Source organism: Cervus canadensis, chromosome 29 (assembly GCF_019320065.1).
Source record: "Cervus canadensis isolate Bull #8, Minnesota chromosome 29, ASM1932006v1, whole genome shotgun sequence".
NCBI classification, from domain to species: Eukaryota; Metazoa; Chordata; class Mammalia; order Artiodactyla; family Cervidae; genus Cervus; species Cervus canadensis.
In genome coordinates, this window is record NC_057414.1 from 42,656,868 (window position 1) to 42,785,970 (window position 129,103).

The 129,103-nt window shown below is 58.7% G+C and overlaps 15 protein-coding genes and 1 long non-coding RNA gene across 46 annotated transcripts in view; 6 read left to right on the plus strand and 10 right to left on the minus strand.

Moving 5' to 3' along the window:
- The window catches only part of CLCF1 (cardiotrophin like cytokine factor 1), a 10,786-nt gene extending 6,350 nt beyond the window's left edge, over positions 1 to 4,436 (minus strand). Inside the window, exons 1-2 of one of the 10 annotated variants that reach the window (XM_043452254.1) lie at positions 3,315 to 4,436; positions 2,016 to 2,114 (exon numbers count right to left, since the gene is read on the minus strand). In XM_043452254.1, coding sequence (XP_043308189.1) covers positions 2,016 to 2,114; positions 3,315 to 3,330 — 115 coding nt within the window. In that variant the 5' untranslated portion in view covers positions 3,331 to 4,436. The other 9 variants (XM_043452257.1, XM_043452259.1, XM_043452258.1 and 6 more) reach the window with 9 other exon arrangements.
- Positions 4,437 to 16,170: 11,734 nt separating this feature from the next.
- On the plus strand, positions 16,171 to 21,477 carry RAD9A (RAD9 checkpoint clamp component A). Its single transcript, XM_043451693.1, has 11 exons — positions 16,171 to 16,354; positions 16,440 to 16,510; positions 16,984 to 17,112; positions 17,560 to 17,674; positions 17,762 to 17,861; positions 19,244 to 19,350; positions 19,467 to 19,576; positions 19,658 to 19,722; positions 19,814 to 19,954; positions 20,655 to 20,868; positions 21,166 to 21,477. Exons 1-11 carry the CDS (start codon positions 16,321 to 16,323, stop codon positions 21,259 to 21,261), a joined length of 1,182 nt encoding a protein of 393 aa, XP_043307628.1. The 5' UTR covers positions 16,171 to 16,320; the 3' UTR covers positions 21,262 to 21,477.
- A 417-nt stretch (positions 21,478 to 21,894) lies between these two features.
- PPP1CA (protein phosphatase 1 catalytic subunit alpha) lies at positions 21,895 to 26,091 on the minus strand. Its single transcript, XM_043451692.1, has 7 exons — positions 25,231 to 26,091; positions 24,570 to 24,701; positions 24,194 to 24,424; positions 23,444 to 23,548; positions 22,637 to 22,860; positions 22,421 to 22,555; positions 21,895 to 22,341 (listed from the first exon to the last, which is right to left on the minus strand). The coding sequence occupies exons 1-7, from the start codon at positions 25,283 to 25,285 to the stop codon at positions 22,231 to 22,233; spliced, it is 993 nt and encodes a 330-aa protein (XP_043307627.1). The 5' UTR covers positions 25,286 to 26,091; the 3' UTR covers positions 21,895 to 22,230.
- Positions 26,092 to 26,338: 247 nt separating this feature from the next.
- TBC1D10C (TBC1 domain family member 10C) lies at positions 26,339 to 32,188 on the plus strand. 3 transcript variants are annotated; one of them, XM_043451689.1, is made up of 10 exons: positions 26,339 to 26,391; positions 26,649 to 26,827; positions 27,546 to 27,645; positions 27,856 to 27,963; positions 28,050 to 28,156; positions 28,343 to 28,457; positions 29,162 to 29,227; positions 29,338 to 29,527; positions 31,047 to 31,201; positions 31,501 to 32,188. In XM_043451689.1, the coding sequence occupies exons 2-10, from the start codon at positions 26,676 to 26,678 to the stop codon at positions 31,846 to 31,848; spliced, it is 1,341 nt and encodes a 446-aa protein (XP_043307624.1). In that variant the 5' UTR covers positions 26,339 to 26,391; positions 26,649 to 26,675; the 3' UTR covers positions 31,849 to 32,188. The 3 variants fall into 3 exon arrangements, with proteins under 3 accessions (XP_043307624.1, XP_043307625.1, XP_043307626.1); XM_043451690.1 differs by having other exon boundaries at positions 26,358 to 26,373; XM_043451691.1 differs by lacking the exons at positions 26,339 to 26,391; positions 29,162 to 29,227 and having other exon boundaries at positions 26,400 to 26,827.
- A 5,148-nt stretch (positions 32,189 to 37,336) lies between these two features.
- LOC122430821 lies at positions 37,337 to 44,517 on the minus strand. 2 transcript variants are annotated; one of them, XR_006266381.1, is made up of 6 exons: positions 44,404 to 44,517; positions 42,798 to 42,998; positions 41,508 to 41,600; positions 40,763 to 40,834; positions 40,213 to 40,331; positions 37,337 to 37,448 (listed from the first exon to the last, which is right to left on the minus strand). It is a non-coding gene; the product is annotated as an uncharacterized LOC122430821 (long non-coding RNA). The 2 variants fall into 2 exon arrangements; XR_006266382.1 differs by lacking the exons at positions 37,337 to 37,448; positions 44,404 to 44,517 and adding an exon at positions 43,423 to 43,932 and having other exon boundaries at positions 39,885 to 40,331.
- CARNS1 (carnosine synthase 1) lies at positions 38,911 to 47,873 on the plus strand. Of its 2 annotated transcripts, XM_043451694.1 has the most exons (10): positions 38,916 to 38,979; positions 39,426 to 39,463; positions 40,781 to 41,054; positions 41,820 to 41,909; positions 42,169 to 42,656; positions 42,888 to 43,062; positions 43,148 to 43,233; positions 43,944 to 44,175; positions 44,285 to 44,565; positions 45,626 to 47,873. In XM_043451694.1, the coding sequence occupies exons 2-10, from the start codon at positions 39,461 to 39,463 to the stop codon at positions 46,850 to 46,852; spliced, it is 2,856 nt and encodes a 951-aa protein (XP_043307629.1). In that variant the 5' UTR covers positions 38,916 to 38,979; positions 39,426 to 39,460; the 3' UTR covers positions 46,853 to 47,873. The 2 variants fall into 2 exon arrangements, with proteins under 2 accessions (XP_043307630.1, XP_043307629.1); XM_043451695.1 differs by lacking the exon at positions 40,781 to 41,054 and having other exon boundaries at positions 38,911 to 38,979.
- Positions 47,874 to 49,394: 1,521 nt separating this feature from the next.
- Positions 49,395 to 55,644, plus strand: RPS6KB2 (ribosomal protein S6 kinase B2). Of its 2 annotated transcripts, XM_043451949.1 has the most exons (15): positions 49,399 to 49,567; positions 49,912 to 49,952; positions 50,052 to 50,172; positions 50,583 to 50,651; positions 51,655 to 51,802; positions 52,851 to 52,908; positions 53,003 to 53,103; positions 53,181 to 53,271; positions 53,356 to 53,446; positions 53,562 to 53,669; positions 54,329 to 54,391; positions 54,527 to 54,604; positions 54,688 to 54,795; positions 54,890 to 55,002; positions 55,233 to 55,644. In XM_043451949.1, the coding sequence occupies exons 1-15, from the start codon at positions 49,490 to 49,492 to the stop codon at positions 55,411 to 55,413; spliced, it is 1,449 nt and encodes a 482-aa protein (XP_043307884.1). In that variant the 5' UTR covers positions 49,399 to 49,489; the 3' UTR covers positions 55,414 to 55,644. The 2 variants fall into 2 exon arrangements, with proteins under 2 accessions (XP_043307885.1, XP_043307884.1); XM_043451950.1 differs by lacking the exon at positions 54,527 to 54,604 and having other exon boundaries at positions 49,395 to 49,567; positions 54,691 to 54,795.
- Positions 55,645 to 55,737: 93 nt separating this feature from the next.
- On the minus strand, positions 55,738 to 57,922 carry LOC122430963 (protein tyrosine phosphatase receptor type C associated protein). Its single transcript, XM_043451952.1, has 2 exons — positions 57,769 to 57,922; positions 55,738 to 56,573 (listed from the first exon to the last, which is right to left on the minus strand). The coding sequence occupies exons 1-2, from the start codon at positions 57,769 to 57,771 to the stop codon at positions 55,968 to 55,970; spliced, it is 609 nt and encodes a 202-aa protein (XP_043307887.1). The 5' UTR covers positions 57,772 to 57,922; the 3' UTR covers positions 55,738 to 55,967.
- A 322-nt stretch (positions 57,923 to 58,244) lies between these two features.
- Positions 58,245 to 64,154, minus strand: CORO1B (coronin 1B). Its single transcript, XM_043451948.1, has 12 exons — positions 64,019 to 64,154; positions 63,574 to 63,627; positions 62,592 to 62,791; positions 62,059 to 62,181; positions 61,806 to 61,935; positions 61,448 to 61,629; positions 61,237 to 61,356; positions 60,451 to 60,555; positions 60,223 to 60,368; positions 59,909 to 59,966; positions 58,863 to 59,141; positions 58,245 to 58,707 (listed from the first exon to the last, which is right to left on the minus strand). Exons 1-12 carry the CDS (start codon positions 64,137 to 64,139, stop codon positions 58,582 to 58,584), a joined length of 1,644 nt encoding a protein of 547 aa, XP_043307883.1. The 5' UTR covers positions 64,140 to 64,154; the 3' UTR covers positions 58,245 to 58,581.
- A 3,287-nt stretch (positions 64,155 to 67,441) lies between these two features.
- Positions 67,442 to 69,203, minus strand: GPR152 (G protein-coupled receptor 152). The gene has a single exon (XM_043451569.1). It carries the CDS (start codon positions 69,201 to 69,203, stop codon positions 67,710 to 67,712), a length of 1,494 nt encoding a protein of 497 aa, XP_043307504.1. The 3' UTR covers positions 67,442 to 67,709.
- Positions 69,204 to 71,144: 1,941 nt separating this feature from the next.
- On the plus strand, positions 71,145 to 74,625 carry CABP4 (calcium binding protein 4). Its single transcript, XM_043452428.1, has 6 exons — positions 71,145 to 71,544; positions 71,935 to 71,965; positions 72,050 to 72,193; positions 73,557 to 73,666; positions 73,986 to 74,133; positions 74,245 to 74,625. The coding sequence occupies exons 1-6, from the start codon at positions 71,188 to 71,190 to the stop codon at positions 74,271 to 74,273; spliced, it is 819 nt and encodes a 272-aa protein (XP_043308363.1). The 5' UTR covers positions 71,145 to 71,187; the 3' UTR covers positions 74,274 to 74,625.
- Positions 74,626 to 77,623: 2,998 nt separating this feature from the next.
- Positions 77,624 to 85,495, minus strand: TMEM134 (transmembrane protein 134). 12 transcript variants are annotated; one of them, XM_043452436.1, is made up of 7 exons: positions 85,212 to 85,480; positions 84,209 to 84,273; positions 83,685 to 83,774; positions 83,452 to 83,528; positions 81,232 to 81,276; positions 80,959 to 81,012; positions 77,653 to 77,767 (listed from the first exon to the last, which is right to left on the minus strand). In XM_043452436.1, exons 1-7 carry the CDS (start codon positions 85,383 to 85,385, stop codon positions 77,670 to 77,672), a joined length of 603 nt encoding a protein of 200 aa, XP_043308371.1. In that variant the 5' UTR covers positions 85,386 to 85,480; the 3' UTR covers positions 77,653 to 77,669. The 12 variants fall into 12 exon arrangements, with proteins under 12 accessions (XP_043308373.1, XP_043308369.1, XP_043308377.1 ...); XM_043452437.1 differs by lacking the exon at positions 77,653 to 77,767 and adding an exon at positions 80,425 to 80,819 and having other exon boundaries at positions 85,212 to 85,477; XM_043452434.1 differs by lacking the exon at positions 83,685 to 83,774 and having other exon boundaries at positions 77,626 to 77,767; positions 83,452 to 83,637; positions 84,198 to 84,273; positions 85,212 to 85,492.
- An 8,373-nt stretch (positions 85,496 to 93,868) lies between these two features.
- LOC122430947 (aryl hydrocarbon receptor interacting protein) lies at positions 93,869 to 100,356 on the plus strand. Of its 2 annotated transcripts, none has more exons than XM_043451923.1 (6): positions 93,869 to 94,098; positions 97,243 to 97,422; positions 98,740 to 98,928; positions 99,305 to 99,481; positions 99,584 to 99,725; positions 100,049 to 100,356. In XM_043451923.1, the coding sequence occupies exons 1-6, from the start codon at positions 94,000 to 94,002 to the stop codon at positions 100,252 to 100,254; spliced, it is 993 nt and encodes a 330-aa protein (XP_043307858.1). In that variant the 5' UTR covers positions 93,869 to 93,999; the 3' UTR covers positions 100,255 to 100,356. The 2 variants fall into 2 exon arrangements, with proteins under 2 accessions (XP_043307858.1, XP_043307859.1); XM_043451924.1 differs by having other exon boundaries at positions 99,584 to 99,717.
- Positions 100,357 to 100,944: 588 nt separating this feature from the next.
- Positions 100,945 to 114,527, minus strand: PITPNM1 (phosphatidylinositol transfer protein membrane associated 1). 3 transcript variants are annotated; one of them, XM_043451921.1, is made up of 24 exons: positions 114,327 to 114,526; positions 113,297 to 113,415; positions 111,602 to 111,816; positions 111,395 to 111,516; positions 110,968 to 111,192; positions 108,945 to 109,271; positions 108,757 to 108,852; positions 108,567 to 108,671; positions 107,778 to 107,839; positions 107,430 to 107,686; positions 106,921 to 107,110; positions 106,712 to 106,819; positions 106,295 to 106,452; positions 106,005 to 106,210; positions 105,359 to 105,529; positions 104,566 to 104,730; positions 104,160 to 104,308; positions 103,915 to 104,025; positions 103,381 to 103,497; positions 102,989 to 103,137; positions 102,747 to 102,896; positions 102,471 to 102,654; positions 102,057 to 102,185; positions 100,945 to 101,441 (listed from the first exon to the last, which is right to left on the minus strand). In XM_043451921.1, exons 2-24 carry the CDS (start codon positions 113,372 to 113,374, stop codon positions 101,178 to 101,180), a joined length of 3,738 nt encoding a protein of 1,245 aa, XP_043307856.1. In that variant the 5' UTR covers positions 113,375 to 113,415; positions 114,327 to 114,526; the 3' UTR covers positions 100,945 to 101,177. The 3 variants fall into 3 exon arrangements, with proteins under 3 accessions (XP_043307856.1, XP_043307855.1, XP_043307857.1); XM_043451920.1 differs by having other exon boundaries at positions 108,567 to 108,674; positions 114,327 to 114,525; XM_043451922.1 differs by lacking the exon at positions 104,566 to 104,730 and having other exon boundaries at positions 108,567 to 108,674; positions 114,327 to 114,527.
- A 1,259-nt stretch (positions 114,528 to 115,786) lies between these two features.
- Positions 115,787 to 118,134, minus strand: CDK2AP2 (cyclin dependent kinase 2 associated protein 2). Of its 2 annotated transcripts, none has more exons than XM_043452454.1 (4): positions 117,451 to 118,134; positions 117,038 to 117,138; positions 116,817 to 116,949; positions 115,787 to 116,318 (listed from the first exon to the last, which is right to left on the minus strand). In XM_043452454.1, exons 1-4 carry the CDS (start codon positions 117,530 to 117,532, stop codon positions 116,251 to 116,253), a joined length of 384 nt encoding a protein of 127 aa, XP_043308389.1. In that variant the 5' UTR covers positions 117,533 to 118,134; the 3' UTR covers positions 115,787 to 116,250. The 2 variants fall into 2 exon arrangements, with proteins under 2 accessions (XP_043308389.1, XP_043308390.1); XM_043452455.1 differs by having other exon boundaries at positions 117,325 to 117,465.
- Positions 118,135 to 123,939: 5,805 nt separating this feature from the next.
- On the minus strand, positions 123,940 to 128,687 carry CABP2 (calcium binding protein 2). 2 transcript variants are annotated; one of them, XM_043452174.1, is made up of 7 exons: positions 128,565 to 128,673; positions 127,888 to 128,076; positions 127,282 to 127,312; positions 126,316 to 126,450; positions 125,519 to 125,628; positions 125,271 to 125,418; positions 123,940 to 124,156 (listed from the first exon to the last, which is right to left on the minus strand). In XM_043452174.1, exons 1-7 carry the CDS (start codon positions 128,619 to 128,621, stop codon positions 124,131 to 124,133), a joined length of 696 nt encoding a protein of 231 aa, XP_043308109.1. In that variant the 5' UTR covers positions 128,622 to 128,673; the 3' UTR covers positions 123,940 to 124,130. The 2 variants fall into 2 exon arrangements, with proteins under 2 accessions (XP_043308109.1, XP_043308111.1); XM_043452176.1 differs by lacking the exon at positions 127,888 to 128,076 and having other exon boundaries at positions 128,565 to 128,687.
- Between the last annotated feature and the right edge of the window lie 416 nt (positions 128,688 to 129,103).

The window sequence follows — 129,103 nt, forward strand, 5'->3', positions numbered from 1 at the left end:
TGGAACTCTTGCCTGTGTCCCTAGGAGGGCAAGTGCTGGGGGCACCCTGGAGTCCTCACACTCCCCCTCCTCTGCAGGCCAGGGTGTGCAGGTGGGCCGGCAATGGGGGGCTGTGTCCTGGGCCCCCTCCCCCAGCCCTGGCCCCCAGCCCGGCCCCCGCCCCAACTCTGCCTCTGGCTGCTGCCCACTGATTGTTTACATCCCGTCTTCCCCTGTGTTTATAAATCCGGCTGAGCACGTGAGGAGCTAATGAGAGCAGCTCACATTTCCTGCTGCGGGGGCCCCCCGCCACCCCCCCATCCTGGCCCCCGCCCCGGCCAGCCCCTAATTCCATCCAGATCCCTGGGCCCTGGGAACCAAGGCCCCTCTCATGAACACACACACACACACACACACACACACACACACACACACACACACACACACACACACACACACACACACACACACTCAGCCCACGCACGCGCATGGCCACCCTGACATGGCTGCACAGGCAGGCAGACCACATGGACGCATGTCTCTAGGCAGCTGCCCCCCTCAGCCCGTCTCCCCCAGTCTGACCTTACTCGGGAAAGATAGGGGGCTCAGCAGTGCACACGAGCCAGGGCAGTCATGTGGGGAGGGCCGGTCAGCCAGGAGACTCTGCGCCTTGGACTGGTGGCTCAGAGCCGTCAGCCCGACAGGTAGGAGCTGGGAGGCGCTGCCCAGAGGCGCTGGGCTGAGGGTCCAAGCAAGAGTGAAGGCCCTGCCTTGAGGCCAGGCCAGGCTCAGCACCCTGGTGACCTCGGAGGGGTCAGTGGAGGAGCACCACAGGAACGCAGCCACTGAAGGGGTGCTGGGTCCACGGTGGTGAGAGAGTCAGGGAACAGCCCTGGGGGTCACCGCCAGCCCCTGTTCTCAGAGAAAGGCCCAAAGGAACAACCCAGCTTTCCTGGTCTTCTGGGCTGGCTGCACCTCCGCTGTCTTCCTTCTCTCCCTTCCATCTCTCCTTGATTCCCTATCTCCTAGGCAACTGAGAAGCAGATTAGGGAGTGGGTAAAGGGTGGGCCCAAAGTCAGGAGACCTCTCTGTCACCAGCCCATCCAGTGGCTGGGCTTGTGTGATGGGGTCCCACTGTGCAGCTAAATTTCAAACCACGTGGCCCTCCGGCTCTGCTGTCCTCTTCAGCAGACCCCTCCCTGCCCTTCTCTTCCAGCCTAAATGACAAGGAGAAACTGAGGCCCAGGGAAAGAAGCAGATGGGCGGCCGCCTCCCAGCCTTGAGGAGTGTGTTCCCACCCTAGGAGTTGGGCTTTTGTTGGAGTTGAGGGTCGGGGTTGTGCCACAAGAGGACCCTGGGTGGAGCCGGGCAGAAAGCAGGCATGGGGGGCGCGGAGGGGTGTGTGTGGGGGGTAGCGCAAAATGAAGGAAATAGTCCAGCAATGGTGTGGGTGTGCTTGAAAGGGTGTTGTTATCCAGAGAGTGTGGGAGGGGCTCGGGGAGCGTGCAGGAGCCAGAGTGTGAATAGACAGGTGGGATTGTGGGGAGGAATGTGAAGTGTCACTAACAGAGTAGCTAGTGCCGAGGGGGGTGTGCAAAAGTGTGACCGGCCCGCGCAGGGCTCTGCCAGGGGGAAAGGGAACCATTACATCGGCTGGGAGGGGAGACCTCGAGGCTGCTGCGGCGGGACAGTCGCTGCCACTGCTGCCTGCTGCCTCCTTCCTCCCCCGGTTGGTTCCAGGGCAGAGAGCGTGTCTGAGCCAGTGGGGGCACCGGGTCTGCTCCGTCGGGGTGGGGGGCGGTGTATCCCCGTGTCCCGCGGGAAGGGCAGACGTGTGCTCCCGCAGCCGGGGAGGGGCTCCGTGGGGACAGGGAAAGCACAGAGGTGTCAGCCCGGAGGGGTCAGGGTCAGAGACCGCCCAACCGAGGAGCGCGTCCAGTGGCCCCCCGCCCCCCACAGGCGCTCTCCGAGGCTCGGACCGCGCCGGCCTAGCCGGACCTCCAGCCGCCCCTCCCCTCCCGGCAGCCCCCTCCTACCCCAGCGGGGCGGGCCGGGCCGGGCGCAGGAGGAAGCGGGGACGCGTCCTCTGGGAGGTGGGAGTCTGGGGAGGGCATCTGGAGCGCAGAGCGGAGTCGCTGGGAAGGAAGGTGGGGAGAGCCGGGATGAGGGGACTCTGGCGAGGCCCGAGGCCTGGGGGTTCCGTCGAGGGGCTCGGCCCGCTCGCCCACCCCCCCGCCTCGGCGGTGACCTCTCGCTCCCGGCCCCCTCCCTGCGGCGGCGGCGGCGGCGTCGCCGCCTTCCCCCTGTGTGGCCCCGGCGCCCCCGGCCCCGCCCCCGGCCCGCTCCCGCCCGGTCGCTCCCTTCCCGGCGGCGGGGGCGGGGGCGGGGTCCGGGGGCGCCGGGGCTCCGGGCTCGGCCGGGCCGCTGCCCTTTCCCGCGCCGTCCACTCCCTGCCCGCCCTCCCGCGGGCCGCCGGGGCCGAGCGGCCGCCGCCGCCGCTCCCCGGCCGGTGACAGACTTTGCTGCCCGGTCCGGCCGGGCTGCGCCCGCCACCGGCCCCCCCCCACCCCGCCACGCCCGCCCGCACTAATCACTCCCAGGCCACGGCGGGCCGGCCCGGGGGGCTCGCGGCCGCCGCCCGGCCCCTACCTGCCGCCGGCTCGCCCGCCACAGGCAGCATGGTGGGCTCCGGCCGCGCGGCGCGCAGCGAGGAAGCCGCGACTCCCGCGGCCCGGCCCGGACCAGCCCGGCGCGGCTCTGCCCTCCGCCCTCCTCTCTCCGCTCGCCCGCCCTCCTTCCCGCCCTCCCCTCCCGGCGGGCCGGGGAGGGAGAGCGGCGCGGCCCGAGGTGTCGGCCTCCCCTCGCCTCCCGCCGGCCCGGCCTCGGGCTCCCCCGAGCCCCCCTCCCTCCCGCCCGCTTCCTCTCCCGGCCCCCTCCTCCTCCGCGCGCGCCGTCTCCTCCCGCAGACCCGCTCCCTCCTCGGACTCGCTCTCCCGACTTTGGCGCGGGGCTCGGTCCTCTGGGGTCCCGGGACCCCGCCTCGCCGGGCTCCAGGTGGCCGCCTCCCAGGTCTGCGGGTCGCCCGGGCCGCCCGCCGCGCTCCGGCCACCTCCCGGCCCCGCCGAGCGGACTCCAGGAATGCCGCGTCCCCGCCCGGCCCCTCTCGAGGGCGCCCGGCCGTGCCCCCCCGCCCCGGCCCGAGCCCCGCGGGCGGGGACAGCGCCCGGCTCCCCAGCCCGGCCCCGGCTCGGGACTCCCCGGGGGAAGGACGGGAACCGGATCTGGCGGCTGCCGGGCGGGGGCGGGGGCCGGGGCCTCGGACGCCTGGCTCCTACCTGCTCGGAGGTCCATGGGGCTGGGGGCCGGGCGGGCCGGGCGCGGCTCCTCTCCCGGAGGCTGACGGAGTGGGAGGGCGAGCGGCGGCTCCGGCGAAGCTTTAATAATCCCATCCGCCAGGCCCACTCGCAGGTTTTTTTCGCTCGGTTTCGGATTTTTTTTTTTTTTTTTTCGGTGTGGGACATTCTGCAAACTTTTTTTTTTCTGACGTGTAAAGCTGTAACCACAAATTGTAGCGGCCCTCCCCGGGGTGGGGGGAGGAGGGGGGAGGAGGGAAGGGAGGGCTTCTGGGGCTCCTCTCCCTCCCACAGCACCGAGGGGGGGTGAGGTGAGGCGAGGCTGCGGCGGTACCACCCCGGGCCTCCTGGGGGAGGGGGCGGGAGGGCATCCGTCCGGCGGCAAACTCCCCAGAGGCAGGGGAGTGAGCTGGCCGCCCCTTTTCTTCTCCCTGGGTGTCGGCCTGGGGCGCCGGCCCCGGCCCGGCGGGGTCCGGCTCTCACCCTACCTCTGCCTCAGCATCTCTAACCTCCCCACCCCTCCGTCCCCCCCCCCCACACCCCGAGTAAACGCAATGACACATTCTCCCAAATGCCAGCGAGCTGGCTTCGAAGCAAGTGATGGTGTTTTTCCTGCTGCCCTTTGTCTGGGCTGACCGCCCCCCTTGCCTATTGTCCCTCCGCCTGTCCCATTTCCAAACGCCGAGGCTGAGCGAGGCGCTCGGGCTGGGGCAGGTGACTAACCGGCTCACAATGCCCGCCCCCCGGGGGGGCGGGCAGAGGGCACCACAGGCCCACTGCCCAGTGCGGAGGGAAGAAGAGGGCACTTGGCAGAGGGCTCTTCCCTCCAGTTCACAGGGTTCTTCATTCTTCCTGCCCCTGGCCAGGAGAGTGCTCATGGGTGGGGGACTCGTAATTCATTAATCAGCACGAGGCACCGGACCAGTTTCAACACCAGAGGTTTCAGGGGTGACTCAGCGAGACCTTTCGGGTGCAAGGCGACGGAGAGACCCAGAGTCCCCACTTGTGAAATGCTTTCCCATGAAGACTCTGCTTTCTCCTGCCTTTGGGGTTGGGGCTGTGGGCTTTCCGGGTGGTGGGGTAGGGGTGGCTGGGCTGTGGAGTGCCCCTCTGTCCGTCCTTCCCTCGGGACTGGACAGGGACTCGCCAGGCGGGATCCCTTAGGGACCCACAAGCCCAGACCCTCCCTGGAGGGTCTCCCTGTCTCCCCGCACAGAGGACTCCAAGGAGAGTGCAGAGGAAACGCTCCCATTCGGGGCGTGCAGACATCCCCACTCCACGACTTTTCTTTGGTCATTTGGTCTCCAAGGCTTGAGTGCTCTAAAGCCAGACCACCAATTAAATCACTTGGTAGTAAGTCGCTTTTGTTGTGGTCTATTTGCCGCCTGGAGGAGGGAGAGGTGGTGGTGGGCCAGACCTGCATGAGGACTCCTCTCAGAACGGCATCAGAGCCTGCACCCCACCATGCCTGCCCTGGTGCCCCCAGAGAAAGAAGGGTGCCCTGCCGGCCCTGCCCTTACCCCTTGAGGCGGGTCAGAGAAGGAGGCACGGTCCTGCCCAGAGCGGGGCTCCCAGGGCAGCTCTTCCCTTTTCTGCACTTCCAGAACTGAGGTGGGGGGGTGGGGGGGTGGGGAAGAAGTTTGTTTTCAATTACCTCACTGGAGTGGGACAGACTTTGTTGTTGGGTTTTTTTCTTTTTTTTTTTTCCCCCTCTTCTTTCTTTTTTTTTCCGCCCTAAACGAGGAGAAAAAGAGCTGGGAAAGGGGAGATGGCCTGCGGTGGGGGGCAGGGGCTTTTCTTGGGAGTCAGGAGCAGCTCTGATGAAACCTGCCTTGGGGGGGACCCTTGGAGAAGTGCTCAGGGGGGCCTCCTCCCGCCCCTCCCCCAGCCAGAATGCTGGAGTTTCAATGACATTCTTGGCCAGCGAGCCGAGGATCTTTTGATGCCCATGCCAAGGTCAAGGAGGCAGATGCCCAGTGGGTGACAGGCACTGAGGCTGGCCAGGAGGTCTCCTAGCAGCTACCCTTTTGGAGGAAGGGGGGCGGGGGAGGGGAAGAGGGGAGCCGCTCAAGCCCTTCTCCCTGGGTTTGCAGCCTGCTCCTTGCGGAGAGTGTCTGCACAGACAATGTGGTTTGGATTTGGCCGAGCCCCTCAGCACCTTATAAAGCACCTTGCTGAGTCAGGGAGAAAGCAGCCCCAATACGGGAGAGAAGGAGGGGGCCAGGAGAGAAAGGGGAAGGAGGGAGAGGGGAGCTAAGGAGGGGGGCGCTGAGGGAAGAGGAGGGAGAAGAGAGAAGGGACAGGGCAGGAAAGAGGAGACACAAAGAGGCAAATCGGTAGGTGGGAGCAGGAAGGAGGGGGAGGCCGACCCGAAGAAGGAAGAGGAACCGGTGCAGTGGAAGGGGAGGGACACGTCTATGCCCCCCACCCCCACCCCGGCAAAAGTTCACCTCGGGAGGCTAGAAAGCATTGGTTTGCAGGAACTGAGGTTTGCAGCTCTGGAATGGGGACCCAGGCCAGTTGGTGCAAGGATAAGTGGCTTTCCACACAACGCCCCCCCCCCCCCCGGGGCTGGACGCCCCGACCCCATGAGCTGGGAAGCCCTGTTCTCCCTCTGCCTCTTGTCTGGACTTGCAGCCCTGCCCTCTCCCCTCACCTGGGGGGTGGGGTGGGGGAGCAAGCCGCTCCCCTCCCCGTCTTCCCCACTGCCCAAGGGAAAATCATCTCCATCTCCAAGCTGCCAGTGCCCCTCTGCCATGTCTGGGCAAAGGCAGCATGCCGGCGACGAGCTGCCAGTTGGGCCAGGGTGGGGGCTGGAGTAAAGACAGTGCCTTTATTCTGCCAAATCCCCAAGGGGGTGGGCACGTGGGGGTGGGGGTGGGGGTGGGGAAGGAAGAAGGGAGGGGTGGAGAACTGAGAGCCCCTGCAGGGGTGTGGGGTGGCCGAGGCACAGGTGGCTGCCCTCTGATTTCCAGGTGGAGACCTTGGGGGCAGTTACTGCTCCCCCGTGGCTCTCAGGGAGGTTTTCCCGGGCCCTTCCAGCTCTCACCATCTGAGATGCTTGGTGGGGGCAGGGCAGAGGCGAGATGAGGGGGGGTGGCCCTCCGAGATCCATCTGTCCCATGATGGCTCCCACAGGCATTTCCTGAGCCCCAGGTCTCGTAAAGGACAGAGGAAAACCCACCCCTGCCTTCGAGAATTTCAGAGTCTGGTGACAAAGGACACTCATTAAACTGAGATCAGAGGGAAGGCCAGCTCTGAGAGGAGGCGGAGCTTTTGGGTGGACGTGTGGCTGGATGGCAGGAGGGGTGGCTATAACCACTGGCTGAAGCCCTGAGGTCCCACAGGCTGAGGCCGGGCGGAGTGCAGGACGGGGAGTCAGGATGCTGGGCTTCCAACTGGCTGGCATGGCCTTGGGACAAGCCCATCACCTCTCCGAGGAATGGGATATGACCACCTCCCCAGGGCATGGTGGAGTATCCGTGAGCCGATGAGGGGGATATTGTTCTGATGCCCTCGCTGGCCTTCTTCCAGACTTCACTCCTTACCATCCGCAGGGTTTAGCCGGTCAGGCCTCAAAGGGTGTGTCTGGGTAGGGGGCAGGGCTGGCACCCAGAGATGACTGAGCAGCCCTCCAAGGGGGTGGGGGTGAGTCAGTGTTGACTCAGGGATGGGCTAGGGTTCCACCCCTCCCTCCAGCCTCCCCACCTCCCCCCATAACTGGCACCCCCCAGGGAAGGCTGTCTATATGCCCCAAAGACACCACACAGCTGCAGAATTGACACTGAAGGCACCCTGGCCGCTGGGGTGTCGGGGGAAGGCTCTGGTCTGTGCCCTCTTGGTGGGTGAACAGGAGTGAAGTACTGGAGAAGCCACGGAAGTGAGTAAGGACATCCATCCATTCATTCATTCATCTCTTTGTTCACCAAACCTTCATGAGTTCCTGCTCCATGCCAGGCGCCAGGGACACAGAGCCCTAAGAGGACAGGAACCCTAAGAGGCCCTGGGGTTGGGGGGGTGCAGGTTCCGCCCCAGAGACTCTGCCAGCCTGCTGCGATGCCTGGCGTTTCTCAGTGACACGCTACCCTTTTGCACCTCTCGGGCTTAACTCATGCCAAGTGTCAAAACTCACTGAGCTCTCACCACGAGTCAGGTCCTGTGCGAAGGCTTATGTGAATGATTTCATTCCATTCTTACAATAATCCTAGATAATAAGAACTGGTGTTTCCCCATGTGATACACGAGAAGATTGAGGCTTGGTAAGATGAAGCCACTTGGCTGAAGTCACACCAGGAGGTAGAACCAGGGCTGGAATTGAGAACTGTCGGCCTTGAGCACGGCTCCCTCTTCACCACACCCACCGTGCAGGGACTCTTGAGAAGAGAAGAGGTTGGATGCAGAGACAACAGCATGTGCTGAGAACCCCCTGGCTCAGTCAGTTCAGTCCAGTCGCTCCGTCGTGTCCGACTCTCTGTGACCCCATGGACTGCAGCACACCAGGCCTCCCTGTCCATCACCAACTCCCGGAGCTTGCTCAAACTCAGGTCCATCGAGTCAGTGGCTAGGAGGCATCCAACCTGGGGCGCCCCTGGTCTCTTCAGGACACTAGCACGCTCTCTGGGTCAGAGTCCCCGTGTGTCTGGAGCAGTAGACCTGGGCTTTCCTGCCCACAGCCCCCACCCATGACTGATGGGCCAGACACCCCACCTGGGCCTCCTGGGTCGGTGAGAAGCGCCAGCCCGGAGCACTTGCGTCCCTTCAGTAGACTCCATGAGCAGAGCATGGAGTTAGAACCATGGGATGAGCGCTGAGCCTGGAGTCAGATGGCGGCCTGCCCACAGAAGCAGGACAAGGGTTTCCCTGTGCCTCCTGAGGGCCGACTCTGCGGTCTGCAACATCCCAGGATGAGCGCCCCCTCAGGGTGCAGGGGCCACGGCGGGCAGGAGGGGGAGGAAAGGCAGCCTGCATGCCCCCTTCTCCTCCAAGGGCAGGAGTCCAGAGGGCCCTGCCTCACCCTGAGCTGGCTGTGATGTCAGCGGAAACCCCAGGACCTGGACCTGGACCAGCTTGGGCCCCCTGAAGACACCGCGCTCCCAGCCCCCTGCCTCCTAGCAGCAGAGAGGAACCTGGCTGCTTCCTGCCTCTGCCCTGCCCTGCGGGGGTGGGGTGAGGCAGAGTTGGGGGGGCTCGCTCCCCCGTCTGCAAGGATGTCAGGGTGATGGATGTGTGAGGAGGGCAGGGCAGAAGGGATGTCCCCAGCTGCTCCCCTCCGTCCATCCGCCAGGAGCTTTGCCCGCCATTCTCCGGGATGTTCCGCTGCCCTGGCCAACCCATGCCGCGGGCTCTGTGACTCCGTCTCCCCTGGCAGAGGAGTGGGGTTACCTCTCCCTGGGCTGGAAGATCCTTATCCTGCCCTGCTGAGTCACTGCCGGTCCCCTCCCTCCCACCAGCTTTCTTCCTTCCGTCTTTCTCCAGACTGTCTGGGTTGTACAGGAGCCCCCGGGGGGTCAGAGGACAGCCGGCAGCTGCTACCTCCTTGGGGCCATCCCAGCACGGCTGGGAGCTGCCTTCATCAGCTGCGTGACCTTGGGCGAGTCACTTGACCCCTTCACACTCTGTCTTCTCTTGCATAAAACAGGGTGATGATAATGGTATCCTCCTCAGAATATGGGATAATTGACTGGGCACGGCAACCCACTCCAGTATTCTTGCCTGGAGAATCCCATGGAGTCTGGCAGGCTACAGTCCATGGGGTCGCAGGTCGGAAGCGACTTAGCACCCAATCAGCACTTAATACAAGTCAAACCTCTGGCACTTAACACGCAACAATGTTACATACTATTATTATCTCACTCTGTCCTCCCAACTCTGCTCATGATGCTGCCCTGACCCCTGACCCCTGCAAGCCCCATGTTAATCTGCCTGCACCTTTTGTTCTTTCCCTTTGGCCTTCTTCCTGAGCCCTGTCCCCAGCACCCCGACTCTGACACCCCACACCAGGCACAGACACGGAACCCTGGAAAGTTCTAGAGCTGGGCAGCTGCTCAACTTTCCTCCAGGAGGTCCTGAGCATTGGCCTCGGCCTCCTGGACGGCCTCCCCGTAGGCAGTCAGCGTGCTGCAAGATGGACAGAGGCACAGTGAGCTCCGGGGCGACGAGGGGAGCCACCCGCCGCCCCCCACCTGTGCCGGGTGCCAGCCCCCTTCTGCCTGCGAGGGGCTCCCCCATCCCTGGCCCCAACAGACACCTCTCCGGGGCCCACCTCGTGGTTCCTGGCAGAGGACCTTGAACACATGTCAGCTTCCGCTGCTGACCGCTGCGAAACTTGTTCAATGACACCAGGGCTCAAGAGCTCAGACAGGTGCAAGAAGGGCTCTGGTGCCCAGAAGGCAGGGGTCAGAGGTCAGGAAGATGTCAAGGGAAACTGTGAGGGTGGCTGGGGAAAGCCAAGCAGTTGGGGAACCACATTTGGCCTGGAAAGGGCTCCCGGGTGGGGAGGAGCTGGCACTCGGGTCTTTGGGGCCCAGTCAACCCCAAGGCTTTCTGAAGCACCTCCTATATGTATCTGCAGGACAGCATGGTCCTACGGAGAGCCGCACCCTGCCCACCAGGGGCTGGGGTCTGCGGGGACAGAGGGAAGATGGCTGCAGAGCGCCCCTGCTCTTGATAAGTGGTCTCCTCCCTGCCCTGCCCTCAGCTCTCTGAAGTCCCTCCCCCCCCCCTGCACTGTAGTAAGCCCACCTCGGCCAGGGAAGATGGCTCCTGGGGCCCCTCTCCCTTGGGTGCCTAGCGCAGTGTTGGACACCGATCAGGGACCCTCGGGCACCCACTTGCCCTCCCCAGGGCAGCCTGGTCTCTGAGCTGGAAGCAGGGACTGGACACGGTGTCTGTCTCCCTCTGCTGGTCCCTGAGGGCACAGCTGGGCTGGGCCACTTTCCCAGAGCTGGCAGTGCCCACGGCTCCCCAGACAGCTGACGGCAAGCGCTGGGGACACTGAGGCAAGAGCCTGGGAGTCAGACTGGGCTCCAGGCGGTAGGAATGTGGACGCTGCCTCCCGGGTCCCCGGGGCCTGAAGCCTGCCTCCAACAGGGGTCTGGGGGTGGTCTCACGGAGGCCAGGTCATCTCCCTGATGTCTTCTCCGCGGGCCAGGAGGCCCCAAACAGCTTCCTTCCCTTCTAACCCATGAATGGAGCTGTCATCCACAGATTTATCTAAACCTTTTGTGAAGCTATTTCTATTTCCAGCCGAGACCACATCTTGGTGTAATGAGTTCCATCGAGTCCTCCCCTGCTGGGGGAAGCATGCTGCCTTTGATTTGTCCTAAACTTACCTCACTTGCGCTCCGAGGGGGCCCTGTAACTCCAGCGTGCCAGGTTCTGGTGAACAAGCCTGAGCTTTCCCCTTCCCATCTGCGGCCTTGAAAAATTCCATCTCCTCTCCCCTTCATCTCCAGCCCTGCAGACGGAAGGGACCTGGTGTCTCAGCTGTGCTCGGAGCCTGGCAGCACCAGCCCCCAGCAGCTGGCCAAGATGGCGAGGGCTCATCTTCTCCCTACGGGGGGCAGAGGGCACGCCGAGGGCCCAGGATCAAGCGGGGAAAAGGCCCCCACCCTGCACCTCTTCCTGGGGCTGGCTGACTCCTACCCCTACCTAAGCTCTCCCTCTGAGCAGTCTCCAGTTCCTGGCCTCCAGACCTTTCCTCTGTGAAGTTACCGTGGGGGGCGGTCCCTCCCAGTTCTAGTGTGGATTCACCCTGGCCTCAGCCGTGTTGATGATTTATTCTGTCCCTGGTCCCGACCCCAGAATATCGTGAGGGGACACTCCAAAGACAGAGAAGCCAGGACACAGTAACCAGAGGAACAGCAACACTGACCGTGCGGACAAAGGGCTTTATGAACATTGAGAAAGTTCATCTTCACGGCCCTCTAAGATAGGGACTGTTAGCTGTTCCTCCCCCAATTTACAGATGAGAAAACTGAGGTTCAGAGAATATAAAAGCAAAGCGTTCATTTGCACAGAACCTGAAAGCAATGAGGCCAGGATTCAGACTCAGGCACACAAGGGCCTAGAACCCCATGGTCCACCTCAACAGACAAACGTGGCTTCAAGTCTTGTGAACTTTCAGAATCCGACACTCTTTGGTCATCCGACCTACGTTTACTAAACCACTGCTACGTGCCAAGCTTGTTCTGGTTGCTGGGAGAAACGCCAGGGAAGAAAAAAGGCCCAGGCCAGGCTTGCCTCCGAGGGCTGGAGGCACCTGGTGTGCCACAGACCATCAGCTCAGTGCCCGTCAGCTCAGAATTCCCTCTCACACCGGGAAACCCCAGCGTCACCACACACAACCCATCCCCCATGTGTGCACAGCCCAGCCTCGGCAGCGTCAGGCCCTCTGGAAGGGATTTTTGTCCTGGACTCTCTTTCCAACACTTAGAAAAGTGTGTCTAACACGTTTGTTTATTTGTTTGTTTTTTAGTGTGTATTCAGATTGCTGCTGCTGCTGCTAAGTCGCTTCAGTTGTGTCCGACTCTGTGCAACCCCACAGATGGCAGCCCACCAGGCTCCTCTGTCCCTGGGATTCTCCAGGCAAGAACACTGGAGTGGGTTGTCATTTCCTGCTCCAGTATTCAGATTGACCCTATTAGAAATGTTCATTTTAAAAATTATTTATAGATGGTTGCGCTGCGTCTTCCTTGCTGTTCCAGGGCTTTCTCTAGTTTTGATGAGCGGCGGCTACTCTTGGGTGTGTGCGGGCTCCTCATTCTGGTGGCTTCCCTTGTGGGGCATGGGCTCCAGGGCTGGCAGGCTCCAGTAGTCGTGGTGCACGGGCTTAGCTGCCCCTCGACATGTGGAATATTCCTGGACCAGGGATCGAACCCGTGTCCCCTGCATTGGCAGGCAGATTCTCATCCGCCGTACCACCAGGGGAAGTCCTAACATGTGTTAAATGAATGAATTACTGAGCTCTGAGGATTCTTTGATTTCAAACCTAACAAGTTGGGTGAGAAGCGGTGGTTGAAATTTCCAGACAGATAATTATTTTAGAAGTTTGAAATGGTAACCACCTTCCTCCATTTCATATCTACCCCCAAGACACTCACACACACACACACACACACACACACACACTCCCACATAATCACATACTGTGTACTTGCAGGAGGCCATCTCTAATGTGGGGTATGGTGAAGACTGTAAGAATGTGGGGTTTTAAAAACTCTTGAGACAGCATCTCATTCAACCCGCTCACTTTATCAAGGAGGAAACAGACCCAGAGAAGGGCCTTGACTTGCCTGAGGCCGTCTGTGAGCAGCGCTGGAGTCCCCTGTGCCTCCTCCCTTCTGGACCTGGAAGGCCTTCTTGGCTACGCCAACTGCCATCCTGGAGAGGGTGCCTGACCTCCGATGGGAGAGCTCCCTTCCAGCCCCACAGCCTGGGGGAGCAGGCCTGCCAGTTCCAGCTCTTCCCCAGAGTGGGGGTGGCTAGCAGAGGGGCTCAGAGCAGTCGGAGGGCCCCTTGTAATCTCGGCACATCAAGTTGGGAAGGGGCATCTCATGCCCCCAACCATATTGTACAGTCGCAGACACGGGAGGGACTCACCCAAAGTCACAGCAGAGTCAGTGCTGAGGACAGACCAGAGACCCAGGACTCCTGATTCCCAGCTCTAAGCTCCTTTCTGGTGTCTGAGCCCTTCAGAAGGGTCAGGAGATTCCTGGCTTTGGCAGGTGTGTGTGCGCGCACGCACACATACATATAGCTTAGGAAAGACTCATCAGAAGTCCAAAAGCATTTCTGTCTCCTTCTCCCTCCCTACAGGCAAAGCTATGGTTTTTCCAGTAGTCATGTATGGATGTGAGAGTTGGACCATAAAGAAGACTGAGCACTAAAGAATTGACGCTTTCTAACTGTGGTGTTAGAGAAGATTCTTGAGAGTCCCTTGGACAGCAAGGAGATCAAACCTAAAGGAAATCAACCCTGAATATTCATGGGAAGGACTAATGCTGAAGCTGAAGCTCTAAAACTTTGGCCACCTGATGTGAAGAGTCAACTCATTTGACAAGACCCTGATGCTGGGAAAGATTGAAGGCAAAAGGACAAGCGGGCAACAGAGGATGAGATGGTTGGATGGCATCACTGACTCAACGTACATGAATCTGAGCAAACTCCGGGAGATGGTGAAGGACAGGGAAGCCTGGTGTGCTGCAGTCCATGGAGTTGCAAAGAGTCATACACGAATGAGCAACTAGACAACAACTTCCTCCCCCCAGAGCCTTGCTCCAAAGCCTGGAGGCTACAGGACCCTACAGCCCCTTAAGAGTCAGAAGCCGAGACCTGGCTGTTCAGTGAGTCACAGCTCCCCTCCCTGCCTTCCAGGGAGTGTTGGATCTATCTCCTGTTCCAACTGGGCTGCTCAGGCAAACGGCTGGGGAAGCAATGAAGAAGCCATGAAGGTTTGGCTGATTCTCACTGGAATAAAAAAGAGAGAGGGTGAGATCCAGGGAGGAGGAGTAAAATAAGGAGAAGAATAATGAATGCTAGGTTCTTTGTTTGGGGGGTGGTGGACTGGACAAAATGTGGGGTGACAGCTATCATCCACAGAAGGGTAGGACTGTGGGCAGGGCTTGGAAGTTTTAATCAATCACAGCACCGTGCTAAGAGGCAACCAGAGTCAACTCAGTTTCACTTGGATCACACACATATTCACTGAACTCGTACTTACTGATCACCTGCTGAGGGCCGGGCCATGTGGGAGGTACGGTGATGCAGTAACAAACACAACAGACTCAGTTCTGGCCTCCCGGGGCTGACATCCTAGGGGCAGTACAGAAGTAGACGTATGTGAAATAATGTTGAGTTGTGCCAAGTGCTGTGGATGACTCGGAGAAAGGGATTAGCTGGATGATGGGGAGGGGGCCTGGAGCAGGGAGGCAGAGAAGGCCTATTTGAGGATGGGCACCTGAAGCTGAGCCCTAGAAAGAGAAGGTGCCTGCGTGTGAGAAGGGGGAACAGCATTCCAAGTGGTGGGAATAGCTTATGTGGACAGCCCAAGGTGGAGAAGGATGTGGTTGCTTCTCAGCCCAGCTGCAGAAGGAGGCCAGAGACAGGTAAAGAGATGGGCAGGGCCAGATCCTTCCTACAGGTTTGGGGTAGGGGTTTAGTTTTTGTTAGCTTATTTATGTATTTAGGCCATGCTTTGTTCCCTAACTAGTGGTGGAACTTGCGCCCTTGGCAGTGAAAGCTCAGAGTCCTTACCATTGGAGCCTCAGGGAATTCCCAAGGGATTTAGATTTGATGGCAAGTGCAGTAGTTGGAAACCACTGCAGGATCTAAACCGGGGAAAGGCATGACATGCCTGACATTTTAGGAAGGTCACTTTGGCCCTGTATGGAGAGTGGAGTGGAGGGGCAGGGAACCACTCAGAGTGCTCCCACCATCATTCAAGTGAGACATGATGGTGGCCTGAGCAAGAATGATCGTTGTGGACATGGGAGAGGAGGACCAATTTGTCATCTGTTTGGGAGGCAGAGCACTCAGGGCTTGCTGAAGGATTATAGTACATAAGGGTTGGGTCAGGATGGAATCAAGGATGAGTTCCAGTTTACTGAGCTAAATGCCTGGGTACAAGTGGTACCAATTACACTGAACCCCTTAAAAGGCAAGAATAATCTCCCCCAGTAATCCAGGGAAACCTGGTGAGGGAGGAAAACTGAGGGTAAGGAGAGGAAGTGGGGTCCAGAATTGCAGGCCAGGAGCGCAAGGATCCCGCAAACGTGGCTTCCTTACTGGCGACAGTGCCAGAGGAGCAAGGCCCTAAAGGAACGCAGGGGTGCCCAAGGGTCCCTCAAAGCACACCAGGTGCTGCAGGAAACCAGGTCAGGAGCCCCTCCATGACTTGCCCTCCGCTTCACTCATTGAGGACCGATGCTGAGGACGAGGGGAAGACCTGACCGGAGGACTGCTGTGTACGTGCTCAGTCGTGTCCCACCCTTTGCGACCCCATGGACTGTAGCTCACCAGACTCCTAGGTCCATGGGATTTTCTGGGCAAGAATACTGGAGTGGATTGCCATTTCCTCTTCCAGGGGATCTTCCCTACCCAGGGATTGACTCAGCCCTTTTGGCACCCTCCCTTGGTCTTTTTCAAACGGCCAGAGGCGCAGGAGTCTATCATAAAATGTTTCCAGTGCTTTCCATCAGAGACTCTCTTTTTCAGCAGCCCCCATCCCTCCTCTGACAGACGCACTTCCCTCCCAACCGGCGGGAAAAGCCCCACGCGCTGCTGAGAGTCTTTACTCTCGCCTTCTCCTGCCGGCCACATCCTTCTACCCCTTTCTCTGTTCTTCGGGATCAACGGAGGCTCGCCGAAGGCACGGCGAGCAGCCACCTCCCACCCCGGGATCCTGTAGCAAGGTGCGTTACTATCTTTTCAGAGCTGGTAGTTGCTGCTTCTGTCTGCGTCCCCGGCCCGCTGGGACGGGGTGAGACGGTCTTGCATCGACCCCGTACGCACCCCCCCGGCGCCCGACTGACGTCCAGGAAATCCGTACTAATTTAGTGACCCCGGCCGGGCCCGCCCGCCCATCTCCGGATTCCGAGCCCACTGTTCGCTCCCGGACACCCTCTGGGCACCTCGCGTTCGGGCGCGCGGCCGCTGTGGGCCCAGCTGACCCACCCGGCTGCCCGGGGCGCTCGAGGGCAGAGGGTGGGCCCGGACCGCACTGAGGAAGCCGGCACTCCCGGGTCACGTGACAGGACCCGCCCCGGGCGCAGACTCCGTCACGTGACGCGCAGCAGGCGAGCGTCTTTCTCACGTGACAGAGCTGCCGGCCTGCGGCCCAATCAGGAGGCGGGGGCGGGGCTGCCGGGGGCGGTGCGCGGGAAGGGAACCCCAGGCCGCCTGGAGCGGCGGGAGCGATCCGGAGGGGACCGTTGAGCTGGGGTTCGGCCCGTAGCCCGCCGCCTGCCCCACCCCGGTCACTGGGGGCAGCATGAAGTGTCTGGTCACGGGCAGCAACGTGAAGGGTGAGTCGGGGCCGGCCGGGGGCTGGAACCACGTGGGGCGGCCCGAGGCGCCCGCAAACCTCTGTCTCTCCCCTCTTCCCCGCAGTGCTCGGCAAGGCCGTCCACTCCCTGTCCCGCATCGGGGACGAACTCTACCTGGAGCCCCTGGAAGACGGGGTGAGGAGACCGGGTATGGGGGAGTGGCGTGAAAGTCCCAACAGGGAGCCCTGATCGGGGCTCGAGTCTCGCCCCATCAGGCAGGGTGCCCGGTGGGCACGTTTGCTGAATTTAGCAGGGGCCTCCCCTGTTGCTGGGACGTCCCTTTGGGCCCTGTCATCTTCCCAGGCTGGTGTCCGAATCGAGAGCCCTTGCCCTCCCTAAAGTGCCTGGTGGGGGTGATTAGGTAAAAGGCACGGGGGCTGAAGGCTGGGTCGCGCCCTTGCTGTGGAAGGGGCAGCGCTGAGGCCCACTCGGTACTTGGGGAAGGCTGCGTGGAGGACACCACGGAAGACTGGAAGGAGAGGGCGGGCTTCCGCAGGTGATGGTAGAACGGAAGCCGTTGGGGCAAGTGCCTGGGCAAAAGCTGGCCTGAGGGCTGGGCCCAGCACTGCTGGTGACCACATCTTTCTCCCCACTTTTCCTGGCCCCAGCTCTCCCTCCGGACCGTGAACTCCTCCCGCTCGGCCTACGCCTGCTTCCTCTTTGCCCCCCTCTTCTTCCAGCAGTACCAGGCGGCCACCCCTGGTCAGGACCAGCTGCGCTGTAAGATCCTGATGAAGGTGAGGCGGGTCCCCCAGCAGTGGCAGGGCACTCCCCTAGGAACCCCTCCCCGTAGTGCAGTTTGCTCTGGGGCACACAGCAGGTGCCTGCAGGGGGAGAGATGTATACCGGAGTAATCCGGTGCAGAACGCAGGGCCAGGACTGAGTAGAGACATCCATAGGGATAATGGGCCGCGTGGAGAGGGTAGCTGAATCTTCCAGGGACCTGCAGGGAGTAAATGACTTTGAGGTTGGTCCTTGAAAGATAAGCACGTCTTTTGAAGGCATTCCAGACCAGGGTAAGAGCACGAACGAAGATCTGAAAGGGTGCAGATATCTGCATGTGTGAGGGGTCCTTTCCTGGTGTGACAGTGCTGAGCCCATGATGGGCCAGAGCCCACGGGGACTGGACGTGAGAGCCAGTTGGTGGAGGCGCAATGCTGAGCGGATGTGTTTCCCTCGTCTAGTCCTTCCTGTCTGTCTTCCGCTCACTGGCAATGCTGGAAAAGACTGTGGAGAAATGCTGCATTTCCCTGAATGACAGGAACAGCCGCCTGGTAGTTCAGCTGCACTGCAAATATGGTGAGTGAGCAGCTGGCTGACCCAGGGGTCCTTGCAGTGTGGGATTAGAGGTTGGCGAGCCCACTGAGACCCTGTCTGCCCATCCAGGGGTGAGGAAGACTCACAACCTGTCCTTCCAGGACTGCGAGTCCCTGCAGGCCGTCTTCGACCCAGCCTTGTGTCCCCATGTGCTCCGTGCCCCAGCCAGGTGAGCACGCCCCTGGTTGCACGCCGAGCCCTAGGCTTTTCTCTTCCTTCTTTCAGCCTCAGGAATCAGTTTAAGGAGGCACCTCCTCTGTTTTTCCTGCAGGGCATCTGTGACCCTCCAAGCGTTCATCTGACCGGGTTTGCTTTCAGGGCCTTGACTGGCTCTTTAAGGGCAGAGGCTGGAGTTAGGAGGGGTCAGATGTTCCCTTGTTCCATGTTCCTGTCTCCTGAGTCTGTATTCTCCACCTCAAAGTCTGACTTGGCTTTCTGACCGCTCAGACCCACTCTGACTCCTCTTTCAAAGAACAGGTCTCCGGCTTGCCCTCACGTCTCCTCTGGCCTGAACACCTTTGAAGGTCCCTTAATTTTTGTGGCTCCGGGACTTGTAACCCTTCTCTGATCTGGTCATCCTTCTGGGATGATCCCCAGTCAAGGGCAGCCTCTCTTCCTACCTGGCTGGGTTCTAGCCCTGAGGGGTCCTCAGGCTGCGGCTGGACAGGGAGGTCACGGTCCTGGAGGGCTGCCTGAATAACCAGCTATAGGAGAGGAGCCGTTCTGGGCAGTCACAGGGACCACGCAGGGCCTGGGAGATGGGGAGCCCAGCAGACGCCAAGGTCCCTGGAGAAGGCCAGAGAGGAGTGGGTCCCCTCCCACCTGCCCATGTGCAGGGTGCCCCTTGCACTTGAGTAACCCAAGGTCTCACGTTTCTTTGCTTTTGGTAGCTACAGGATATGGTAACTTGAAGGTCCCTTTGAGCCCTGACTTGGTTTTTCTGAGTTGTGTTGAAATAGCACTGCCCAGGATTCCTTTGGGTAGAGAAAGAGGGAATCAATCCTTGGTCCGGGATTTGAGGATTTTTCTTTCTTTTAAAACGAGTGATGGTTTCTCTTTGTCTTATGGACAATTTCAAATTCATATTAAGCAGATAACCAACTTATGTCCCAGTTGTCTCGAGGCAAATTCCAGGTGTTATTTCACCTGTAACTCTTTACCAGCCTGTCTCTACTAGACAGGGACCTGCGGACTGTTTGTAAGGCAGTGTTTACGTGGACAGTGTGGGTCTGGTCTCCCAACCCTGGATGGGCAGGTGCCGCCTGCCTGGTTCAGTTCAGCCCAAACCGCCTGAACTTCCTGCTGCCTTCTGTGAGCCTGTTCTTGTCTGCCTCCATCTCTTGCAAGAGGACTGCTCTCCCACATCCTGGGAGCCTTGGATGAGGCAGGGACCGTGTCCTGCTGCTCCCGTGCTCCACCCTAGTGCCGTGCTAGGCCTGGCCCGGTTCTCTTCGGACGTTGGTGTGCCTCGCTGTCCCACCTCAGGTCCTCTGAGAGCAAAGCCGCTGGGCGGGGCCGAGCCTCAGGTGTGATGCTGTGCCCCCCTCACAGGGTCCTGGTGGAGGCTGTTCTGCCTTTCCCCCCCGCACTGGCTGAAGTGACGCTGGGCATCGGCCGTGGGCGCAGGGTCATCCTGCGTAGCTACCAAGAGGAGGCAGGTGAGGGGACAGATGGGGCCTGGGGCAGAGAGCAGAGACTGGGTGGGGCGGGCAGAGAGCAGAGACGGGCTGGTGGGGCAGAGCCCGGCTTCCTCCTGTCGCTGCCCCACCCCCAGACAGCGCTGTCAAAGCCATGGTGACGGAGATGAGCATCGGAGAGGAGGATTTCCAGCAGTTGCAGGCCCAGGAAGGGGTAGCCATCACTTTCTGCCTCAAGGAATTCCGGGTGAGGTTCCTGCCGCGCGCTCACCACCCCGTCCACCCCTCCTCCCTGCCCTGCCTCCATGCTCTGCTTCTCCCTTCCCAGGGGCTCCTGAGCTTCGCAGAGTCCGCCAACTTGTCCCTCAGCATTCACTTCGATGCCCCGGGCAGGTAAGGCCCAGCCTTGGGATAGGGAGGGGAGCTCTCTGGGGTGCCAGAAGCCAAAGGGCCTTGACCACGCCTGGACCTGTCACCTGCCCAGGCCAGCCATCTTTGCCATCGAGGACTCTCTGCTGGACGGCCACTTTGTCCTGGCCACACTCTCGGAGCCGGACTCGTACCCCCAGACCCTGCGTGCCCAAGAGGAGCTCCAGCGGCCAGAGCCCCGGCTTCAGGCTCACAGGTGAGAGCTCCGCCCACCCAGGCTGGAGCCTGCCACTTCTAGCGTCTGCACCCCCCACGCTGTGCACCCCCATCCCCACTTCCTGTCGAGCCCCAGCCCTGCAGGCTCAGCCCCACTGGTCAGCTGTACTCAGAGATCCCCCCACCCAGGGAAGTGTCCCCAAGGTCGGGCTGGCTTCCTTCTCTGGCTGAGGCCTCCTCCCAAGCCAAGGAGGGAAAAGGGCTGCTGGGAGGCAGGGGGCTGCCTGGGATGGGGGAAGCAGGTGGCTGAAAGGGCAGGTGGGTTGGGGAGGATGGGCCCAGCGTAGTTTAAGCGGAGGAAGTTTGGCCTGGCCCTCCGCCCAGCATGTCCCTGGGCCCCAGTGCGCTCCAGTTCCTGTCCCCTGGGAAGGTGGGGGCTTGGGCCCCAGGTGGCCCAGCTCATTGGACTTGCCGCTCCCCTCCCCCAGCCGAGCTGAAGCAGCCCCCAGGATGCCTCCCTCAGGCCTCTACCTGAACTCTGATGAAAGGATTCTAGGTCGACCCCCTCCCGGAAGCAGCCACTTAAAACACCACCCCCCATCCTTTCCCCTCCCACCAAATCAGGAAGTAATAAAACCAAGAGGTCACCAGTGGTCACTAGGCTCCTGCAGGCCCTGGCTGAGCCCTCCAGGCGGGGCCCTAACTCTGTCCCCCGGCTGATAAACTGTCTCTGCCTGTAGCACGCCCCACCTAGACCTGGATGACTTTGCTGTCGACGACATGGACTCTTACATGATCGCCATGGAAACCACCGTGGGCAGCGAGGGCTCCCGGGCACTGCCTTCCATCTCCCTTTCACCTGGCCTCCAGCGCCCCTGTAGCTCCAGCCCCCACTCAGAGGAGGAAGATGACATGGAGCCCAGCACAGTGCCTGGGACTCCCCCGCCTAAGAAGGTAGGGGCAAGAGGCAGAGGGGCTTCCCTGGTGGCTCCAACGGAAAGAATCCACCAACCATGCGGGAGACCTGGGTGCAGTCCCTGGGTGGGGGAAGATCCCCTGGAGGAGGGCATGGCAACCCACTCCAGTATTCTGACCTGGAGAATCCCTATGGACAAAGAGAAGCCTGGTGGGCTACAGTCCATGGGGTTGCAGAATCAGACACCAGGAAGCACGGAGGCAGGGGCTGGGATGGGAGGCGGAGGGAGGGAGCAGCCTCCGGAGCTCATTTGGCTTCCTCTGTTCTCTCGCCAGTTCCGCTCGCTGTTCTTTGGCTCCATCCTGGCCCCTGCACACTCTCCTCAGGGCCCCAGCCCTGTGCTGGCTGAAGACAGTGAGGGCGAAGGCTGAGCCGGAGAAGTCCGTGTTTGAGGACTGGGCCAGATGAAGCCCCGCCCCACCCCTCTCCCAAGGCCAGCCAGGGCAGGTCTGCTCTCCTCCTTGGTGGGTGGTAGAGGTGCGCCCTGCTGGAGCTGAGCTGACTGGTCCTGCCACCTTCCCCAGGGCCTTGCCTGGGTCTTGTTGTTTCCCTTCAACCCCCAATCATTCATTCAACCCTCAATCTATCATGTCTCTTCCCAGTCTCGGTGCTGAGCTGCCCTCTGCAGGGAATTCCCTCACCTCTTAATCCAACCCTGTGGCCAGAACTGGGGGACTGCCTTCTCTAAGCCCACCTCCCTAAGAAAGAAAAAAATCATTGTGGGGCTTTTGCCCCTGCTGATCCACCTTCTGCCAATCATGACCCGCCCCTCCCTCAAATCCTGAGCACACCACTGGGATCTCCTATGACTGGCACACACTGTTTTGCTTGCTTTCCCCGAACTCTTTGGCCCTGGCTTGGAAATTCCAAGGGCCCCTGTGGACCTGAGCATGTGGCTGGGGTTTTCCTGGCTGGGGCCCCAAGCCCAGGAAGCCTCCCAAGTGGCTCTGGGCGGAAGGGTTGCCAGGCCCAGTGTTTGGGACAAGGGAGACAGAGGCTATGGCAACAATCCAGCTTTGACCTTTATTCAAGAGACCAGATGGGTTGCCCCAGGATCTGGCTGCCAGCCCTGAGCCCAAGCAAGGCTGGAGATCCCCAGTCTGGCCCTGCTTTGCCCTGAGCTGCAGCCTTAGCCCCAGGATCCTGCCTGCAGCCGCTGTAGGTACAAGCGGGAAGAGCCCTGGGGGACTGGATGCTGCTATTGATTCATAAAAAAGAGAAATACACCAAGCCTCTGTGTTCCCCGTGATGGGTGGGCCTGGGGGTCCAGCATGAGCCCCCTGCAGCCACGTGATTTCTGTACAATCCACCATCTGGGGCAGAGGGCGGGCACACGGAGGCTATTTCTTGGCTTTGGCGGAGTTGCGGGGTGGGGTGATGGGCCGGCCTCCAGGGTTCAGGCCACTGAACTGCCCATATTTCCCCTTGTTCTTGTCGGCGGGCTTGAGGATCTAGAAGAGACAAACTGGTCAGGTTCAAGGGGCCGAGCCATAGGCCCCTGGGCCCACCCGCCCCCAGCCCGACCCCCACCTGGAAGGAGCACATGAGCGTCTCGTCCACGCTCATCATGGCGCCTGCGTTGTCAAACTCGCCGCAGTAGTTGGGGGCTGAGAAGAGTGTCACCAGCTGCCGCTTGGCAAAGAACTCATAGCCGTCTTCTACTACCTGGACAAGGGTGGAAGCGGTTGGTTCAGCAGGAGCTGCCTGCCAGTCCCGCTCTCACCCGGACGGGGGCTGCCAGCCCACCTGGTGTGCCCGGCAGATGAGGTCCAGGTCATGCTTGTGCAGGAACTTGGCCACCACCTCGGCTCCAAAGGTAAAGGAGACGCCGCGGTCATTCTCGCCCCAGCCCTGCACATCCTTGTCAGGGTCAGACCACAGCAGGTCACAGAGCAGGCCCTGGTCAGGCACATCTGTGGGCCGCATGATACGCCGGATCTGCTCCATGGACTGTAGGTCTGGGGACAGGCCTGGAGGGCACAGGGGGCAGGTCACCTCCTCCAGGCAGCCTTTGCCAATCAGCCTCTGCCCCCCACCTCTCCAGGATTCCTGGGAGCCTACACAGGCAGAACTCATCACCTTCTGCCTCTTCCAAGTCCCTGTCCCTTCAAGGAGCACACAGCTCCCTGGACAAAGTGTTAGCCGCTCAGTCGTGTCCGACTCTTTGCAACCCCATGGACTGTCCAGGCAAGAAAGCTGGAGCGGGTAGCCATTCCCTTCTTCAGGGGATCTTCCCAACCCAGGGATCAAACCTGAGTCTCCCGCATTGCAGGCAGATTCTTTACCATCTGAGCCACCAGGGAAGCCCTGGAGAAAGGGGACAAGCAAACTCCACGCAAGAAGGTGAGGCCATGACACGACGGTGCAGCCTAATGCTGCAGCGCGGGGGGACTTTGTGGAAGAAGTGCTGCCCGTGCCAGGACTCCAGGGAGAGTTGTTCCTGGCTTCTGGGAACACATCTGGAGCTGACGCCTCTGTCCCAAGGTCCCCAGGGGCGCTCGCCCTGGGAGGCTCGTCCTTCCCAAGCATCCACACGCCCAGAGCCATGCTCACCTCCGTGGCAACAGAAGATCTTCTCGTCCACGATGGCAGCGATGGGCAGGCAGTTGAAGCAATCAGTGAAGGTCTTCCACAGTTTGATGTTGTAGCGTCTCTTGCCTGCCCAGGGGGAAGGAGACAGCTCACCAGAGGGCCTCTCTGCCCCACCCCTCAGCCCAGGTCTCCAGGCCTTCCAGGGCACATTGTGTGTTGTTCAGACACAGCTAGGAGGAGAGAACAAAAGGCAAAAGAAACCGAACACCCACCCCCCTACTCCCAGAACACCCACTGCCTCCCAGACAATTCTAAAGCAGCTGAGTCCCCAGGAACCCCAGAGTTCCACTTCTGGCACGACCTCAAGGTTGGCACCCACCCCCTGCACAAGAGCAGGGCCAGGTTGAGACGGGGTCTGGTTCATCTTGGCTTCTGGCTAACAGAGGAGTCCAGTCCTGACAGGCATCCTAAGTGCTTAAGTACCGGATGCACTAGAGGGGAGTGTCAGCAGGTGAGGCCCTGCCTTAGAATCCTGGCAGCCCTTCAGTCAGCAGCCACCAGCCAGGTCCCTCCTGAGTGCCAGGACCCGCTCTAGGAGGGCAGGGGAGGGCGGCGTGGGCTGGTCTACCTTCACGGCGCTCAGCTTAGCAGGTGTTTGTCAGACGCTGACACCCCAGCCACCAGGTCAGCACGAGGGTCACACTGAATGGCAAGGAGGCCACTGAATGGCCCTTCAGGCCCAGAGCAGCCCCGGACGCTCTGCCCACTCACACTCGTCATAGAAGCCGTAGATGCGGTTGATGCTGGCACACTCGTGGTTCCCACGGAGCAGGAAAAAGTTCTCTGGGTACTTGATCTTATAGGCCAGCAGCAGGCAGATAGTCTCCAAAGACTGCTTGCCCCTGTCCACGTAGTCCCCCAGGAACAGGTAGTTACTCTCTGGAGGGAAGCCGCCATACTCGAACAGCCGCAGAAGGTCATAGTACTGGCCATGAATGTCACCTGTGACCCAGGGAACCAGGTCAGCACTAGGGGCAGCCTAAACATGAACCCAGGGTCAGGGTTGGGCCCAAGGGAGGTGGGACTTGGGAGGGGTGGTGGCAAGGCCGCTTTCAGGAGGCCACGGGGACCTGGGCTGGAGGCTCACCGCAGATCTTGAGGGGTGCCTCCAGCTCCAGAAGAATGGGCTGGCTCAGGAAAATCTCCCGGGATTTGAGGCACAGACCACGGATCTCGTTCTCTGTCAGCTGTACATTCTTTCCAGGCCTGGAGCCCTGCACTGGGGGCGGAAAGAGGCGTCAGGACGCAGGTTCCTCAGGCGAGAAGAGGGTGAATGACATCGGTGACCCCACAGGCACTTCTGAGTGGGGGCGCCTGGGCCTCCCGGCCCCGCCTAGCCCAGGAGCAGCTGTTGCTGCTGAGTGAGCCTCCTGGGACCCCCAACTGCCCTCAAGGCGCTCGCGAGGGGACTGCTGTGCGCAGAGGCCACCCAAAACCTCCAAGCACAGGACCCCTTCCTGGGGGACTAGGCTTCTCGGGTTTCTCCCTCAGCCAAGAGCCCAGGCCAATCCTTACGCGCCGCCCCCAACGCCGATCCTGCTCTGGAAAGGGGAGCAACCCCAGACCTCCCAGCGCGCCGCGATTGGGGTGGAAGGGGGGGCGACGAATGTGGCCACGGGACCTCGCGGCCCGTCCCCGCCCAGTCGAAGCTGGCCCTGGGAGGGGCAGGTCCACCCGCGCGCCACTTCCGGGCCGGGCAGGGGACCAGGGCGCGGCGGGCGCCCACCTCCCTCGCCGCCCCGGCCAACCTTCCAGCAGGCGTCCGATGATAGAGTCCAGGTTGAGCTTCTCGCTGTCGGACATGGCGGCGCCGCCGCTCTAGCCCAGCACCTCCGGGCCCAGTCCTGCCTCCCGCCCTCCCGCGGCCTCCTTCCGGCCTGGTGCTCCTTCCGCCCGCCCGGGCCCGCCCCAGCCCGCCGCCCCGCCTCCTCGGCCGCCCGCCCCGCCCCGCCGCGCCCGGCCCCGCCCCGGTCCGCCCGGTCGCTCACCGCCCCTGCGCTCTAGCGCCTCCGCTGGACGCCAGGCCCCGGGCCCGAGGCGACCCGGGAGGCGGGGCCTCGGCCAGGGGGCGGGGCTCGGTTGACCTGGTGGGCAGGGCGGAGCCTGCAAGGGGGCGGGGCTTCACGGGGCGAGGTCGACTCTAGTTCCGCCCTTGAGGAGTTACCCACCCTTGCACCGGGGATGTGCGGCCGGAAGTAGTGTGAAGTTGTTTTTCTCTTTCAAGGGCCCGGTAGTTCCTCCCACTTCTGCCCCGGGCTGGAAGGTGTTGTGACCTCATTGGTATCTCATTGGGTCTCTCCAGAGAGTGCAGATTAAGTCCACGAAGTGCAGGAAAGGAAACAGGCTCAAAGATAGCAAGGGTTGTCTTCAGATTGACGGAGAAACTCTTACCTCTAGGGTCCCTGTGGCCTGCAGACGGCTGACCAGACCCGGACACCTGTCACTGAACTCCGAGCTCATTTTGGTCCCCATTGCCTATGGTGCATGCTACATCATTATTATTATTTTTTCATGTCTCATCCTTGTGTTTTGAGTAGCGCAGTAATGCCTTACTGTTTGACTTGTCGAAAGCATTAACAAAAGAGGAAACGTTAAATAAAGTGTAATGCTCACTGGAACCCTGAATTGAGTATTTTATTTGCCGGTGACCTCACATCTGGAGGCAGCGTGGCCTCTCTATCTCTGGCAGGCCCTGGCTGCATCACACCCAGCACAAGAACCCAGGCCTGCACCCACCCAACCCACCGGGGTGGTGGGAGGAGCCCATGGCCCAGGGCCACTGGGGCAGGCCGGAAGAGCCCTGGAGAGGAAGGGGTACCCCCCCCACGCACTTGGGAGGGGCCCCCAGCGGGTTGCTGAAGCTGTGGCTGAGGAGGAAGTGAGAGGAGGAGGTGAGGTGCAGCAGGGAGGTAAGCTGGGCTGCTGAGGACAGGGGCTGGGCCTGGGTCTCCAGCAGGGGGCCTGGTCTTTCTGCACCATCTGGGCCTGTGCCCCACCCCAACCCCGCAAGAGGAGAGGGGACCGAACGGGTGTGGTGCGATACCCTGCAGCCTCTCCTCTTAGACCAAGTGAGCAGGTCCTGGGGCTGAGGCCTGGCTGAAGAGGCGCCCCGGCCCCAGGCTGGCCAGGAGCCCCCGCTCACGCTGGCTGTCCCCACATCTTGCAGCCTGCAGCACCAGGGGTTGGTGGCGCCATGGCCCAGGCCCTGGGCGAGGACCTGGCGCAGCCCGGCGAGCTGCAGGATGACTCCAGCTCTTTGGGGTCCGACTCAGAGCTGAGCGGGCCTGGCCCATATCGCCAGGCTGACCGCTACGGCTTCATTGGGGGCAGCGCAGCAGAGCCAGGGTAAGTGGGGAAGGGATGAGGGGATTACAGGGTGCTGGGCCTGATGGTGGAGGCTGAGAGCTGAATTCTAGAGTGAGGCCCAACCTCAAGGGTCCTCGAAGGGTCTGGGGACTCAGCTAGTATCACCTGTTTTCGGGTTCTAGATGGAATCTTAAGGTTAGCAGGGCTGTGGGGGGTGGGTCCCTGTGTGTCTCTTCCTCCCAGTCTCTGAGGGTTCCCAGAGGGGCTGAACCCGCTTCTCCTTTCAATCCGGCCCAGGAATCCCAAGGTCATAGAGCCCACACTTCTTCCCCTACCAGTCCTCCCCCTTCCCCAGGTGCTGATAGGAAGACAAGTTCGGAGATAAGATAGGGAGGTCACACCGCCATCAGAGACAGAATCAGGCTCAGAGAAGACTCCTGGTTTCTAGCTCTTGGGCTCTGTCTACTCAACTTCCCCGATGAGTTGTCTGTGTCCCCATCCTGGGGGACAGTCAACCAGCCCCTCCCCCAACACACACCTACACACCCTCTTCAGTGTCTCCTGCTGCCGCCCACATCGGAGCCACATCCTTTCCTGTCCCCATGACAACCACTGGCAACTCCTGGGTGACAGGTCACTCCCCACCCCAGAGATTCCCAGAGATCTCAAGGGCCAAGAGTTGGGCTCACCCAGGTAGCAGGAAAGGTGGTGGATGTGGCTGTCCCGTGTCTGGACATCTGGTGCCGTGTATCCCCAGGCCGGGTCACCCTCCTGCAGACCTCATCCGCCAGCGGGAGATGAAGTGGGTGGAGATGACTTCACACTGGGAGAAAACCATGTCTCGGCGGTACAAGAAGGTGAGGGGAGAGCGGTCCCACGCGGGCCTCCTTGACTTGTCCCCCTTTGCCTGGCAAAATTCAGCCTCCTGTGTCCCAGCACCTCCTGCCTTCGCTCCTTGCTCCTCGCGGAGACTCTTGCCCGATAGTAGATTGTGCCTGAGGCCTGCTGAGAGGAGCAGGGGAATCTGGCGTGGCTGGCCTAACGGGGTGCCCTGGCCTCACCTGCAGGTAAAGATGCAGTGCCGGAAAGGCATCCCCTCAGCCCTGCGGGCCCGGTGTTGGCCCCTTCTGTGCGGGGCTCACGTGTGTCAGAAGAACAACCCTGGCACTTACCAGGTGAGGGGACTGGCAGGGGTCCCAGCCCCCTCCCCAAGCCCTTCACCCCTCTGGGCCTTCACCTCCACCTTCTTGCCCACCTGCAGAACCTGGCTGAGGCCCCAGGAGACCCGCAGTGGATGGAAACCATCGGCAGGGACCTGCACCGTCAGTTCCCGCTGCATGAGATGTTTGTGTCACCCCAGGGTCATGGGTACGAGGCCGGAGATGCCCAGGGACCCCCAGCCCCCGACCCCCAGGCGCTTTGGCCGAGTCCCTGACCCTGGCATCTCAGAGGACCCAGCAAGGCCCCTGAGGGGCCGAGGCCTGGGCAAGGGCCGCCAGAGGGTATGGGAGGGATGCCGGGAGGACTGGCCCCTGATGGGGTCTTCTGGCACAGGCAGCAGGGGCTCCTGCAGGTACTGAAGGCCTACACCCTGTACCGGCCGGAGCAGGGCTACTGCCAGGCCCAGGGCCCTGTGGCCGCTGTGCTGCTCATGCACCTGCCCCCGGAGGTGAGTGCCCTCAGCCCTGTGGCAGGGACCCCAGACCCGGACGCCCACCCCCAGGAACTCTATGACTTCAGTTACCCGAGACCCTGGACCCCCAACTCTAGTGACCCAGGGGCCAAGGCAACCTGTGCCCTGGACTGTGACCACCCTTCCGAACCCGTCCCCCAGAACTCTGGCCTCCGGGACCTAGGATCCTCAAGTCCCACGCAAACCTGTCCTAGTGAGCCAGGGCCTCGTGATTGCCAACCTCAGTGACTCCCAAGCCCAATGACCTTGATTCCAGGAACATCGAACCCTGACCCCTGACCTTTGGCCCAATGATCTAAAAGTCTGGATGTTATCACCTTGACCTTATGACCCCTGATTCTGAACCCTGTGACCATGATCCCTGACCCCAATGACCCCAAGAACCTAAGATTTGAACTTTGGGACCTCCGCTACCCTTGACCAGTGAGCCTCCACCCTGCGACCCTCAAATTCAGCCCTCTGAGCCCTGTGACTTCCGACCCCTACACCCCTTGGTAGGCCTCTTTCTAGGCAACGGGGAGCTTTGTGGTAAGACCCACCCCCCACAACCCCACCCCCAGCACTGAGACCAGGCTCCTGGCTCCAGAGTCACCGCAGATGGTGTCCAGGCCCTCCCCTGTGCCCCTCTCCCCCTGCGGTCCCTTCTGCGGTGGGCACTCAAGGCCTGTGCCCGCCCCCAGGAGGCCTTCTGGTGCCTGGTACAGATCTGCGAGGTTTACCTCCCCGGCTACTACGGGCCCCACATGGTGAGAGGCTGGGATGGAGCCCGAGGGCACAGGGGGAGGGCTGGCTGGGGGGTGGGAGCCTGGCGACTGGGTGGGGCCTGGGGTCATGGTGCTGACGGACGTGGCCGCAGGAGGCTGTGCGGCTGGACGCCGAGGTGTTCATGGCCCTGCTGCGACGGCTGCTCCCGCGTGTGCACAAACACCTGCAGAAGGTGGGCGTCGGGCCCCTGCTCTACCTGCCCGAGTGGTTCCTGTGTCTCTTCGCCCGCTCCCTGCCCTTCCCCACGGTGCTGCGTGTCTGGGACGCTTTTCTTAGCGAGGGTGAGTCGGGGGCCGGCCAGGTGGGCGGGGGCAGGAGGGGGTGCCTGGTGGGCGCAGAGGGTGAAGGTGCCAGCTCCGCTCTGCCCCACCGCTACCGCTGACCCTGATCCCGGGCCTGGGTGCTGGGGTGTGCCGAGGGTAACCCGCCCTTGGCCACGCATCACCAATGGGAGGAACGGCAGCCCCCGCCGCCAGCAGTGAGACCACCACAGGGACGGCTAGATTCAGGGAGGCTTCCCCGAGGTTGATGGGACAGGAGCCGGCGACACCACAGCAGTGGCACAGCTCGGGGACTGGGCACGGTGGGGGCATGGCAGGTGGAGCCCCCGGGCCCTCAGTGCGAGCCCTCGGAGGCCAGGCGCGGCTCTGGGAGCCAGGGCCACTTGAGTGAGTGAGACCTACATTCTGGTGGGGGTGGGGATGGGAGGCGGCAGTACCAAATTAACAAGATATTTATAGATTGTCATAAGTTCCGCGAAGAAAATAAAACAAAGGACGTGCCAGAGTGTAGGGGAGCGGCAGGAGAGGGCTGTTTAAATATGCTGGCGGCCGCCCCCTGGAAGAGGCAGCCACGCGGAGCCGGGTGGAGAAGGAGAGGCAGGCAGGACCCTGTCCGCAGGGTCCTGGCCACAGATGACTTGAGGGGTGCGGGCGTGGGGAGAGGTGCCAGGCCAAGAGCGGGGGGCAGTCAGAGCGAAGCTGAGCTGGACCCTGGGTCTTTGGAGCCCTGCCCTGGTACCCCATCAGCAGCACACTTGCATTCAGCTCTATACAGTTTGTCCGGTGGTTGCATGGTAGAAATCCATCAGTGCATCGACTGAGCACCTGCTGTATGCCCATTTGGCTTCAGACTGGCTTAGCGTTCTAACCCCGGATGTCCAAGTCCCCGTCCGCTTGTACTCCCCTGCAGACTTGGACCTCGAGGGTGGGGCGGGCGGGGCCCCCGCGTTTGATGATGGTGTTTGATGTTTGATGACGGTGACGACGTTAGTAGTCCTGTTGTCCGTTTACACGGCACGGTGGTCACCAGGCCTCGCTGGTCCCCTGACTGCTTTTCTCAGCAGACCCGAGGCTGCCAGGGAGGGGCTTTGAGGCTCCAGGAGCAGGCCAAAGTCACGTGCATGTGTGTGCCTGTGTGTGTGTGCGCATATGTGCCCTGTGCTCTTGGCCTAGGTGTGAGGCGCTGTAGCTTGAATCTTTCTAGAATCAGAAGCTCACAGATCTGAGCTGGAAAGGCTGTCCGGTCACCACCCAGCCCCTCGCTGGATGGGGCGAGGAGCCAAGGCCCAGAATGAGAAGGCCCGGTGTGAGGCTGTCAGTAGCCCTTGGCTCCTGGCAGGCCGCGCTGCCCACAAGCTTCAGTGGCTGCTGGGACCCGCTGGCCGGTGCCCCCACGTGGCCGAGCGGCTCTCAGTCCAGGCAGCAGAGCTGCAGGAGGGTGGAAGGAGTCTGGCCAAGGACGGGTTTGGGCTCGGACTGAGAGCTGGCCCCGCACTGAGAGAGCCCCACCGGCCTGCAGGTGTGAAGGTGCTGTTCCGCGTGGGGCTGACCCTGGTGCGCCTAGCGCTGGGCACCACTGAACAGCGCCTGGCCTGCCCGGGGCTCCTGGAGACGCTCGGCGCCCTTCGATCCATCCCGCCTGCCCAGCTGCAAGAAGAGGTCTTCATGCCCCAGGTGGGTGCCCCTTGCCTGCCCCCTGCAGTGGCCCGGCAGCCCCCTGCACAGGTGGGGAAACTGAGGCCCGGAGGGAGCAGTCACAGTAAGCACAGGGCTCCCTACTTGTTCTCTGAGCAGCAGAGAATGTGGAAACCCCAGGCCTCAAGTGGCTTTTTGTGGCTCCCTTAGTCTGTCTCTTTGTCTGTCTGTCAGCCCCTCAGCCCTCAGCCACTTCCTGGGGCTGTGTACTGCCCGCCCTGCGGGGATCTCATCGTTTCCTGCCCTCCCCCAGGCTCAGTATCAACCACTCCCCGCAGGTGCACGGCGTGGCCCTGTCCGAACTGGAGCTGCAGCGGGAGATCAAGGCCCAGCTGGCCCAGCTGCCAGCATCAGCATCTGAGCCACCCCCGAGGCCGCAGGCCCGCCTGCCCGGGGCCCCGGCCATCTTTGAGACCCAGCAGCTGGCAGGAACCCAGGGGGCCCCCCGGCCCGAGGTGCCCCGCATCGTGATACAGCCCCCAGAGGAGCCCCAGCCACCCCGGCGCAAGCCCCAGACCCGAGGCAAGACTTTCCATGGGCTGCTGACCCGGTCCAGGGGCCCCCCTATCGAGAGCCCCGCCAGGTCCCATCGAAGCTCCACCTCCTTCCTGGACACCCGATTCTGAGGGTAGGTCCCGCTTTTGAGGGTACCACGGACTCAGGGTCCCCCTGATCCCAACTGCCTGAACAGTGGATGCCGGCCTCGACGTGGGCACCGCACTTAACAGCTGGGGTTGGATGCCTCGCTCCTTTCCCGTGGACTGCCTCAGGCCTGAGGAGGATGGAAGGCTGCAGAGTGGGGTTTGGAGAACCCAGGCCACCCTCCACCCACAGGGCTGCCCCGGTGCTTGGGCCCTTGCACGCATCAGGCTCGCACTGGAGGTGTGCGCGAGAAAGGGCATGGGCTGGGCCACGGGGACCCCAAAAGGCTCCTGAGGGGTCTGGAATAAAGTCTGAATAGAAGCCTGCATGTGGTCAGATCAATGCCCTCTGCCCCCCCAAACCTCCACCAGCCGCCCCCTCCCCTCCACCTTGGCTCCCCTCACGGCCCCGCCCCTCCTAGTCCCGCCCGGCTCCCCAGGGCACAGGGAGGCTACCCGTTGGCTGCCTGAGGTGTTTACCAGCTACAGGAACCCACAGCAAGCGCCCAGCCTCTTGGGGCCAGGTGAGGCTCCTGTGCCTGGGCTCCCCCAGTGGACGCTGGGCCCACATGTGGGACTCTGTCTCCTCTTTTGCTCCCTCCCCTTGCTGATTTCAGGAGCCCCCCCCAGCGGTGGGAGCACTCTAACCCGAGTCTGCACCCCCCCCACCCTGGGTCCTGGTCCCGTCCTCAGAGAGAGCTGGCTGAGAACAAAGGCCTAGTGTGCCCAGACAAAGGAGAAAGGCCCCGCCGGCCCTTGCCCCCTCCCGAAACCCCAGCCGCACCCCCTGGGGACTGCCACCATGGAAACCCCCTCCCACACTCGCTAATTGCCCCCGTGGGTGCCCGAGGTGCCTGGGACAGGAGCCATCGCCAGGACAACGGGGCTGGTTCCGAGGCAGGCTCGTGTCCCTGCAGGGCCGGTCTCGGTGCCCTGCCTCCTTGGGTGCCCTCCCCCGAGGGCGGAGGGTGGAGGGTGGGGGCATGGTCAGACTCGGGAGTACCCGGAGAAAGTGACTGCAGTCTTGCTTAAATGGTGGAGTGGTCAGTGCACCCTTCTCAATGGCTGTGCTGGAACACGTTGGCACCCTCAGACCCCTGATTCCAAATGGGCTGCTGACGAGTCCACGGCCGCAGGAAGACGCTCACTCTGTGTTGCTATTGTTGTTTAGTTGCTAAGTCGTGTTGGACTCTGCAACCCAACCCCACGGACTGCAGTACGTCAGGCTTCCCTGGCCTTCACATCTCCCGGAGCTTGCTCAAACTCATGTCCATCGAGTCGGTGATGCCATCCAACCATCTCATACTCTGTTGTTTCCTTCTCTTCCTGCCTTCAGTTTTTTTCCCAGCGTGAGGGTCTATATATACTTTCCTTCTTTTAATTTTTATTTATTTGTCTGCATCAGGTTTTAGTTACAGTACAAGGGATCTCTAGTTGCAGCATGTGGGATCTAGTTTCCTGACTGGGGATCAAACCTGGGCCCTCGGCTTTGGGAGCGCAGGGTCTTAGCTGCTGGGCCACCAGGGAAGTCTCTGTGTATATACTCTTAGGGTGCTTACTATGTGACTGGCCAGGTCCCGGGTCCAGGGGCAGACCATCCCACTTTCAAGGAGCCTTTGGTCTGGAGGAGGGACTCACATGGAGGTCCAGACACAGAGTTGAAGTTTGCCTGGGTGGAAACTGAGTTTGCCAGGAGAAGAGGCAGTTGGGCCTGAGCTTTGCTGCCTATGGCAACCTGCTCCAGTATTCTTGCCTGGAAAATTCCATGGACAGAGGAGCCTGGTGGGTTACAGTCCATGGGGTCACAAAGAGTCAGACACGACTGAGCGACTAACTTTCTTTTTTTTGCTGCCTATGGCAGACCCAAGGCTCACCCCTCCCCCCACGTCAGCCACCATGAACCTGACACCCACCCCTGTCCGTCCTCCAGGGGGTGCTCTGTCTCTCTCCTGTTCCCACCCACTCCCCCAGTTTCACTCCAGCCCTGGTTCTGAGTGTGGGGCAGCATCTGGGCCCCTGTGAGTTAAAGAAAATTTTCTGAGCCCCCCCTTCCCTCCCAAGCTCCTACCAAGGTGCTCAGTCACTTCAGTCTTGTCTGACTCTTTGGACTCTTTATGACTTTGTGACTCTTCATGATTTCATGAACTGTGGACAAAGTTGTGTCCGACTCTTTGGACCCTTTCTGACTTCATGGACTGTGGCCCACCAGGCTCCTCCATCCATGGGATTCTCCAGGCAGCAATACTGGAGTGGGTTGCCGTGCCCTCCTCCAGGGGGTCTTCCTGACCCGGGGATTGAACCCGCATCTTTTACGTCTCCTGCATTGGCAGGTGGGTTCTTTACCACTGGTGTCACCTGGGAAGCACCCCCACCAGGGTACTTGGAGCTGAATAATAACGCCCTCCCCTGCAGTTCACAGACCACTCTCTCAGACCCCCACTCACCCACACACCCTGTCTCTGCGGGTGGCACCGAGCCTCTGTAGAGAAAGGGGGACCCAGCCATGTTGAGTGTCCAGCCTAGGATCACAGAGAGAGGCAGGGCCAGCTAGACCATGCCTTATTTAGGCTTAGAGCCAGAGTCTGATGGACTCTCAGGCAGGGAAGCAGGCAGGTGGGGGCCTGCAGGGAGTTTATGGGGTCCACCCTGAACTCCCTGCCTCCCGCCACTCAGCTCTTCTGCCGAGAGGTTAGGGGAGCAGGAAGAGCAGCCTTGGTCCTGGGCTAAGAACCCATCCTGAGGCTGGAGGGGAGGCCACAAGGCGTTCCCCACGGATCTGGACCCTGGGGCAGGCAGTCTCCAGCAGGGCCCCTCGAGCAGGGGCTGAGTCATGGCCTTATCTACTCAGAGAAGCATTTTCTGGGCCGTCCTTCCGCAGGTCCTGTTATCAACCTGGGAAGCCTGGGCCCAGGGGTCAGGCCAGAAGAGGACCACTCCCTCCTAGTGTGAACACTTTTATACACACCGTTCCCACAGGGCTGCGCTACCCCTACGGCACCTGGGGGCTAGTTAGCAAAAGATGTCCCCCCTCCAGGTACATGCAGCCCTGCAGGACCGCAGGGAAGTGACGGCTCAACAGGGCAACTTTATATAGTAAGCAACCTGCACAACCACACTCAGGGGACTAGCAGCCCCAGCTCCCTACACCTCTGCCTGGAAGGGGGCTCGGAGGAGGCGGGGCACGCGCCTGAGAGTACTCAGCCTGTGGGAACCAAAGCTGGGCTGGCCTCTGCCTGGGTCAGCCCAGGGGACAGGGACAGGAGTGTGGGGGAAAGCAAAGAAGCGGAAGGGCAGACGGACCCCTCGTGGTTGGGGGGCATGGTCTTATCTTGACTGCCACCCACCCCAAATGTCCCCCCATCCCCACACTGTCCAGAGGTCAAGCTTGGACTTCCTGTAAAGTCCTGCTCAGGGTGGAGTCCTGTCCCCAGGCCGCAGGTGGCCTTGCAGCAAAGCCACAGAAGCGGAGCCCAGAACAAAGGTCACCTCCAAAGCTGACAGAGCCCCTTTGTAATCATTGCCCAAAGCGCCCCTGATCATCACTAAGAAGCTTCCTGACTCCTAATTTGGCAAAGATGCCCACTCCAGTAAACACCCTATGACGCCCCAATCAATCACATAACTCCCACCTTCCAGCAGGAATTTTCTTTGTCTTGAGGCTATAAAAATTGGCTATTAACCCACAAAAACTGTCGGCTGTCTCTGCTCTGTCAGGAGGTTGGCCCACTGTACTCACAGTGCCCACTTTCTCTCTGCCCTTTGTTCTTAATAGACTCACTCCCTTCTGAAATGCTCTGTGTCTGGAAATTCTTTTCCAACCCGCGTTCGGACTGCCTCAACACATAGGAAAGGCTGTCTCACTCTCTCTGAGCCTCCATTTCCTCCTACAAATAGTGGGATAACAGCAGCTCCCACCCCTGCCCCAAGAGCACTCCACTGGGGTCATCTTTACTGGGATTACTGTCTAGTGGAGCTGGGCAGTAGCTCAGGCATGGCCTCGCCTCACCCCACCCCTACCTGGCTCAGCTCCGCCTCGGGTGACCTCCAGGCTCTCCTGGCGTAGACAGAGCAAGACTGTCCTGCCAGCCTGCTTGCCCCCACCCCCGCCGAGTCCCAAGGCTGCCATAGCTCGACCCTGATTTTCCTCTCTGTGTCCACAAGGCAGATGCCATCACAGCTGATGCCCAGCCAGGGCAGTCTGGGGGTGGGCACAGGACCACGCCGCTCTATGTGCATATGCTCTGGCAGAGGGAAGACCCCAGCCCTGCCCCTCACCAACTGTGTGGCCCTCAGCAAATCACATCGCCTCTCTGAGCCTTGACTGCCTCATCAATAAAAGGCAGAGAATCACAACTGCTATGGGGTAGGGTTAAGTGAGATACGGCATGTAAAACACTCCGTAGTGCCTAGGACAAGTCAAAAAACATTTGCTAACACTATTGCCTTCTGCCAGGCGCCCCGTGCCCAGCCAAGCCTGGGCTAAAGTAGGCATCATAATCCCCATTTAAGGATGAGAAAACAGATGCTGCACTGCTTGTGTTAAAAACAAGACAGCAGGAACTTCCCTGGTGGTCCAGTGGCTAAGACTCTACGATCCCAATGCAGGGGGCCCAGGTTTGATCCCTGGTCAGGGAACCAGATCCCACATGCTGCAACTAAAGATCCCATGTGCTACAACTAAGACCAGGTGCAGGCAAATAAATAAATGTTAAAAAACAAGAACAAGACAGCAGGCCCAAGATGGAGTCACTGATGCTAAGCCCTCCATCACCCAACTGAGACAACTTAATTACTGGCTCAGTTGGTAAAGAACCCATCTGCAATGCGGGAGGCCAGGGCTCGATCCCTGAGTCAGGAAGATCCCCTGGAGAAGGAAATGGCAACCCACTCCAGTATTCTTGCCTGGGAAATCCTGTGGACAGAGAAGCCTGCCGGGTTACACAGTCCGTGGGGTCAAAAGAGTCGAACACGACTTAGCACCTAAACCACCACCACCAATACAGTCCCAGCTCTCCTGGGAATTCTATCTTTTAAAGCAATCAATCTGGAATCACCTGACCAGCACTAGTGAGGTCATCTACTCCTGCTGTCCCCCCAAAATAAAGTGACTTTGCAGGGAACTCCTTGGCAGTCCAGTGGTTAGGACTCTGTGCGTTCACTGCTGAGCGCCCGGGTTCAATCCCTGGTCAGGGAACGAAGATCCCAAGCCCTGCGGCAAGGACAAAAGAATAAGGAGGAGAAAGTGACCTTGCAATAACCAACCCGCTTTTTTGCCTGAGTATAACTCTTGTGTCTGCTCCCTTCTGCCGATTAAAGTCTTTATCTGCACAACTCCTTGGAGCTCCTTTCTGCTAGCTGGATGGAATGCTGCCCGATTCATGACCCATTGGATAAAGCTGACAAGATCTTTAAAATGTGCGCTGCTGAATTTTGGTCTTTAATACGTGCTAAGTGTCAACGCTCGTGCTCTTTGGTGACGTCCACGCCCTCACCCCTCATCCCTTCCGTGGATCTCCGTGGAGCTCAGGGTACCCACGCAGAGAGAAGATGGATCTTCTAGGGTGGCCGTGCCTCATTCCAGGAGCCTGGGCCGGCCACGGGGAAGAGCAGAGTGTGGATCTGGAGCAGGGGGGCCCAGAGCAGCCCTGGAAAGCTGGGTGGGGGGCTCCAGATAAGTCACTTCTCCCCCCAGTCCCTGCTTTGGTAGACGGGGGTGGTCCTCACAGGCTGCTCTGTCTATAGCTGTAGAAAGAGCTCAAGGCAGCCATCTTTGCCCCCACAAGTGCTGCGGGGTCATCAGCCCTGCCCCTCCAGCCCAGGAGGCTCTAGGGATCCACCAGGGGATCTCTGGAGAGAGGGCCTGTGGGGGAAGACCTGTAACAATCGCCTCCCTGTCCTGGGCGCCCAGCACAGGGAGCTGTGATCATTTTAACCCACTCCTGGGAGGCAGAAACACACATATAGGAGGAGCAGATGAAAGGGGAGGTGCCGAGGTCCCGCAGCTGGATCCGGGGGGGAACTCACCTAGGGGGACACACCTAAGGAGAGGGTGTGAGTCTCTGGCTGTGTTTTCTGGGGGGAAACATGTGAGTGTGAGCCAGGTCTCTTGCGGTGTGCTTCTGTGGCTGTTTAGGTGGGTGTGTCTGGGGGTAAGGATGTGTGCCTTGGGAAGATAGTGGGTATAACTGTGGGTGTCCAGTGGACCTGAGTGCTGATAGGCAGGGCAGATCGTGTAGACACCCCCTTTCTTTTCCTGTGCTCAGACCCACGGGAACTCCCAGCCTGGCCACCCCCTTCCCTCCTGGCCGCCCCTAGGGCAGAGGGTGTCCCAGGGAACTGCGACTGCCCTCGTGGGGCCATCTTACCCAGTGGTCACTACTCTGGAGGGTCCCGGAGAGGTAAGGAGGGACCCTGGGGATGTACAGGGACTCCTGTTCAAGAGAGCTTTTCTGGGCATGCCATCTGCTATGGGGCAGGGTGCCCTTGGCAGACAGCTGTGGTTGGGGGCCCTTGGGGAGTTCAGGACTCCATCCAAGGGCAAGGCACCAGACTGTGAGCCCCACCAGCTCTCCTGGGCACTCCACCCCGGGGGGCAAGCCCTGGTACCAGTCTCTGCCAACTTGCCCTTCCCTCCCCGCCCTCCCTCTCTATCCTCTCTGCATCGCTCTTCTACTGTGGGTCTCTCTATTTATCCCCCTCCTCCTCTGTCTTTACTGTAGCCCCTAAGTCTGTGACCCTCTGGGATGCTCGCTGTCTGTTAGAACCTGGCCCTCTCTTCGACTTACTGTGGCTCTAAATGTCTCCTGTCGATCCCCCTGTCTTTCCCTGGCCCACCGGCCGCCCTACCTCTGACCAGGTCGGGCCGCGCCCACCCCGGCCCCCGTGACCCCAGGTTGGGATGGCTGGCGGAGGTTTTGGCGGGAGGGGTGGGGCGGGTTCTCTGGCCGGAGGCCGGCGGGGCCCGGCCCCTGCGCCCCGCGCCGCCCCCGCCCGGCACTGGGCATGCCCCGGTCGCTTCTATATAAAGCGGCGCCGCCGGGGCCGGGCGCTCTGCCGCCGCCGCCGCCGAGTCCCGCCGGGTCCGCACTGCCCCGCAGAGCTGCTACTGCGCTCCAGGTACCCCGGCTGCTGCCCGCGCCCCGGGGAAAGCCAGGGAGGGGGCTGAGGGGGCAGGGGCCGCGGGGACAGGACCTTGAGCGCCTGCGACCCCCGGGGGGACCCGCGACACTACCTGCACCCCGCCACCCCGCCTTTCCCAGGCAGCGCGTGCACACACGGGGGACCCGGTGCGTCCCGCCACTGGAAGGGCTGAGTGCCAGGACCCCCAGCACTGAGTGCCAGTGCCGCGCGCAACTCGGGATGTGTGAGCTCTGGGTGCTCCCCCTTGGGGTCCTGGTGTCAGAAATCCCTCTGTTTCCTTGGAGTGGGGGTGGGGCAGCCTTGGACACCTCGGAGCTCAGGCAGGAGAGGCATGGTGGCTGCCACCTCTCCACCCGCAGAGTCTTAGGACGCGGGGTGGAGACCCTGGCTGCCCTGATTCCCCGTCTGTCTCTCTCCCTCAGCCTCTCCCATCAGTCTCAGCCTCTCCACCTGTACGATGGTGAGTCTCCTCTCCTCCCTCCCCACAAAGCCTGAGACCCTACCCAGTGGGAGGACACAGAGGGCAGCAGCGGGCACTAAAACCTAGCCCTGGCACGGCCTGTGCAGGCAGCTCAGACCCGAGACCAGCTGTGCGCACACCCCTCGACTCCCCACCATGCGCCACGGGACGAGCAGCTGCTGGGGTGCCAGGCACTCTGTTTCTCCCCATCAGCCCCGGGAGGCGGGCACTCTCCATGCCCTTTGGCATTCATTCATTCTGCCACATTCATTATTGCCGTGTGCCCGGCCCCATTCTAAGTTCGGGGACATAGCAGTGAACCCAGTGTGGGCTCTCAGGGAATGCAACTTCTAAGAGGAGGCACCAAGGCTCAGAAATTTGGCACCAGGAAACTGGGATTCAAGTCCAGGTTGGAGGCCCAGACCTCTGCCCTCCCTGCTGCCTGCAACAGGTTGTCTCCTGATGACCGAGGGGATTCTCTGGGTCCAAGCCATATCAGGACCCCGGGGGTGGACAGGGAGGGCACCAGGCAACCCCAAGGCCCAAGGAAACCTCATGACTTGTCCGGGGAGGCCCAGCCTTTCCCCTGGAGGACAGGCCCACCTGTGTCCCCACCTGTTCACCCTGAGCCTCTGAGCAGGAGTCAGGACTCAGCCAGCCTCAGAGGGGCAGGGTATAAGATTTCATGCAAAGAGCACATTTCCATGACTCAGAACATCTGAAAAGAAGGACACCAGCTTTTTCCTTACCGGTGCCTGGCCCAAGACTGGCCGCATAGCAGATCCTCGGGCCTACTTGGAGAAGACGCTGGGCCGGGTTCACCTACATATTTAGGTCTCGGCAGAACTCCATGATGGTCTGTGGGTCACTGAGGCCAGAGAGAAGAAAACAGCCCAAGAGTGATCGCTTGGTTCATTCGTTCATTTATTCTTCAGTCATCAAATGCTGAGCAGCATGACAATGTGCCAGGGATGTTTCAGGTGCCAGGGCTACCTTGATAAACAAAACAGGCAAAAACCTCTGCCCCTGTGAACCAGGCTGGGGCAGACCTGGGTGTGGGATGACAGGGCAGCGGTCCTGCTAGAAGCACATTGCTTTCTGCCCCCACCCCTTGGGGCACCGCCCGTACGGTTTGCAAAGCGCTCCCAGCTGCATGTTCCTGCTGACAGGCCTTCACCCTCCAATCCAACCCCATCCTCTTTGGTTCCCAGGCCTGGGTCTGCCCAAGGTTAGGAGATGGGGGGGCTTAGACCCTTGGGTAACTTAATGTGGCCCTTGCCCACCCTGCCCAAGACCTACCACTTCTGCCCCCCTCAGCTCTCCCTGGATCCGCTGGGTCCCGAGTGGGACTGCCCCCTGGGCTCCAAGGACCTGGAGGAAGAGGAGGGCCCGTGGGGCGGGGGCTCTGGCCTGCCGCCCCCGGGCTGCTTCCCTGGCTCCTGGCGCCACGACGTGGGCCTGGACTGCAAGGGCTCCCCCGAGGGGGCGGACGCCCAGGCCTGGACTGTGTACTACTACAGCGTCCTGCAGAGCTGTCTGCAGCAAGCGGGCCTCCCGGAGACCCAGGACCGCAGCCAGGTGCCCCGCACAGGTGCCCGAGGGCTCCAGGGAGGTGGGGGGCACCCCCGGGGGGCGGGGGGCACCCTCAGCCCAGCCTGCTTTCCACCTCTGTCAAGGTCAGCCCCTTCCCCCCAGGCTCGGACTCGGTCTGAAGCCAGGAAGGCGAGGTCAGTCCAACTCCGGCAGGCAGGCGTTTCAAAGGGCAGTTGGCACAAGTCAGGTCAGAGATCAAGGCTTCCCTTGGACATGGGATTTGCAATCCATGTCCAGTGGAGCCAACGCTTCTGTAGAAGTGTCTCGGGAGTTGCTGTGGAGGCAGCTAGCAGTTGGGACCCAAGACTTCTCCCCTGCTTTATCTGTTTTATGTATCAGGCAGCCACAGAAGAGCCTGTGTGGACAGAGACTTTACAGCTAGAATAGGTGAACATCACAGGCTTGGTCTCAGTGTAACAGACAGGGAAACTGGGGTGCAGCGACTCCTCACCCTGCTGCGGACCAAGGGCCGCACAGAAAGTGGCAGAGCTCAGGCTAGAACCCAGGTCTCCAGGTGTCCAGCCTCCAGCGTCTTCTGGGCCAGCTGCAGAGAGAAGGGGGCAACATCACAGAGCAGGGGTGGGCAGGCAGCCTCCCCTTCCCTTTCCAGCCTCCTCTGTCCCCTTTACTGTTCTCATCCAATAACTGGGAAGGACCTGGGGGCCCAAGGGTGAGGCCAGGGCCACGGGGGCAGGGAAAGGCGGGCAGAAAGACAGCAAGGGGAGCCCCTGGTGAGCTTGGCATCATTTTCTTCTCTCTCAAGGCTGCCCTGGGGCGGAGGTGACCTTGTGCATTCTGGGGTCCCCCAGCACCTTCCTGTCCGTGCTGCTGGAGGCTGGGGTCCAGAGCCCGGGTGAGTGTATGCCCAAGTTCCCCCACCCCCTCCTACGGAAAGGGCAGCCCTGCCCTGGCCCGGCCACATCCCAAAATACCCGCCGACCCTGGCAACAGCCTGCATTCCACTGGACCAGCTGCCCTGCTCCGGAGGCGGGGTGGGGGGGGGTGGTTCTGGGAGCAGCTGCCCCCTACGACCCAGGGGCCCAGGCAGGAGGTGGAGGGCATGGGGGCATCAAGCCTTCCCTGGCCAGCAACCCTCCTCTCTCTGCCCACAGGAAACATGCTCCTTTGCCTGTCCCCCGCTTGGCTGACAAAGGTGCCAGCCCCAGGGCAGCCGGGTGAGGCAGCCCTGCTGGTCTCCAAGGCCGTGAGCTTCCACCCGGGGGGCCTGACATTCCTGGATGACTTTGTCCCCCCTCGTCGGGCCACCTACTTCCTGGCCGGCCTGGGGCTGGGGCCTGGCTGGGGTCGAGAGGCGGCTGAGCTCGCCCGCGACCTGACCTGCCCCACCGGAGCCTCAGCCGAGCTGGCCCGGCTGCTAGAGGACCGGCTGCTGACGAGGCGGCTGCTGGCTCAGCAGGGCAACGTGGCCGTGCCAGCTACCCTGGCTTTCACCTACAAGCCACCAGCACTGCTGCGGGGAGGGGATGCCAGCCCGGGACTACGGCTGGTGGAGCTGAATGGCAAAGAGGGCCAGGAGACACTGGTGAAGGAGGAAGTGGGGGCCTTTCTGCACTCCGAGGCCCTGGGTGATGCCCTGCAGGTAACCGGCTGCTGCCCCTGAGCCTGTCCAGATGCCAATGGGAGGGGACCCCCGGATGGTTACAGGTCGTGCCAGGACGCCGTCCCCAGCTTTGAGCCCTCGCCACTGCCCCATCTCTGTGATAACCACCTGCTTTCTTACCTCCATGTCCTGACTGGCTCCTATGGTATGAGTGTCCCACCCTCCAGAGGCCTGGGTGGTGAGGGCACCGCCTTCCCCTCCCTGTTGCAGGTGGCCGTGAAGCTCAGTGGCTGGCGCTGGAGAGGGAGGCAGGCCTTGCGTCTGTATCCACGAGCTGAGCAGGGCCCAGTGGTGGACACAGTGCTGGCGTTGCTGGAAAAACTGGAAGAGGAGGAAAGTGTCCTGGTGGAGGCTGTCTGCCCACCTGCCCGGCTCCCCTTCCCAGGTGAGGGCCGCCTGGGCCAGCCCAGGGTGGCGCTTGGCTCGGCCTCCTGGCTGCTCTGTGCTCAGGCCTCACCGCCTCTCCCCAGGCAGCCCTCCCCCCGGCCCTGAGCTGGCCCTGAGGATCTGTGCGGTGGTGTGTCGGACACAGGGTGACAAGCCCCTGCTGAGCAAGGTGAGCCTGGCTCGGATTCAGGTCACGGTCCTGCTGCCGCACCCCAGTTTACTTTCACTGAGCTTCTGGGGGACCCCTGGGCAGGGAGGACAAAATCTCGGGGGTGGGGACTTTGGTTGCCTCTGGAAGGCCTCCTGGTCTGACGCCGTTCTTTCCTCTTCCCCCCATTAGGCACATCAGGAGCCTTACCTGGTATGCCATGCTGGCTACCAGGGCCCAGGGCTGAATCCTCTTCCCCTGGAGCTCTTGCCCACAGAAGAAACTGACCCAGGGTCCCTGATACCCCTTAGGAGGGGTCTCCAAGCTGGGGAGTTCAGGGAGGCTTAGGGATCCTCCTAGGTACACAGCTCTGGGCCAAACTGAGAAGGAGAGACTCAGCCTTGCCCTCAGGGAGCTTTAGGGTTGGGCCCACCAGGCTGGCATAGCCCCCCTCACCAGCACCGGAGCTGAGGACCTAGGATCAAGCATACTTGGCACCCTTAGGGAATAGAGACCCCCAGCTGGGCCTGGACGCCTGGAGAGAATCCCCCAGGTGGACCAGATGAGCAGTGACGGGGAGGGTGGTTTGTGCAGTCTAAGTCACCCTGGAGGACAGGGCTTGTTGAATGTCTAGGGAGGAGTGTGGCCGGGATCGTGGCATGGGGGAGGTGTGCTGGGGGCCGGGAATGGTCCCAGGAGGGACCAGCGCCCTGAGTCGCCTCCCTGCGCAGGTGGTATGCAGCGTGGGCCGTGGGGACCGGCCTCTGCGACATCAGAGCTCCTTGCCCCGGACGCTGGAGGCGGCGCTGGCCCAGTGCGGCCTGGCGGAGGCGTCTCAGGTGGCAATCGTGCGGCAGCGCGTCAAGGCGGCGGCCGAGGCGGCGCTAGCCGCCGTGCTGACCCTGGAGGCCGGCCTGAGCGCTGAGCAGCGCGGAGGACGCCAGGTCCGCGTTGACTTCCTCGGTGAGTGCGGGGCCTCCGGGGATGAGGACCGGCGGAGGTGGGGGGCGGATCCCCCCGGAGGCCCGAAGGCGGCCTGCACTGAGCCCGCGCGCCCCCCTGCCCGGCCCAGGGGTGGACTTCGCCTTGACGGTGGCCGGTCGTGCGCTGACCCCCGTGGCCCTGGAGGTGAACGGAGGACTGTGTCTGGAAGCATGTGGCGCGCTAGAGGGGCTATGGGCAGCGCAGCACCTGGGCCTGGCGGCCGAGGAGGCGGCGGCCGCGCCGCTGGTGGAGACGATGCTGCGGCGTTCGGCGCGCTGCCTCATGGAGGGAAAGCAGCTGCTGCTGCTCGGCGCGGGCGGCTTCAGCAAGAAGTTCGTGTGGGAGGCGGCGCGCGACTACGGGCTCAAGGTGGGCGGGGCTTTGAGCCCTGGTAGGCGTGACGGAGGCGGGGCCCGGGCGGGGTCCCGGGAGGTGTCGGCCTCGGGGCGGGGCCTATGCGGGGCGGTCCAGCTTGGGGCTTCCCAGGTGGAGCTAGTGCTTAAAGAACTCGCCTGCCGGTGTAAGAGATGTTAAGAGACCAGGGTTCCGATCCCTGGGTCGGGAAAATCCCCTGGAGGAGGGCACTGGAGTGGTTCACTCCAGTGTTCTTGCCTGGACAGCCCCCATGGACAGGGTGCCTGGCAGGCTACGGTCCATAGGGTCGCGGAGAGTCGGACACGACTGAACCCACTTAGCACAGAGCATCGCACAGGGGCGGGGCCTGTTGCCCCGCCCAGGTTAGAAGTCTCAACTTTTTTTTCGGCCCCTCGCTGAATTTTGTTCCCTCTGGGAATAAAAAGCACCCCCTCGGGCCACTGGGCCACCAGTCCCAAGCCCTAATCCTGTTGGTTTCCCTACAAACCCAGGCCAGACTGTGCCTGCCAGTGGGAGTTGACCAACCCTGTTTGACACTGTCTCTCACCTAGATCACTCCCCCCACCTCCCTCCCTCCTGCAATTGTCTTTCCTCGGGCTAAATCTTATCCCCTGGTGGCTCAGAAGGAAAAATCCATCTGCAATGCTGGAGGCCTGGATTCGATCCCTGGGTTGAGAAGATCCCCTGGAGAAGGGTATGGCAACCCACTCCAATATTCTTGCCTGGAGAATTCCATGGACAGAGGAGCCTGGCAGGCTACAGTTCATGGGGTCGCACAGAGTCAGACACGACTGAGCGACTAAGCACACAGCAAATCTTACTGAGCTCCCAGTTTAAGCACTGCCTCCTCTAGGTTGCCTTCCGTCCCCTCCAGGCTGGATTAGGTGTCTCACCTCTGTACTTTTCACTCAGTCTTCATCAAACACGCTTTGAGCGCCCAGTGCTGGTGAACCCTTCTCCCCCGAGGGCTAGGACCATATTCCAGGCCCCATCCCACTGCCCAATGCCCCACACGAGCTGATCTCGGCATGTCACTGTTCTGTGGTTTCTGCAGATACACCTGGTGGAGTCGGACCCCAACCACTTTGCGTCCCAGCTGGTGCAGACCTTCATCCACTTCAATGTCACGGAGCACCAGCGGGATGAAGAGAACGCCCGGGTGCTGGCGGAGCTGGTGCGGGCACGCGGTCTGCAGCTCGATGGCTGCTTTTCCTACTGGGATGACTGCCTGGTGCTCACAGCCTTGCTCTGCCAGGAGCTGGGCCTGCCCTCCAACCCGCCGGCCGCCATGCGCCTGGCCAAGCAGAAGAGCCGCACCCAGCTGCACCTGTTGTGCCGCCGTGGCCCACCCTGGCCCGCGCCCTCCCTCTATGCTGTGCCCTGCTGTCCACTGGAGAGTGAGGCCGATGTGGACAGGGCTGTCCGCCAGGTGCCCCTGCCAGGCGTCATGAAGCTGGAGTTCGGGGCTGGCGCGGTGGGTGTGCGGCTGGTGAAGGATGCCTCGCAGTGCCGCGAGCACTTTTCCCGGATCGCCCGAGACCTGCAGGGCGAGGCTGACCACCCGGGCATTGGGTTGGGCTGGGGCAATGCCATGCTGCTGATGGAGTTCATCGAGGGCACGGAACATGATGTGGATCTGGTGTTGTTCGGCGGGCGGCTGCTGGCTGCCTTCGTCTCTGACAACGGCCCCACGCGGCTGCCTGGCTTCACTGAGACCGCAGCCTGCATGCCCACTGGGCTGGCCCCGGAGCAGGAGGCACAGCTGGTGCAGGCCGCCTTCCGCTGTTGCCTGGGTTGCGGGCTGCTGGACGGGGTCTTCAACGTGGAGCTCAAGCTGACCGGGGCTGGGCCGCGGCTCATTGAGATCAACCCCCGCATGGGCGGCTTCTACCTGCGAGACTGGATCCTGGAGCTTTACGGTGTGGACCTGCTGCTGGCTGCGGCTATGGTGGCCTGTGGCCTGCGACCTGCCCTGCCCGCCCACCCCCGCGCCCGGGGCCACCTGGTGGGTGTCATGTGCCTGGTGTCCCAGCACCTGCAGGCACTGACTTCCACCGCCAGCCCCGAGACCCTGCAGGCTCTTCACGACCAGGGCCTGCTGCGCCTCAATCTGCTGGAGGAGGCCCTGGTGCCTGGCGAATACGAGGAGCCCTACTGCAGTGTGGCCTGTGCTGGGTCCAGCCCGGCCGAGGCCCGTCACCGCCTGCTGGGCCTCTGCCAGGGCCTGGGCATCGATGGGCCCCACTACCCCGTTGCCTACTTCTTGTCCCACTTCAAATAGCGCTGGGGCCAGAGGGCAGGGGCAAAGTGCTGGAGGGGGGCGCTGTGGTACCCCCTGCTCCCTGGAGCTCTCCCTGCTTCTCTTCCCACAGCCCCGCCCCGCCCTGGGCTGGTCCACTCCAAGGCCCCAGGTCTTTCCAGAGCCCAGGGCTCTTTCGACACCAAGGCCTCCTGGACATGAGGGCCACAAAAGAAAAGATCTGGTGAGCCGCCGCGGGGCCTTCTTGCTGTCTCGAAGGCCTCTGTCCAGCCCCACGGCTGCCCAGGACGCTAGCCATGGAGAAGCAGCACCCGCACACACAGAGACACACACCCTGCCCCCAGGTTGGTGGGAGTAGGCCCAAACTCAGCTCATCCTTCCCACCTCTCCAGATCTGTTTCTCTTCCTGCTGCCTACAGGAGAGAGCCCAGCTGGCCCCTTGCCTTGAACAAATCCCGAGAAAACCTGAGACTAAACCCCTCATCCTCCTACTCTCACCCCCTCATTTAACAAATTCTAGATAGTTCTAGAGCCTGCTGACAACTTTTGGCAGTGCCCCGTCTGCCTTATTCGGCCTGAGCAGTAGAAGCAGGTGACCTGGGCTCAGCAGTAACCATCTCCCCTCCAGGCAGACACTATTGCCCTTTTACAGATAAGGAAACAGGCTCAGAGAGGAAAAGCCACTGCTTCAGTGTCTTGCCACTGTGACTGAAGGGAGGAGGACAAGATGCACTATCCAGATTTCCGCTTTTATTAAGCTGTACCCGCCCACTCAGCTTCTTGGCCCCGCCCACCTCCTTACCCTCATTCATATGTGGTCCTGAGACAGGTGAACACCCCTCCCATGCAGTGTGCACCTTATCCGCCAAGCTCTGGTGCTTTGGCCTCAGGCACACCTAACTTGCATTGGCAGAGAAGACTACACTCCTGTCCTCATTCAGGGGAGGCTACTCTAAGAACTCTTTCTCTGAGCAGCACAGGAGCTGTGGACAGCTCCACAAGCATCCCTCTCCAAATAAAGGCTTATGGACTAGTGACATGAGCAGAGTTTGGGCCAGGTTCTTGCCACTTGGACAACACTTGTCAAGCCTGGGTAGACAGGGGACATGGAAGGGGGAAGGAGAGGTAGTTAAGGGCTAGCTGTAGCATCTAAAAAGTCAAAGTGCTAGTAGCTGGCCAGGCTCCTCTGTCCATGGGATTCTCCAGGCAAGAATACTGGAGTGGGTTGCCATTTCCTTCTCCAGGGGATATTTCCAACCCAGAGGATTGAACCTGGGTTTCCTGCTTTGCAGGCAGATTCTTTACCATCTGAGCCACCAGGGAAGGATAAACTGCTACACTGCCAGGCCTCTCGGTTCACCACTGGCAAGGGGCATGCCAGGGGCACCCACACCAGGACCCAAACCTGAGGGTTTCCTGAAGGTGGAATTACAGCAAGGGCCAACACCAAACAGATAACCCTTCTCCAGGCTGGAGACTGAATTCTGTCCATTTGAATTCATATCTAGCCTCCAAGGTCCAACTGGAATGCACATCCAGACAGTTTCCAAACTGTCGGAAATCATTCAAGGTCTGATCTGGCCCAATTCACACCCCCAGAGTCCCATCCAACAAGAATCCGTGCCCACATCTAAACTGACAGACCGGGTTTGGCATGTTCATTATTGTAGTGTTGCCAAATACAAGTTCTTGTGCCTGACGCACAGCCCAAGCCTGTATTTATGGGTGGTTTGATGAGACTCGAAGGAACCCATCTGGGGAGGAATCTGTGGCTCAGACAGTAAAGAATCTCCCTGGGGTGTGGGAGAAAGTGAAAGCGAACTCGCTCAGTCGTGTCCGATTCTTTGCGACCCCATGGGCTGTAGCCTACCAGACTCCTCAGTCCATGGCAATTTTCCAGGCAAGCGTACTGGAATGGGTTGCCATTTCTTTCTCCAGGGAATCTTCCCGAGCCAGGGATTGAACCCGGGTCTCCCGCATTGCAGGCAGACGGTTTACCATCTGAGCCACCAGGAAGTACTCAGGTTCAATACCTCGGTCGGGAAGATCCCCTGGGGGAGGGCATGGCAACCCACTTCAGCATCACTTTCACTGGCAACAAAGCCCAGCAGTGAGCTGAGTACGGAGCAGTAAATGCTCTGACTTTCAAGTCCTCCAGCCGAGAGGCACATTAGCGAAGTCGTGATGCAGCCGCCGGTTCCCTTCAGGGTCGAACAGAGATACTGGACCTGCCTCTCGCCGCCACCCAGACAGCCCGGCAGAGCAGGGCTCCACCGGGGCTGGGAATTGTGTTTACGCTCAAACCTGCATGCACTTCCGACTATCCACGCCCAAACTCGCCCCAGAACCAAAACAGTCGCCTCCCAGGAGGCTCTCGTCCGGTGCCGCCCCCGGGGAGCAGTGTTGGGAAGACGGAGCGGCCGGCCGAAACCTGGGTCCGGCTGGATTCGGCATCTCAGCACTCTGGAACTACCACTCCCGAGATGCCTTACGGCAGACGCCATCTTTTCCCGCCGCAGACTCGAGGGCGGGGCAGTCTCTTGCGTCATAGGTGCGCGAGGCTGTCGCGGAGTGATGACGTAAGGCCCCCAGGCTCCCGGCCTGTCAGTCAGAGCGCAGCTGGGTGCGCGCCGGTGGGCCCGCTGGGCCGGCGCAGCCATGGCGGCGGTGTTTGACCTGGACCTGGAGACAGAGGAAGGCAGCGAAGGCGAGGGCGAGCCAGAGCTCAGCCCAGCGGTGAGTGGTCCGCCCGGGCGCCGTTTGGTCCCGGCTCGATCCCGTCGTCCAGGCGGTGGGATCGCCCGGGCACCCCGTAGCAGAGTGGGCTCGACTCCCGCAGACGCTGGTTTGTCTCAGATCCCAACCACTGTTAAGATCTGACCCTCCCCACACCCCGATCTATCCTGCACGCTCCCGGCCCTTCCCCTGCGTCTCCCTATCCTGCCCTCGCCTCCCCTCCCCAGTCCGGGTCCATCGCCTGTCGGCTCCGTTCCTGACCCTCTCTTCTGGGCTAAGCAGTCCAGCTTTGGGGAGAGGGGGCCTGGCCGCTCCCTTGGCTCTTACCCCTCGGTTTCTCACAGGACGCGTGTCCCCTCGCGGAGTTGAGGGCGGCTGGCCTGGAGTGAGTGAGGGTCGTGTTGGGGGAGGAGGGAATGGGCTGGGGAAGGGGACCTGAGGAGCGCAGGAGCGCATTGCCCCCGTTAACCTCCTGTGTCTGCAGGCCTGTGGGACACTATGAGGAGGTGGAGCTGACTGAGAGCAGTGTGAACCCGGGCCCTGAGCGCATCGGTCCCCACTGCTTTGAGCTGCTGCGTGTGCTGGGCAAGGGGAACTATGGCAAGGTACTGGCTCTCCTCCTTCGTGACTGGCCTCATAGCCTCAGTTTTGCTGCACCAAAGGGTCTCAGAACTAATTAGACTTGTAGGGACTACCCTGGTGGTCCAGTGGTTAAGACTCTGCACTTCCAGTACAGGGGTGCAGGTTCTTTCCCTGGCCGGGGAACTAAGATCCCACCTGTGAAGCTGCCAAAACATTAAAAACAAAAATTAAATTAGACTTGTAAATCAGCCTCTGATTGAACTCAGAGGGAAGGAAGGAAGAGCAAATCCTCTCAGAATTGGACTTGAAATCTTTACTGCCCCACCCCTGGGTGGGCCTAGGCTTTCTTGGTCCCAGGACCAGAGCTTCAGGGTGGAGCTTTTCGAAGATAGGTATGGAGAGGGAGGTTGATCCTGTCTCCCCTGCCCTACAGGTGTTCCAGGTGCGAAAGGTACAGGGCAGCAATCTGGGCAAAATATATGCCATGAAAGTCCTGAGGAAGGTGAGTCATTCATTTTGCCTACAGCTCATCACTGAGTGACTGCCATTCCCAGTGCACTCTGCTGGGCTTTTCGGGGACAGCAGTGAATGTGGGAGAGGAGATGGTCACTGTCTTGAACATTTGCTTGTTTATCGTCAATTTCGATTATGTTGTTTTGCTGCACTTCTCAACTGTGGACCCTATGACCTCCCAGGGGACATTTAGCAATGTCTGTGTACATTTTTGAGTCATGACTAGAGGGGGGATGCTACTGGTACCCAGTGGGTTGAGGCCAGGGATTCTGCTAAAGATCCTGCAGTGCAAAGATAGCCCCCCACCACAAAGAATCGTCTGCCCCAAACATCATGAGTGCAGAGGTTGAGAAACACCATGTTGTTCAGTCGCTAAGTCATGTCCGTATGGGTTCTGCTTCTTGGAAGAACTGACACTGGAAAAGACACTGATGCTGGGAAAGATTGAGGGCAGGAGGAGAAGGAGACAACAGAGGATGAGATGGCTGGATGGCATCACCGACTCGATGGACATGAGTTTGAGCAAGCTCCAGGAGTTGGTGATGGACAGGGAAGCTTGGCTTGCTGTAGTTCATGGGGTCGCGAAGAGACGGACATGACTGAGTGACTGAACTGAACTGAAGTCATGTCTGACTCTTTGTGACTCCATGGACTGCAGCATGCCAGGCTCCTCTCTTCCACTATCTCCCGGAGGCTGCTCAAACTCTTGTCCATTGAGTCAGTAATGCTATCTAACTACCTCATCCTCTGCTACCCCCTTCCCCTTTTGCCCTCATTCTTTCCCAGCATCAGGGTCTTTTCCAATGAGTTGGTTCTTCACATCAGATAGCCATGCTACTAGGATAAACCAGTCCCTGGAAAGCATGGTTGCTGAGAGCAGTAGACTGTGGAGAAATATAGCGGGGTGATAGAGGCTGGCCAGGGAGGGTCATGACTGCAGGGGCTGAGGGAGTTCTGGGCACCCACCTTCTAACCCATCCCTGCCTCTGCAGGCCAAAATTGTGCGCAACGCCAAGGACACGGCACACACGCGGGCTGAGCGGAACATTCTGGAGTCGGTGAAGCACCCCTTCATTGTGGAACTGGCCTACGCCTTCCAGACTGGCGGCAAACTTTACCTCATCCTTGAGTGCCTCAGCGGTACGGACGGGGACGCAGCCGGGGGCGGGCAACCAGTGCAGGGAGCTCTGGCAGGGAACTGGGAGAGATGTGGGGAGCAGAATGGCGAGGGGCCCCCACCTCATCCATCCCTCCATCCATCCATTCATGCATGCATACATTCATTTATTCAGCAAACGTCTGTCCAGAGCCTCTTGTGTTCCTCCCCTGTGTTGGGGTAAATGGGAATGATGGGAGTTGGTAGAGATGTCCAGAGGGTTGTTCTGTCCATTTCCACTACGACTCTGTCATGTCCTGGTCCTCTCTCCTCCGTGCCCTGCATCCAGTTAGACCCCAGTCCAGGTGGCTTATTCTCTACAGGGTCCATCTTCTCTGCTCTCTTGCGGGGAGGGGAGGAATCCTAGTGCTTTCTTCACTGGCCTCCAAGGCTCCAGCTCACTCCCTCCTAGTGTCTTCTCCACGAATCCCAGGGTTGGCATCTCAGAGCACGGGATCGTCCCCACACTCCTGCCCAGAGCTCCGTGCCTCCCCGTACCTGCCTGGATGGCCTCCTTGGGCCCGGTGTCTCCTGCTTGCCGGGAAGTGATCGGGGCCTGTTCTTCCTGCTGACCCCAGCTGTACCCACGAACCCCGGGGGCTTCATTCCCTGCATGCCATCTCTGCATGCCCTTAAGTCTCACCGCTGCCATGGACTTTCTCTGTCCGCTCACGTGGGGCTGGATTGTGTCCGCCTGCCCCCTCAGTGAGGGTTTTGGGGTTAGGCTCTCGGAGCGGTATCCTCCGGCTGGCGTATCCGAGCGTCCGTGTGTGTCCGTCTCCCCATTAGACTGAGCGCCCTGAGGGCTGTGGCTGGGTCTCTTCATCTCTGTCCCCAGCTTCACCCCACACAGGGCCGGGCACCGAGTAGGCGTCGGTAGATGTTTGCTGAATTGAATTGAATCCCCACGGCAGCTCTGGGAGGCAGGTAGGGCAGGAATTCCGAGCCCCACTCTCCCCGAGAACAAACCGACACTCGGCGAGCAGAGGAGCTTGGTCCCGGCACGCAGCTGCTAACGTGTTTGTGTCACAGGCGGTGAGCTTTTCACGCACCTGGAGCGAGAAGGCATCTTCCTAGAAGACACGGCCTGGTGGGTGTTACCTCTTGCCTCTCTCCTGAGGGGGTCCAGGGCCTGGGCCTGGCTCCAGCCCCACCCTGGCCTTCACTCTGTCCTGTCCCTGCAGTTTCTACCTGTCAGAGATCACACTGGCCCTGGGCCATCTCCACTCCCAAGGCATCATCTACCGGGACCTCAAACCTGAAAACATCATGCTCAACAGCCAGGGTGCGCAGGTGTGGGGAGGGTTGAGCCCCATGGAGGGCAGCGGGGCTGGGCCCTGACTCTCTAACATTTTCCCTCAGGCCACATCAAACTGACGGACTTTGGCCTCTGCAAGGAGTCGATCCATGAGGGCGCCGTGACCCACACCTTCTGCGGCACCATCGAGTACATGTAAGTGGCCTCCGGCGGGGCCCAGGGGCGGGCAGCACAGTCAGGCAGGGCTTGGTCTGACTGGCGGTTCCACCTGGCCCCCAGGGCCCCTGAGATTCTGGTGCGCAGTGGCCACAACCGGGCGGTGGACTGGTGGAGCTTGGGGGCCCTGATGTACGACATGCTCACTGGATCGGCAAGTCCAGCCTCCTCGGGAGGGTGGGCGTCGGGGCGGGAGGAGGGGCCCCTCCCGGGGCAGGGGCGGCCCATGGGAGGCCTGCAAGGCGCCTCTCACCCTCTGCCTTCTCCAGCCGCCCTTCACTGCAGAGAATCGGAAGAAAACCATGGACAAGATCATCAGAGGGAAGCTGGAGCTGCCCCCCTACCTCACCCCGGACGCCCGGGATCTTGTCAAAAAGGTGGGTTCCCTCCTGCCCTCGGTCCTGCCCCATCTTCTCTCCCAAGCCCTGCATGCGTGCCTGAACCTCCCTGGGTCGGGGTTGCTGGACCCCCCGCCCCGCTGACACACACACACCAAACACTGTACGTTTGGAAAGAGAGCACTTGCTATGGGGTCCGAGACGTCAGCTGTCATACAGACCAGCTGCCAACCCTGGACAAGTCTCTGTGCCTGCGTGCTAAGTTGCTTTGGTCATGTCTGACACTTTGCAACCCCATGGGCTGTAGCCCGCCAGGCTTCTCTGTCCGTGGGATTCTCCAGACAAGAATACTGAAGTGGGTTGCCATGCCCGAGTCCTAATCAGTGAGACTAGCTGCTCTCCTCAAAAAGGCGGGGATCGAGGTTGGGAGGGCAGATGCCCCATCCAGATTGTACCCCCATGAATTTGCCCTTGGGGCGATGCCAGCAACCAGACACCTTTGCAAAGGCTTCGTGGAGAAGGGGGTGCCTTTGGACCAAACCTTGGAAATCCTGAGGGTGTCAGTAGGGAGACCATACTCCAGAGCCCCCACCACAACCCACAACCCCCGTGTCACTCTTCCCCTCCCCCGGGCCCATCTCAGCACACTTGGTCCATAACTCTGCCCGAGACCCTGACCCTCTGCCTTTGTCCTGCAGTTTCTGAAGCGGAATCCTAACCAGCGGATTGGAGGGGGCCCCGGGGACGCTGCTGATGTGCAGGTGAAACCATCGTGAGGGGGCACGGCTGAGCTCCCGGGGTGCTTGGGTGCAGCGGGCGGGGCCTCAGGGCAGAGGGTGTTTCTGAGGGAGCCAGGGTTTGAAATGTTGGCATGTTCCTGGGCACTCTACTCACAGAGGCACCCCTTCTTCCGGCACGTTAATTGGGACGACCTCCTGGCCCGCCGTGTGGACCCCCCTTTCCGGCCTTCCCTGGTGAGTGGAGGCACCGCTGGCCTAGGGGTGGGTGGGGGCCCCTTTCCTGGATGCCTCTGACCCTCCCTCCCGGGCACCCACAGCAGTCGGAGGAGGACGTGAGCCAGTTTGACTCCCACTTCACGAGGCAGACGCCGGTGGACAGTCCAGACGATACGACGCTGAGTGAGAGTGCCAACCAGGCCTTCCTGGTGAGGTCGGGGGCCTGAGGGCCAGGGGCCAGGGCTGGGCCAGGGCCGGGGAGCCACTGACCCTGGGTGTCGCCCGGCCCGGCCTCTGCCCCAGGGCTTCACGTACGTGGCGCCCTCGGTCCTGGACAGCATCAAGGAGGGCTTCTCCTTCCAGCCCAAGCTGCGCTCCCCCAGGCGCCTCAACAGCAGCCCCCGGACCCCCATCAGGTACCGTGGGGGCGTGGCCGGCTCCAGCTGTGGCTGTGCCGCCAGCCCCAGGGCCGCCCTGGCCATCTCGTGACCAGCCTCAGCCTCCGCTTGCCCGTCTACTGCGGGGACTCCTGTGGGTGGGCACGTGACCACACAGCCTGAGCTCCAGGCGGGGGAGCAAGGGGGGAGAGTCACCTCTCTTGACCCTGGGCCAGAAGATGCTGATTTGGCCTCGATTTCCCCTGCAGCCCCCTGAAGTTCTCGCCCTTCGAGGGGTTCCGGCCCAGCCCTGGCCCACAGGAGCTCGTGGAGCCCCCGCTGCCTCCCCTGCTGCCTCCGCCACCGCCCCCGAGCACCGCCCCCCTCCCCATTCGACCCCCCTCAGGGACCAAGAAGTCCAAGAGGGGCCGCGGGCGCCCTGGGCGCTAAGAGAATGGGTGGGGATGCGGGCGGCGGGACCCTGGGCCAGTTCCAGAGACCCGGAGCTGTGCCTCGGGGTGCAGGAGTGACTGGTGTGAGTGGGTCTCGGTTGGGGTGGCCGTACCCTGGAATCATGACCACCAGGGGCTGCAGGCTGTGGCTGCCGGTCAACGGGCTGCCCGCCTGGCCTCCTGCAGTTGAGCCGTGCCCTTGGAGAATTAAAAGTATCAAATCATGGCACCGACCTGGCTCTTCCTTGGCTTCCGGGGCAGGGGTGGTGCCCAGACGAATCCCAGCTCAGGGATGGGAAGGGTCATGACAGGACCACAGATCCGTGGAGCTGGAGGGATTTTATTTCCGCCCAGAGCCCCTGGGGATGAATGGCCTTGCTGGAGGGGCCAGGGATATGCAGACTTGGGCACAGAACTACCGGGGGGGCTGGGGCGGGCGTGACAGTCCAAGGCTCTCCAAGCGGGGGTGACCTGAGTCCAGGGCAGCTGCGTCCAGCTGCGGCAGCTCGGAAGCAGAGGGACGGTGGCTGGGGTGTGGCCACAGGGCCGTGCCTACAGCGCGGTGACGTGGAGGCCCTGGCCGCCAGCTGCCCGGGAGCTGTCGTCCCAGGCCGCGCTCCCAGCGAAGGCGTGCAGGTCACTCAGCAGGGCCTCGGCGCTGCCCCCTGAGCCTGCTGGCCCCTGGCAGCCGAGGCCCAGGCCACCCTCCACATCATCGTCGCGCGCTGTCCCGGCCAACTCGGGGGCCTGCGGCGGGCTGGGCCCCTCTCCCTGCCGCTCCTCTTCCTGGGATCCGGGCTCATCTCGGCCACTGACCAGATCGTAGTCATCTTCCACGTCTGGCTCGTCCTCCTGCTGCTCTGGGTCCTCATCTGGTGAGCCCAGCTCGGCCCGGAGCCAGCGGCCTGGAGGGCTGGCCCAGAGCAGGCGGCGAGTGCGGCCCCAGAGCGCGGCGCCCAGGCGAGCCGGGTGGTAGTAGCCCCCCGAGTCCTGGCTAAGGCGGCGCCAGGCCAGTGCCAGGCCAGCGACCAGCAGCAGGAGCAGCAGCAGCAGCAGGACAACAGTGACTGAGGATTTGGAGTCCGGGGCACTGTTGCCCGAGCCCAGGGCCCCGGGCAGGGCCAGGAGCATCCAGAGCCCTAGGGTGCAGGGCAGATCCTGTGGGGAGACGGGCAGAGGCTCACTGCTTGGGTTGGTTGTCTCTTGGGCAAGTTTGAAAAGCCCAAGTGCTTACTCAGTCACGAAGGTCCGTCCTGGCTCTGCGATAGCCGGCCACCCGTGCCCCGCTGCCTCCCACTGCACCACCGGAGCCTGCTCCTGCCTGGGGCCTGTGCCCTGGCTGCACCTTCAGCCTGGAACACACCGTCCCCCCGAGAGCCTCCCGGCTCCCTGCTCGCCCTGGCTCAGGGTGCCTTCAGTCAGGCCTCACCTCCGTGGATGCCTACCTTGACATTCACCCCTGCGGCCCAGCCCTGTTCACCCACCCCTCCCCAACACAGGGGGATCGCTCTGCTTGTGTGCCATACTTATCGTTTTATCTTCCCACCAGGAAGACAAGGATCGTTTTGGCTTAAGCACCTAAACGACTCCTAGCCCAGAGTAGGGGCTCAAGAAATATTGGTTGAGTGGGTTAAGACTCTGCCCCCCCTCCCCCGGGAGGTGGGGGATGGAAGGGAAGGAAGGCAAGGCTGGCTCTTCCTGAGGCCCAGGAGGGAGGCACCCAACCCCGAGGCAACTCTTTCCTTCCATTTGGCCAAGTCCCAGGACGGGGGTCACTGAGACCCCTCTTCCTGCCAGCTGTGGGACTGCCCCAGCTGCAGCGTTTCCGTTCGACTGCGTCCCTGGGGGCCTCAGGCTTGCAGGGCCAGGGGCTGGGGAGGCGAGTGCAGCTGCCGGAGGAAGCCTGCGGTCGGAACAAGGCAGGTGGGGGGTGTGAGGGGGGAGGGGTGCCGAGGTGCGGGCAGGCGTTTCCCCACCCGGCTGCCTGCCTGCCTGGCTCCCTGGCACCTGGGATGCAAGTCCAGACGGTGCGCGTGTCCCAGGCTCCAGAGCAGAGCAGGTGAGAGTCCCTCTGGGGGGTCTTGGGGGGGGGGTGTTGGGCACACAGAGTGGGGTGCTGAGGGCCACCCCCTGAATCCCAGGGAGGCCCAGGTCTAAGGTGAGGTGAGAGAGAGGCCCAGTCTCCGCCCCATGTTTGTCCCGCCCGGGTCACCTGCCTCTGCCCACGAGCAACCCTACCTGACTGCTCAGTGTCCCTGTGGGGGGTCCTTCCTTAGCTCCCCGGGGGCCCAGACGTTCCAGCCCTGACCTCCTGCAGCCCCTGCCCCCAGGACCCAGTAGGCCCCATGCTCACCATCAGGCCGTCGCCTCTCAGCGCTGGGTTCCCACCTCCAGCTCTGGCTGTGTCGAGTGCAAAATGAGAGCAGCACGGCAGCTGGGGTTCATCGGCACTTCCGCTTCCTGCCCAGAACACCCTGCCCAGCCCTCCCACATGGGACCCCGGCAGGCCCCTGGGGCCTCTCAGGACCACCCTGATTCACAGCAGATCCTCAGCAACCTCTCCTCCCACCAGGCTGGGGCCATGCGGCCTGTGGCCCGGCCTCCGAGAGGAGGAGGAACTGGGCATCCGGCTCAAAGCAGGGCAGGCCCTGGAGGCATCCGCGGGGCTTCTGCCTCCGTTTTCCTACCTGACAGATGTCAGGGAAAACGGTGGGGGGGGATGCTCAGGGCCCCCTCTCTCGTGTCTGTGAGCCCTGGGGGTGTCCCGTGTCCCCAGGTGCCCAGGCTTCCTTTCCCAGCCCCACCCTTGTAGCAGAAGGGCCAGCCTGGTTTTTAGAAACAGCATTTTATTTGGAATGAAAATATAGAGCCCAACCCTCCTGCTTCCTCAGAGCAGGGAGCAGGAGGGCTGGCTGGAGGCGGGGGAGGTGGTCCCTCACAATAGAAGTGCTCCTTGGTACAAAAATCCTCGAACAGTAACGCTGCCCAAAGCCCAAAGCCTGGCGGTGGCTCCAGCCTGGGCCCGCGGGAGGGCCCCCCCAGAACCTGCCCCAGAAACCCTCAGCAGGAGCAGGGGGGCAGCCCGCCCGCAGTCAGTGTGACAGAGGCTGAGTGAGACGGGGGTGGGGGAGGAGGTGACGGGGAGCAGCGTCCGCGGGCCGGGGACCTAGGCATCTCCGTTCTCTATGCGGCCGAGCTGCTCCTCCAGGCGGCCGATGCGCGCGCCCTGCTCCTGGACCAGCGCTCTCAGTGCCTGCAGCTCCTGCATCACCTCCTCCAGCTTCCCAGCCTCCTGCGGGGACACCAGCAGGGGGCCCGGCGTTGCGGGGCCGCAGCCCTCCCCACATCTACCACAAGGCAGGGGCCCGGGGCCCAGAGAGGGCAGTGAACGGTTTGGGCAGGCACAGTAGACCTGGGCAACACCACCCCGCGCCAAGGGGTACATACCCCAGCTCCAGCGAGGCTGCCGCTGAGCGCGGCGATGTTGGTGGAGGCCGCAGGCGCGGAGGGCCCCGGGCGGGGGGTACCAGGGGCCGTGGCGGGCCGGCTGTCCGACAACACGTTGCGCCGGCTGACCTTCAGGTCCCGCTGCTTACTGGGCACGTAGGCCTCCCGCAGGGAGATGAGGATGGGGCTGGCGTCCCGCCCGCTCACCCACTCCTCTGCCTCCAGGGCTGCCTCGGGCCCGGCCGTGTCTGGATACAGATCATCCTGAAAGAGGTCCGACTGCCCCGGGGGCGGCGGAGGGAGGCCCGGGTCAGCTGGGGGCCCACCTGCAGGGTCCTCTGGACCCTGAGCAGACACCTCCTTGCCACTCTTCTGACCTCCAGGCTGGTAGCCCATCAACCCGTCTTCCAATGGCCTGACCCCTAGTGACCTTTCTAAAGCTCCAATCTGTCCTTTCACTTCCCTTCCGGATGCCACTAACAGCTCCCTCTGAAGACTCTTCCCTCTGAAGACTCCTCCCACCTCCCCAAGCAGGGGCCAGCTCTGTGCTTTATGGGACTCCGGGAGCCACGTCAGGGCCCTGTGGATTGTGAACTGGGGCAGGCCCCGTTCCCTGGACGGGCTTGGCACGCTATACAGCACTCAGTTAATGCTGGCTGCAGAGAAATGGAGCTCGTTCACGGCTCTCAGCTGGGGCCCCGAGGCCAAGCCACACATGGCTGAACCCTCACCTCCTGGGAGCCTCCCCTGCAGCCAGACTCCTGGCTGTCAGCGCTCCCACCTCCGTGCCTTCGCTTGGCTTACCACCCACCCCTCATGAAGATCGTACCCCAGCCAGGAGGCTGCCCCGCGTCCGTCCAGAGCAAGGCCTCAGCTCACCCTGTGTCTCATCGCTGCTTGCCCCGGTGGGGCACACTGGCGTCCATGCGGCCCACTGACTACACTCGCACTTAGCCATGTCCCACTCACAGGCCTCACCTCGGTCACCCCCGTGTGGTCTGTCTGCTAGAGAAGGGAGCAGGTGGGCAGGAACAAGGCGGCCTCACCTTTCTTGGCACCGTCATGACAATGGGCTCACACTTGCGCTCGTGCAGTTTGTAGAACCTGGGAAAGGGTGCGGAGGGAAGACCCCGTGGGTGGAACCTGCCCCTCTACCAGCTCTCCTGGCTCCCTCTGCTCTCCGTATCGTCCTTCCCCTGGGCCCTCCCATGGCCTGACCCCGACTCTGGAGCCTCCGTGGGCCAGCTCCTGTTTCTGAGCAGCCTCCTGTGATCTGACCTTTCACCCTGGGCGCCTAGGGTCCAGCTCCCGCCCCCAGCCCTATCCCCCTACAGCTGGCCTCCTCAGCGGCCCTTCTTACCGGGCAATCTCACACTTGCTGACCTCCAAGCCCCTCTTGGGCATGCTCCCCATGCCCCTCTGGGGCTCTTTGCTGGTGAATGTATTCAGGAAGTGGATGTAGGGGGGCTCGTCTGTGATCTCAAAGTACCGGATGCTGGAGTCGCCCTGGAGAGCGGGAGGGGCAGGGGTCAGCACCAGGGCCTGCCTCTCTTCTCTACCACCCCACCCCCACCCTGCCTGGCCCCACCTTGCCGCAGACGTAGACCACGTTGGTATCAGGGTCATAGAAGGGTAACAGAGCTCCGTTGCTAGAGTCCAACTCTTGCAGGGCCATGGGCTCCCCGAAGTTTTCCTGGCACATGGGTTGAGGGGCAATCGGGCCAGGTCAGAACCTGCTTCCTCCCCTCACCATCCCAGCCCTGCTTCGACACTGGCCCTGACCAGCCTCACATGCCAGCCAGCACTGCCCCTAACACTCTTACCCTCTGCCCACATGTTGTGCCCCACTGGGCCCCGCTGGCTCCCCTCCACCCAGTAGTCCCAGTTTTCCCTGCCTCTTCCAGGCCTTCGGACAACTTCCAGGCCACCAACCAGGTGCTGAGAAAGTCCCCAGGGAGCCAGGCTTCAGGGCAGCACTAGCCCCTTCCCTGGGGGACCCCTGGAGGTCACTATACAGGATAAGGCTGGGGGACAGAGCACTTCAGAGGAAGGGCTGGGAGGCTTCCTGGAGGAGGGAGGCCTCTGCACTGGGGCTCCAAGGATAGCCAGAGTAGAAACAGACAAGCAAAGGAGGGAGGGCCTTTCAGGGGCCAAGAACACTGCTGAGGGCAGATGTGGAGGCAGGCCGGGGAGGCCAGAGAGCAGGGACAGGGAGAGAAGGGGCCGGCAGGGCTGGGGTCCTGGATGCCTGGATGCCTCAGGGGCCAGGCTGAAAACCTGCGAGGGACAGGCCTCTCCAAGTGACTTGTGCCCTGCTTGCCCAGGGTGGAGCCTGTCCTGTGTCCGCCCCCTCAGGGAGGCCACAGCCACTCACTGGGTCCCAGAGCGCCAGCTGCCGCTCGCTCATGCGGCTGAAGCCCGTGGTGAACACCTTGCCGTCGGCCAGGAAGATGGCCCGCATGGGCCGGGCTCCCTCGTGAGCCTTCTCCTGCTCCTGCGGAGGAGACGGAGGGATTGGCCTGTGCAGTGCCCAGAGAGAGCCCCTCGGCCGGTCCGCGGTCGTCCTCACCCTCCGGGCCGCATACCGCCACCAGGGTCCCCCGGCGGGGGTCGATGACGCGCACGCTCTTGTCCTTGCAGGCGGTGCAGAAGAGGCTGCCGTTGCGGTTCCAGCTGACGTTGTAGATGAGGTCGGGGTGCAGGCTGTCCAGGCGGTACAGCTCCTCTGCCGTGCCCACGTTCCAGATGAGCACCATGTTGTCGCAGCCTGCCAGGCGGGGGCGCTGTCAGCTCTGACCACCCTCTGGGCACCAGAGCCGGCGTTTCGACCTCCGTGGGCCTCAGCTTTCACGTGTGATGGGGCTGGGAGAGGGTGTGGCGAGGGGCGTGGCGAGGGGGCGGGGCCAGTGGCCAGGGGGCGGGGCCAGGGACCACAGTGCACACCTGCGCTTAGCAGCACGTTGCGGGCAGTTGGGTGCCAGGTGACGATGCCCACTCTCTTGGTGTGCCCCTCCAGCACCACCACCGGCTCTGTTAGCGGGGAGACCAGCCCGTTCTCCGGGATCTGCCACACCTGTCGGGGCGCGGGGGTGGGGAGGGGGAGGAGGGGAGGTCAGCGGAAGTCCCTGCTTGGCCCCGCTGCCAGGAGCCTTGAACCACACTTGCAACCCCGCCCCACCACCGCCCCACGCCTTACCATGACCATGCAATCCTCCGAGCCGCTGGCGATGACTTCGTCATTGTGGGGGCACCAGTCGATGTCCAGGACAGGTCCTGTGTGTCCACACACTGTCGGGTAGGCCTTGTCAATGCGGCCGGTCTGCAGGCATGAGGGGAGGCTGTCAAGGGGGCCCCAGGAGGCTCCGTCCCTCCCAGAGCTTGAGTCCTCCCCTCCATGGGCGCGGAATGACAGGGGGTGATGCCGCCCGCCTGGCACACAGGTGCCCCAGGTGTGACTCTCGCTCTGCCTGCTCCTGACCCACCTCCATCTCACAGGTGTCACCAGGTGAGCAGGAAAAGTTGCCTCTGACCCTGATTCCTTGGCAATAAAAAAAAAAAAAAAAAACCACACCTTCTTCATGTGTGTTAGCACCTCCTGGGCAGTAAATCTGGATTCTAGCGCCTGCCCAACAGTGTGGGGATGGGCACTTTATGGGCTGTGAAGTGCGCGGAGACCTGGCAGATGTAAGCAAGCTGCCTCCGTCTCTCCCCAGCTGCGACGGGGCCCACCTTGCTTAGCGGGAGCACCAGGAAGGCGCCTCCCCCGCTGGCCTCCACAATCACTGCCAGGAACTTGGGGTTGACGGCGCAGAAGGTGCTGTCCCAGGTGACACGGGACACTCGGATGTCCTCATAGCACTGGTCATTCTTGACAGGCTGCCCAAACACATGTCGGAATTTGCTCTGCCGGACCACTTTGCGAAACATGACTGCAGGGTGGAGAAGCATAGGTCAGCCTTTGCCCATGCCGACAACCCCTAACCCTCCCAGGGCTCCAGGAAGGGTGGTGGGGAGGATGCAGCCGACGATCTGGTCCTTATAACCTGCCCAGCTCTCAGTTTCCCGGGTTACAAAATAGGCTCACAGTACAGGACTGGCTGCCTCTCTTCAAGGGGGACCTGAAGGTATAAATGCATTGACCTCCAGCAAAGCCATTGCTGAGACCTGAGGGGTTTGGGGGGCCTCTCCCAGGCTCTGATATGTGTGGGGGAGGTGGGAGGTGCCCAGCCAGTGCAAGCCTAGCTTCTTGGTGGGTCTCAGTTGCCAGCAGGACCCTTTCCCCCCAGGATTTGGTAGCAGGGTGATGGGGAGGACAGACAGAAGAGGCAGGAATGATCTCTGCTGGGGCGCTGCATTAGGCCACAGTGCTGGGTCCCACGGAATGTGCAGTGCCTGCAGGAATGTGCAGGGAGCCCCAGGCCGGTCCAGGAGGTCCGGCAGGACTGGGCGGGGTCGGGGCGCAGCTCCCAGCCGCCGAGCCTCCGAGCTCGCTCGGAACCGGGTCCAAGGTGAAGCAGGAGTCTAACTTCAAGGATTCTGGCTCCTCAGCGGGGAGACTGAGCAGCCAAGGGGAGTTGGGACTGACGGTGGGGCGCCGCGGAGGGGAAGTGCTCCTCAGACTTGCGACCCCCATCCCAGCTCCCCGCGATCTGCCCCCGAAGTCCCGCCCAACACCCCCGCCCGCGCCCCCAGCCCCATCCATCGCGCTCACCAGGGACGCCGAGAGGCTGCAGCACCGTCCTCGGGTGGCTCCGGATCCCAGTCTCTGGGAAGCAGGAAGCGGGAATCAGGAAGTGACAGAGGAGCAAGAGGCGGGGGGGCAGGGGGCGGGGCGGGGCTCACGGGGGCGGGGCCGAGGTCACGCGTGGAAGGGCGGGGCTGGAGGCTGCAGGCTGGAGCCTGGTGGCCAGGAGCACGAGGAGAGCGGCCGAAGACTCCAGGGGCACTGGGGCGGGCCCTGGGCGAGCCCCGCCCCTCCGAACTTCGGGTCCCTCTAGGGCAGAGGGGCAGGGGCCGGGATGAAGATGGGGTTGGAATGGTGCAGCCTGGCCGCAGACTCGAGCCGGCTCCCCGTCTTGCTCCTCTTGTCGGTCTCCTCAGGAGTCGCCAGGGTCGGGTGCAGCCCTGCCCTCCCAGTCCCCCACCTCAATGCGTACTTCCCGATGGAGTCCACCTCGACTCCAAGATATACCCTGATGCTGGGAAAGACTGAGGGCAGGAGGAGGAGGGGCGACAGAGGATGAGACCATTGGATGGCACCACCGACTCAGTGGACATGAGTTTGAGCAAGCTCCGGGAGATGGTGAAGGACAGGGAAGCCTGGTGTGCTGCAGTCCATGGGGTGGCAAAGCCAGAGTCGGACAAGACTTAGCGACTGAAGGACAATATATTCATGTGCCTCTTAAGTTACAGAGGTACCAGCTCTTGGTACAATGTAAATAAAACAGCGGTGTTTTATGAGGCGAGTGGAAGGCCCAGCCCTCCCATTCTTCCTGGTGCACTGCACACCTTTGGGTCCTGCCCGGCCTCCTTAATAAAAAGAGAAATAGTGCTATGACCTCCAGACCCTTCACACCTTCCCCGCTTTCCTCAACCACCTCCCTGCGAAGCCTGGAAGTTTGTCCCAGACACCTCCCTCCTCCTGGCCAGCTCCTGAGACTGGCCTCCCCGATCTACCTATCCCCCTCCCAACCTCGGAGGCTTCAGTTCAGTCGCTGTATGTTCTTAATCATTACCTTGTGTTATATTGTATAACTATTGTATATTTGCTTTCATTTATTTTTTATTTTTGGCCGCACTGAGAAGCTTGTGGGATCTTAGTTCCCTGATGAGGAATCAAATCCACACTGTCAGCAGTGAACACGAGAGTCCTAACCACTGGAGTGCCAAGGAATTCCCTAATTATCTGTGTATTTGCTGTTTGTCTGTCTCGTCCCACTAGGATGTCAGCAAATTGAGGACCACACTTGCCCTTGTTTCTCTCTGGATCCCCAGTACCTAGAACAAGACCTAGCACACAGTCTGTGTTCAATTAATGCATATTGAATGAATGAATGAACAGTAGCTCTGAATGCGTAATTGAAAAATGTTCATATTCACACCTCTCAGAGTCCATGTCTGGTCCCTATGAAGGAGAGGGAAGTGTGTCTCTCACCTGTAGAAGGCATGAGTCTTCCAGTGGGTCACAGGAGCCCAGCCCCATTGAGTGTGTTAGGAGTAAGGTGGAGGGGCTGTGGAATGTGGGGGGTAAGCCCTCCTTTCATCCCCTCTGGCCTTGGGGGTACATGTTTCCTCCAACACAAAACCTTCCTCTGTGGGCTAGCAGGAGAACTCCTCTTTATCTCACAAAACCGTTCATGATGCTGCTCTTTCTCCTGAATAGCAAGTACCCATTATGAGTGGGGGGTCCCTCCTGGGACCTTGAAGGAGGGATTCTCCAAGAGGTGGGGTTAGGAGGATGGACCAGAGTTGAAGCCAGGTGGCTGGCACTGAGGATTTAATCCCTGATATGCCTGCCGTGTGAAAAGGCTTTAGGATCCCTATCTGGGAGAAGGAGGAGGGGTGCTCTACAAGGGGGCCATAGCGCAGACCCTGCCCTCAGGAAGTGTACAAGTCCAATGGGACGGGGAGTGTGAAAACATTTGGAAAGTGGAGGAGGGGGCTGTGTGGTGGGGGGGGGGGAGCACAATGCCTGGTGGGCAGGACACTGCCACATGGGTTCTGGTGGGTCAGCACTGTCCCGGGCCTGAGTGAGACCCAGGGATGGCCACTGGCATAATCAAACTAATGGCTAACAATTATTAAGCACTTACTCTGTGCCAGGCAAGGATCTGTGAACTTCACAGGGATTAACACTCAGAAAATGGAACCACTATTATTATTCCCATTTTACAGATGAGGAAACTGAGTCTCAAAGAGGCCAAGAGCCTTGCTGAGGCTCACACCCTTGGTGAGTTGTGGAAAACCAGGATTCAAACAGCCTCTGAGGTGCACTGGAGGCCATGCCCTAATCCCATTCAAAATGGAAGGCTGACTGGAAAAGCACTTGACAAGTGCTTGATAAATATTTGCTGAATGAATGAATTCAACAAATTTGTGCCTGTCCAGAAATCTCTCTCCCACCAGCTTCAGTGGCCAGAATTCCAGGAAGTACTATGATTATGCTGCTAGTATCACCACCACCACCACCCAGCCTGCTTCCATCCCTGGGTTTGGTTAATGATCACAACAGCCAAATTTGCAAAGGGAACATTATCACCCCATTTTACAGAGGACAAAACTGAGGCAAAGACAGGCCTGGGAACCAGAACCCAGATCGTACTGAACCACTTCAGCCTGCCTTTGTAGCAAGCACTGCTGGGAAGGGTAGCACTTAAAAGGTCATTGTCCTTTACACCTACTGGTAAGGGCACCCCTCAGCTTATAAAGGTCACAATGCTGAGCTTAAGGGAAAGGGTGGGGGGTGGGGGGCGAAAGGAGAAAGAGTTCATGGTTTTACAACCCCAGTGACTGGGAGAAAGCTGGGTGGGGTGAGTGCCAGAAGAGAGTGACGGGTATGAAAAGGAAGTGGGGTGGGGGAGTCTGAAAATAGACCTTTAGCACTTCCTAGTTTTTCTTGCAGGGTCTGCAGCTGGAGACGGAAGAGGCCGGCTCTGCTTGGAGACACTGTGTGACCTCCAAGGGCCCTGTGCTGTCCCTGGAGCCACTGGTTCCCGGAGTTTTCTGCTGGGACATCTTCCCATCTCTGCATCTGGGCTGAGAGTGTGGGAGGGGCTCAGGCAGAGGCAGGACCAGGGCACTCTGTGCCTCCTCCGTGGTGGGGGGTGGGTAGGTGAACACTCATTGAACTCTCACATGTAGCAGACCTTGAAGTCCCCTGGAGCTGCCCAAGGCACAGAGGTGGGCCCAAGTTCTCTCAGGCCACCTGGCCAACTGTAGCCCAGAGCTGGTCATGGGCACAGCTGATCTGCCCGGAAGCTCACAGGATCCTAGGGGCTCCAGCCAGGTGCCCCCTCCTTCCATCATCCCCAGCCCCTGCATCCCTGGATGTCCACGAAGCATCTGTTCACTGAGCCCCTTCTGAGTGCCAGTTCCTGCCAGCACCTCACACACCTTCTCATTTAATCCTCACGATGCCAGATGCAACAGGAGCTCAGAGGGTGAAGCAGCTTGTCCAGGGTCACCCGGAGCCAGATTGGAGTCCAGGCTTGCTCGCTCTTGCCTCTGTGCTCACCACCTTGCTGAAGGAAGTCTGGCCCCAGCCTCACTGCCTGTTGGGGTGGGGGATTGGAGAAGGCTGCCAAGTCTGCTTGTGGGCCGCTAAGGCCCCGGGCTCTTGATGGCTCCTGCATGCCTCCCTTCTCTGTAGGGACTTCCTCCTGGGCTGCTTGTATCCAGGTGAGAGGTCGGCATAGGGAGGAGGGCAGGGAGGGAAGGATGGAAGGAAGGTCACATCAAGCCTGGGGAAGTCGCCCTGCCCGTCTTTCTCCTGCAGGACCGAGGCTAAGGAGGGGGCTGTCTGTGGGGCCTGGAGGACATTGGAGAGACGAACCCACAGGACACCATCACCTGTGGTAGCCTGTGGGGGGTGGTGGTGGTGGGCCACCGTGTAGGGGCCAAGCCTGCAAGAGCTTGCTAGGACCAGGGACGTGACGTTCAACAAACCGTTCGGGATTTTGGCTGCTTCATGTTCACGTCCCCCAAGTCCCGTCTGCCAGGCCCAAGGGACTTGGTAGGGGTTTTCCACGCGAACTTCCCCACGGTACCCGTCCTCCTCTCTGATGGGCTGGTTCCTCTGTCTCCCCCGGCTCTTCTGCTGTCCTGGCGGGCCTGGACTTTCCCGAGCCCTCACGTGGGGCCCGCGCCTGGGGCCTCTTCGTGGGGAGCGCCGCTGGGGCCTTCACCTTCAGAGGCAGCAGGCGCGGCCGGGTTCACGGGGGCCTCTAGGGTGGAATCCATGGCTGGCGTGGAGGCTTCCTCACAGGCACTGGGGTCTGAGCTGGTAGTGGGCCCCGGGGGCTGGGCCTTGGGGCTTGCCTGTGATTGGGCCCCAGAATCCAGCTGGGGCTGGCCCTCGTTGTCCTCCTGTGACTGGGTCATGGGGTTCACCCGTGTCTGGGCTGTGGGGTTCACCTGTGGCTGGGTTGCAGGGTTCACCTGTGTCTGGGCCTCGGGGTTCACCTGTGGCTGGGCCACGGGGTTCACCCGGGTCTGGGCCTCGGGGTTCACTTGTGGCTGGGCCTCAGCCACTGGCCCTGGTACCGTCTGATCCCCAGAGTCCACTTGGGTCTGTGGCTCAGCTGGCATGAAGCTGCCCGGCCACTCCTCACAGAGAGCGGCTGCAAAGGAGGCGAGCACGGTGCGCAGCAGGGCCCGGAGGTCGGCGCTGGCCAGGAGGCAGAGGAAGGGACTGAGGCAGCTGTTCAGTAGGATCAGGTAGTCAGAGTAGACCAAGGCCTCCCAGAGCAGGTAGCCGGGGTAGAAGTCCCACAGGAAGGCCAGGTACAACAGCTGCGCCAGCTGGTAGGGCAGCCGCAGGACCACGTAGGCTGACAAAATGGTCTTGGCCACACGGGCGAAGCCGCGGCAGGCCGGGGCCCCAGGCTGCTGGCGGTGGCAGGGCCGGCAGGCGGCCGCCTGGGTGAGCACGTGGCAGACGAGCAGCACCAGGAAAGGAAGGAAGCCCCCCAGGATCTCCAGCATCCGCAGCGGCAGCTCCTCGCTGTCCCAGAAGTCCAGGCAGATGACCAGGTCATACCACCAGACAGCGGCCTCGGGGAAGACCAGCCAGGGCACGCTGAAGAGGGTGGCCAGCACCCAGACCCCGGCACAGACCCAGAGGGGCAGGCGGGCCGGGCGGCACCCAGGGTACCAGCAAGGGCACAGCGCCAGCAGGCAGCGGTCCAGGCTGAGGGTGGCCAGCAGGAAGAGGCCGGAGGAGTAGGACACCCCCCAGAGGAAGTAGTAGAAGCGGCAGGCGGCCGTCCCCAGCGGCCAGTGCCCGCCATGCTGGATCTCCATGATCTGGAAGGCCGCTGCCGCCAGGAACAGGAAGTCAGAGAGAGCCAGGCTGAGCAGGAGCAGAGCGAGCCGTGTGCCTGCGCCCTGCCGGGCCTGTGAGCCAGCCAGCCACGCCATGAGACCGTTGGCCGGCAGCCCCAGGAGCAGCAGGGCCACCAGGAAGGCCGTGTCCCAGCCACCCTGGGGGTAGTCCTCATCGTCGAGCTCTGTGCGGGGCCAGCGGCCAGGGGCACCCGGGTTGGCTTCCATAGCAGGGTCTATCTGGGGTCCCCAGTGTCTTACTGGACATGGAGTGGGCACCCGGTGAATCAGTGAAGGCATGAATGACTGAAAAGGAGAGAGAGGATGCTGAGCATCTCCGTGAAAGTTGCTGTCCCTCTCTGGGCCATCATCATCACCTTTGGAGTGGTTAGTGTTTGCCAGGGTCTTTAAACAGATTAGCTTACCTAGCCTTCCTGCAATCCATCCTACAGGGAAGCAGAGGAAGGTGACCTATGCAAGGTCAGAGATAGGAATGTGGGCACCAGGACTCTAATTATTCTGCTACCTGGGATCCCGCTGCATCCACACAGACCAAACAAGAGGCTTTCAAATTCATTTCAATATGATCTTATAGCAGAACTCCTATGTGAACTAAAAGAGCATGCTCAGATTAAAGGAGGGCGAGCACCCTTAGGACTCCAGGGAACAGTTTAGAAACCACTTGGGAAATTCCTGGTGGTCCACTGGTTAGGACCTGGCCTTTCCCTGCCGTGGGCCTGGGTTCAGTCCCTGGTGGGGGGACTGAGATCCCTCAAACTGCATGGTGCGGCCAAAACAAAACCACCCCAAATGGTGAAAGCGTCACAGGCTCCCTTTTTGTCTGTATCCTGGGTTCAAGAGTTTGAGATTCAGACTTCCTTGGTGGTCCAATGGTTAAAGATCCATGCTTTCATTGCAGGGGACAGGGGTTCAATACCTAGTAGGGGAACTAAGATTCTGCAAGCCATGTGGTGCAGCCAAAACAAACAAACAAAAAGATTCCAAAGGGAAAGGCTTAGGGTCGCCTGGGCCCAAGAGTGGACAGGGAGTCCCGGGGTGGGGGGGGGGGTGGCCTCCCTTGTCCCCTGGGGTTACTCATTAGAAAAGGGGGTAAGGGGCTCAGCAGCATGATGAGGATGAGGGTGGCTGAGTCCCAAGAGGCCTGCTGCCCTCACCCTACCTCCTTAGTGGGGGGAGGGAGGCTCCCTCTGAGGTGGAAAAACCAGATGTCCCGGAAAGCCTGGGTCCTGCCTGTGGCCCATAGCTCAAGCCATTTGACCTTTAGCCTGTGGTCTCCCCACCCCCAGGGCCCTTACTCAGGCAGACCCCACTCTGCAAGCTCCAGTCCTTACTGGATCAGAGCCCAGGGCACCCCCTGAGGCCCCAACTGGTGAGGCCTGGCTTACCTGTGAGGTGCAGGCCGCTGGCTGGAAGGAGCAGGGGGTGTCTGCCCCACGCCGGGGCTTGCTGCCTGGTGCCCTGCGGCACTAAGGCTGCTGGCATGAAACCCAAGCTGAGAGGACATCAATCTTTCATGGGGCTGCTCGCCGGGGAAACCCTAACCCTAGCCCAGTGGGGCCAAGTGACCAGCCAGGCCCCCCATCCTTGACAGGGCCGGATGGCCGAAACCCCCTGCCTGGGCCCCTCCAGCTCAGAGCAGGCTCTGCGTCCCCCAGGGTGTACCTCCTCTGATGTCACCCCCGTGACCCTCAATCATCCGTGATCCCAAGCCCCTATGATCTGGCCTCTCTTCCTTCCTTTCACACACCCCCTGCTCCGGTCGGGAGATCACCCACAGAGGGGTCACTTGTCCTCTCTCCCACCTCCCACCTTTGTACACACTCTTCCTCCTGCCTGAGCTGCTTCCCCATGTCCTGTGGTAGCTGAGTCCTGCTCATGTCAGACAACTGGGCTCTCTGACGCTTCAGCAATACTGCTCCCATTTTATAGATGAGGCAACTGAGACTTAGAGAGGTGAGTCTGCTGGGTCTCCCAGCTCAGAGAGGCAGAGCTGGAGTCCGAAGCTCACTGCGGCCACTCTGTCCTGGCACCCCATGCTGCTGAGGATGTTTCCCTTGACTGATCGGCTCTGCCAATCTGGCCACCTGCAGGCAGGGGGCGGGATTAGGGCCTGGACTGCCTGACTCACTTACCCTAATCCCCCTCAGGGCGGGATCCCTGGTCATCAGCCCTCGGGGTGGCAGAGTATAAGCTGCTTTATGGGTCCTGAGAAGCAGGGGTGCTCCCTGGTGCAGCTTCTCTGAGCCCTGTCACCCCTCTCCACATGGCTGAAGAGCAGGTGAGGGGGCAGCATGGCCCTGACCCAGCCCCCAGACCACAGAAGCCCCCTGAGGGGGTCCTGGCTTCCAGTAGTGGCGCTGAGGGGCCCCCCTTGACGAGGAAGAGAAGCAGCAAGAGGGAGAAGGGGCTCCGAGGGTCCCGTAAGGTCACCGGCAGCTCTGGGGAGCAGACCCCCAAGCAGGGCCCTGAGGCCCCGGGGAGTAGCAAGAACCCCTCCAGGACCGGAGAAGGGCAGGAGGGGCCGGCCCCTCGTCGCCAGTCCCACCGGCACCGTCCTGGCCCCCAGCACGATGCTGCTCAGAGGACATACGGGCCCCTGCTCAACCGCATCTTCGGGAAGGTCAGGGGGGCCTGGACCAAGGTTGGGGGGCCTGGGGGTGGGGTTGGGACTCATGGGCTCAGGTTCAGCCCACCCTTCCCCTAACACTCAAGCCTCCTCCAATTTCTGCTCCAGACTCAGGAGCCGCGTTGTGGGGGCAGGGTTTCTGCAGGGGTGGGGGGGCGGGCGGCATGGGCAGTGGGTGGAACTAGACCGCCAACCCAGGGGTCTGTGGCAGCTCGGGGCCCCCAGGAGCAGGAACGGGGGTCAACTCTTCTCCTGGGACTTCGCTGCCTTCTCCGGCCCTTGTGGGACCGGCCCTGCCCAGGCCACCGTGGCCTGGGGCTGGAGGAGGAAGGCTGACCAGAGCCCTGACTGGCCCCGGGGACATGCTGGACTATGCCCCTGCAGGACCGAGAGCTAGGCCCTGAGGAGCTGGATGGTGAGTGCCCCCCGCTGAGAGCGGCGGGTGGGCGGTGTCTCAGAGTCTGGCTGGCTGCCTGTGCCTGACCTCCCTCCCCTGCAGAGCTTCAGGCCGCCTTCGAGGAGTTTGACACGGACCACGACGGTTATATCGGCTACCGGGACCTGGGCGAGTGCATGCGGACGCTGGGCTACATGCCCACCGAGATGGAGCTCATCGAGGTCTCTCAACACGTCAAGATGCGGAGTCAGTGCTTGACCCCGCCTCCCCGGGGTGGGGTGGCGGGTGGGCGGAGCCACCTGGCTTTGCCACCGGGGTCCTTTCCCAGTCTCAAGGTTACCGAACGGAGGGGTGTTGGGCGGTGGCTCTGGCAGTCAGATAGGGGTGGTGGTGGAGTGAGGGGGGTGTCGTGGCAGTTTCCAGGACAGTTTGACGACGTTGGCTCCAGGACACGGAGGGTAGGGGGACTAGGAAGGCACCGGGTGATCCACGAGAGGTCCTCGGGACTCAGGTTGGGGACCCCCATCTCTGACTGAGATAAAACGGTCCGTGCTGGTACCAGCCACCTGGGCTGTCTCTGCCTCTCTCTGATCATCCTGAAAAGAGTCTTTTAAGGTTTGGTGAGGCCGAGCGGGAGAGAACCTTGGCCACTCCTTGCGATTAAATGTCCGACGGGCAGCCCTTGTGTGAGTATCAGTTCAGTTCAGTTGCTCAATCGTGTCCTACTCTTTGCGACCCCATGGACTGCTGCACGCCAGGCTTCCCTGTCCATCAACTCCCAGAGCTTATTCAAACTCATGTCCATCGGGTCGGTGATGCCATCCAACCATCTCATCCTCTGTTGTCCCCTTCTCCTCCTGCCTTTAATCTTTCCCAGCATCAGGGTCTTTTCCAATGAGTCAGCTCTTCACATCAGGTGGCCAAAGTATTGGAGTTTCAGCTTCATCATCAGTCCTTCCAATGAATATTCAGGACTGATATCCTTTAGAATTGACTGGTTGGATCTCCTTGCAGCCCAAGGGACTCTCAAGAGTCTTTTCCAACACCACAGCTGATTTATCAAATATCAGGCTCCTTTCATCCCAGGACACCAGCAATTTTTTCCCTTACAGTTCCCAAAATGGAACGTGATTTACAATTGATGTGAATATTTAGTGTCATGCCTTTCTTTCTCCTGAAGCTATTCATGGACCATTGGTGCTTTTTATAATTGATGGCCTCCATAAACTACCTGTGTATGCTTCTAAGGTGTCTTTACTGCTACCTCTGATGTTCTGGCACTTTACAACCATAAACTCCAACCGTAATAGCACCCTGTCCTCCAATGAGCCGGCAGGTCCAGCAAGTCATCCAAGGTCACAGCATCAGTGGGAGAGCCAGGTTTTGAGGCTGGGGCTGTCTGGTTCCCCAGCCTGGTCTCAGTGCCCCACACCTGGTGCTTCACTGAGAGCCCTTGAGCATCTTGCCCCCAGCAGAGCCCGGGGCTGCAGCCTCCTACCCCTGGGGACATGGAAGCTGGTATCCTTTCTGGACACAGAGTGGGTGAGGGGCTGGGGTCCCTCCTTGGGCCCCAGTCCTCACCACTGTGACCCTCTGCCTGGGTCTGCAGTGGGTGGCCGTGTGGACTTCGAGGAATTCGTGGAGATGATGGGCCCGAAGCTGAGGGAGGAGACAGCGCACATGCTGGGGCTGCGGGAGCTGCGAATTGCCTTCCGCGAGGTGCGGGGGGGCCCGGGGGGCCGGTGGGTGGGTGGATGCTGGGTGGCATCCTTACTGGCCTCACGGGAGACTGGGAACCTCAGCCTCTGGAGGCCCCGAGCCCTGCTGTTGGTGGGACTAGGACTGTGAAGGGGGTTGGAAAGAGTTTGGCTCACTCCTGGCTGGGGGTCTCCCCAGGAGGACTTCCCCGAGGGCAGGGGGTTCACGGCCTCAGTCTGGGAGGAGGAGGAGGGTTTGGATGGAGGAAGTGGGGGTGTCCAGCAAGGTGGTGGCGGGTGCAGGAAGAGGGTAGGAGGGCTGAGCCCTGCCGGAATCGCAGTTTGACAGGGACAGGGATGGGCGGATCACGGTGGCAGAGTTGCGGGAGGCAGCACCGGCTCTGCTGGGGGAGCCACTGGTGGGTCCTGAGCTGGACGAGATGCTCCAAGACGTGGACCTCAATGGGGATGGCACTGTGGACTTTGATGGTGAGCGTCCTCCCAGACCAAGCCCCACCCCTCTGGGTCCCTGGCTGAGCCCAGTGCCTCCTGGGATCGCTGACCTGGACCGGCTCAAGCCCCGCCCCTTCTCTCCTGCAGAGTTCGTGATGATGCTGTCCCGCCACTGAGGTTCCTCTGGCCCCAGACACAGCAGCACGGTTCATGATGCACATCCTCCCTTGGAGGCCCCAGGATGAAAGAGACCCAGCAGCCCCCAGGCTTCTGCTCTGACAACCTCTGGCTGGAGAGCTGGCTTGTGATGTCACAAATCGCCTCCCCCCACCCCGCCCCCGGCTCATTCTCACCTTCCTTCCACCCGAGCGGCCTGGAGGAAACCTGCCCTCGACCACCCGTCATTCCCTAGTGTGACAAGGTTTGACTCTCTCCAGCTCCTTGGGAGGTAGGGAGCTTCCTGGAATTGTCAGCATTCAGAGATGGGGCAGTGTAGGGGGTGGTTCTGGTAAAATGGGAGCTGAGAAAGGTGTCTGAACTCCTCTCACTCCTTATATGTGGAAAAAATTTTTTTTAAAACTGAACTTGAGAGACAGGGATGGTCCCAGGTACCAGAGACAAAGAGAAAATCCAAAGCTGGGTGGTGGGAGGAATCATAGGCTATGGAGGCTTCAGGGGTGGAGAGGTTTGGGAGTCTGGGCTCGGACACCCAGGAGGGACAAAAGACCTATAAGAGGCTGGGGAGCAGGACATGACCTCCATATATTCCAGGGTCTCAACAGGTTACCCTGTTCTTGAAAAGGGGGCCAAAATATACCACTACCCACAAGCCTGAGAAAGTGACAAGGTGCAGATGTTCAACCTCGAGTGGAAAAAGTTACCCCAGTGAACCTGAAACTCAGGTCTGCATGTCAAGCAGGAGTGTGGTCTGTCTCTGTGGTGTGAAAAGCAGAAGAAATAGGAAAAAAAAACAAAAAACTGCTGAGAAAGACACTCTTTCAACCCAGGGCACATAAGAGTTAAAAAAAAACCCCAAATACCCCTGTCACTTCTGAAGATGAACTCATGACAGAGGATGACAAATCACGTAAGGAAACAAATCACCATGAGGGGGACGCAGCAGATGCAGTAAACAGGAGAGTCAGCACTCCAAAGTGGAAATCATAAAACACTCTAAAAGAGACCATGAAGTAAATGCAAAAACAAACAAACAAAACAGACAAAATAAACAAGAGAGACCGTATCTGTAACAGCATGGTATGAAAACTGAATAGAAAGATTAAAAAAAAATGACCCAATAGGACTTCTAAAAATAGAGGATATGGCCATTGGAATGAAAAAAAATCAAGGGATAAATTAAACAGATTGGACACAATTTAAGAAAAGATTAATAAACTGAAAGCTGTATCTGAGAAGTCCCCCGTAGGTAGCATTGAGGGATGAATGACAGAAAATATTAAAGAGTAGTTAAAAGCTAGGTGAAAGAGTAGAGTGAAAAAGCTGGCTTAAGACTCAACATTCAAAAAACAAAGATTGTGGCATCCAGTCCCATCATTTCATGGCAAATAGATGAGGCAAAAATGGAAACAGTGGCGGATTTTATTTTCTTGGGCTCCAAAATCACTGTGGATGGTGACTGCAGTCATGAAATTAGAAGACACTTGGTCCCTGGAAGAAAAGCTATGACAAACCCAGACATTGTATTAAAAAGCAGAGACCTCACTTTACCGACAAAAGTCTGTCTAGTCAAAGCTATGGTCTTTCCAGTTGTCATGTATGGATGTGAGAGTTGGACCATAAAGAAGACTGAGCGCTAAAGAATTGATGCTTTCGAACTGTGGTGTTGGAGAAGACTCTTGAGAGTCCCTTGGACTGCAAGGATATCAAACTAGTCGATCCTAAAGGCAATGGCACCCACTCCAGTACTCTTGCCTGGAAAATCCCATGGACGGAGGAGCCTGGTAGGCTGCAGTCCATGGGGTCGCTACGAGTCGCACACGACTGAGCGACTTCACTTTCACTTTCACACATTGGAGAAGGAAATGGCAACCCACTCCAGTGTTCTTGCCTTGAGAATCCCAGGGATGGGGGAGCCTGGTGGGCTGCCATCTATGGGGTCGCACAGGGTGGGACACGACTGAAGTGACTTAGCAGCAGCAGCAAAGGAAATCAACCCTGAATATTCATTGGAAGGACTTATGCTGAAGCTCCAATACTTTGGCCACCTGATGTGAAGAGCTGACTCACTGGAAAAGACCCTGATGCTGGGAAAAATTGAGGGCAGGAGGAAAAGGGGGTAACAGAAGATGAGATGTTTGGATGGTGTCACTGACTCAGTGGACATGAGTTTGGGCAAACCCCAGGAGAGAGTGAAGGACAGGGAAGCCTGGTGTGGAGGACAGGAAGTGCAGTTCATGGGGTGAAGGATAGGAAGCTGCAGTCCATGGGGTTGCAAAGAGTCAGACACGGCTTAGCTACCAAACAACAACCACCACAGTCATTAGGAGTCTCAGAAGAAGAAAATGTAGAAAATGGGCATGAGGCAATATTCAAAGAGATGATGGTTAGAAATTTTCCATAAAGACTTCCACAAAGACAAGGGCCCAGACTGAAGGAGCACATTCGAGCCGGAGAAGGATAAATAAAAGGAAATGTATATCTAGATGCATCCCAGTGAAACTGCGGAATACAAAAGGAAAATCTCGTAAACAACTCGGGAGAGAAGTCAGATTACTTACCAAGGATTAGCAACTAGACTCTCCAAAGACTTTTTTTTTCATTGACAACAGTAGATGCAAGAGGAAAATGGAATAAATTGTTCAGTGTGCAGAAGAAAAAGAAGTGCCTGCCGAGAAGCCAACACTTAGCTCATCTTAGCCAAGAATGAAGATGAAATATAACAACACAAGGCAGGAAGGGTTTATCACCCACAAACTCTTGTTGAAGGGATGGCTTCAGTAAGAAGATAATTCAAGGCAGAATGTGTACTAAATAACAGTCAGAAGAGAAACCAGTAAAGATACTGGTAGCTCTAAAGAAGCATTAACTATAAAAAAAAATAATTTGGGGGATGTTAAAACAAGGAGGGACTAAAAATTAGACAAAAATAAAATGTCAGATGGGAAAGAATACTTTAGATATGCTGAAAACTTTTTCTTGTTTTTCCTAGAGTAGGAAGGTTCATTGAGATTTTGTTAATCATGTAAGGGTAACGACTAATATAACAGAAATAGAGATAGAATGTTCCATTCTCAACAGTTTAAGCAATCTGTTAAAGGGAGGAGGAAAACGGAGAAAGTGAAGACTTCTTGACTAAGCTAGTAGTAGTCTGGGAAAGAGGAAAAAAAGCAAAGAAAAATCTACAGAAAACATTAAAACAGAAGATAGAAATAATTCTTTAAAAAAATATAATAAGTATAAGCAAGTTAAGTTTTTTTTTTTTTGGTTAAAAGTTGGAGTTTCAGTCCCAGAAGAAAATATCAGTGTTAGACTGGGGTCCCTCTAAGTGATGGAGACCCCAGACAACAATGCCTTAAACTGGATGGACATTTATTTCCCTCACAGGAACAGTTTTAGTTGAAATCCAGCTGAATGGTCTTCAGGCACTTAGGCTTCTTCTGCTGGCTGCTCTGCCACTCTGAGGGTGTAGCCACATTTGTTGGTTTCCCACCTGACAGAATGGGAGCAGAAACAAAGAAGAAAGGGCACAATCAGCAGGAACCACTTATACCCGGTTAGGGAGGGCTCTGCACCTGGGACACCTGGTTGCAAAGGGTGCTGGGAAATGCAGTCTTTATCTTGGGGGACCTTGTGCTCAGCTAGAAACCAGAAGGTCTTCTACTGCAAGGGCAGAGAGCAGATCTCAAAAGGCAGATACCCAGGCTCTTCCCCACAGCTGAGTGCACATATAAGAGACACATTCAAAGCATAATGACAACTGAAAGGCTGAAACTGACAGCTTGGAAAAAAGATTGACTAGGAGAGAATTAACCAAAACAAAGCTAGTGTGACTACAAAGTGGGCTATGGGGGGAAAAGCGTCGGGGGTAAATGGAGTCACAATCCGCTAAGGAAATCTAGTGTTCTTAAGCTGCATGCAACTATTAATGCACTTTCCAATTAAAAAGAAACCATATTTAGAGTTTGGAGATTCATTATTTCCTGAGGATGGTGTTGCTGTCAATCCAATTTGGATTACATAAATTAACCAGCAAAAATCAAGCACATTGGTCACATTAAAACTTTAAACCTTGCGATTCAGTGTTCTGTCGACACGTTCATATGGACCAAGCGTTGGCAACCTTTTTCTGTGAAGGGCCAGATAGTAGAGTTTAGGCTTTGCGGACCATATGATTTCTGTTGCTCTTTATAGTAGTTTGCATGGCTGAGCAGCCAAAGTTAATATACAAGTGTTGCTGTGTAGGGAATTTGACAAATCATAATTAATTGAATGCAACTTACTGACACCAAAATTTGAATTTCATAAACGTCTGTGTGTCACAAAAGCTTATTATCCTTTCGCTTTTTTCCCAACCATTACTAAAATGTGAAAACCATTCTCAGTTGGGGGCTATATCGGGCCTGTGAGGTATAGCTTGCAGATCCCTGAAATAGTCTTTTTAAAAAAAGTTTATTTTTGGCTGTGTCGGGTCTTAGTTGTAACATGGAGGATCTTTCCTGCATGGCATGGCCTCCCCTCTAGTTGTGGCGCACCAGCACAGTTGCCCCGCAGCATGCGGGGTCGTAGTTCCCTGATCGAATCCGCATCCCCTACACTAGAAGGTGGGTTCTTAACCAGTGGACCACCAGGGAAATCCCTGAGATAGTCTTATATTATGGAGAATCACCACTTTTGGTTAGAGAAAAACTTCTAACAGAATCACTTAAAACTGTAAAGTGACAAAAAATGATGAGCATAGCAACAACTCTACATTAATTGCTAATTTGCCCACTTTCAATGAATGGTTTTTATAACTTTTCTTTTTTTTCCCGTGTTTGTTCTGATTACATCTATTGAAATATAACTTTCTGTCTGATTAATCTGGTAATACAAACTGTGGGCTTATATTCTGTATCTTTTAAAAATTTCACTCTTCTAGTTTTTTATCTTACTAAAGCATTGGTCCATAATGCATTAGAAATGAAAACTGGTCCTTTACCTCCAGCTAACTTGAGAATCACTCGTTTAGGAGTTCCTGCATCTAACTGGTGCCCCTCAAAGTGCCTTGATTGGTGGCTGAGAGTGGGACGTCTAGGTTGGCCAGATCAGGTGTGAGAGCAGGGGCCTTGGTGTTCATTCAACAAAATCACAGAAATCTAAAGGTACTGTCCTGGCTGCTGCAGACACAGTAGAGGCCACTTCAGACCAAATACCATCTTAATGGCACTCATGTTTTACTGGGAGTGGAAGACTGTGAACACAAGAATACGAACAGGGTCTCCTCGGGCCACTCATTCGGCCTGTTGGCTAGCTAGGGACCATACCGGCTTGCTGACACCCCTTCCACTTAAGTCACAGAAGCCCTGAGTTATGTTCCTAACTCTGCCTTTGGCTGACCCAGTCTCTCTGGGTCTCAGTTTTCTTGGAGAATGACCAGAAATAACCCTTGTTAAGTGCTTAGCACACAACCTGGTGCCTTCTAAGAGTCTGATAAATGGCAGCTATTATGATCTCAGATTTCAGGGTGCTCAAAGATTCTGTTTCCTGGTTATTGAGATCCGGAGATGCTTGGTCCTTCCAAAATTCTGCTACGGTCTGTTTCCAGTGTTTTGTGATTCTAAGAGTCTTTGATCATTGAGGCTTTCGGTCATACAGGCCCTGCTTCCTATGTCCTTTGCCCCTGCTTTTCCCAACCCCTGGGCTTGGGAAGTAGGGCAGTGGGTGGAGGCGGCTGGGCGGCTGCCTTCTGGTGGCCCACATTTGGAGCTGGCTGTGGCAGCCCAGGGCCCCAGAGCCAGGCTGGAACCAGGATACCAGCCTCCAGGCCCCAGGCCTGCGTCATCAGATTGCCCCTGGCCAGGGCCATGGGGGGTGGCGGGGGAGGCACCAGTGCTGCCTCTCTGAGTGGAGACCCAGCAGGACCAACCCGGCTAAGGGCAGGAAGATCCTTCTCCAGGCTTGCAGGGCAGAAGAGCTCAGGCCCAGCTCTGCCGCTAATGAGCTGTGTGACCTTGGGCAAGTCTTGGAGCGTTAGGGCTGTATGTGTACCATAGGGAAGAACAGTCCCAGAGCCCTTCAGCCCCATGGTCAGTCTTTTCCTTGGCCTTTCTGGGAGGGGGCTGTGGCCAGCCTGGTGGGCCGGTGGCAAGTAAAAAGCCAACTGTGGGCTAGAATTAAGCACCGCTTTTATTAGCACAAAACATCACCAACCCAGCAAGCCCAGGGCCTGAGAATAAGTTAAGGCACAGAGAGGGGAGGGGCGACTTTCCCAGGCTCAGATAGTGGCCCGAGACCCACATGCCCCAAACTTCCTGAGCAAACTCCCAAGACGACGAGGGGGCTTGAGGGTCCCGACGGGGCTTTTCCCTTGGGATGAGGGAACCGAAGCCGGGCGCGGACTCCGGGAGTGCCCCTCCAGGGATGCGAGGAGGCCGCACACACTGGGGCCTCTCGGCGCCGACGCTAGATCCCGCCGTCTGCTCACTTCTCAAAGTAGGGCAGGTAGAAGAACTGGAAGCCCCGGTGACCCTTGACGGCGCAGTAGATGAAGATCACGTGGTAGACTGCAGGGCGGGGCCTGTCAGTGCCGGGCCCCGCCTCCGGCCCGCCCCCGCCCACATCCTGCCCAGGGCTCCGCCCAGCCCCGCCCAGGGCCCGCCACGCCACGCCCACATCCCGCCCTCGCCCACCGCCCACTCGCACCTCCTGGGACCAGCAACAGGAAGCCCGGCACGAAGAAGATGGCGCTGGAGACACCTGCGGGAGGGCAGGAGGGGTCGGGTCAGGGCAGGGAGGCTCCCGGGCTGGCTCCCAGGCAGGCTCAGTGCCTGGCCAAGTCTCCCTCTCCGAGGTCAAAGGGGCCGTTTCTTGCCGGGAAGGTGCTGACCGCTGGAGGAGGTGGAAGGGCTTGCCAAGGACCCCTGGTGCACGAGAGGGGAGTGAGCGCTGCCTGCGGGGGTCGGAGGGGCCGCTCACCTGGCGAGGGGGCCACCTCCAGTCCCACGCCGGTCAGGATCAGCACTGCACACAAATGGAGCCGCGAGGGTGAGGGCAGGCGCCGCAGGAGGCAGAAGCTGGTGGCAGGGTGGGGGACCTCCGCCGGCAACCCCCCCACATGGCTTAGGTCTGAGGAATGGTGTCCCCCACCTAAGCTGAAGGCCCCCTGGATAGAGAACCTCCAGAGGAGGCTCACCAAGCTCTGTGTTTTCAGAGCAGGTCCTGGGAAGTGTCCGTGAAAGGAGAGATTTTTGTCTGCTCCTTGGTGTGGCTCCTTTAGTCAGTCAGCAAAGGTTTATGGAGTTTAACTGCTGAGTGCCTGGTACTGGGAATCCCACGGGGAACGGCAGATGAGGTCTCTGCCTCCAGGCCCTTCCAGAGTGGAGCAACCAACAAGAACCTCCAAGCTACAACCCCAGTGATCAGGCAGCTCAGGAGCCTGGGGAATCAGAGAGGGCTTCTTGGAGGCAGTGGCATCTGAGCAGGGTAGCAGCAGCAGGAGCAGTCACCGTTCAGTCACCTTTTACCAGGTGCTACCAGGCACTGGGCTACGCGTGTGACATGCAGTGCCTTATCTGTCACCTTGGTTGAATGGACAGGTATCATCCCCATTGCGAAGAAGAGGAAACTGAGGCACAGTGTTCAGGGGGCGGGGTGGAGTAACTTGTCACCGGCTGTATTGGGAAGGTGGAGGTAATCTGACTCCAGAGGCTTTGTTCTGGGCACCCCACAGGCAGAAAGGGAGAGCAGTGTTCCAGACGGGGGAACAGCCTGGCAAAGGCCCAGAGTCTGGAGGGAACCTGGGGCTTTCTAGGAACTTCCAGCTTTTGGGGAGACTGGAGAGGCAGAGTCCAGGTTTCAGGAGTTTGGCAGGGCCTGTAGGCCCTGGTGAGGGATGTGGACTTTGGTTAATGACAGGGGGCACTGGGGAAGCTGAGGAGGTCATGGCTGGATCAATTTTCCAGATGCTGAGAGAGTCCTGGGTCCCCAGTTATGGGATGGGATGGGCGCGGAGATGGGGAGCTGGACTCTACAGCCCTGAAGATTGGAGGGGAGTACAGCACAGAGGCTTGAAGGACCTGCACAGAACACCTCAAAAAGGATGGGATGGCGGCTGAAACTCACTCTCAGTATCCTGGCTCATGGCTTCGGGCTCTGCCCACTCAGAGGAGGCACCTTCTTCTAATTCCTCTTTCCAATTTATGGGTTGTGGCGGCCCACAGGCCTGACAATGTCACTGATGTGGGTTTAAATCCCAGCTCATCTACCCCCCAGCTGTGACCTTTCACCTGTGTCCTTATTTTTGAACTGGGATAGTAATAATGTTTGCCCTGTCGGGTGACGAGGCTAAAATAAGGTAAGGTAGCTAGCCAGTGTGACTCACACATGTTGGGAAGGTGGCGGCTCCCCCCTGCACACACACCCAGAGCTGAGGCAAGGATGCTGCCCAGCTTTCCTGCTAGGGTGCTCTGACCTTCCTGGAGGGCGGAGAGCTGCTGCCACAGTTGGGCCCACGTTATAGGATCCTCTTAATCCCAACCCTAGATTCTTTCAGGGGGACCCTGATTCCTCAGCCCCACAGGATGAGGAGAAAAGGAGTCAGAAAACATCTGGCTCCGATTTCTGCCTGCTCTGGGCCTCAATTTCCCTATCTGAGTAATGGATGTGGGGGAGACGTCCTTGTCAGTTCTCAGAATCCAGAGGAAGGGAACTGACAGGTACCCCGTGGATAGGGCTGGCAAGGGTACTCCGCAGTCCCGGCCACTGGGTCAGGCGTATCCTTGCTCACCTGTATCTACACTTAGGTTCTGGTTCGTGGCCCTACCTCTCACTTGCTGTGTGACCTCCGTAAGGAAGCCTGCCCTGCACCTGGCTCAAAGTAGACACAGGATAAAGAGTAGCTGTTCCTCTCTCTTCCCTAGTGGATTAAACAGACTTAAAAAAAAGGGAAAGTTTGGAGCATGGAACCAGGTTCCATTTTCAACTATGTGTGATTTCTTGGCTGTGTGACCAGGAGGCTCTACCTGCCCCTCCCAAGGCCTCAGCTTCCTCGTCTGTAAAAGGGGCGTGGGGTCATGCCAGCCAGCTGCCTCCTCAGGGTGCTGGGTGGTTCACGGGGGGTGCAGAACCTGAGCAAAAGGAGGGTGGAGCCCTTATGGGGGTAGGCAGAGCATGCAGGGGGTCCTCAGGGGCACTCACCCAGCCCCAGCAGGAGAAGCAGGAAGGAGGCCAGAACTACCCGGTGGTTCTTCTGGATCAAAGGGTGTTGAGTCCAGCTGGATGGCAGCAGAGCAGGAAGAGTGTGGACACGGTGACAGGAGGCCCACCTCCTCCCGTGGGCACTCTCCCCCACCCACAGGACCGTGGGGGAGTAGCCGGGGCTGCCTGTGTGGGGGCAGGGGCCGGCGGTGGTGGGATCAGGGCAGTCTCACCTGCAGCAGGCATTGTAGGAGCGCTGAGTGCTGCTGCTGATGGTACTAAAGGACCACTGGGAGCTGCGGATGGATGTTCGGCCAGAATCCCTGCAGGGCGAGTGGGCCCGGTGAGGGGACAGGGAAGGTGAGGAAAGGGACCCTTTGGGACAGGAATCATGATGACGTTGTGGGGGATGGGGCGGAGACTGGGGCCGGGTGTTCCTGCAGGAGAGGGGACACTGAAAGAGGCCCCGAGTGAAGAGGAATTCAAGGGCTGGGGGTTTCTGCAGGACAAGTCACCTGTGAGAAGACAGGGGCCAGACCAGGCCAGGGGTTTCTGCAGGATAAAGAGCCTGGTGGAGGTGGGCGGGTGAGGCTGGCACTAGGATAGTGTGCAGGACAGGGGCCCCATGCAGGGGTCTCTTTAGGACAGGATGTGAGACAGCTGAGTGAGGTGAGGTGGACGACTGAGCAGGGGCCTGGGGACGGGAGCCAGAAGCCTGGGGCTAGGAGTACGGGGTGGGTCCCCACCTGGCCCTGACCTGGTGCTGACTCCCCCATCCGGCTCTGGAGAGGCCTGGGCTCCATCCTCGTCGTTCTCCAGGTTCTATTCCAGAACACAGGGCTCAGAGGGGTTACTGGGCTCAGGCCCTTCCTCACTCCCCTCTGGTGGAGAGGAAGAAAGGGAGCCCACACAGCTGTTTGCCTGGCCGCTTGACAGCTGCTCCCTCCGCCCTCCCCGCAGAACGGGTTTGGTGATTCACAGAAACTGAAACCCAGGTAGGAGTGCGAGCTGGGGGCTTTGGCAGGGAGGAGCCAGCAGGGGCTAGCTGAGGCTCCCGGGGCCAGGAGATCTCCCAAACTTTGGGAGTCAGGGTGGGGGCATCAGGATGGCATTTCGGGGGCCCAGTATGGAGGCCCTGGATTTGGGAGGCCAGGGCAGGGCCGGCCAATCGTTTCCAGGTTTGGGGCACAGGAATCTTGTTCAGGTTCTCAAGACAAGGAGCCTAGAGATGGTGGAGGTCCTCTGGGAAAAGGGGGATTTCCAGTTTAGTGGGCGCCATGGCACGGGCAAGGACTCACTCATCATGTGAGTCAGGGCCTTCAGCTCGGGAGGAAAGAATGGGGTGGGGACTTCCAGAACAGAAAAAGGGGTACTGGTTCCCGTTGGATTATATGGCCTGGGGCTCTCGGGGCTGCTTCTGAGTATGGACAAAGTTTGGTTCAAGTACAGAAGAATTCCCCATCCCTGTGGGGTAAGGAGAGGGAGGGTTAGTACCCAGGATGGACGGGGTCTCAAGGTTGGGGTCTCCAGCTGGGGTGGGGGCGAGCTCCTGGGTGTGGGCTCTCCAATAGTAGCTGGGGACTGAAATCAGAACTGAGAGGGTCTGGGCAGGGATTTGGATCAGTGGCCATCTCCCGGGGGCGGTCTCCCGCTCCGGCCGAGGCTTCTAGTCAGATTCTCGAGTTGGGGTTCTCCGGGGTCCGGCCTGGGGTCCGCCCAGACTCAGGCGAGGGTGGGGTGAGGTGGGCCGGGCGGTTCACCTGGTAGCGCAGCCGGGACTGCTTGTCCTCGTCGGCCACCTCGAACCGGGCCCGGCGCTCGAAGTGCAGCGGCCCGAAGCGGGCGACCCCGCTGGGCTCGAGCCCAGGGCCCGCGTCCTCCAGGGACAGCTCGAAGGCGTCATCAATGCTGAACTGGGGCCGGGAGGCACTCATGGCCCGGGCCCGCTCAGGCGCGCTGCGCGGTCGCCATCTGCGCCCGCAGGCCCCGCCCCCGCGCGCAGGCCCCGCCCCCGTGCCGTCGTCTAGGTTGCTCGACGGTCCGGCGCCCCGGCCGAGGCCCCGCCCTTACATAACGGCCCCGCCCCCTCCCGCCTTCAGCAGGCCAGAGCTGCCGAGCGCCGAGCAGACCGATGGACTGGGCACTCTCTCGTCCGGAACGAGCTGGGCTCGCCACGCCGCCCAGCGGCCGCTTCGGCCAGCGACAGCGGGTGCCGCTCTCGGAGGCAATCCCTGGGTGTATACAAGGGTCTTGGAGGAGCTGCCACGCGCCAGCCTTCCAGGCCCGAGATAGAGCTGTCTGCATCCCAGCCCGCTCCTTGAGTGCCGAGGAGACTCCTGAGGACTGTTTTCCCACCCTTACTCACCACGGCCCTGCTCGGGAGAGGGATTGTCACCATGCAGTTCACTTCAGTCCAGTCGCTCAGTCGTGTCCGACTCTTTGCGACCCCGTGGACTGCAGCACTCCCGGCCTCCTTGTCCATCACCAGCTCCCGTAGCTTACTAAAACTCATGTCCATCGCGTCGCTGATGCCATCCAACCATCTCATCCTCTGTCGTCCCCTTCTTCTCCTGCCCCCAATCCCTCCCAGCATCAGGGTCTTTTCCAATGAGTCAAGTCTTCGCATGAGGTGCCCAAAGTATTGGAGTTTCAACTTCAGCATCAGTCCTTCCAGTGAATATTCAGGGCTGATTTCCTTTAGGATGGACTGGTTGGATCTTCTTGCAGTCCAAGGGACTCTCAAGAGTCTTCTCCAACACCACAGTTCAAAAGCATCAATTCTTCGGCGCTCAGCTTGCTTTATAGTCCAACTCTCACATCCATACATGACTATTGGAAAAACCACAGCTTTGACTAGATGGACCTTTGTCGGCAAAGCAATGTCTCTGCTTTTTAATATGCTGTCTAGGTGCAGATGTGGAAAAAGAGAGCTTATGTGGCTTGCACTGGCTTCCACGCAGCAGGCAAAGTGGTCTTTTAAAACATATCTGGTCCTTTTCTCTCTGTGTCTTAAATAAAACTTTTTTGTTTTTTAAATATGCTGTCAAGTCACTCCTCTGCATAAAACCATCCCTTGGTTTTCCATTGTGATTAGAATAATAGCTGAACTCTTGACTAAAGTCCACACAGAGCTCTGAACAGTTGCTGCCTACCTCTCCCAATCTGATCAAGTCCCCCTCTGCCCCTCTTTCACCTCATTCAGCCACACAGGCCAAGCTCTTTCCATCTCAGGGCCTTTGCAAGTGGTTTTTTTCTATTCTGGGAAAGCACTTAACCTTGCTCTTTCACTGGGGTGGGGGGTGAGGGGGATTTTTTCATCATCTGTGTCCCTGCTGTAATGTCACCTCTCAGAGAAGCCATGCCTGACTATGCAATCTAAAGTCAGTTTCATATCACACAGCACTTACCTGAAATTATGGTGTTTTACATTGTCTTAGTCACACTGTGTCCACAACAGTGTTTGGCGCTAAGTAGATCCTCAATAAATATTTGTGGACGACATGAATGAGTGCTTCATTCCCAGTTCCCAAATGCTCGTGAGTAGTAGGACTGGGATTTGAACTCAGGTCCCCCTAGCTCTAGGGGTGCTCACGCTCCTCCATCTACCCATCGTCTTTCATTTTGTGACTTCATGTACAGAGCTGAGTCAATCCTGCACAGCTTGTGACACATCATCACTATGAACAAGGCCCCTCTTGAGTTATGTTCATGTATTTTCCTTCCTTCACCCCTGTTTTTCCTCCTGCCTTCTGTGGGACCCCACAGCAGTATGCTCAGTCCGCTGCTTTGAATCCTGTCTGGCCCTCTGCTCCACGTGGCATTGGCTCATACGTGGGTGTGTTTGCAATTTACAAACATAGTATCCTGTATAAAACTCATTCTGTTGCTTACATTTTTACCTTCAACACTAATGTTTTCCACCTGCACCTCACTTTTGCTTCTACTAACTACATTCGGCATACCGTGTTGAGATCCAGCACTTTTATTATCCACCACAGCCCTCAATGATATACACTTAGCTTGGCCTCAATGCCCCCATCACATAGTCGCTGTTGTGAACATCTTCACACTGTCTGCTCATGAAGAGTGGAAAAAGCCCTCTTGAAGTAGGACTCCCAGGCCGTAGGGTAGATGTGCCACTGACTTCACAAAGTATCATAGATGGTCTCCTGAGTAACTGTACAAATTTGCACTCCCACCATACAGGTTCCAGTTTTCTCTAGGCCCTCAGTATTCCAACTTCGTAATGGCTGATTAATCTAGATTTTTTGAGGGAGCTGCACCCAGAGGCATGTGGGATCTTTGCACCCTGACCAGGGATTGAACCTGTGCCCCCTGCAATGGAAGCATGGATTCTTAACCACTGGACCACTAGGAAAGTCCTATGACTGATGAATCTAAAGTTGGGTCTCTCTTTCATCTGGTGTCTCTGACAACGGGAGGATTTGATCAGCTCTTCACGCACATGTCAGTTTATGGTGGTTCCTCTTCTGTGAATTGTCTGTTCCTACCCTTTGATCATTTTTTTTTTTCTGTTGTGTTTCTAGCCTTTTTCCTGCTGCACTGCATGTCTGTACTTATCTAATTAATCCCTTGCTGGTTTTTGTTGCATATATCTCCTCCTTGTTCATCTTTGTCTCCTTACTTTGTCTAAGTTGCCCTTAAAGAACCATCCTCATTTTTGTATAGTCAAATCCATCGGGTTTGTCGCACTGGCATTCCAGCCTTCTATGCGCTCGCTAGCTTTGGGATCTCGGAGGGCCAGGACAAGGTGGAGGGGAGTGAGGCACTCATCTTGGGTGAAAACTTTAAGGTGACACCAAAAAACTAGTAAGCAAGATGAACAATATTTTACTACATTATCTTTTAATATTTGTTTGTTCAACCGTGTCATGTCTCAGTTGCGCACACAGGGTCTTCATCGTGGGGTGTGGAATCTTTTCATTGTGTGTGGGCTCCAGAGATCCAGGGCCCATTAGTTGTGAAGCTCAGGTTTGACTGTATGTAGGATCTTAGCTCCCTGACCAGGGATCAAACCTGTGTCCCCTACATTGGAGGGCGGATTCTTAACCACTGGACCACGAGGGAAATCCTCAATGCATTATTTTTTAAAAAAATCAAGTTGAAGTTAAAAATCCACGATGAACAAAATATCAAAATTTTGAATAAAAATGGGATTAGATCTTACATGATCCACTGTACCCTGACCAGGACCTTGCTTTGAGCAAGTTACATGACCTTTCTGTGCCTCAGTTTCCTCCTTTGTCAGACGGAGCTAATAACAGTGTGTTTCCTTCTCAGGACATTAATTTAAATTAGTACATAATCAGCAGCATAACACAGTGTCTGGCACATGTCAATACTTGATCAGTGTTAAGGATTAAAACAATTCATGAGATCCTTAACCCTATAGTTTCTACCTTTGGACAGGGTGCAAGAAGACATCCAGATTTATTTCAATGTAGAGTGAGTTTACATAGCATATTAAAAAGCAGAGACATTACTTTGCCAACAAAGGTCCATCTAGTCAAGGCTATGGTTTTTCCAGTGGTCATGTATGGATGTGAGAGTTGGACTGTGAAGAAAGCTGAGCACCGAAAAATGGATGCTTTTGAACTATGGTGTTGGAGAAGACTCTTGAGAGTCCCTTGGACTACGAGGAGATCTAACCAGTCCATCCTAAAGGAGATCAGTCCTGGGTGTTCATTGGAAGGACTGATGCTGAAGCTGAAACTCTAATACTTTGGCCACCTCATGCGAAGACTTGACTCATTGGAAAAGACCCTGATGCTGGGAGGGATTGGGGGCAGGAGAAGAAGGGGACGACAGAGGATGAGATGGCTGGATGGCATCACTGACTCGATGGACATAAGTTTGAGTAAACTCTGGGAGTTGGTGATGGACAGGGAGGCCTGGAGTGCTGCAATTCATGGGGTCACAAGGAGTCGGACACGACTGAGCGACTGAACTGAACTGAGAGTGAATTTGTTTCCTCAGCACTATCTACCAAACAATCAGTTCTTTCTCCTTCTGAACTGTGGTGCCATTTTTATCAGACATCAAGTATGTTGTTGCTAACATACATATCTATTTTAAGGTCTGATTTTGGTTCCTCTGGTTTGCTTGACTAATTCTCAGCCAGAACCATATGCTTTTTATTACTATGGTTTGCCCTGAGGTTTAATATGGCAGGGAAAGTCCTCTGCTTTGGTTATCTTTTTCAAACTTGATCTAGCTTTTCACAGACTTTTATTCATCTACAAAAGTATTACAAAAATCTTCTATAAATATCCTCCCAATTATCACTGGGATTTCACTTAATTTTTAGATTAGTTTCAGAAGAAATCACAGCTTTAAATGTTAAACTGTTCCAGTCATTAACAAGGTATGCCACATCAGTTATTTGTATTTTAAAGTTTTTTTTTTTCTCCAAAAAGCTCTGGGCTGTGTTATTTCCTAAATACTTTCTGATTTTTATTGCTGTTTATTTTCTACTACATTTTTGGGTGGGTTATTGATAATGTTAAGAGTGTTATTAATTTTGTAACATTGCTGACTCTAATTTATTAAAATTATCTGTAGATTCTGTTGGATTTTCTATGTAGATATAATCACTAATTTCCTTTTCTTGGTTTATTGCTTTGGCCCGGACTTCCAATACTTGGCTAAACAACATCATTCATAGGGAACATTCCTTACTTTGTTCCTGATCTTGAAGGGAATGTGAGTATTTATCTATCATACTTAACTGCATGTGGCTTGTGTCATTCTGATAAAGTTCCTCTTCTGCCCTATGAGTTTTTATCATAGTCATCAAAGCAAATTTCATCAAATACTTTTTCTGCATATTTTGAAATAATTATATGAGTTTTCTCCTTTAATCCACTGATTTGATGAATTATAATAATGGATTCTTTTTCTTTTTGGCTAAAGGGCGTGGCATGTGGGATCTTAGTTCCCCAACCAGGGAGGAACCAAGCCTCCCACACTGGAAGTGTGGTCTTAACCAGTGGACCACCAGGGGAGTTCAGTAATGGATGTTTCTAATGTTAAACCATTCTTGGTTAAATCATTCTTGGAATGAGCCCTACTTGATCTTTTTTTTTTTCCTTTTTCTTAAAAATTATTTACTTATTTGGCTATGTTGGATCTTAGCTGAGGTGGGCTCCAGAGCATGCAGGCTCAATAGTTGTGGTGTTCGGGCTCAGTTTCCCGAACATGTGGGATCTTAGTTGCCCAGCCAGGGATTGAACCCACTTCCCCTGCATTGCAAGGCAGATTCTTAGTCACTGAACCACTGGGAAGTCCCCTTTTTTTTCCTTTTGAGAAAGCATTTAAAAATTTTAATTGTGGGTAATACACATGAAATTTATTATCTTAAACATTTTTTAAGTGCGAAGTTCAGTAATGCTTTGTTGTTGTTCAGTTTCTAAGTCATGTCCAACTCTTTGTGACCCCATGCACTGCAGCAGGCCAGGCTTCCCTTTCCTTCAATATCTCCTGGAGCTTCCTTCAATATCTCAAACTCATGTCCATTGAGTCAATGATGCCATCCAACCATCTCATTCTCTGTCATCTCCTTCTCCTCCTGCTCTCAATCTTTCCCAGCATTAGGACCTTTTCCTGTGAGTTGGCTCTTCACATCAGGGTGGCCAAAGTATTGGAGCTTCAGCTTCAGCATTAGCCCTTCTAATGAATATTTAAGGTTGATTTCCTTTAGGATTAACTGGTTTGATCTCCTTGCAGTCCAAGGGACTCTCAAGAGTCTTCTCCAATACCACAGTTGGAAAGCATCAATTCTTCAGTCCTCAGCATTCTTTATGGTCCAATTCTCACATCTGTACATGACTACTGGAAAGACCATAGCTTTGACTATAAGGACCTTTGTCGGCAAAGTGATGTCTCTGCTTTTTAATACACTGTCTAGATTTGTCATAGCTTTTCTTCCAAGGAGCAAGTGTCTTTTAAATTTCATGGCTGCAGTCACCATCCACAATGATTCTGGAGCCCAGGAAAGTAAAATCTGCCACTGTTTCCATTGTTTCCCCATCTATTTGCCATGAAGTGATTGGACCAGATGCCATGATCTTCGTTTTTTGAATGTTGAGTTTTAAGCCAGCTTTTTCACTCTCTTCTTTCACCTTCATCAAGAGGCTCTTTAGTTCCTCTTCACTTTCTGGCATTAGGGTGGTGTCATCTGCGTTTCTGAGGTTGTTGATATTTCTGCTGGCAACCCTGAGTCCAGCTCGAGCTTCCTCCAGCCCGGCGTTTCACATGACGTGCTCTGCACATAAGTTAAATAAGCAGGTGACAATACACAGCCGTGATGTATATTGTAGTAGTGTTTGTAGTAGTGTTGCAGTGCTATTGGATATATTCACAGGAACTGCCTAGTGGCCTACTGGTTAGGGTTCCAGGTTTTTGTTGCCATGGCCTGGGTTCAAACCCAGTTTGGAGAACTCAGATCCTGAAAGCCATGTGGCAAAAAAGCAAAAACACAACAACAAAAAACTATGTTCACATTGTTGTATAACCAGTCTCCAGGATCTTTTCCTCTTGCAAAACTAAACTGTACCCATTAAACAACTCATTTCCTTCCCTCCCCCCACTCAACTACCATTTAACTTTGTCTCCATGAATTTAACTTTGTCTGTAGGTACCTCATATAAATGGAATAATGTATTAATAATATTTGTTTTTTTGTGAATGGCACTCATTTAGCATACTGAGGCATTTTTATATATACTAGTGGATTCATTTAGGATTTTTCACATCTATGTATGTGTGCGTGCATGCACAGTCATGTCGGACTCTTTGCCTCCCCAAGGACTGTAGCCCTCCAGACTCCTCTATCCATGGGATTTCCCAGGCAAGAATACTGGAGTGGGTTGTGATTCCCTACTCCTGGGGATCTTCCCGACCTAGGGATCAAACCTGACTCTCTGTGTCTCCTGCATTGGTAGGTGGATTCTTTACCCCTGCGCCAACTGGGAAATCCTTCATATCTATATTTATTAGTAAAATCGGTTTAAGTATTTAACTTAACTTGCCTTATGGTTTAAGTATCTTTTTTAGAATCAAGATTAAACTAGTCTCATAAAATATATTGGTTGACTTTCCCTCTTTTTCCATTTTTCTGGAACAACCTGTGTAAGAATACAGACTACTCGTTGCTTCAGAATTCGGCAGAACTTGCCTGTAAAACTTCCTGTGCAAGTGAAAAACAAAAGCTAAAAACAAAACATGTTTCCCTTTCGCCCCAGAGGTTCCACCTCTCTCGGGGGACTTCTTGGGGGAAATGAACCAACATAAACATCTGAAGCCCTCAGCACGTGGGGCAAAGGGGACGGACATAATTCTTATCAGTTACGGAGTGAGGACAGTGCACAGACCCCAAGACAGTCCCTTTATTCGGTTACCTAAACCTTGGGCTGAAAGGAGATCCAACCAGTGCATCCTAAAGGAAATCAGTACTGAATATTCTTTGGAAGGACAGATGCTGAAGCTGAAACTCCAAAACTTTGACCACCTGATGTGAAGAAATGACTCACTGGAAAAGATCCTGATGCTGGGAAAGACTGAAGGCAGGAGAAAGGGATGACAGAGGATGAGATGGTTGGATGGCATCACTGACTCTATGGACATGAGTTTGAGTAAGCTCTGGGAGTTGGTGATGGACAGGGAGGCCTGACATTCTGCAGTCCATGGGGTCGCAAAGAGTCGGGACACGACTGAGCGAGTGAACTGAGCTGAACTGAAACCTCGAAAGTGGGAGAAGACTCTTAGAGCTATTCTTCACTAGTTTCCAGAGGCGGAGAGAAACGGTTTTAGCCTCTGAAGTGCCTCATTTCTGTCATTCCTGTATTCCCTAATATTCACTGGGCACCTACTACGTGCCAGATACCGCGGTGGGCTCCGTGGTGACGACACGGCTAGCCCGGACCCCACAAGCGGCTGTCCGTCTCCTGGGGAGCCTAGGATTCCCATGGGAATACAGAAACCCTCCTCCCCCTCCTTCTTACACCTAGATTGACTGACTGATTGAAGAGAAACATTCAGGATGGACACGCACGACTACTGTGCTAGGCAAGCTAAAAGAAAAAACAAAAGGAATACACAAAAATAGTTTTAGGAGGTGGCCTTAGGCATGCCGGCCTTCCCTTCCCCCAGCTCTGTAATGCTGTCGTGCTACTTCTGCAACTTTAAATAGCTTGGCACACGGCCACTTGGGAGGGCCCAAACCAAATTGGTTCAAGGACACAGTTCCTAGGGACGCCCCAGGCCCCGCCCCGCCCCGCCCCGCCCGGCAGACTCCGGCCCCGCCTCTCTCACAGGCCCCGGCCCCGCCCCTGGCCTGACACGCGCGCTCAGCCGCGGAGCAGAACACCAATCACAGCCCGTTTCTACGTTCGGGCTCTTTTCGGCGTCTGCCCTTAGCCAAAATGGCGCCAGCTCGGAAGTTGCCGAAGTTCTAGAAGTTGCCGAAGCAGGTCCGGAAGCTGCCGAGCGAGTCCGGAAGTTGCCGAAAGAGAGCAGCGGGGAAGGAGGATGGCGGATATCATCGCAAGACTCCGGGAGGACGGGATCCAAAAGCGTGTGATACAGGAGGGCAGAGGAGCGCTCCCTGACTTTCAGGATGGAACCAAGGTTCGTGTCGACCCGCTTCCCCTTAACCCGTCGGTGGCGCGGTGCGCATGCGAGGCGGGAGGAGGCCTTAGGCGAGAGATCGCGCATGCCCAGACTGCAGTGGTCGGTGACCCTACCGCTCACATGCCCAGCTCGACGCTGATTGGCTTGGAATTAAGTAGAGGGTGAATTCGGATGCGTGAGCTCCGCCCCCTGGCTTGGCCGGGTGGCCACATAGGCCAGGGAGGCCGTCAGTCATCAATAAATATTTTGCAGTAGGTGGGGGTGTTGATCCCACTGCTTGCACAGACCCAGCTCTGGAGAAGACCCCAAATGGGAAACCTGGGCTCTGGGAGGGGCCCCTTGTTAAAGGTCTGCTATAGATGGAAGGAAGGGCCTTCTGAAAACGTAGACCAGCTCCCATTGCTTAGATGGGAAAACAGGCCCTGGGATGCACAAACCCAGAGAACAGGCTACGGGGTCGGGTCTACCAGAGGAGAACCCTTTTAACAGCTTTCCTACTGCTCTTCGTGGCATTGGGTCGAGACAGATAAGGGCTGAGAAATAAAGAGCCCCCCATCTTCCTCCTTTGCACCTCCAGGATCCTAGCTCCAGCCTCTTCCACCCCTCCCTGCCCCAATAAGGTACGCCTCCAGGCTTACCTCCTTCTGCTCATGCAGTTCCTTCTTCTGGAGGGCCTTTCCCAGTTGCCACTTGTTTGTAGAGTACGGGCCTCCTGGGGACAGCCCCTGTGCCCAGCAGAGCAGTCACACAGGACATGCATATTGAGTGAATGAGTAAAAGTCCTGGCACTGAAAATAACTGAAGTGACATATCTTTTTTTTTTTGGCTGTGCTGGGTTTTCATGGCTGAGCGTGGGCTTTCTCTAGTTGTGGAGAGTGGAGGCTACTCTCTAGTTGCCTCCTTCACAAGCTTCTCACTATGGAGCGCAGCCTCAGTAGCTGTGGCACACAGGCTTAATTGCCTCATAATATGTGGAATCTTCCTGGACCAGGGATCGAACCTGTGTCCCCTGCATTGGCAGGCAGATTCTTAACCTCTGGACCACCAGGGAAGTCCTGAAGTGACATATCTTGTTGATGACTAGAACAGTCGAACATTTAAAACCTACAGGGGACACCAAAAGTAAGAACTACTGTGCTGACAAGAGCTGTGCAGAGATGGCAAAGGTAAAGCTCCGAGCCTGGCTCACAGGAGTGCCCTGAGGCCGAGCTGCATGGCCCTGGTGATCAGTGATACATAGAGGGATGCTTCTGGAGATGAGAGAAGGGATGTGGATGAAGGTCCCCATGGGTTGGGGCGGGGGGTGGGGGTGGCCTTGAAGAAGGTCTTGGCAAGGGAGGTCTTGGATGGAACAGACACCAGTTGGAGAAAACACCAAAAATAGTGATGATCTGTGAACAATGACACTGAAAGAATAGGGACAAATCAAACAAACAAACAAACAATCACCGGCATTGATTGAGGGTTCACAAGAGCACGGTGCTCGATGCTTCACAAGTTTGCTTTCGGTGAGGTAGGTACTGTTGCTAACTCCATTTTACATGCGGAAACGGAGTTCAGAGGGGTGGCTAGGGGTGGGAAAGAGTGTGGGTTCCTCTAACCATATCCTGTGGAGGGTTCAGTCTCGAGACTTCTCTTCACTCACCCTGAGATGATCTCATCCAGGCTCGTGTCTTTTAAGAAACTCTTCATGCATGCCTGGACCACTCCCAAATGTCTGTGTCTAGCCTTCCCTCCCCCTTAAAGTTGATATCTGGTTCCCTACTCACCTTCTCCACCTGGATGTCTCATTGGCAACTTAACCTGATCCCCTCAAGCCTCTCATCTCAGGGAAGGGCCCCTCCAGCCTTTTGGTTGCTCAAGCCAAAAACCTCCCAGTCTCCATGCCTCCTCCTCCTGTTCTCAAACACCCACCCCACCCACCCCACCCCCCACCCCGCCCAGAAGATCCTCAAGATACACTCAAGATCTGACCACTTCTACCACTCCCACCGTGGTCCAGGCTGCCTTCGTCTCTCCCCTGGGTTATTCCAGTAACATCTTAACTCATCTCCTGCTTCTGTCTTCCCGGCTCTCCTGCCTGTCTCATCCCCACAGCAGCAGAACCTACATCAGATCATGTCCCTCCTCTCCTTGGAGCCACCCGGTGGCTCCCATTTCAGAGTGAAAAAACAGAGTCCTTACCACGGGCTTTAGGCTCTGTGGGGTCCCTCCCTGCTGACCTGATGACCCCGTACCACCCCTCCCCCTGGTTCACTCTGCTCCTGCTGCTGCGCTGGCCTCCCGCTTCGTGAACACACCACACACTGCCCCTCTGCAAGGCCTTTGCACCTGCTGTTCTTTTGGCCAAGAAATTTCCTGCCCCTTCCTACCTCAGCATCTGTCTGGCTTGCTTCTCCTGTACTCCTTTCAGATCTCTGCTTTCTCTCTCTCTCTCTCTCTTTTTTTAGGGGGAGGGGAGAGGGCACACAGTGCAGCTTGCAGGATCCTAGTTCCTTGACCAGGGATCGAACCTTTGCCCCAGCAGTGAAACTGTCAACTCCTAACCACTGAACTGCCAGGGAGTTCCTTCAGTAACTCCGGCTCCCTGAACTCACTGTGCCTTACCCTGCTGCATTTTGATGTCTGATCCATAGCATTTTGCTCCACCTCACAGAGCATGTTTTGTTTGAGGCCCGTCTCTTTCCTTTAAAAGTTCCCTGTGAGCTACACGGGGGCGGGGGCTTTTGTCTGTTTTGTCAACTGCCAGGCCTAGCACAGAGCTCAGGCAGGTAGTTGTTTAGTCGCTAAGTCGTGTCCAACCCTTTGCGACCCCATGGACTGCAGCACGCCAGGCCTCCCTGTCCTTCACCGTCTCCTGGAGCTTGCGCAAACTCATGTCCATTGAGTCGGTGATGCCATCCTACCATCTCGTCCTCTGTCAATATTGTTGAAAGAATGACTAAAGCCAGACCCCTTGGGCTCTCATCCCAGCCCATCCACCCACTCGCCATGTGACTTGGACCCCTTCCCTCCTGGGTGGTGCGATAAAGGGCAGGTGGTGAGCCCGGTCCCTTGTGCCACCTGCAGGCTGTGAGCTGGCCTTGTCCTTGTGGTTGTGGGAAGGCCCTGCCCTTGTCTGATCTCATTTGCGGCCCGCAGGCTACGTTCCACTACCGCACTCTGCGCAGTGACGAGGAGGGCGCTGTGCTGGATGACAGCAGGGTGCGTGGCAAGCCCATGGAGCTCATCATCGGCAAGAAGTTCAAGCTGCCTGTCTGGGAGACCATTGTGCGCACCATGCGGGAGGGGGAGATTGCCCAGTTCTGCTGCGATGTCAAGGTACCCCGTGCCCCGCGCCTGCCTGCGTCTGTCTGGCCACACCCAATTCCCCATCCTCTGCCCTGGCCGGGCTACCACCAACTCCCTCCAGGGCTCTGCACTACCAGGACACTGGCCTCTGGGCCCCCAGTCTGCCTTTTTCTCTCCTTTAGCCGGACTGCAGACAGGGACTGGCTCTCAAATGCGATGATCGCTATAGCTCCTTGCTTTAATCCCCTCTGCTCCTGGTCACTGTTAAGTTGAAGCGCAAGTCATAGATGCCCACGTGGCCCCTGTAGGGCCTCCCTCTCACTCACCTCCCTGTGTTCCCATCTCCTTCTTAGCCAACATCTTCCTTCCTACTTCAAACTAATTCCTGGGTCACCACCCCCAGGAAGCCTTCCCTGACTACTGGTGTTTGACTTGAACCCCTCCTCTGGGTTCTCCACCCCTCATACTCTGCATGGCCAGGATCTGGTCCTTTGTCTGCATGTAGGCTATTTCAGGGCAGGGATTGGGCCTGTTTACCTTGAAAGTGCCCAGTGTGGGCCAGCCCAGAGCCAAGACTCAGAACGTATCTGCTGACTGGATGAACATTAGCTGAGCAGTCAGCCCCGAGCCGGCGACAGGGTCAGTGAGAAGAGCTGGTTAGGCCTGGGGATGGTCTGACCTCTGCCATCCCAGCAGATGTTCCCAGTGAAAGGTCAAAAGCTAGATCCCTGGGACTTCCCTGGTGATCCAGTGGTTAAGACTCTGCACTTCCAATGCAGGGGGCGTGGGTTGGATCCCTGGTCGGGGAACTAAGATCCTACATGCCGCGTGGCCAAAAAGTAAAAAAATAAAGTGGGCCAACACTGGGAAAAAAAAAAAACAACAACAAACATAAAGAAGCTAGGTCTCCAATGTCTGAGGGTCCTCCATGAGGATTTTGAAGTTGCTGCCCTAATCCCAACTCAGAGAAGGGACCTGAAAAGGGTGGGGGTGGGGCTGGAGAGAAGAGAGCTGGGAACAGAGTGTGGAAGGGCCCCTGGAATGGTGAGGAGCCCCACTTGTGGGCTGCAAACCTGGGAGGAGGACAGGTAAGAGGTAAGAATTCCACGGGACTTGTCAGAGCTTGGAAGACAGGTTGGCGGTTAGGGTTAGGGTAAGTGATGGAGGGCTGGGAGGCCAGAGGAGTCTGGAGGGAAAAGTCTTCCTGGGTGTCTCCTGAACCAGGTGCTGGTTCTCTGGGCCTGTGTCCCTTCTCAGATGGTGATGGGGCAGAGGGCGGGGCCTCTTGAGCCCCCTACCAGCCAGCAGGTGCTGACAGAGCCCCCCATGCCCACTCACCCTCTGCAGCACGTGGTGCTGTACCCACTGGTGGCCAAGAGTCTACGCAACATTGCAGCCGGCAAGGACCCGCTGGAGGGCCAGCGCCACTGCTGTGGCATCGCCCAGATGCATGAGCACAACTCCCTGGGCCACGCCGACCTGGACGCCCTGCAGCAGAACCCCCAGCCTCTCCTCTTCGACATCGAGATGCTGAAGGTGAGGGGCCCCCAGGCCAAACCCCTACCGCCCAGCTTCAGAGAGGGTGCCAGCCCTGCCCGCCTGCCCGGAGCTAGGGGCCTCCCTGACTGCTCGGGGGTTGGGGTGGAACAGGCACAAGGACGCCTGGCAGTGCCCTCCCTCCTGGGGCCCCTCCCCGCTCCGCAGGTCTCTGCCAAGACAGGGCTTTTCACCATCTTGCTCACTGCTCTCTTTATAGAACCCAGCACAGTGCTGGGCATGCAGGACATGCTACATGCATATTTGTTGAAGGGTCAGTGGATGAAGAAGTGATTCTGCTTCCGGTACCCAGTGTCCTGGGCCCGGCCAGCCCAGAGGCTGACCCTGGGCCCTGAGCTGGCTTATGCCCCGGCAGGTGGAGAACCCTGGCACGTACCAGCAGGACCCATGGGCAATGACGGATGAGGAGAAGGCAAAGGCAGTGCCGGTCATCCACCAGGAGGGTAACCGGTTGTACCGTGAGGGCCACGTGAAGGAGGCCGCTGCCAAGTACTATGACGCCATCGCCTGCCTCAAGAACCTTCAGATGAAGGTGCTGCCTGGAGGCTGCGGTGGGTGAGGGGAGGGGTCAGGTGGGGCCCAGGGGGCCCAGGTTTCAGCATCTTTTGCCCTCTCCCTGCCTCCGCACCCCCAGGAACAGCCTGGGTCCCCCGACTGGATCCAGCTGGATCAGCAGATCACCCCACTGCTGCTCAACTACTGTCAGTGCAAGCTGGTGGCCGAAGAGTATTACGAAGTGCTGGATCACTGCTCCTCCATCCTCAATAAGTATGATGGTGAGCGCTGGGCGCTGGGTCATCAGGGCAGGGGGCCGGCGGGTGGTCAGGCAGGCGGCCTCCTCCATTGCCTCTGGGCCTTCAATATCACCCCCGTTCTGAACTCCCATGGGAGCCTGACCCAATCTCTCCCACCCAGGTGGGGCCGTGGGCCCTGCTGTGCCAGCGAGGTAGGAATGGGGCTTGGGGGCGGGGTTGACATCCTCAGGGCAGGAGGGCTCCATTCACACCGGGCCCCTGGTGCCAGAAGTCAAGGTGGGGTGCTGGCTGGCTCCCCTTTCTCATGCCCTCGTGTGTTTGCTGCCCACTGGCGCCCCCTGCAGACAATGTCAAGGCCTACTTCAAGCGTGGCAAGGCCCACGCGGCGGTGTGGAATGCCCAGGAGGCCCAGGCTGACTTTGCCAAGGTGTTGCAGCTGGACCCGGCCCTGGCACCTGTGGTGAGCCGTGAGCTGCGGGCCCTGGAGGCACGGATCCGCCAGAAGGATGAGGAGGACAAGGCCCGCTTCCGGGGCATCTTCTCCCACTGATGGGGCCCCGCCGGCCCAGCTGCCTGGCCTGCTGCTGCTGCCAGCCCAACCCCACCCCACTATATCATGCTTCTCTGTATATAAAGGCCTTATTTATCTGTTTCTCTCTCCCTCTCTGGGCCTGCCGAGCTGATCCACTGGGAAAGCTGGGGTCATTGCCCCTCATTTCCTGGTACTCGGGTGGTTTGGGGAGGCAAACAATTGGGGTTCTAATCCCAGTTCCCCGTTCATCAGCTCTGAGACCTCTTTGGGCCTCCATGTGCCTGACAGAGAGATGAGCATGGTCTCTGTCACAAGGGAAGTGTTTCTTGCTGGCCAGGGCCAAGGTGCCTGGGAGCCTTCAGTCTTAAGCGGGGAGAGGAAGCAAGTGCAAGCCAAGAGGCTTAGTGCCTGGGTGAGGTGGGCTCCCAGCGCGGCCCTCCCCATCGCCCCCTCCCAACCCCCAGTCCCATGGCCTCAGCGCATGCAGGCAGTGGTTCCCGTGAGAAGCCAAGTCTGGGCCCCTGGGAACTGAAAGGCTGGCCCAGGTGGGGAGGGGAGGCTGACTCTCCAGGCCCCAATTTAGGCCCTGCCCTCTGACCTGCTGCCTGACCCTGGGCACATCCCAGCTCCTCTTTGCCCTTCAGCATCTCTGTTGAACTAGAAACTGTGAGCTGGGCCACCCTGTGATGCTACACTGGTGGGCAGTCAGGCGGGATGCAGGCGGTGTTTATTTCCGTGGAGTCACACACGCTGGAAAAGCCTCTGGACCCTTGCTGCTCCTTCCTCCAGCCCCCAGGGCTGGGTCCCCCAGCATGAAAGGGAACTAACACTGAGGGCAAAGAGATGCAGGCTGTGGGGCTGGGGGCCAGCCTTCCACAGGCAGCCACAGGGGCTCCTCAAGTGTATGAGTAAATAACCCAAGTCCAGCCACAGTTGGGACCTCACTCTTCACTGTCCAGCTTGAGGCTGATGCTCCGCGCCTTGCCCCGCGCCAGGGTGGTGGGCGGGGTCCCTGGGCCCTCCCGCTCCGCCTGGCTGGGGCCCCTCGAGCGGAGCAGCTGGCTCTGTTTCCGGAGGAAGTCCACAGGGGCAGCCCCGCCATAGCTGCTCTTGGCCAGGGCGGCCCTTGAGGGTCCCGCGGTGGCATGAGGGTGGGAGCCAGCCTCCAGCTGGCCCAGGTGGGCCACGTAGCCGTCGGACAGGAACTGTGGGTAGAGGTGGGCAGGGTGAGGGGATGGCTGGTCTCGGGCCCACACACTGCCCTCACCTGCCCTTCCTAGGCTCTGGGCAGTGCTGGCTGCAGTACCGGGCTGGCACAGCCTGACCAAACCCCGCCGGGGAGCCTGCCCCTCTCTGAGCCTCATCCTGAGTTTCCTCATCTGTAAAATGGGGTTTTGGAGGGAAGTAACAGCAGCTGACATTTAACAGGCACTTGCTTTGTGCCTAGGCCAGTGCTCGCTGACATGCAGTAAATTACGGTCTCTTCGTGACAGCTGCGGAGATCTGCGCAGGTTTATCCTTTCCATCTTACAGACAGGAAAGTGAGGCTCAGAGAGGTCAAGGCTTGTGCCCAGAGCCATGACAGCATGGAACGAGCACCCAAGGTCTTGCTCATACTGCAGCTTGAGTTACCCATTCTGGCCAGCTTCTAGCTGCTCCTGACCTCCCTGATCCTAGGAGAAGCCCAATTTCCCTGAAGCCGGCCAGCCTGTTCATGCCTCCCTCCTAGGTGCTTCTTAACAACACAAGTAGTCCTCACGGCCCAGACTCAGACTCCCAAGCCCCAGCTGGCTCGCAGCCCCACCCTCATCGGCCCTCACCTGGCACTGCGCCTGCAGCTTCCGCACGGCGCGGCCCACGATGTAGGTCTGGCTAGGGGGCAGGCCCAGCGCCGCATACACGGCCACGTCTTTGGGGGACCCGTAGCCGGCCACGAAGTTCAGTTCCACCTGTGGCCGGAGAGGCCAATCAGCAGACCCCGGGGGGGGCGGGGCGAGAGACAGGGGGTGGGGTCTGGTGGGCGTTCAGTGCGGAAGGTTTAGGGGCGGGGCCGCTTAGTCTCCATCACCACGTCTGGCTGGGACGGTGGGACCAGCCTTGACCTCAAGGACTCTAGAGATCCCTGCGGGGATGTGCGGTCTGTTAGCCTGGGAGCCGGGGCCATGCGGGTGGGAACAAATGGGCCTCCTCCAGGGGCAATCGCGGGGTTCGGGGGCCCTCCCCAGCCACCACACCTCCTGCACCAGGCTCTGCAGGAACATTAACTTCTGGCGCAGTGGGTCGTGAGTGAGGCCATCGCAGAAGGAGACGACGCCGTGGGGGAAGTTGTGCTGCGACAGCCAGGCCACCACGCGGTGCTTCTGCATATCGGGACGGCCCGTCACGTACACGATCAGGTAGCCCGCGTCCTGCCAGTGCCTGCAGGGTGGGGCGGCCGTCAGCCCCGAGCGCCAGGGGTGGGGACCAGTCCTCACCGCGAGCCGGGGAAGGGAAGGGGCAGCCTTTCCTACCTGACCACGTCCACGGCGCCGGCGCGCACCTTGGGGTCGCTGCCCATGATGGACACACTGGCGGTGAAGGAGCCATCGATGCTGAAGACCACGGCCTCAGTGCCGCGGGCCACCACCGTCAGGCAGCATTCGGCGTAGGTGTGGTCGCCCCTACGACCCGGGGGAAGGGGCTGTGTGAGCGGCGTGGGGGCGGGGCCCACGGGAGCCCCGCCCTGCAGAGGCCGGGCCCGCCCCGCGCTCACCTGACCACCATGCGCACCGGGTAAACGCCGACGCCCAGAGCACGCTCCAGGGGCACCGGGAAGGTGAGACGGCCCGAGCTGTTGGTGACCTCGGTGCCAAAGTGGATCCACTTGCCCGACAGCGGCTGCGTCATGATGTAGATGTCCACCTAGCAGGGAGAGAGGGCCAGAGGGTCCCCTGAGCGGAGCGGAGGGAGGGGGGAACTCCTGAGCGGTGCGGAGCTGAGCGGAGGAGGGCTGAGGCGGGGGAAGGAGGACCGGGTTGGGGGATCAACCCGGCAGGACCCGCAGCTGTCCAGGGAACAGGAAGCGGGACCGGGGAGCTCCCGCTTGGGGCCAGGTCAGCCCGGAGGGGGCCGGTCTACATGGGCCTGAGGCCTCTATGTCCTAACCTTCTCTCCCGTGAGCGTGACCACATCCAAGGGTCCGTACATGAAGCGCCCGTTCAGCACCTGGGGTCGGCCCTCGCACACCACCGTGTCGCTCGCCCGGTGGTTGGAGGTGACGTTCTGGCGGGAGGAGACAGTGTGAGCCCGCGGCCAGGAGACGACAGGGAGGCGGGAAGAGCTGATGAGGGGGACCCGCGCCCAGACGTGTGTGCGCGCTGCCTGGAGGAGGCGGGCCCGCTCGCTGCGAGAGAGGGGCGAGGCCCGAGGGGTGGGCACTTCTGCTGACCCCGATCAGAGGTCGTGGGGGGTCCTCTGTGCGGACTGCAGTTCCAAGGGGCGGAGGCGATATAGACCCGGAGCAGAGGCTGAGAGGGGCGAGGCGAGCGCCAATCCGAGACCGGACTTGGCGGAGGAGGCGGGGAAGAGGGAGGGGAGGAGATTCGGTGGTACCCGGGGGCGGGGCCGAGGCAGGAGGAGGCGGGACCTGGGAGGGGCTTAGGGGCGGGGATCCCAGGGAGACTTGGGCGGGGCACGGACCCGAATCTTGACTTGGGTGCGTTTGCGCTGCCACTTCTCCCTGGGGAAGGCCGGGCTGTAGATGGACGGTTCCTCGCACTCGGTCAGGTGTGGCCGCTCCTTCTCGATCACCTGAGCGGGATGGGCCCCAGCGAGGCCACGTGAAGTGGGGGGCGGGGGAAGGGTCCCTGGGACTGCCCCTCCCCCAGCCCCGGCTCCCTATCCTTGTCTACCCCCCCACCCCCACCCCGCATCCCTGGGCCCACCTGTCGCAGGATGAAGGCTACCACGTCGGCCGACTCCCAGTAGCTGGCGTGGAAGAGGTGGGGCAGCGTGACGGTGGGGAAGGCGGTGAGCGCCTCCGGGCAGTACAGCGAGTAGTCAATCCGCTTGGTCCCCCACCAGCGCTCCAGGACTGCTCGGCCACGGTAGGCAGTGAGTCAGGGATGGCCTCCCACCCCAGGCCCACCTGTCTGGCCTCTAGGGCTCTTCCCTCCCTTTCTTCCACCAGCCCTGCTCTTTGCTGAGTCCAGAGTTGGGTGCTGGGGCTCCCTCGTTCCAGAGCAAATGCTCTGGGGCAAGGGTGTCTCTGCTGGGCTTCAGCAGTGGAACAAGTATCCGCACCCCCACCACTGCCCCCCACCCCCAGGGGGGATGGCTGGCTGGACTTACTCTTAACCACCTCGCTAGTGGTGCTGGGGGCAGTTGGCTGGGCTGGCGGGTCACCGCCCAACTCACTGCCCTTCCAGAAAGCACCGCTGGCAGACGTGGGTGTTGAGGGCACCAACATCTCCAGCTCCTCCAGAAAGAGGCCTGAGTGGGTCTGCAGAGTGTCGGCTGTGGGTGGAGGGCAGCCTCAGTGGTGGGCAGGGCCAGGCCTCCTTCCTGTCTTCCCACTGGGGTTCCAGGACCGCTCCGCCCTGCACCTCCCCCATCTCCGCTGCCAGCCTTCCCTGGTCAGGTCTTGGCTGAGGCTGAACTGCCCCAGCATGTGGGTGGACGCGAAGGGTGGGGGCATTCTCCCCTCTTAGCTCACCCCAGCAGCATTCCTGCCAGAATGCCTGCTGCCATCACCCCCATCCAAGCCTGCTTGTCTCATGGGGCCTCACTTACATGCATGTGTACACAACCCACACCAGGATGTGAACTCAAGTGCCCATGGAGACACAACTGCATCCCTAGACACGGATACAGCACCCCTTCACCCCCCGCCCCAGTGGCGGTGGCTGCTCTCGAAGTCACTGCCTCCTTTCTTTAGCCCAGTCACCAACACTGCCCCCAGCATCTGGGCAGAGGGTCTTGGGGATCCAGACTGCCCAAGGGGCCAGGGGAGGGCTCCTGGTCCTGGGAGTGGTGACCTGAGAGAGTACAAATGATGTAGGAACTACCTCTTGGGGCGGGGGGTGGTCTATCTCCATCCCTCACTGTTGGGGCCCTTCTCCTCTTTTTCCGGTTGAGTGCGTACCCAGCAGCAGAGATGAGCCATCTCCCAGAGGGAACTTCTGGTAGCGGGGCACTGCCAGGGGGGCGATGGCCTGGAACTTGGGGGCCAGCAGGGGCTCAAGGCGGGAGGCACAGGGGTCAGCCGCGTGGAAGAGGTTGTAGATCTGCTCGCAGGCTGGCCGCATCTGGGCCACTGGTACCCAGAAGATAAAGGAGAGAGGGGGTTCAGCTGGACGTCCTGGGAGGTAGGGGTGGTGGGGAGTAGCTCCCTGACATGCTGGGTGATCCTGAAACAGCGCTTCCCAGACTGTACTCCCTGAGAGGTCCCTGGGGTCCCGCTTAAAAGTGAGACAGGTCTCTCGGCTAACAAGGGATCAGTCTTTGATTTGCTGATGCTCGGGATGAAGCGTTCCCGAGGCCTCTTGGACCCCTTCTCAGGAAGGGCATCTGGGTGTATGAGTTCCTCCTGGTGCATGCTGGGAAACGTGGCCTTGGCAAATCCCTTCTTTCTGGGCCTCAGGTTCCCCCCTCTCTAGCCAAGCCACTTAATTTGTACAGTGGGGAATGGCGTAAGTGCTCGAGTTTCTGGTGAGAGGGAGAGGTTGGAGGAGCTAAGGGGAGAGGCAGATGGAGGAGGCGTGCCCCCCACCTGCACCCCAAGGGCTCACCCTCCAATGTGGGCATCACGGTTTTACGCAGAGCCAGCACCAGGCCGAGCGGGGAGCCAAAGAGGAAGAAACCGGAGACCTTGAAGTCAAGGCGGGCAGCACAGGGGGCACCGTCGGGAGCCTCAGAGGTGGCAGTGGGTGGGCAGGAGGCTGTGCTCGCCCGCCGGGGCTCCCCGGAGGAGGTGGCTGGTGGGGCTGCCTGCAGGCTGCGTGCGGAGGTGGCCGTCAGCACTGCCGCCTCCGCAGCCCAGCACAAGCCCAGTTTGGGGTTGATGGGGTGGGAATGTCACCTGTTTTGAGAGCCCTCAGGCTCGGGACCGGCCATGTCGCTGGGGGTGCGCTGGGTGGGCAGGGCAGAGGGTTCTGGGCTGGCCCGGCCCAGCCCCTCGGCCCCCTCTGCCAGGGGATCCCGCACTGGGCCTGCCTCCGGGGAGAGCAGCTCATTGTTCTAGAAGGAGCAGGAGACAGAAACATCCTTAGGACTGGAGACAATCAATTTCTACTTATTTGGAAGTGAGGAACGAGGCGTGGGGGTTGGGCAGGGACTTAGAGCCCAGAGCCCCAGAGGGGATGGACAGAGGCAGCAGGGAACAGGCTGGAGAGAGGTCAGATTCCGGGGGCAGAGAACTAGAGCAGGGGAGTCTCCTTGCCGCCCCCCCGCCGCCCCGCCCCGCTCCTCCGGTGGAGGCGGGTCCAGCCACACTGACCATGCTTCCACGGCGGCTGCTGCTCCGGCTCCCGGTGCCCACGCTGGCACTGTGGCAGAGCGCATCAAAGCCCAGGATCCCACCGACGCCGTCCCCGATCAGCACCACCTGGGGGAGAGGGCAGCGCGGTCAGGAGGGGCTGCAGCAGAGGCAGGAGGGTGGGGGAGGCTTGGGCGGCAAGCTCCCCGGGAGCACCCCTAACCCCTGACCTGCCCGCAGAAGCCGGCGCCCTCGGAGGAGCGCAGGAAGGCCGAGTAGGCCTGGTTGGTGCGGGCGATGACTGTGGCCACGGCGCCCTGGTATCGGGATGACGAGGTGGCCAGCAGCGGCAGGGCAGCCAGGGGAATGTGGTCCTGGGAGCGGGACAGGCTGTCCCCATCATGGCTGTAGGGGCTCAGGCTGTAGGAGGAGGGGTGGAATGGATGGATGGGAGCATCCAGGCCCGCCTCTGCCCCCTCTAAGTCCCCCGACCTGTTGGCAAGTCCCAGCACCACGGGGGCTTTGTGGGGACCACCAGTATCCCAGAGGGCTCTGTGATGGAGCCATAGGCTAGAAACTGTGGTCCAGCTGGGTGGGTGACTGGCCCAGGTGTCTGGTTTCCTGGCCTCCTCCCCCCGCCCCCTCATGGGGGCCTCTCTGGTTCCAGGAGCCTCCAGGTGGCTGTCCACACCTCAGGGACCCTGTATGTCCACCCCCCCTTCCACCCCCTGACCAGTACTTGGAGACGAGGGCATAGGCGGCGGCACAGATGGGTGGGCAGGGCACCAGGCGCAGCGCCACGTGGCCCAGGGCCTCGGGAAAGTGGACGCGGGTGACGGCCTCGAAGGCTAGGCTCAGCGTCTGCACATCCGCCCGCTTGGAGTCGGCATCTCCCGGGCCCGAGTCTAGGATGCTGCCACTGTGCAGGACGAGGAAGAGGGCGTGGACCGCGCACGTGTCTGCCCCCAGCTCCCCGGCGCTGTCTCCATCTGGGCCCTGCGGGGGGCACAGTGTGACACCAGCATCAGAGTGGTGGCTGGTGGGTGGCCGGGCAGAACTGAGACGCGGGGTGGCCGGCCATACTCACTTCCGAGTCCCTGGGTGCCCGGGCCCCGTCCCCTAGGTCTTTGGTGCCCTCAGTTCCAGGGTCTGTGGGAGGGGGAGAGCCAGGGAGAGAGACTAAGGGCTCTGTAGGGATGCCCTCATCTGGCACTTCAGGTGCCCCTCCTCTCTGTCTGCCTGGGCACTCCCCCCGGCCCCCATCTCCCTCGGACCTCCCCCTTTCACCCGACCCCCCCCCGCCCAGGTCATTTCACACTTCTAGGCCTTTGCACAGGCCAGCCAGTCCCTGCTGGTCCCAGAGACGCCTCTCCCCACAATGCCAGTTTGCCTGGAAGATTCCTTCTGATCCTGCCCTGTCCCATGTGGTAGCCACGAGCCACATGTGCCTGTTTAAGTCAAAGTGAATTAAAATACTATGTAAAATTCAGGTCCCCAGTCACACTCACCACATTTCAAGAACTTAAGAGTCACATGTGGCTAGTGACGAGTACCTTTCCATCATCTCAGAAAGTTCTTTTGGACAGAGCTGGTCTAATCCTTCAAAATCTGGTTTAGACCTCACCTCTTGCATGAAGACTTCCTGGACTCCAAATGAATTCCTCCATTCTTTGTTCTATGTCTTACATTCCAACCATCCATCCATCCACCCATTATCCACTCATCATTAATGATCCACTCATCAGGGTGTATTTAAAGAGCACCCTTTCTGGGTTGACATTCATCTTAGGACCCTGTTACATTTAGGAATGAGTAGTTCTCTGATCCAACCACTTAGGGGGTGTGGGTGGCCGGTGACTGGATAGGGGATCTTTACCTGGTGTCCCCTCAGCCTCCATAGGGGAGGCAAAGGCGTCTATGAAGTCATTGGAGTTCCATTTGGTCATCTCCTTGGGGAAGACCTCGTCACTGTCCGAGAAGCCTTCTGAAGAGACCAGGGACTGTGTCATGGGGTGGTAGGAGCTGCTCAGGGATCCCCCCGTCCCCAACAGGGCTGAGGTGCTGACCATGGGCATCAAAGAACTCGTCCTCGGAGCTGTTCTCAGAGTCCCGGGCGATGTTCTGCATGCGCCACTCGGACAAAGTCTGGGGAGACACGCCCCCTGCAGGGCCACGTGGGCCTCAGTCTGGGCATCCGGCCTGAGGGCCGCTCTCCCCCGACACCCCACCACTGGTCCCTGTGCCCCAGCCTCACCTCCATGCTGGGATGAGTAGGAGGAACGGGAGGATGAAGACCACTGCTTGCTGAAGCTGGCATCGGGCGAGGCATCGGGGCCCGGGGGTGCCTCGGGCCCGTCGGGGGTGCCGGCGTGGCTGGCGCCGGCCCGGGCCTCGGTGCTCAGCTTCCCTGGGGGCTGGGCCTCGGGACCCTCACTGCCTGTGTTGCACTTGGCCATACGCTGTGCCAGCATGCGGGCAGTCTCCTCCTCTAGTGCCCGGATGTCAGCCATGCTCAGCTCTGTCCACTCGTCCTGCCAGCACCAGGCCTGTCGGTGGGCCCGCAGCATTACCCGGCGCAGACCTGTAGGTGCCCAGACATCAAAGCCGTGCCCTCCCCACCCCCACCCTGGGCCCTGGGTTTTCCTGCCGCTAAAGCCGCATACCAAGCCCTTGAATTCCCTTGAATTTGGGTAATGGCTCCCTTGCGCACACCACCCACCCAGAGCCACGAAGTAGGGCAGGGTGAGTGCTGTCCAGGAGATGGGAGTGGGAAGTGGGGCATTCTTCTTCCTGTCCCACCTACCTCCCTGCCCATGGCCTCTTTTATCTCTCCAGACATCCCAACTCTTAGCTCTGAGCCCATCCTGACACCCCAGGAAGCTGGGAGCAATGTTTGTTCTTGCTCTTTCAGCTGGCTTCCTGCTGAGTTCATCAGAGGAGTTAACAATTAAGGCGTTAACAGTTAATGAAATTGTTGATGGTTAATGAAGGTGTTAATAGTTAATGGAAGTGTTGGCACTTAATGAAGCAAAAACACTATACCCATTCTGGGATATTTTCATCTTAGCAGAGGAATAAAGTTAGAAACCTCAATATCTAGGAAATAAAGTAATAATGATTGAATTATAAACTTCTGGAAGGAAATGCATTAGAATCTTAGTAATGGTTATATGTGGGTGATTTTCACTTTTTTTTTTGGCTGCATCAGGTGGTGAAAGTGAAAGTGAAAGTTGTCTGACTCTTTTGTGACCCCATGGACTGTATAGCCCACCAGGCTCCTCTGTCCATGGAATTTTCCAGGCAAGAATTCTAGAGTGGGTTGCCATTTCCTTCTTCAATGGTATGTGGGATCTTAGTTCCCTGATCAGGGATCAAACCCAAGCCTCCTACATAGGAAGCGCAGAGTCTTAACCACTGGACCGCCAGGGAGGTCCCTTAATCTTATTTGTGCTTTTCGGACTTTTTCCAAATTTAGGATAAAGAGCCTGTATTACTACTCTCTGAGCTAAATTTCCTCATCTGGAATCATAATAGCCTTTACCTTGAGGGGTGTGGGGGGTATGAAAGATATCTTGTATGGGAAGTGATTAGCAGAGGATTTGGCATCTTGTGATCAATATCAGCTTTTGCTATCTGGCCCAACTTTTTCCTTATTTACAAAAGGGACATTTAAGGAAGCAGCTCCCTGGAGGGGAGATTCCATGAGAGTCGGTGGTGGAGTGGAACCCAGGTCCCTGGGGGCCCCCATCGTTCTTCCTGTGGGGAGCCCACCATCAGACCTGGGAGGTGGGGCAGGGCTAAGCCACGGGAGTATAACCTAGGGCCTGCTGGAGACCAAAGCAAGAGGATGGAACTCAGAGCTGGGGTGGGAGGGACTCTGACAGCATCTAGCTTCAGCCTGCACTCCACAGCATGTTGCCACTTACAGCTGGTGACCCTCCTGAGAGTCTCTAAGCCTCGCTTGACCCACAGAACATTGGCGTCTTAGAATTTCAATGGATGAGCAGCCTCATCTCTGAGTGTCTGAACCTGCATGAACCTCAGAGAGCATGTCGCCAGCTTCTTGCCCTCCTGACTCTTCCCTGTATGTACCTCAAGGCAGGCTCCCCCAACCCCAGCTAGGCTGCACTGCTCCCCTCTGCCCCAGCACCCAGCCTATCAAATGGAAAGGCTGGCTTTGTGTTTCTGTGTCCCTGGCAGACTGGGAGCATCCCTGCCTCAAACACGTGGCCTAGTGCACGCTGGGTAAGTGAAACCTCCCAGGACGGGGTGCTCACCAACATCATGGATGAACTGCTCGATCTTGGCCTGCATGCCCCAGTAGCGGAACTCAACCTTGCACAGCTTGTAGGCGCACATGAGGGGCCCGGTCTGAGCTGCTGTGCGCGCCCAGTCATCAGCCAGCGGTCCTCGGCCTGTCTTGGCCGAGCGGTACAGCCGGGGGTCCTCTTCTGCTTTGTACTCGCCTGGGGCCACGGCATCCCGCACGATGTCGATGGTATCTGGGGGGTTCCGGCAGCCCTGAGCAACACCAGCCCCCTCCAGCCCGTGCTACTCCTCCCCCACCTCGGGACTGGGAGGGCGGCTTTTCAGGAACAGAAAGCCTAGGCCAGGAACTGAGCCTGGGACTTGTCAGAGGCCACCTGTCCAGGCGGCAGGTGGCCTGAGCGGGGCTTTGGGGTCATTACTGGCTGTCGGTCTCACCCAAGATGCGCTGTCTCCGCTCAGCCCCACTCAGGTTGAAGACATTGGGCTGCTGCCCCCCATCGGGCAGGTAATAGGTCTCAATTTCAATGGAGAATTTCTCCACAAAGGGGCAGGTGTACCTGGGCAGAGGGCAGGGGTGAGGGTCACCAGTGGGTCCATCAGGGCCATTCCCCTCCTGGCCCCTGACCCGCCCCACCCACTCACCGGGTTCGGGTGTAGGGATAAGCATTCCAGGATTCCTCCTCCACCTGCAGGGCGGCCTTGGGCAGCAGTGCCCGGAACCAGCCTGGGATGTGGGAGCCCACGTGGTACACCTTGTGCGTGTACTGTCCACTGCCGCCCGGCCCATCCGTGTAGGGCCGGTTGGCCAGGATCTCCACGCCACTGCCCTCGCCACTCGACTCCTCTCGGCTCTTTTTCTGCAGCCCAGGGCAAGAGGAGGATGGGCAGCTCAGCCCTAGCTCCGCTCCTGGGATGGGCTCCCCAGAAGGGCCTGGTCCCCTGCACAGCGCTGAGGCCCAAGTCCCAGCCTTTCTAGCTCTCTGAAATCCCATCCTGCTCCCCTGTAGCTCCTGGGGTCAGGATTACAGCCTCTGACCGGTCCCCTCTGGGGTTCTGCAAGCCAGGACTTGTTTAGTCATTCAAGTATTTGCTGTTTGCTCTACTCCAGGCACTGTCTGGGCTTATATTCATTGGGATCTGTTGATGTACAGAGTAAAGACCCCTGCCTGCCCTTGTGGAACTGTACACTCCAGCGGAGGGAGACATAATAGACAGAAAACAGAAAAAAAGCATCTTAGAGGGTTCTAGGTGCTATGGTAAAAAGAAAGCATAGACTAGGGTTAGGTGGATAGAACTGGGGGTTGCAGTTTTGATAGGATGGTCAGGGAAGGCCTCACTGAGAAGATAGCATGACCATGATTTGAAGATGACTTGCGGGGGAAAGGAGGGTGCTGAGCAGATATGGGGTGGGGGGCGTATTTCAGGCAGAGAGAGAGCATATGTAAGCTCCTGAGGGGGACAGGCTGCATGCCGTGCCAGCAAGGGGCCAGGGTGGACAGGCTGGAAGAATCAAGGAGAGTAAAAGGGATCCCTGCCTTTCTAGGACCCCAACACCAGCTCCTGCCACACCCCTCCTAGCTGGAGAGCACTCAGATCCTGTCCTTATGTAGCTCTGGAGTTTGAACTTGGCCCACCCAACCCTCTGAGGCCAGATCCCAGCCCTCTTGCTTGCTCAGACTCTGGTCCCACATTTCAGGGGATGCCTCAGGAATGGGCACCGGTCTCCTCCCCTCCCCGGGCGCCTGTCCTGGCTCACGCTTCTCCACCCAAGCCTGGCTCCCTGCCTGCTTCCTGTCAGCCCAGACCTCACCCTCTGGGGTCCCTGCCTGCTCCTCTGACAGTCTCAGGGCCTGAGCCTCAGCCCATCTCCCTGACCGCCGGGGATGGCCAGGATCCTTCACCCTCTGGGAAACCCCTCCTAGTCTTTCTCTGGACCCCCTGGGACCCCTCCTCACTTTCTGCCCCCCACACTTGCCTCCTCATGCGCTCCTCTCCCTACCCCCAGAGGATTACGGATTCTAAGGAGGATTAAAGGAGATCAGATGGGGGCTGAACGTTCAGCAGGGGCTGGGCACTCCAGGTGGGGAGGCACCACCAGGCCCTTCCATCCCTCTTCACAGGGTCCTTACCACCCCACCCCTCCCCCACATCCGACTAGGGACGCTCTCCTGCTCTGTCAGGCCTGAGCCCTTCTAAGCCCCCGGCGGGGCTGGACTGGAGGGGGATTGAGCTGGGCCCGGCCCCTTGTCCCAGGTGTGGCCTGCGCGCTCCTGCGGATACCCAGCATGAAGCATGCCCCCATCCCCTCTTCGGTCTCCTACTTGCCACCGCCCTCACCTGGATCATGTAGAGCTGGGCCACCTGGTACTCGTCCAGGCTCATGGGCAGCAGGATGTGGTACTCCTTGATGAGCATCCTGAAGGCGCTCGGTCGGCCGCGCGCGGCCTCCGCGGCTCCTGGCGCAGGGCACCGCGCGGCCGTCAGTGCGGGGCGGCGGCGCGCGGCCCCGAGCCCCGCGCGCGGGCCGAGGGGCTCAGGCGCGGGGACCCCATGCCCGGGCTCGCCACAGGGCAGGCAGCGGCGAGCCCAGCTCGGCAGCCAGCGCCGCGGGGGGCCGGGAGCCGCCGCGAGACTGAGCGCTGACCTCTTTTCCGCGCAGCCCCCGCCCCCCGCCCGCCCATCGCCATGGCAACCGCGCGCTGACGCGGGCCCCCAGGAGCCGCGGGAGGTGGCCGGCGGGGTGGCGGGCCAGCCTCGCCTCTCCGGCCGCGGCGGCGTCCTAAACCCCTCGGAATAGCATCCTTTGGGGACCCGCCCCCGGGAATCCCGGGGCCCCTCCTTCCGGGCCGCCTTCCACCACCGGCCCCTCGGGGCCCGCCCCCTGCATCCCTTTCCCCGAGTCGGTCCGTGTCCCCTACTCCTGGACGTCCACTTAGAACCTTGTCCCCCGCGTGTCTCTTCGCGGAGCAGCCCCGTGCATCCCCCTCTCCCCGCACTGGAAACTACTTTCAAAGACCAGATAACACCTCGGCCCCGAGACCTGTCTTCCCCACCCTGGCGGGCAGCCCAGTCCCCACCTCCCCTTTCCTCGCATCGGTCCTGGACCCCCGGCACTCGTCTATGCAGCTGCCTCATTCTCCTTCTCCAGGGCTGACCACTCTTCGGGCTCTGGCTAAAAGTACCCTAGGGCCCCCGCCCTGCAAGCCCCGCTCCGTCCACCTGCGCCCCGACTTCGCTGCCGCCCTACCCCCACCTCGCACCCACTGAGCAAGCGAGAGGCCCCGTTGCCCCCACTTCCCTCTGCTCCCCGGCGTCCCCGTCCCCCGCCGTGCTCTCGGTCGGCCCGCCCTCCAATGTCCCGGCTCACCTCTAGTCTAGGGTGGACGCCCCTCACCCGGTACGGGCGGGGGCCGACGGGCCGCGGGTCGGAGCCCCGAGCGCCCCCAGCCCCGGCCGCGGATTCCAGCAGTGGCCGGACCCTCTGGAGGCGCAGCGCGGGCCCATGGCCCCGATCTTCCTCCGGGTCTGCCCGCCGGCACCCCTCCGGTCCCTCCCCGCCGCCCGCCGCGTCACTGCGGCCGCCCCGCCCCCTTCCTGGGCCCGCGGCCCTCCCCACCCCGGCGGGGTCCGGGCAGCCCCGCCCGCGGCGGCGGAGGGCGGCCCCAACCTTGCTTCCTTCCCCAGGGCGGCGGGGAAAGAGGCCGTTCTCCAAATGCTGGCGCTGCTTAGTCTGGCTGTGTTCTTTGGGATCCCCAGACACGCTGGGATCCTACCTCCACCCTGGCCCAGCCCTCCAGTGTGTTATGGAAATAAGACAAGAGTCCCATCCCCAACTTCCCGGGCCCTGGGAAGCCGGGGCCCAGGGTGAGGGAAACGCCTCCCCGTCCCAAGTCTGGCCAGCGGTTGGTCTCTGACATCCCTGGCCTAGCCGGTGGGGTTCCGGTGTCCCAGATTTCCAGGTCATTCAGAGGGCTGCAGTCACTTTCACTTCCAGTCTTGGGGCTCCTCCCGGAACCCGGCCCCAGCGCTTTCCCCACCTGTATCTTCCGGGTTCACAAGACTGGCCAATGGCGCCCAGACCCTGGGCAAAGGCTGCCAGGGCCTAGGGCTGGGCTCTTGGGACCACACCCAGTTGGTTAGAGGGCACTGGGATGGTGCAGGGCGGCAGGGCACAGGGTCTCACCCACACTGGGGAAACCAGTTCCCGCTCAGGTCCTGGGGGTTGGGAAGCAGCCTGGCTCCCTTTCTTTCCTCTCAGGACTCAGAGACAGGGTGTATTCCGAGCCCCAGGGCTGATTCCAAGCTTAGGATGTTAGGGTGTTAAGGCATGTGAGGGTGGAGCTTAAGTGAACTGGCATTTCCACCCTCCAGGCACCTTTCGTCCAGAGAAAGAACCCTCTGGGCTCAGGCTGGAGACAGAGCCCTCCAGCTGTGGAAGCAGCCCAGGCCTTGTGCTGCCCCCTGGTGGCATCTTGTGAAGGAGGGCAGGGCACTCAGCTATTGGAGTTCAACTCTTTCCACAAACAGCGGGCAGGCCGAGGGCCGGGGAAGGGCAGGCTCCCACTCAAGGTCAATGGGCAGTGGAGGCAAGGCAAAGCTAGGCTCCGTGGGCTTCCCTCCCACTCACTGTACCCCCTTCTCCCTCCGTCTCTTCTTTCCCTTTCTTCGTGGCCCACCAGGCTTAGCAGAAGCACCAGGCTCAGAGAAACTATGAACTGTGGGTTTCTCTGGTGGTCCAGTGGTTAAGATGCCAGGCTTCCAGGGCAGGGGCATGGATCCGCGGTGGACGGATAAAAATAAATAAAATAAAATAAAAAGACTATAAGCTGAGAGAACAACTCCAAATTATATTTTATTTATATAAAAAGGGCATATTTAGCAAAAGACACACTGAGAAAAGAGTTATTATGGCCCAGGAGAAAAGGCAGGGAGGCGAGGGGCCTTCTGAGGCCCTGCTGGGGGAGAAGGGGTCTGGGCAAAGTGGATAAAAGTCCTGGGTAAGTGCTGAGTGGTGGGGGCCACAGAAAGGAGACAGCTCCAGTTGGATCAACACTGTTGGCAGGTCATGGGTGAGACTCACAGTGACCTCGCTGCTAACTCTTTCGGGCGTTCCAGTTAGTGCTGCCGACTGGAGTTAAGAGCCATCCCACTGGATCCTGGAGGGCACCCACCAAAGGACACAGGACAGGAAGCCCAGGATGGGAAGTGCAACTCGGGGTGAAGGCCAGGGAGAAACAGGTGCTCTGCAGTGGCCAGGAAAGGTCCAGAAGCTGAGGTGGAGTCGAGTCCTGTTACGTGCGGGCGTTCCGCTCTGTCTCTGCCAGGCACTCTCTGACGAGGGCCCGGGCATGGATGATGCCTGGGGTGGGCATGGGCAAGTAACATAGAGGATCTCAGCGACCCTCCACAGTCCCAGGTCTGCCCTCCAGAGGAAGACCCCTCCCTCACACCCCCTTTCCTTTCAGTGAAGGGGACTATAATCTAATGAGGGACTCGATGACATTAGATGTTTAGACATTAACCAGCAAATTTACCCTGCTGAAATACAACGTTGGATGGCATCACCAACTCAACGGACATGAGTCTGAGTAAACTCCAGAGTTGGTGATGGGCAGGGAGGCCTGGTGTGCTGCAGTCCATGGGGTCACAAAGAGTTGGACACGACTGAGTGATTGAACTGACTGACTGAAATTCCCTGGTTCTTCCTTAGAAACTGACTCAATTTCAGGTCACTTACAACGCCTCTCTAGATAGTGATCCTGGCCCTCGTCTAGGCTTGGCTCAGGCGGCCTCCAGAAGTCTTTCCTTCCCTATCTTGTGAAGGATTGTTCAGTGTTTGTCTCCTGGCCTCACTCACCTCTCTTCAGGCGCTCCATGGCGCTCTTGCTGCCAGCATAGGTGGGCCGGATCTCTTTGCCCATCTCTTCTATGACGGACAGAAGGTCGGTGTAAGTGCTCTGGGAGCCCTGGGCGCCAGGTGGTTTCATTGCCTACGTCAAAAGAGAACAGTGCAGTGAGTTCAGGCCAAGAGGGCGCCTCCAGTCCTTATCCCACAGGCAATCCCTCAGCTCCACTCACCTGCACATAGCCCATGGAGGGAGGTCCAAAGTCATTAAACAGTGGTCTGAAAGGGGCAGCGGCTCCCGGCACAGAGCCCGATGGTGATGGGACACTTCCAGCTGCAAGAGGAGCGAGTAAGCAGTCAGCGCTGGTCAGAAGCGCCTCCTCCCGGCGCTCCAAGCCTCGGACTAGATTCGCCCCGATTCCCTCCAAAGGTACGCTCCATTCCAGGCCGCTAAACTTCAGGACAAGCCCCCTCCCGCTGCGCTCATCCAACAACCCTTACGCGACCACGCCCACTTTACAGGCCAGCAAACTGAGGCTCGGCGAGGACAGGCGGCGGGCCTAGTACACTGCAGAACTCGGGCCGTCTTCTCTTCGGAGACCTCGACCGCCCGGGCAGGCAAGCAGGGATGGAGCTGGGTCCTCACCTGTTGGGACCGGGGTGCCGGGCCCAGGCGTGCTGGAGCCGGGGGTGCTGCTGGGGGCGGGGGCGATGGGCTTGTAGGACATCCCCAACTCCTGGGTGCGGCGGACGCCGGCCGGCCGCTCCTCCCGGGTTGGCTGCCTGGCCTCTGAGCCGCGCTCTGATTGGCAGGCCGGCAGCACGCCCCTGGTAAATAGAGCTCGGGCCGGAAGGGCGGGCGGGCACGAACGATCCTTTACTCCCAATTGGCGCGCGGAGATGTCACTCGGCCTTCCTCATTGGCAGAGACCGGCCCCAACAGGCCGCAACCGCTGCTGATTGGCCTCCGCCTTCCGGACCTCGCACCTGTCTGCTTCGGATTGGGCGGTGGCCGACACCCTCCACAATTGGAGAGTTCGCGGCCCGGGCCGGCGCGCTCTCAATCCGATTAGTCCTCAAGCCTAAGGGGCGGGGCTTCGGCAGCCTGAGAGCTGGGTCTGGTCCGCCGCGGTTCGCGCCGAGCCGGGCTTCCCCGGCGCGGGTGCCGCCCTCGCACCTCACTCACGTTGCTTTGTACGTCAGCGTCCCGCTGCCGCGTCCCGGTTCGGCTGGGCTGTGGCCGCCGCTGCCGTCACCGCCGCGGCGCGCGCGCGCGCGCCTGTCCTCCGCTCTCGGTGCCGGAGGACGCAGGGCTTTGACGTTCCCAGCCCCGCGCCCCACCCCGTGCGCTTTTACGTCACCTTTCACCGGTTCCACAACCTGTCCCCGATTCGCGCATGCGCCCTCCCCGAGGCCTCCTTATATGTTCCCATGGCAACGGGTCCTGTCCCTACGCGGGTGATGCGCCTCTTCCTTCCAATTGCCTGGACCTCGGGTCTAGGCTGGTGTAAGGTCCAAGGGCGACTTCAAAGACTCCTTAACCTGCCCACCCCCCCCCCCCCACAAAGCCCCATGCCGGTGCCTCATCATGACAATCGCAGGAACAGCTCACCTTGAATACTTAAACTGTTTGCCGGGCCCTGTACAATGGACCGTCCTGGATCCTGGACTACACCACCATCTGTAGGGGTCAGACTGATGGTTGGAAGCTTACATCACGTCCGCTAGCTGTTTGCCCTTGGGCAAGTCACTTCAATAGGCCTCAGTTTCCCCGTCTGTAAAATGAAGACATTCAGTTCAGTTCAGTTCAGTCGCTCAGCCGTGTCTGAATCTTTGCGACCCCATGGACTGCAGCATGCCAGGCCTCCCTGATACATCGCCAACTCCCAGAGTTTACTCAAACTCATGTTCATTGAGTCGGTGATGCCATCCAACTATCTCATCCTCTGTCGTCCCCTTCTCCCTCTGTCTTCAATCTTCCCCAGCATCAGGGTCTTTTCCAATGAGTCAGTTCTTCGAATCAGGTGGCCAAAGTATTGGAGTTTCAGCTTCAGCATCATTCCTGCCAATGAATATTCAGGACTGATTTCCTTTAGGATAGACTGGTTGGATTTCCTTGCAGTCCAAGGGACTCATAGGGTTGTTGTGGGGATTAAATGCATATTCATAAAATGTCTACTGTTTCATTTTCCTTTTCCCTATCCATATCTCCACTCAGATCCCTCCCCTCAAATCTCATTTCTCACAACCCTGGATCTTAGACTCTCCTCCAAACATTAACCCTTTTCCCGAGACTCCTCCTTAAAATCTCGTGCCCCTCCCCGCCCCCAGCTCTGTAGATTTTTCTCATCCCCAGGACATTGTTTATTCATTCAACAAACATTTTCTCACTCCATCCTCCATCTCAGGCCTTGTGCTGGACACTGATGGAAATGAACTAGTCATGGTTTCTGTCCTCAAGGAGATCCTAGTCTCAAAGAGAGACAGACAGGGAAGTAAAGCCACACAATAGAGTAAGACAGTATGGATTCCTGGGACAAGGAATTCCAGAGGGACAATTCCTTTGGAATTCAGAGTAAGGGTCCAGCCTTGTGACATCACAGAAGTCTTCCCAGTAGAGGTGGCTTTCAACAGGTGAGTCAACAAAGAAACTGATGTTTTTATACAATGGACTCTTATTCAGCAATAGAAGGAAATTATCTACCTACAAAAAGACACAGACTTATTGCTAAGTGAAAGAAGTCAGTCTGAAAAAGACACATGCAGTATGATTCCAATGATATGACATTCTGGAAAAGGAAGACTTATACAGAAGGTAAACAAAGTATTGGTTGCCAGGAGTTGGTGAGGGGTAAAATTGAATAGATAAAGCATAATCCGGAAATTAGAAATAAGTGGAGTCCATAAGAACAAAGACAAAAAGCACTGCACCCTAGCTGATGAAGTGGTTTCCCGTGGGAGTATGGGCTAACAATTCTCGATGTTGGAATGAGAAGTTACAGGTAAGTAAGGAGGATGAGGAGGCTAGAATGATCCATATGGTAATGGACTAGAGTTGGAGATAATAGGAACTCATGTTTAGCTTGATATATAGTTGGTTATATGCAGAAATATTTAAAATTTTTTATATTCACGGTAGTGTAAATATATATATATCCTCATTCTATTAGCTTAGAGTGCCTAGAAGCAACTTAACATCCGGATCTTGATTTCAAATACCATTCTCCAATAAAATGAAGCAGAGTTCCTTGGAGAAATGGCTGACTCTAGGACTGGGACCGGAAATAGGCAAGATAATTCTGGAGCAGCTAGTAGTGCCTGAAAGTAAGAAAATGCTAAAACAACACTCAAAACTCCCAAACCCAAGCCCCTACAGTGATGGGGGTATGTCAGTGGGGCACAGGAGCCAAATGAAAGAGCTCTCAATGGCCGAAGGTGGAACAAGAAAATTAATAAAATTTTGAGCAAGAAAATTAATAAAATAGTACTGGATTATAATTTGTATAAAATAAATATGAGTCCATATTGATATAAAAAAGAGTGAGCAAATAAATAAATGGAGAAGAGACAAATCGACCTTTAACAGGATTGTATGTAACAGGAGAGAGAAAATGAAATGAGTAATTTTACAGTGCAGAAACCCAACAGAAACACTGCTCTAAGCAAAGTGATCAAGATCAAAATCAATAATGATGTCATGTTGATAGTATAGGCCCTTCATATGCTGGGATGAGAACCCCATTCTTTTTTAAATATTTATTTGGCTGTGCTGAGTCTTGGTTGAGGCATGTGGAATCTAGTTCCCTGACCAGGGCAAATGAACCCTGGCCCCCTGCATTGGGAGCTCAGAGTCTTAGCCACTGGACCACCAGGGAAGTCCCAAGAACCCCATTCTAACTGTCATAAAAACAAACAAATGTCGCAGTTTAGGGACATTCTATAAAATACCTGACTGGTATTCCTTAAAACTGACAAGATAATTAAAAAAGAAAATTCTGTAAAACCATCACAACCAAGAGAACCCTAAAAAGACATGATGTTTAGTGTAACATGGTGTCCTGGAAGGCACTCTGAAACAGAACAAGGGAAGAAGTGATGAAATCTGAATAAAATGTGGTCTTTAATAATAATGCATCACTATTAGTTCATTGGGCTTCCCTGGTGGCACAGACCGTAAAGAATCTACGTGTAATGTGGGAGATCCAGGTTCGATCCCTGGGTTGGGAAGATCCCCTGAAGAAGGGAATAGCTACCCACTCCAGTATCCTGGCCTGGAGAATTCCATGGACTGTGGGGTCTCAAAGAGTCAGACATGACTGAGCAACTTTCACTGCACTTCATTAGTTCATGAGCAGTGACAGAGGTACCATTCTAATATAAGATGTTACTAGAGTATCATGGTTCATTCTGTGTGTTGACCTGACTAGATCACGGGGTGCCAAGGCCATAGGTCCAACATTATTTTGGAGTGTCTTGAGGGAGCGTCTGAATGAGATGCATTGAATCTGAGTACTAAGCAAAGCAAATGGCTCTTCCCAGTGTGGGCTGAAGATCTGAACGGAACAAAAGGGCTGAGTAAGTGGGGAGTTTTGCCTGCCTGACCTTTGAGCAGGACTCAGACTGGAACTTCCAACACTGACTTTTCTGGTTTTCAGGCCTTTGGGCTCAGATTGGAACTGTATCACCAGGTCTCCCATATCACTAGCTTGCTGACTGCAGATCTGGGGATGGCTCAGTACCCATAATTGCCGGAGCCAATTCCTTAATAATAAATATCTTTACACAGTCACATCTCCTATTGGTTCTGTTTCTCTGGAGAGCCTTGACTAACACATGGGAGAAACTGGATGTGAGGTATTCAGGAGCTCCCTGTCCTGTCTTCAATGTAATTCTGCAAACTGGGAACTACTCTAAAATAAGTGGATTAATATCGTTATCGGGTGATGGCTACCTGGCTGCATGTGCATGCAAAAGTTCACTGAGCTATACATTCATCCATGTTACTGAACATACATTATACCCCAACTATTTAAAGCCTGAAACTGAGACTGCTCTGGTGGTCCAGAGGTTGAGAATCCACCTTCCAGTGCAAGGGACATATGCTTGATCCCTGGTCGGGAACAAAGATCCCACACGCTGCAGGGCAACCAAGCCTGAGCACTGCAGCTACTGAACCTGCAAGCTCTAGAGCCTGTGCTCTGCAAAGAGATGCCCCCACATGCCGCTGCAAAGACCCAGTGCAGCCAAAATTAAAAATAAATAAATATATCAAGTGGACTTAACGTAAAAATCTCAACTGACAGCTTCTCTTGGAAAACCAGGAGATCCTGTAGCTCTAGCCTATTCCAACTGGCAGCAGTCAGCGGAGCTGGAGGGCAGGTGCCCCCTTTAGGCGGGGGAGGGGGTTCTCGGCCCCACATAGATGCCGCCTGCTTATTGGTCCTTCCAGCCCTGGTCCCTGCTCCTGTGTCTGCTTGGAACTTCTTGGCTAAGAGCGTTTTTGGGGTGGGAGGGCATATGGGAGGTTTGGGGGAGCTGTGGGCACTTCTGATGCCAGCAGACACATGGCAGCCAATTAAAATCTCCCCACCAACCATCCCCCCTCCCCTCTTCCAACCATAGTGCCTGCCAAGCTGGGGCCAGTGGGAGGCTGACCTTGAGCAGGGTCTGCTCTTCCCCTGGCCCATGTCCATCATTCTCCTCAGCCCCTGCAGAGGGGACAGACTTCTTCTCGGGCAGCAATGCCATCTGTGAGGGGAGGAGGAGGGAGGGTGGACCATGGCTCCCAGACAAGCTGCAACTCCCCCATCATCCCCAAGCCTGCCAGACTGGCAGGAGAGATCACCTAATTGGGGATTAAGGATTAATTGTGATCTGCCAGGCAAGTGGTGCTGAGGCTGCTGCAGCCAGCCCTGGCACCTCGGTGTCCAGGCTCCAGACTGAGCGAGGCGCTGGTGGCTGCCCGCCTGCTCTGTCTCAAGGCCATCTTGTTGGCAGTAGAGGTGGTGAGACCAGGCACAGACACTGAAAGCTCCTCCCCCTTCTGGGCCTAGAGGTCAAGTTCATCCTTCCTCCCAGCAGGTGGGAACAGCGGCTGGTCACTCAGGGCTAGAAGAGGCCTCGGCCTGTCCGGGGGTCCACTCCGGCCTGAAGGTGCCCTTTCCGGTTGGCACTGTGACTCTATAGTCCCCAGGCCTGGCTGAAGTCCCCTGATGCTTCTTCCTAATGTGTGTGACTGTATGCCAGTTCCTCAACCTCATGGAGCCTTCCAGCACCAACAACAGGGGCCGGACCTGCCCAGGAGGCAATGGGGGACCATGGCCAGTTTCTGGATAGGAATGTGACAAAACACAAATGGCATTTTAGGAAGAAAAATCTGGCAGCACGTGCTGCACGGCCGGGAGCAGGAAGAGGGCGGTAGAGCTGGGAGAACTCTGCACGTCGTTGAGACCCGGCCTCCCGGGTCTCTCGATATGGAAAATGACGACCATGGCAGGGCTGGAGTGAGGAGCTGTGTCATTTGGTTTCCCTGGGAGGCAGACACCAAGATGAAGTTAGGAACGTCAAAAAGAGGAAGTCTGATGAAGAAGGACTGGGCAGAGAGTCGCTGATTCGAGGCTGACCTGACCACACCTCGGCTAACCTAGAGGGGAGCTTGGAACAGAGACCAGCTGTGTGCTCGGTCAGTGGCTGCAGGCTCCTGGGAAGAGGGAGGTGTGTGCCCAAAGGCTGAGATCATACCCTGAAGGGGCCTGTCAGCTCCCTCACTCCCTGCAGCCCACCAGCAAGTATTTTCTTGCAGGGAGCTCTGAGCTGCACCCCTCTAAAAGGAAATGGGATGGAGCTTGGGAGAAGCCCTTAGGCCTGTGGTCCTCGGTTGTAACCCTGGATCCAGCAGGAGCCCTTCACAGGGTGAGGGGTCACTATGCACCCAGCTCTGGGAGAAGCAGGTTGGGTTCACTCATCCGGGAACATTTCTCAATACTTGCTCTGGGCTGGCTGCAGGATTAGGGAGGGCCCCTTACCCACCCAAAGTTCACAATCGAGAAGACTTCACTTTGGGGGCCGGATACCTGCAGGATGAATGAGCAGTGGAAGCTGTGTCCCTAGCTCGAAGATGCTTTATTGTCAGAGAGACAGAGCTGGGCTCGGGGGCTCGGTGGAGGAGTGGGGTGGGGGTGTTGCAGGCAAGGGCTGTGCACACAGGTGCGGGCAGGGAGGAGAGGGAGAGGGGTCCCAGCTGGAGGTGCAGGGCTCCAGGAACACACTGGCAGGCAGTGGCTCTGGTCCCAAGTCCTGTCTGCTGCTTCCAGCTTCTGTGCAGGCTCAGCGAGACATCATTCGCACAAACTCTGCCAGGACAAAGCCAACATTTCAGTCTGCTCTCTGGACCTCGACCCCCCGGAGTGAGGCGAAGATACTGGCTTAGGGGGGGAGTGTGGCCAAGGGCAGGGCCTGCAATGGAGTCCCCTGAATTTGGTGGAGAATACCAGGAAGAGGGGCTTTGTCTTATGGGGGGGAAAATCTTGTAACTGAACCTACTTTCCTCTTTGCTTTGACTGCTAGGAAGCTCGGGAACACTTCTGAGCCTACCTTGGAGAATTTCTACACACTGACTTTCCTTGTGTGTCTTTAGTCACTCAGTCGTGTCTGACTCTTTGCGACCCTATGAACTGTAACCCACCAGACTCCTCTGTCCATGGAATTCTCCAGGGAAGAATACTGGAGTGGGTAGCCATTGCCTTCTTCAGGGGATCTTCCTGACCCAGGGATTGAACCTTGGTCTCCTGCATTGCAGGCAGATTCTTTACCATCTGAGTGACCAAGGAAGCCCTGACTTTCCTTGAAAGTGAAAGTCGCTCAGTTATGTTTGGCTCTTTGCGAGCCCATGGACTATACAGTCCATGGAATTCTCCAGGCCAGATTACTGGAATGGGTAGCCTTTCCCTTTTCCAGGGGATTTTCCCAACCCAGGGATCGAACCCAGGTCTCTCACATTGCGAGCGGATTCTTTACCAGCTGAGCCACAAGGGAAGCCCAAGTATACTGGAGTGGGTAGCCTTTCCCTTCTCCAGCAGATCTTCCTGACTCCAGGAATCAAACTGGGGTTAGCTGCACTGCGGGCGGATTCTTTACCAGCTGAGCTATGAGGGAAGACTTTACTTTCCTTGGCTTCCTTTTATTATTTAATCCTTGTTTTCCCTCTGTTGGGAATGGGTAGGCTTCCTGGATCTAGATGCTGGCTCCATCCACTTCTTTTGCTAAGCACCCTCGCTTCCCTAAGAACTTTCTCCTCCCTAAGACTTTGTCCTCCTAATGGGGTTAAGCGTAGCTTCCTCCTAGGTTCTCCCGATGGTTAGCTGGGAGAGGACGTAGGTGTGCTTAATGCAGAGCCTTGCGGCTCTTCCTCTGTGAAAACTCGTGCAGGGTCCGCGGTGCTGAGCGTAGGGGAGCGGTGGGCGGTACCTTCGAAGTCCACCAGGCCGTCCCCGTTGAGGTCAAAGTCGCGGAGGATCTCGTCCACCTCCCGCTGGCTGAGCCGCTCTCCCAGCAGGGCCTTCAGGGCCGCCCGGAGCTCACCCAAGCTGATGCAGCCGTCCCCGTTGGTGTCGAACTGCGGCGACACCGGGTCACGGACCGAGTCATTAATTAGCGCGGCCCCTCCCTCACCGCAGACACGCAGGCCCCGCCCCCGCCGGCCCCGGGGACCCCACCTCCCGGAAGGCGTCCCGCAGCTCCCGGACACCGATCATGTCCGCGGTCTCCGCCAGCAGCTTGGGGCCCATCAGCTCCACAAAGTCTTCAAAATCCACCTTCCCGCCACCTGGGGGCCACGCCCATAAGAGACCCGGAACCATTAGAGACCCCTGCCCAGCCCTGGCCTCCTCCACCCTCCTGGCCTGTGTCCCTCTCCCCGCCCCACTGAATGGGCCTTTCCCTCCCTCTGGGTCTCCTAGGCTGTGTCTCCTGCTGGCTTCCCTTAATTTTCCTGAGGAGCTCAGTTGGGCTCAATTCCTGGCTCCAGTGGCTCGGCTGTGAGACCTTAAACAAGTCATGGGAACCTTTCAGAGACTGTGACTTCGTGCTAAGTCGCTTCAGTCGTGTCCGACTCTTTGTGACCCCATGGACTGCAGCCCGCCAGTCTCCTCTATCCATGGGATTTCCCAGACAAGAGTACTGGAGTGGGTTGCTATTTTCTTCTCTAGAGGATCTTCCCAACCTAGGGTTTGAACCCTGGTCTCTTAAGTCTGCTCCATTGGTAGGCAGTTTCTTTACCACTAGCGGAGACTGTTCCCTCACCAAAAAGTGGGCCTGCTGGCCCTTGACCCACCCGCCTCACGGGGGATGGTGAGATTCTCTGGAGGCAGAGAGCTTGCTGTGAGAATGACCAAAGTCCCGGGTTCTGGGAGCCAACCTGTGTAGACACCTCGGTTCCCTGGGCTGCCCGGCTGCCCTGACCGTGGCCATGGCCTCTGGAGAACTGGGGGTGGGACAGGTCTCAGGCACATACTGATTTGCTGGGAGATCTCGATGAGCTCCATCTCGGTGGGCATGTAGCCCAGCGTCCGCATGCAGGCCCCCAGCTCCCGGTAGCCGATGTAGCCGTCCCGGTCTCGGTCAAACTCCTGGAAGGCGGCCTGCAGCTCTGCCAGGCAGGGCGGGGTCAGTCCTTTCTGCATGTCCCCTGGGACCCCAGCCTGGATTAGACCTTCTCACCTTGGTCCAGTCATGTCCATGCTCTCTAAACAGCCATTTCTCTTTTGCTACCCCAGGGCCTTTGTATATGCTATTCCTGTCATTCACTCTGCAAATATTTAAGGGACATCTGCTCTGTGCCAAGCGCTGCTTTAGGTACTGGGGATGTGGCAGTGAAGAAAGAAAAAGATGAAGGAGAGAAAGAGAGAGGGAGGGGAAGAAAGAGAAAGGGAGAAAGAAAGGAAGGAAGGAAGAGAGGAAGGAGAGAAAGGAGAGAGTGAAGGAGGTGAGAAAGAAAGCGGGAAAAACAATCCTTGACCTCATGGAGCTCACATTCTGGAACATTCTTGGTCTTTATGCCACCTATTCAAGGAGGTCTTCCCTCTCAATTCAGTCCCCTCTGGCTCCTTTGATCACTTCCTTGATTGCACGTAGCACCATTTGTACTGGCAATTGACCTGTTGACGTCTCTCTCCAGAGGACACAGGCCAGATCTATCTGGTTGGCCACGTTTCCCAGTACTCAGAACTGTGCCAGGCCCACAGTGGGCACCCAGGAAGTGTTCGCTGGATGAATTAAAGGGGACCGTGTCCCGCAGGGAAAATAGAACCAGGAAACTGACGGCTGGGGATTCTCTCAACCCCGCCCTGCTCCTTCTGGTCCCCGTCTTTCCGCTCAGATCCCCTGCAGCCTGCTTGCTCCCAGTTCCTCCTGGAGACTGCTCAGACCCCCACCCAGTGCCCCCAACCCGGAAAGTCTCATTCTGTCCCCAACCCTTTACCTTCAATCTCCTCAGGCCGCAGCTCCCGGTCCTGAGGGGAGACAGAGGGGTTAAGAATTCCCTGGACAACCCCCCAGGTACCAGCACCTCCTCATTCTTGTTCTCTGGGGCCCCCCACCCAGCCCGCACAACATGCAGGCACTCCTGTCCTCCCACCATTCCTGCTGATGGGCTGGGCATCTGGGCCCCCTTCCCTGTCCCCTGTGCCCTGCCTCCTGGAGCTCCATTAGCCGGAGGTGGAGCTGGGGTTGGGCAGACCCTCGGGCTTGGCCATGGGGGCCTCGGGGTCACCAAGTCTCTCTGGTTCTCTCTCTTCCTCTTTGGGGGCCCTGTCCCCTCCCTGCCCGTCCCCTTGGTGGCTCCTGTCTCTGCCGTTTCTCCGAGTCGCTCTCTGCCCCACTCTCCTCTCTTTCCTGGCCTGTTTCTCCAGGCCCCCCCTGTTTTGATCTTATGTCTGCTTCTCCACGCCTCTCTGTCCCCCACGTCCCTAGATCCGCGAACCTTTGCTGTGAGACCCCCACTCAGTCCTCTCCCCGCGCTCAAGGAGAGGCAAAACCTGGGGGCAAGGGCGGGGGCCGGAGGCAGGCAGGTGGTGGCCGTACATACGAGCTGGGTGGCGGCGATGCTGGGCCGCAGGAAGATGCAGGCAGGCCCCACCACGCTGGTGAGCACGGAGTAGCCCTGGACGCCAGGCCCCAGGGCCCCTGGCTCCTCGGGACTGGGGCTGGGGCTGGGGCCGGGGCCCAGGCCATGGCGGGACCCCCCTGGGGGGGAGCCAGGCCACGGCCAGCGGTCCTGCAGCAGAGCCAGCCGTGAGCTGGGGCAGTGACGCCTCTCCACCCTCACTTGCCACCTCTCCCGTCATTAGAACGCAGCACAGGACAGTGGAACCTCACCATCAACACTCTCTACTAGAAGGGGCCACTCCCTTACTGTTCAGTGGGGCAAATCGAGGCCCAGAAAAGGGGCAAGGCACAGGGCCATGGTCACTCCGGAGGGCAGGGGCAGCAGCAGGAAGGGGGCAGTTGGATGGGCAGCCGGGGTGGGGGGGGCCTGACGAGCTTAGCAGGGGGAGACCCAGAGGTCTGCTGGAGCCAAGACCAGGATGGGTCAGAGTCTGCGGTCTGCCAGGGAAGATCTTGGTCGACGGTGGTGGGTGCCAACCCCTCCATCCCCCTGCTTTGCCCACTTGTGACCCCAGTCGGGCCCTGCCCACCCCATCAGACCCTTTCAGGGTCCAGCCCAGCCTCCCGGCTTTGGCTTCTCCCCCTTAACCCTCCTACCTTAGGCCCCCGGTGCCGGGGCCGCTTGGCACAATTTCCCATGGGCCCTTGAACCATGCCAGGCCTGGAGTCCTGGGGACAGCCCAGGGCTGGGCCTCAGAGGATGCTGTGGGCTCCCACCAGCCCCCAGCTGCTCCCAGTGAGAGTCTGGGATCACTGCAGGGGATTTTCCGAGGGTTTTGTGGGGAAGATCGCGGGCGGGTGGGCAGGCGGGGAGCCCGGGGCACAGGGGCTTGGGTCCTAATCCGGGATTATCTCTGAGCATCTCTGCTGGTGAGGGGGGCCACTCAGGGCACAAGGCCCCCCCTGGAAGGCACAGCCTCCCCGTGCTCACTCCTGAGGGTCTTGCAGACACTCCCTCTCCAGCATCCTCTCCCCCCAGCCCAATCTGGAGAGATTTAATGTCTTCAGAAGCAGGGCCTGGAACTTGGAGGAGGAAGCCAAGTGCCTTGATTGCCGGGGTGAGCTGGGTCATCTCTCCCGGGAATGGCAGACCCAGGAAGCACCTGCCCCTCCCTGCTGGACCCCTGCTGTCACCT

Coding starts and splice junctions, on each gene's coding strand:
- RPS6KB2 (XM_043451949.1), top strand. CDS start 49,490: ATGGCGGCGGTGTTTGACCTGGACCTGGAGACAGAGGAAGGCAGCGAA. Junction 51,803..52,850: donor CATCCTTGAGTGCCTCAGCG/GTACGGACGGGG, acceptor TTTGTGTCACAG/GCGGTGAGCTTTTCACGCAC. Junction 53,272..53,355: donor TGCGGCACCATCGAGTACAT/GTAAGTGGCCTC, acceptor CCTGGCCCCCAG/GGCCCCTGAGATTCTGGTGC.
- GPR152 (XM_043451569.1), bottom strand. CDS start 69,203: ATGCCTTCACTGATTCACCGGGTGCCCACTCCATGTCCAGTAAGACAC.
- CDK2AP2 (XM_043452454.1), bottom strand. CDS start 117,532: ATGTCCTACAAGCCCATCGCCCCCGCCCCCAGCAGCACCCCCGGCTCC. Junction 117,139..117,450: donor CGGCACCCCGGTCCCAACAG/GTGAGGACCCAG, acceptor CTCCTCTTGCAG/CTGGAAGTGTCCCATCACCA. Junction 116,319..116,816: donor CATGGAGCGCCTGAAGAGAG/GTGAGTGAGGCC, acceptor TGCCCACCCCAG/GCATCATCCATGCCCGGGCC.
- TBC1D10C (XM_043451689.1), top strand. CDS start 26,676: ATGGCCCAGGCCCTGGGCGAGGACCTGGCGCAGCCCGGCGAGCTGCAG. Junction 26,828..27,545: donor GGCAGCGCAGCAGAGCCAGG/GTAAGTGGGGAA, acceptor GTGTATCCCCAG/GCCGGGTCACCCTCCTGCAG. Junction 28,157..28,342: donor GTGTCACCCCAGGGTCATGG/GTACGAGGCCGG, acceptor CTTCTGGCACAG/GCAGCAGGGGCTCCTGCAGG.
- RAD9A (XM_043451693.1), top strand. CDS start 16,321: ATGAAGTGTCTGGTCACGGGCAGCAACGTGAAGG. Junction 19,351..19,466: donor TAGCTACCAAGAGGAGGCAG/GTGAGGGGACAG, acceptor CCCCACCCCCAG/ACAGCGCTGTCAAAGCCATG. Junction 20,869..21,165: donor GGACTCCCCCGCCTAAGAAG/GTAGGGGCAAGA, acceptor TTCTCTCGCCAG/TTCCGCTCGCTGTTCTTTGG.
- TMEM134 (XM_043452434.1), bottom strand. CDS start 85,385: ATGAGTGCCTCCCGGCCCCAGTTCAGCATTGATGACGCCTTCGAGCTG. Junction 84,274..85,211: donor AGTCCCGGCTGCGCTACCAG/GTGAACCGCCCG, acceptor GTTCTGGAATAG/AACCTGGAGAACGACGAGGA. Junction 81,277..83,451: donor GCTTCTCCTGCTGGGGCTGG/GTGAGTGCCCCT, acceptor ATTTGTGTGCAG/TGCTGATCCTGACCGGCGTG.
- PPP1CA (XM_043451692.1), bottom strand. CDS start 25,285: ATGTCCGACAGCGAGAAGCTCAACCTGGACTCTATCATCGGACGCCTG. Junction 23,549..24,193: donor CTACGGCTTCTATGACGAGT/GTGAGTGGGCAG, acceptor CCCCCTGGGCAG/GCAAGAGACGCTACAACATC. Junction 22,342..22,420: donor CGCTCATGTGCTCCTTCCAG/GTGGGGGTCGGG, acceptor TGTCTCTTCTAG/ATCCTCAAGCCCGCCGACAA.
- CABP4 (XM_043452428.1), top strand. CDS start 71,188: ATGGCTGAAGAGCAGGTGAGGGGGCAGCATGGCCCTGACCCAGCCCCC. Junction 73,667..73,985: donor TGCGAATTGCCTTCCGCGAG/GTGCGGGGGGGC, acceptor CCGGAATCGCAG/TTTGACAGGGACAGGGATGG. Junction 74,134..74,244: donor TGGCACTGTGGACTTTGATG/GTGAGCGTCCTC, acceptor TCTCTCCTGCAG/AGTTCGTGATGATGCTGTCC.
- CABP2 (XM_043452174.1), bottom strand. CDS start 128,621: ATGGTTCAAGGGCCCATGGGAAATTGTGCCAAGCGGCCCCGGCACCGG. Junction 127,313..127,887: donor GCATCGCCGCCACCCAGCTC/GTATGTACGGCC, acceptor GTCTCCCCTCAG/GACCGGGAGCTGCGGCCTGA. Junction 126,451..127,281: donor GCGGCCTGAGGAGATTGAAG/GTAAAGGGTTGG, acceptor CCTGCCTGGCAG/AGCTGCAGGCCGCCTTCCAG.
- CARNS1 (XM_043451694.1), top strand. Junction 44,176..44,284: donor GGTCCGCGTTGACTTCCTCG/GTGAGTGCGGGG, acceptor TGCCCGGCCCAG/GGGTGGACTTCGCCTTGACG. Junction 44,566..45,625: donor CGCGCGACTACGGGCTCAAG/GTGGGCGGGGCT, acceptor TGGTTTCTGCAG/ATACACCTGGTGGAGTCGGA.
- PITPNM1 (XM_043451920.1), bottom strand. CDS start 113,374: ATGCTCATCAAGGAGTACCACATCCTGCTGCCCATGAGCCTGGACGAG. Junction 104,026..104,159: donor TAGCCTTCATCCTGCGACAG/GTGGGCCCAGGG, acceptor CATCCCGCTCAG/GTGATCGAGAAGGAGCGGCC. Junction 103,138..103,380: donor TCACGCTCACGGGAGAGAAG/GTTAGGACATAG, acceptor TCTCCCTGCTAG/GTGGACATCTACATCATGAC.
- LOC122430947 (XM_043451923.1), top strand. CDS start 94,000: ATGGCGGATATCATCGCAAGACTCCGGGAGGACGGGATCCAAAAGCGT. Junction 97,423..98,739: donor AGTTCTGCTGCGATGTCAAG/GTACCCCGTGCC, acceptor CACCCTCTGCAG/CACGTGGTGCTGTACCCACT. Junction 99,482..99,583: donor TCAAGAACCTTCAGATGAAG/GTGCTGCCTGGA, acceptor CCGCACCCCCAG/GAACAGCCTGGGTCCCCCGA.
- CORO1B (XM_043451948.1), bottom strand. CDS start 64,139: ATGTCCACTGAGTCGGTGGTGCCATCCAATGGTCTCATCCTCTGTCGC. Junction 62,182..62,591: donor TGGTGCTCCCGCTAAGCAAG/GTGGGCCCCGTC, acceptor TCATGCCTGCAG/ACCGGCCGCATTGACAAGGC. Junction 61,357..61,447: donor GCCGGGGGACCCTGGTGGCG/GTATGCGGCCCG, acceptor TCTCCTCCGCAG/GAGCAGGAGAAGGCTCACGA.